Here is a 144,179-nt window from a genome sequence, read left to right on the forward strand (position 1 = left end):
TGACTAGGAGCATTATCACATGATGGTTTGTTGTATCCAGGCTAGTGGTGTTCCGATTAATTGAAATAATCGAAGATTGGTCGCAGTGACCAAACGACCAAGCAATCGATCACATTTTCTCATAATCGATATTTAATGATTTTGGAACTACTGTTTTAGTCTTTGCAACACTTGACAATGAAACATATCTTAGAAATTGTCAGGGCCTGAAAACGTGTTTAATTCTTAGAAAACTCACTTTACTAACTGAAAAGCCATGACTGAATGTTTCTCTAAGACTCAAGGAAGTTTATGTTCATGATATATTAGTCATCACTTTAAAGTAGCAAGTTGCATCATCTTATACATATCAGCAATAACTTGGATAGGAAAATCTGAAAAATGATGCTAACCAATTTTTTTCGATGATTGTTCGTTGGTAATTAAGCAATTATCAATTGTGAAATTTCAACCAATTCCCAACACTAATCCAGGCAGTATACAGATAAGTAACATTGATACAAACAAAGGGATAAATATTCTAATGAGGCCATCTCTCACAATTGATCTCCATATATCAATGCAAAGTGGGCTGGTTTAATGAGATATTGCCTAATGTTCTCTATAACTTTCAATAGCAATTTCTGTGTGGTTATCTCTGTGGATAAAGAGATGGCAACCAATCATTTGGCAGTATATCAAGAATGGGGCGGTTCACTCATACAAAGTTTTCACATGTTGTTTCTGAAGCAATTTCATTGGATAAATATAGGTGTAAAACATGGTACTGTTTTTCATTGGTCGATGCAGTATTCCAGCACATCCTGCTTGAGGTTTTTGACATGAAACCTTCTGAGGAATCAAACCTTGATCTTAGGATGATGTGCAAACATTTTAACAATATCCGAGCAATAACATGGTGGAGAACCAGAAATGGCTTCACACGTTGTACCCATGTGGGGAATTGAACCCTGGTCTTCAGCGTGAGAATCGAACACTTTAACCACTTGGCCCTTTAAAATATGAAAATGTGTAACAGTTTGTATAGCACTTTACCCACATAGCATCAAGCATTGCAACAAAGCCACAAAAAGAACACAGCACCATGGCTTACCTTGATGAAATCCCAAACATATCTACACTGCTACTTGGTATCTAGAGGCTCCCAGCCACTTTCTATATTCTCACATGGAGACCTGTTGGAACTGAATCACCTATTGCTATATCTGGCACATGTCTACACAAGAGATAAAGATGTGTAATTACTGATTAGAGTGAGTGAGTATGGTCTTATGCCGCTTTTAGCAATATTCCAGCAATATTGTGGTGGGGGTCACCAGAAATGGGCTTCACACATTGTACCCATGTGGGGAATCTAACCCGAGTCTTAGGCGTGACGAGCGAACGCTTTAGCCACTAGGCTACCCCACCACCCACAATTGGCACAAGATCCTTTCAAAGTGAACTCAACATTTCCCTTGCCAAATTGACTCCCTCCTACGTCTAGGCAAGTCAGTTTGGCAAATAACATTTCTCAGCAGCTAAGCATTTGTATTGCATTAGAGATAAGACTTCACAAGATTTGGATATCAGATATAACTTTCCCAGCATTGTTTCAAATAATCATACCAGACCAAGCACCATAGGACTCTGGCAGCATAAGGTTGACTAGACGCAAGCTGTGGTATCTATGGCAACAACATATGCATCTGGCAAAAATCATATCTTGTCATTCCAAACTAATTCCCTGAATTGTGTGTTATCACATTCATGAATTCTCTTTCTAACTTAAATCTGTTTTTATTTGGTTTTACATTCCTACATGGCAGAGAAAAAAACATGACCAAAAAAAATAATTTCATCTTGCCTTCCCTAATATGAGTGAGTGAGTATGCAGGGCTCAATTTAAGAGATGTTAACCTACTTGCACCAGGTGCAACCTAAGATAAAAACATAGTTGCACCAGCCAAATTCCAGTTGCACTGCTTTTATTGCAATATGTAAAGAATGAAATATGCTATTGAATTACTTAGATGTTTTATTCAGCAGTTTACCCACTCAAAAATTGACTTGCACCTGGTGCAAGTTAGAGTAATAACTAGGTTGCACTTTATAATATTGGGTTGCACCAGTGCAAGGAACAAAGCACTAAATCGAGCCCTGTTATGGTTTTAGGAATATTCCAGCAATATCAAGGGGACACAAGAAATGGGCTTCACACATGGCACCCATGTGGGGAATGGAACATGGGTCTTTGGCGTGACGAGTGGACACTTTTACCACTAGGCTACCCCACCGCCCCTCCCTAATGTGAGAACTGATTGTGTGAAAATGGGAACTTCATAATGTGCTGATTCCAAAAAACATATGTCATGCTATATTTACTCTCTAACTTTATCGACTTAAGACCAATGAGATACAACTACACATTACTGTGAACATAATATCTAAATCTCTTTCCTTTATATGGTGTTACTGTGCTCTGTTGAAAGCTGACTTGAACTGATAAACATATTTTGATTTTGAGTCAGGTTAATTCACAATTTTATTTTAAAAAATCAGAAATAACAGTGTAAAGATTCTTAATTCAATAATGTCATCTCTGTGTGACAACTTGCTGATGGCGACGAAATAACCTGTCCAGTACCTACAAGACAAGGTCAAGGACAGTAAGAATACAAGGTCAAGGTAACTATAAAGACAAGGTCAAGGACACTATGAAAACAAGGTCATGAGTGTAACAAAGACAACAAGGTGAAGGACAGTATGGAGTGTACAAAAGGCATGAGATGCATGATAGCTATTCATTGTAAAAATAACAAAGTTACAAAGATAGAAAAGTAATATAAGCCAAGTTAATGTTTGTGAGTTTACACAGACTTATGTGTTGGCTAACAGGGCATATCATAAAGTTGTTAATGAAATTCTGAAATGGTATCTTTTTAACACTAATCCACAGACCCACTCTAGGTTCACACTCACTTTCAGTTTAAGTTCTAAAACTGACCATGATACTCTTTGTACTGACTTTTGAGTCCACAGAATGTTATTTTTTAAGAATTAGCTTGAGCACATACAGGGCAATAAAACACAACTCACTTTGTCACCATATCCTAACACAAGCTGTTTCCTCCTCTTAGTCTTAGCTCGCTTCTGTAAAGTCCATCAAGAAACGGTCACCCACCCTTTACCATGACTGCCTTAGTACATGTTTTCAGTGAGAGAGAGGTTTTAGTTTATGCTGCTTTTAGCAATATTCCAGCAATATCACGGCAGGGGACACCAGAAATGGGCTTCACACATTGCACCCATGTGGGGAATCAAACCCGGGTCTTCGGCATGACAAGTGAGCCTTATTGGACTTATATTACATTTATTAGCACAGACTCTGCAGACAGTTAAAAGTCTTCGGTATTCCCTACCGAGATTCAATTGGATCTCGCTAGAGTCAAGGGAACTCTCGGTAGCACTGGATCCATTAATTTTCAAGAATGTTACATCTGTCACATCAGTGATATTTTCAAAGCCTTTAGTCCACCTGTGTGTATTCTAGTGTTACATTAGATGACAATCAACCACTGACACTCTGAATGTAGAGAGTGTTTCTTACCAGAATAGAAATGTTGGATACATTTCAAAGATCCAGATATGTGCATCTCCCAAGACTCACAACATAAATCGTGTGCATTCACTCATTTCAGGGTGCATAGGGCACAATAATGTAACACTTGAGAATAACATGTAAAATTGAATGCACAGTAAAACCCACTGTTTTCTTCTGGAAATGAAATGATTACATTTTAACTGCAGACACTGCACTAGAGTCATAAAACCACCAAATTATTGTTCATATTACAATGTATTTCCACCCCTTCTCTTTCCTAATTTTCAATGAAACGGACCACCCAAGGCTCATCCTTTTTGAAGGCAATAAGTTAAAGCCATTTATGACTGATTAATTAACCCAATACAAACGATTCTTTGTGTAAGAGGAGGAGATTACAGTCCCAACTGACCTTAGCAGCGTTGTTGTCGCCATACAGGAACTGATTGTTTCTGCTGGGTCTGTTCAGGTTGGGGTCATCCTCCCGCTGGACAACACGCCCGGCTGCTCCTGCTGGTAGCTCGTGGTGCTGGGCTGGAGGCTCTTGGGCAGGCCTGCAGGGTGAGTGAGGGAGTTGATTTATCACCGTGTCACAGGTATGGTGTAACATTAGAGTTGAAACTGAGTTGGTGGGAGGAGGAGTGAGAGTGAGTGAGTGAGTGAGCGGAGGAGTGAGTGAGTGAGTGAGTGAGTGAGTGAGTGAGTGAGTGAGTGAGTGAGTGAGTGAGTGAGTGAGTGAGTGAGTGAGTGAGTGAGTGAGTGAGTGAGGAGTGGAGTGAGTGAGTGAGTGAGTGAGTGAGTGAGTGAGTGAGACATTACAGCACTTATCATTATTTGAATGGTAAATTCCTTACCCGAAGTAGTCTGTCGAAAGTGTGACTGGGTGTGTGGTTGAGTGAGTGGTTAAGTAAGAGAGTGGTTAAGTGAGTGAATGAATGAGTGAGAGAGAGTGCAAATGAGAAATGAGGTGCTGAAGTTAACACTGCCTTGTACAGTATTCCAGTTATTACACACTGTGTCAGCTTAATAATGTGGTGATAAAGCCTCTACGTTCTTTCACAGAGTTGAAAGTTGAAACTGAGTTGGTGTGGTAAAAGGTATGATGCCAATGTCAAGGAAAGTTTCCTGCAGTTCAGCTGGTACTGCTTCTGCACATTTGGTCAGATGTTTTGGGCACAGCCTGATGAAATAGTGAGTGAGTGAGTGAGTTCAGTTTTACGCCGCTTTTAACAATATTCCAGCTATATCACGGCGGGGGACAAAGAAATGGGCTTCACACATTGTACCCATGTATGGAATCGAACCCGGGTCTTCGGCGTGACAAGCGAATGCTTTAACCACTAGGCTACCCCACCGCCCCTGATGAAATAGACCACAAGGACACAGGGCTATGGTATTTACCAACTCAATGAAACCTTGAGCAAAGGGTAGGATGCTGAGAAACCAGTAATTACAATCAGGGTTAAACTGGGACTAAATTCAAATATCACAGGATCTCAGCTTGCTTAAGGTTGGCAACTATGTAAATCATGGCACTGAAATCACATGGGTTTGAATCCTGGATAGGACTCAACCCCCAAAAGTACAAGAGTCTGTACTTTCAAGAGAAAGTGTAATCTCAAATATAACATATGTTACATTTGACCACTTTCTAAACGGCATTGTGTATTCATACCTGAGGTGAATTGATGACCTGTGCCAGTTACAGGTGAGCTCTTTTAATGAGTGAGTATGGTTTCGCCGCTTTAGCAACATTCCAGCAATATCAATGGAGGGGGACACCAGAAATGGGCTTCACACATTGTACCCATGTGGGGAATCGAACCTGGTCTTCCCCAGCTGACGAGCTTAACGCTTTAACCACTAGGCTACCCCACCGCCCCTCTTTCAATGAAGCATTCCACTATATGCATAACAACTTCTTGTTTATTGCACAGAGTGATGTTTAGATGTAGATTCTTGACTCACCAACTTCTAGAGTGCCGGTCAAACAATGAGCAAATCTTTGCACACAGACAGACATGAGATGGGGGCTTACCTGCTTGTTCCTGGATCTGAGTGAGGACAGTGGTGAGTTCATGGGCGGAGATCTGGTTGTTGATGAGTCGGTTGAGGATGTCGTCCACACGCTGGGCCTGGGAGGCAGGTGAGCTACGGAGGATGGGGTCCATCATCAGACTCCCCAGACGATACAAGTTGGAGGCCTTGTTCAGCCCCTGACATCGACCAGAATCACATTTTATACCTGCAACATGATCAGACATGTTACAGAGTAAACAGCACCAGCTATCAGTGGGGTTACATAGGAGTGTTAGTAGTAGAGATCTAAGCGATGCAGATCTCACAATGATGGACCACATTGGAGAAACAACATGGCTATCACACTGACAAAGCTGAAACAAAACAAGGGACATCACATTTAAACACTGCATGCACCTGCATATCGGTGCCACCCATATCCCTCCTATCAATCAGTATCCCCGTCATCCATATCCTCCTATCCAATCATTATCCCCCGTGCCACCCATATCCCTCCCTACCTACCAATCCCCCGTGCGCACCCATATCCCTCCTCGCACCAATCGTATCCCCCGTGCCACCCCATATCCCTCCTACCAATTATATCCCCCATGCCACCCATATCCCTCCTACCAATCGTAGGATCCCCTGCCACCCATATCCCTCCTACCAATTATATCCCCTGTGCCCTCATATCCCTCCTACCAATAGTATCCCCCGTGCCACACATATCCCTCCTACAAATCACATCCCCTCCACCACTGTATCCCCTGCAGTCCTGTCCTCTGTACACCATATCCCTTCCTACCAATCGTGTCCTGTCCTGCCACCCATATCCATCCTACCAATCGTCCCCCACACAGTCCATGCCACTCATATCCCTCCTACCAATCATTATCCCCTGTTACCTCCATATCCCTCCTAACAATCATGATCCCCGAAGCCACACATATCCCTCCTGGTCAATCAGATCCCAGTTATAAACCCATCATATCCCCAGCTACCTATATCCCTCCTACCAATCGTATCCCCATACACCATCCCTCCTACCAATATCCCCTCCTACCAATCCACTCCCCCATGCCAGTGCCACACATATCCCTCTACCAATTGTATCCCCGATGCCACACATATCCCTCCTATCAATCCCATCCCCGTGCCATGCATATCCCTCCCTCCATGTATCCCCATTGCCACCCCTATTATCCCACCCGTATCCTCCGGTGCCACATATCCCTCCCTGTCGTATCCCCATTATCCTTTCATTAGTAACGTACACCGCATATCCCTCCCTACAGTAATCATCCCTCCTCCCCGTGCCACACATATCCCTCCTACCAATCATCGATCCCCGTGTCAGCCACTCCTGGTCATCATATCCCTCCACCTGTATCCCCCGAGCCACCACATATCCTACCCCTCCCCGTATGACACATATATCCCTCCTACCATCAGGTATCCCCATAGATGCCACCCATATCCCTCCTACCAATCATATCCCCATGCCACCCATATCCCTCCTTTCAATATTGGTATCCCCGGTGCCACTCATATCCCTCCTACCAATCATATCCCCGTTGCCATATCCTCCAATAGTATCCCCGTGCCACACATATTCCTCCTCCAATCTGGTGCCACCATATCCCTCCTGTCTCCCCCGTGCCACCCATATATCCCCGTTACCACTCCTATATCCCTCCTACCAATCATATCCCCGTTGCCACATATCCCTCCCTACTATATCCCCTACCAATATCCCCGTGCCACCCATATCCCTCCTACCAATCGTATCCCCCATGCCACCCATATCCCTCCTACCAATCGTATCCCCCATGCCACCCATATCCCTCCTACCAATCGTATCCCCCATGCCACCCATATCCCTCCTTCCAATAGTATCCGCCGTGCCATCGATAACACCGCTGCCATCCGTATCCCTCCTGCCAGTCATATCCCCATGCCACCCTTTCCCCCTAGTGTCAACTGTATCCCTCCTCTGGTGCCACACAACACCCGACATCAACCCATGCCACTCATGTATTCCCATCTCTATAGCCACCATTATCCCCATGCCACCCGTTCCCCTAGTGCCAACTGTATCCCTCCTCTGGTGCCACACAACACCCGACATCAACCCATACCACTCATGCTTCACGGTATTCCCCATAGCCACCGTATCTCCCATGCCACCCGTTTCCCCTAGTGCCAACTGTATCCCTCATCTGGTGCCACACAACAAACCCAACATCAACCCATACCACTCATGCTTCACGTATTCCCCATAGCCACCGTATCTCCCATGCCACCCGTTCCCCCTAGTGCCAACTGTATCCCTCCTCTGGTGCCACACAACAAACCCCACATCAACCCATGCCACTCATGCTTCACGTATTCCCCATAGCCACCGTATCTCCCATGCCACCCTTTCCCCCTAGTGCCAACTGTATCTCTCCTCTGGTGCCACACAACAAACCCCACATCAACCCATGCTTCACGTATTCCCCATAGCCACCGTATCTCCCATGCCACCCGTTCCCCTAGTGCCAACTGTATCTCTCCTCTGGTGCCACACAACACCCCACATCAACCCATGTACTCATGCTGCATGGTATTCCCCATAGCCACCGTATCTCCCATGCCACCCGTTCCCCCTAGTGCCAACTGTATCTCTCCTCTGGTGCCACACAACAAACCCCACATCAACCCATACCACTCATGCTTCCCCATAGCCACCGTATCTCCCATGCACCGGGTTCCCCAGGTGCCAACTGTATCTCCCTCTGCCACCCAACTTCCCACATCAACCCATGCTCACGTATTCCCATCCATTATCTCCCATGCCACCCTTTCCCCTACAACTGTATCTCTCCTCTGGTGCCACACAACAAACCCCACATCAACCCATGCTTCACGTATTCCCCATAGCCACCGTATCTCCCATGCCACCCGTTCCCCCTAGTGCCAACTGTATCCCTCCTCTGGTGCCACACAACAAACCCCACATCAACCCATACAACTCATGCTTCACGTATTCCCCATAGCCACCACATCTCCCATGCCACCCTTTCCCCCTAGTGCCAACTGTATCTCTCCTCTGGTGCCACACAACAACCCACATCAACCCATACCACTCATGCTTCACGTATTCCCCATAGCCACCGTATCTCCCATGCCACCCGTTCCCCCTAGTGCCAACTGTATCTCTCCTCTGGTGCCACACAACACCCCACATCATCCCATACCACTCATGCTTCAAGTATTCCCCATAGCCACTGTATCCCTCTGGTGCCACCCGTTCCCCTAGTGCCAATTATCTGTATCCCTCCTCTGGTGCCACACAACAAACCCCACATCAACCCCATGCTTCGCATTATTCCCCATAGCCGCGTCATTGATCCTCCAATGGCACCTGTGGACCTCTGTTACCCCCTTCCACCCATATACCACAGGCACATCAGCCTGTCATGAGTGAATCAGGAGTGTTTTAATAAGCATATTTTATTTCCCATCAGAGTTGCAATTGATACCCAATCATCACAACTACACATGTTTTTAAATTGCAATTCACATCAATTTTGAAAATGTTTCCTGATGGTTTGATGAAGACTACCAAAATAGTGATTTGCCATCATCGGGGCAGTCACTGTCAGAGCTGCAGGAGACTACCTACCCAGTGATTTGCCATCATCGAGGAGGCAGTCACTGACTATCAGGCTGCAGGAGACTACCTACCCAGTGATTTGCCATCATCAAGGCAGTCACTGTCAGAGCTGCAGGAGACTACCTACCCAGTGATTTGCCATCATCGAGGCAGTCACTATCAGAGCTGCAGGGGACTACCTACCCAGTGATTTGCCATCATCGGAGGCAGTCACTGTCAGAGCTGCAGGGGACTACCTACCCAGTGATTTTGCCATTGTCAGGCAGTCACCATCAGAGCATCAGGAGACTACCTACCCAGTGATTTGCCATCATTGAGGCAGTCACTGTCAGAGCTGCAGGGGACTACCTACCCAGTGATTTGCCATCATCGGGAGGCAGTCACTGTCAGAGCTGCAGGGAGACTACCTACCCAGTGATTTGCCATCATTGAGGGCAGTCACTATCAGAGCTGCAGGGGACTACCTACCCAGTGATTTGCCATCATTGGGGCAGTCACTGTCAGAGCTGCAGGAGACTACCTACCCAGTGATTTGCCATCATCAGAGAGGCAGTCATTGATGTAAGTCACTATCAGAGCTGCAGGGGACTACCTACCCAGTGATTTGCCATCATTGGGGCAGTCACTGTCAGAGCTGCAGGGGACTACCTACCCAGTGATTTGCCATCATCGGGGCAGTCACTATCAGAGCTGCAGGAGACTACCTACCCAGTGATTTGCCATCATCGAGGGCAGTCACTGTCAGAGCTGCAGGACTTCTGTGGCGAGGCATCATGTGGTCGAGGTCCACAAGCCGAAGTGAGTAGCCATTGTTCACAACAATGAAGTCCTCCATGCTGATTTTCCCTAGCCACATTGCCGATGGGGCTGGATTCTAGATACTCCAGCAGTTTGGCAAGTTGGAGCGCATACTGCCACAGAAATAAACAGCAGGTTATACTACAAAGTATCACTTATATACTGTCGTCTAGTCCTAACAGCTGAAGTGGTGGCTGAGTAGAAAATAACAATGTTTCACGATTTTCAGAATATGTTTTAAGATCAATAAAAGCATGATCTAAATTTCCACCAGGTCAATTCAGTAGATGAAAATGTTTAACCTTGGAGTCAACTTTGTGTGCTGACTCTTTCAGTGTTGTCACAACCCTAGTGTGGAGTACACAAACCTGTGCACTTAACGAACCCACAAATCCGTTGGTAAATGACCAGATGGTGACCACATGAATAATGTGCAAACACCTAGTTACAGGTACAGCAGCGGGCGGTAAACTGGACAAAGTACTGTGACTATGTGTCCCAGTCCACCCAGCTGTGAATGGGTACCTTATAAGGATGGCAGGGGCGGAAATAACTTTAAAACTGCTAGTGTACTCCGGTACAGTGGCACATGTAAAATCACTTGCCCTGATAATTTTTCCACCATACCAGCTGTTTTCTTGTTGATTTTTTACTTAAAGAACATAATTAACATTGGAAAGTCAACTGGACACCGGTACAGTGTGATATACAACTTTGCTTGCCTGACAGAAAAAGACAATGGGCTCGGGCGTTGGGCAATGGGTTATTTCCACCCCTGGGATGGTTGCGCCAAGTGACTGCAAGAGTTGTATGATCCCCAGGGAGTTGAGATTGAAAGTATGATGTGCCGTACTTGAGATTGACGTCCAATGAACGAGGGAAAAAATACCATGCACTAGTTGCCTGGATATGTGTGCTATATAAATATCCTACAATGATAAAGGTAGCATGTTCTGAATCAGTAATGAATGTTTTTTCAGCAAGTTTCCAGCTATAACATGGCAATAGAGTCAAACCAGACAATCCAGTGACTGACAAGATGTACATCGTTATACATCTCTACTGATGAAAAATCTGAACTCTAAATAATGTCATAAAAGCCTCTCTTTTCTCTACTGTATCTGTAGACCTATGGAACTCACCATAACTTTGGTCTGCCATGGCATTGACACAAGGGAATGGTGACTCAATGGTGAGCCTAACTCTGTGACAACAATCAGCCCTTTCTTCCGAATCTCGGGGGAGATCTGGTCTCCACGAACACAGTAGCCTAGCATGTTGACGATGGTGGGGTGTCGCAGCAGAGCCAGGTAGAGGATCTCCCTCATCATCTTGTAATTCCCCATCAGACTACAGTATTCAAAATCATACACCTTCTTCATACACTTGATCTTCGTACTGACGTCAAACGACTGACTCTTCACTGTCACCTCATGCCGACTGTATTCATCAAAGCGACCACGCTCCACGTATCGTTTATCCGACCGGGCCATATTCCCGCCAATATGTAGACTATCGATCTCCTTACAAGACATATTGCTGTCCAAGCCAATATCCAAGAGCAACGACTTCAACTCCAATGCAACTTCATCAGTTTCTCGCTGTACCCCAGTTATCAGGGTACAGTTCAGAAATAAAGCTATGAATTTTTTTCTGTAAAATGGGATTAAATTTTAAAGACCCTGACATCAAAGACTGTCTCCTGATCTCTTGTTCCTTGTGCCAGTCATTGGTCGGTTCCTGGTCACCGGCAGGAGCAGGTGCTCTGGCGTTTCCGAGCCTCTGCTTCGCTGCTTGGAATCGTAACCCTTTCCTTTTGTCTAGAGACGGGAATGAGTTGCGTCGGTGAGAATGTGAGGTTTCATGTCCACTGAGAGATCTGTATGTTAAGTACACACCACACAGGCACAGTGTCAATATCACCAGTATGAGGCCAGTCCGACACCGTATTCCAAGACAACGACGACGCATTTTTAAACGAATCTGGCGGTTGGTCCAATGAAATACACTGCTGGACACTGCAAGAAAAATAAGTACACATTTTAGCATTGAAATATATACAGGTGCAACATAGGACCATGACTTCAGGCTGCTAAGGGAGAAACTGTACTAAATATTTGGTACATACAAGAAAAGATAAACAAGAGTCATCAGAAGATGACATATCCCCCCGGCCCCCACATCTTTGAAAGAACAAATCATCTGACAGTTACTTAAAGTCCAGCTTGATTTTAGACTAAGTGCAAATGGTTTCCATGGAAATCATGAAAAAAATAAATGACAAAAATCTGCAAATAGCAAAAGGCACCACTTTGGGATCTGCCTCACATATCTGCCAAGTTTTGCTGAAAGATATTAAGAAGTTTTCGCGTTGTGCTCCGGAAACAAAACCCATTCCTTCCTTTTGAGACTAAGTTGAATCATTTCCATGGAAACCGAGAAAATAATAAATCACAAATATCTGCAAATAGCAAAAGGCATCACTTCAATATCTGCCTCACATATCTGCCAAGTTTTGCTGAAAGATATAGAGGTTTTGAGTTATTAACTCGAAACGAAGCCCACCCCTCACTTTTGGGATTAAGTCGAATCGTTTCCATGGAAACCGGGAAAAATAAAAATGCCAAAAATCTGCAAATAGCAAAGGCACAACTTTAGGATCTGTTTGATATATCTATCAAGTTTTGTTGAAAAATATTATATGGTTTTGAGTTGTGCTCCGGAAGCGAAAGCAATCCTTACTTTTGAGACTAAGTCCAAAATGTTTCCATGGAAACCAAGAAAAATAAAAATGCCAAAATCGGCAAATAGCAAAAGGCACCACTGTTTAAGGTTCTGTTTCATACATCTACCAAGTTTTGTTGAAAAATATTGAGCGGTTCTTGAGTTATGCGTTCTGAGTTATGCTCTGAAGCCCACCCCTCACTTTTGGGACTAAGTCGAATCGTTTCCATGGAAACGGGAAAATAAAAATGCCAAAATCTGCAAATACCAAAGGCACCACTTAAGGTTCTGTTTGATATATCTACCAAGTCTTGTTGAAAATATTGAGCGTTCTTTGAGTTATGCTCTGGAAAGCGAAGCCCACCCCTCTCTTTGGGACTAAGTCCGAAACCCTTCTTTCGTTTCCATGGAAACCGGAAAAATAAAATGCCAAAAATCTGTAAATAGCAAAGGCACCACCTTAGGTTATTTTTGACATATCTACCAATTTTGGTGAAAAAATATCGAGCGGTCTTTGAGTTATGGTTCTGAAACAAAATGATTCTGGAACCGAGTTGGAGCGGACCACCTAGGGCCGGACGGACGTCTTTGAGACGGACAGGATTCTGAGCATGGACGATTTGAGTGACGACTATATCCCACGCATTATATGCCGGTGGGATAAAAATTGTATAGAATAGTGGTTGCTTATATCATTTAAGCTCTTGGAACAATTTCTGAAATATTTTTTGACAGACCTAAGGTAATGTTTTTGTATGTACTAATGGCCACTGTAATCCTGTCTATAGTTCCTGTCACAAACTCAAGTAAAGTGGAACTCAGAACTACTCCATTGATACTGATTGTAGTTAGACAAAATGGCTAGTGCTTGCTGAGTTGTTTTTTGTTTTAAATTACTGCCTCGTTCTTTCGTGAGTTTGGTTTTTACATTAACGTCGCTTTTAGCAATATTCCAGCAACATCACGGGAGGGGACGCCATAATACTGCCTCAGGAGTCATTCACAAAATCAACAGTAATCATATTCACCTTAATTGTGTTAAGGGGCTTATGATCAAAGTGGGATATACATGATAAAAACAACAAAGTACAAAACATCACAGAATGAGTGATCCACTACCTGATCTGGATCCTTAATCTGGATCCCCCTACCTAATCTGGAGCCCCTGCCTAATCTGGATTCTTAATCTGGATCCCCTGACTAATCTGGATCCTTAATCTGGATCCCCTTCCTAATCTGGAACCCCTGCCTAATCTGGATCATTAATCTGGATCCCCTGCCTAATCTGAATCCTTAATCTGGATCCCGTGCCTAATCTGGATCCTTAATCTGGATTCCCACCTAATCTGCATGCTTAATCTGAATCCCCTGCCTAATCTGGATCCTTAATCTGGATCTCCGCATAATCTGGATCTGTAATCTGGACCCCCCCTACCTAATATGGACCCCCTGCCTAATCTGGATCCTTAATCTGGATCCCCGCCTAATCTGGATCCTTAATCTGGACCCCCCCTACCTAATCTGGACCCCCTGCCTAATCTGGATCCTGAATCTGGATCCCCGCCTAAGCTGGATCCTTAATCTGGATTCCCGCCTAATCTGCATCCTTAATCTGGATCCCCTGCCTAATCTGAATCCTTAATCTGGATCCCTGCCTAATCTGGATCCTTAATCTGGATCCCCCCGCCTAATCTGGATCCTTAATCTGGATCCCCTGCCTAATTGGATCCTTAATCTGGAACCCCTGCCTAATCTGGATCCTTAATCTGGATCCCCTGCCTAATCTGGATCCTTATTCCAGAACCCCTGCCTAATCTGGATCCTTAATCTGGATCCCCCCTGCCGAAACTGACTTATCTTTGATCCCAAACACTAATCCGATTCCTTAATCTGGTTCTACATATCTATCTGGATCCAGCTGCCTAATCTGGATCTGAATCCCTAATCTGGCTTCTCACAGAGGTACAGATAGGCTGTGTATCTGCCTAAATTATGCAAACATTTATGTGAAAACTCAATTCCTTTCAAGTCTGTTGCGTACAAGTACACTTGAATTTTTGTAAATATTCAATAAATTTGATCTAACGTGTACTGTAACATTCAGCAAACCTACTAGAATTTGAAGTAAGCAGACCCATGTGCTGCAGATGGAGGGAGTTAGTGAGTATGGTTTTACGCCGCTTTTAGCAATATTCCAGCAATATCACGGCTGGGTACACCAGAAATGGGCTTCACACATTGTGCCCATGTGGGGAATCGAACCCGGGTCTTCGGCGTGACGAGCCAACGCTTTAACCACTAGGCTACCCCACCGCCCCGTGCTGCAGATGGAGTTTACTGAGGATAGATAGAATAACTGAGGTATATTGTGAGGTTCTATTTCAGCACATGAACTTGGTAACTTGCAGTCTTTCTTATCTCTTCTCATATTACAGATCAATATAAATAACACACACGTTAACCAACATTTAAACTTTATTCAATTTTCACAAATAATGGAAAATGGCAAAATACCCAATTGCGTTTGACTGAGGTGGGTATAATTTATTAGGTTACTCAAAGGAAAATTAGCATACCCAATTGAGATGAACACAAGTGAGTACATAACTCAATGGCCCAAAAAGTTATCTGTAGCTCTGTTCTCATATCATATATGGATCTCAGTCACTTATTTGGATCTCCCTGACTAATCTGGAACTAAATCTAATTTGGATCCCCAAAAAGTGGATCCATGTCTCTAATCAGGGTCCTTATCCCTAATCTGAATCCTGATTCTCAATCAGGATCCATGTCTCTAATCAGGATCCTTATCCCTAAACTGAATCCTGATTCTCAATCAGGATCCTTATCCCTAAACTGAATCCTGATTCTCAATCAGGATCCATGTCTCTAATCAGGATCCTTATCCCTAAACTGAATCCTGATTCTCAATCAGGATCCTTATCCCTAAACTGAATCCTGATTCTCAATCAGGATCCATGTCACTAATCTGGAATTACATCCCTAATCTGGGCCCGAGTCCCTTATCATGATCAACACTAACCCAATCAGGATCTCCATCTCTTATCAGAATCCAAATCCTATATCCACAGGATTGCACCTTAGCTTGCAACATCATGTTTCCACATTTGTGTAGAACATTTACACTTCACCACTTTCACTACAGACACACTAGACACTATCTTCCTATAGAAGCAGGCTTTTACTGATACTATTACTTAATGCAAGCAAGGAATAATTTAGGATAATTTTGCCTTTGTAGGCCAGCAATGAATCAGTTTTATGCTGATTATTTATAAATATTTACTAGGCTGGTACATGAAATTAAAAATTGTATTTTCTGTGTTTCATGGTCTGTCTTAACTATTGTAATTCTAAATTAATGCAATCATGTCTGAGACAGTGAATAATTAATTGAGTACATTAATTCATACAGCTGCATCGATTTAAAATCAGCATGAATAATTTACTGATACACTGATATATATACACCTTGCTGTGCAAGGGACCATTCATAACTTATGGCTGGGGGCGGGTGTGATGATGATTTCATGGGGGGGATCACCCATTTTGTTCTGGGGAGGTAGTAGGGGGGTCATCAATTTTGCACACTTATACTGGGGGAGGAGTGTCATTGATTTTGTACATGACATGCAGGGAGGTCTCTTACTTTGTACATACATTTTATGGGTGGGGTGGGGCCAGGGGTGTGGGTCATTTACATTGTACATGCTACTCCATAACAATCATCATCACCCCTCCTAGCCATAAATTATGAACCATCCCAAAGGGGGTTTGTTTTTGAAAGCATGTTTACAGGATGTCCAAGGTCTGCTGGTAATTAAAAATGGAGGTTTGTAGCTAATGTATTCCATTTGCTATCATTGTACAATAACAGGCTAAAACATTTCTGTTTCCCCGGACAAATCATGAAACACCTCTCTGGCTGTACCATCCATGGCTGGTTCCTACAAGACGATACAGAGACAACCGACCTAAACATCTATGAAGTGATAAGCTAGCAAGACTTACCTATATGTTTAGACATTGACTGGTGAGGAGTTGCCATGTATACAGACCATGCATGTAACCAAAGCAAAGCCCTTACACGCAGGTTTGTCATTTTACTATTACAATAGTAACAGGATATTTGAATGTCACCATGACAGTTTCATGTCATTTTATCTCCCTGTACAGCATCAGGAAATGCATAGTAGGTTAGGAACACAATGAATTGGGCAAGCACGGTTTGATGACTGGAACAATCAAGTTTTGTATCATTTTATCCATTCAGCATGTCAGTCTAAATATAATCCACAGTCATCATTTGTTTGTACATTTGGTGAAACATAATAATGCTACATATATAGCTTCTAAACAATCTTCTCACTAGGGATGTCACGATACATAAGTTTCATGAATCGATACATATCACAATACCCAGGTCACGATTTGATACGTATCACGATACCTATTTGCATGGCATTATTGAGTAAATCTAGTTACATTTTGAACATTAATATTTCATATTTTGTAATTGTCCATGAAAAGATCAACATTTTTTATTCTCAGAGATTAAAAAGTTCTAATTTCCCATCTTTGTGCACGAAGAATAATCATTTATAACTCTCATAACATCAAAAACATGATACAATTGCAAAATGTAAACGATACATAAACATATTTCAACCAATACTTTCAAAACTAAATATCGATACACTTTTGAATGTATCGATAATTGTATCGTCTTAGAAAAAGTATCGATGTATCGTGGCATCCCTACTTCTCACCGATGTGCTTGTGGACTCTGATTGGCACTTACATGAATACGTGAACCTATCTGAGTCAGTTGATATTATTTGGGTCAGTTTCCAGATAAACTTTTGTTGAGATAAAAACTAAGTATATTTTCTTAACTCTTTGTAACACAGTAACATACAATACAGAGATATTCTTTGCAATATGTGATAGGTAGAATAAACAAGTAGCCCAGTTACCATGGTAACTAAAAGAACCCACTCCAGAAGATATTAATGTCCTATATAGGGGTGGGTATTGCAGAGAATTTTCATATTGCGATATATTGCGATGCAAAAGCGTATATTGCGATATGTATTGCAATATATTGCAAGAAGGTTTTTTTTAACAAAAAAACTATGTATAATCGAGTTAATGCTTGATTTATAAAGCAAAAAGACAATAAAATCACTATGCTTGATTAAGATTTAATAAAAATGTTTAATCATGACAAAAAACAAATGTAAATAATATTTGGCACAATTAAAAAAAAGGAAAGGAACAACTTAAAAAACGGAAATATCCAAAGATTTCCGAGTGTTACGAAGTTTTCCGAATGCATGTCAAAATACCGGTTTTCGATCAGCATATCGCAATACGTGTTGTTTTCATGTCTGAACCGGTTATATTGAGCAGCACTAGTCCTATACTATCCTATACAATACAACTTTCAACTTGCATTCCTTTCTCCTTGGAATTAAAGCCATTTCAGATGTATTTCTTGCCACGAATAGCTGCAAAAATGCTAATTGGCAAGAAGCAATATTTACTCTCACTCACTCACTCACTCACTCAGATGTTTTTCAGATCTATCACTGCATGTTAGGCCTAAAAGAAAATGTTGTGGTTCCGATTACCCGACCGACCCTTGAATTCTGGTGCCGACCCTAGTTTTTTTGAGAGGTATGAATAAAATAAGCTTTCAGATACTATTGTTTTTGCCTGGCACCAATGGACATCGGTCATTCTGATAGAGAAAGTCAACATGATAGCTGCAAGCTTGATCGAATAAACAATTATACATTGATAAATGTGTTATTAGTTCATACTTTACTTCTAAAAAGAAAATGTGAAAAAAAATATTGATAATACGACATGATCTTTCACACTGATAACAACTAATTCTAAATATGTTCTGCTTATGAAACATTACAGAACATACAGTGTCTTACACTATATTACATAGCATACAACTCTTTACATAACTGAAGTAATAAACAGGTGCACATTAATTCATAAAGTTCATGCATTAATTCATGTATTTCATACATTATTTCACACATTTGCATCGATTCATCATCAACTTAAGGGAGAGAGAAGTCTTATAAAACCACAAAATCTGAATGATTTACTTCTTTCTGCTCAAAAAAGATGGTAGTACCCCATTTTATCAGGATTCAAGAAGATTGGAGTGAGTGAGTGAGTTTGATTTTACGCCACTTTTAGCAATATTCCAGCAATATCACGGCTGGGGACACCAGAAATGGGCTTCACACATTTTACCCATGTGGGGAATCGAACCCGGGCCTTCGGCGTGACGAGCCAACGCTTTACCCACTAGGCTACCCCACCAGCCCCAAGAAGATTGGAAGATCCCTTGAGGTCATATGATAATACACAGTCATTCACACTGACCCAAATTGACTCTAAACTTGTTCTCCTTATAAATAATTACAGTACATAAAACTTCTTACATTACATTACATAACATACAATGTATAATATAACACATTCCCATTAAGCTACCTGAATGAAAACAGTTTATTTCAATTAAAGTAATTATCTGATATTCATCATAAAAGAACTAATAACAATACCAGGTCCACATTAAAGGCACAGAGATAAATATACCAAACTGTTGCTTAAATAGCACATTAAGGAAGATGTAATTGATAAATTGTGTCCAAGCATACTGGCTAGCGAACAGTTATCACCAATACATCAGTATCACACATGCGCAGTTCCGGTCAATTGCAATTTCCGATATTTTTTCCCCACGGTGTTTGACAGCAATAAAGGACAGAAAAAGAAAATTCTTCACGGTAAGTAACATACGAGAAAAATTAAAGATAAAGTTATGAACCCTATAAATGTTTTTAATTAGTCGAGGGGATGTCACATGATCTATATCATAGCAAGTTCACAAGGCATTAACTGTTTCATTCCCTATCAATCTACTCTAAAAGAAACACTCATATACATATACACAATCAATTATTCGAGGTTACTGTATAATATAAATATATATTATTTCATGAATGGCATGTGAAATTTTAAAATGGCGATAACTGTTACAGTTAGTTGTGAGAAAAGACCTATTTGTACTGCCATGATTCCCTTCCCACGCGTTATATATAAACACAATCGGCGGCAGTGAACAGGCTGGACACTAATGAAGTATCATAATTAATTCTGTTTCACTAATTTAACGAATGGCGGAGAAAGTTTGTAAATACCGCTAAAATATGGCGATAACTGTTCGGCAGCCAGTATAGTTTAGTTTCCAAAATAAAAATTAAATTTACTTTCCCACTGTATTTAACACACAACTGTTACATGTCCACTAAACATTAATCTTTAAATACATTCGATCATTACTTCTATTGAGATTAATACATAACTAATAATGCATTATATGTAATTTGTCATGCTCTTTTTGGCTTGACAGCCCTCAAGATCAGACATAACTTTGATGAGTGTGTGGGACAAGGGTCTGCAGACATTCATCAACATCATAACATTAGAAAGTAGACCTTACCTGGCCTTGGCAATTGTGCATTCTAAACAATATTATCTACTTCCTGTCCATCACTTACTTTCACATCAATGAAGCATAGCGTGGGTATATGCCACTCAGTTCACCGGCAACCACATCAACACTAATAGTGTCACTATCCTGGTAATACTGCAGAACCATCGGCGAGAACGTTGACTACCTGTACTCGCCTTTACTGTGAGTCATATCCAACAGTATCAGACACCTAAGTATATCATTGTTCTCCCGTTCTGAGCTCGCATACTTAATGAGCTAATCGTTATTACCACGCGAGACATTAACCGTATTGGCTCAGACTTACCTACCAATCGAGGCAATTAGGACATGAAAGCAAGAACCTGTTCCGATACGCATCACAGGTCACGCAAATGTTTCAGACTATAGCGAAAGTATTTGTGCTTTTTATTCTACTGATTATTAAATGACACTATGCGCAATAGAGAAGTTTAACGGGTTGACATTACTCACCAAAGGCTGAAGTTATACACAACTTTTAGTCTGCATTCTTGCATTTATTTGTTGTCGGACAAGTGTCAGTGCAGGAGTTGTCTCCCTTTCGGTAACATCGCAATCGAGTATTAAAATAAAAATATATCATTGATTTCGCTCTCGATTGATCTGATATTTTTTACAATTAATTACATACTACATTTGGTAATAAGCCATTTGTTTTTATTTGTTTTCTGTATTTGCTGCTCTACTACAACGATTGCTGCATTGAAAACCGGAAGTTTTGGAAGCGTGAATGAACGTGAAGACGTAAAATATGAATGCGCCACCCACATTCGAATCATTCCTCTTATTTGAGGGAGAAAAGAAGTAGGTATCTTTCAATAACGGAGAACAGAATGCGGGATACATTACCATCTGTTGGGTCATGGAGATATCATCGCCATTGTATAGAGAACATTCCCTAATGTGAAATTGTTAAAATGTAACCTCATATGATCGTCACAGTCGCACACTAGTCTACACTTAAAATAAGCATTCTCAAATTATATTTTTAACCACTAGCTTCGCAGAGATCTTTTAATGTGTTTTTATTCCTTCAGAATACAAATCGAGAAAGATACGAAGGTTCCAAATGCTGCCCTGTTTACAGTGAACAAGGAGGATCACACCTTAGGCAACACCATTACAGTGTAAGTACACAGGTCGGGAAGGGTGGACTTGACTTGACAAGGCAGGAGTTTAGTAGGCACTACTATCTTGCACTATATGGCTTCTGCTGTCACTCACATGCCTCCCATAATGTTGTTAGGGTAAAATAAAACCCAACTCTGTCCTTAGCCATTGGGTCTTCTTCCGGTGAATCACCCCATGGCAAAGTTATGTTAGTTCACCAACTCCTGTTTTACTGATTGTGTACATTATGTATGATTTCATTCGGAATTATTTGCTAAAACAGTGAGATCTCATAACCATAAACCCCAACTGACAATTACCTTTAGGTTGTAAAAGGGACGCTAACTCAAAGAATATGACATTGTATAAAGACTGAATCGCTTTATTTTTTTCCCACCTATTGACCAGTATTTTCCTGGGCTAGAATGCACTTTACCGGGCGCAGCCCTCGCTGCTCCCTTTACGATCCTTAGGGTTAGGGTTCAGGGTTAGGCACCCTTTACAATCCTTAGGGTTAGGCACCCTTTACGATCCTTAGGGTTAGGGAACCCCAGCAGCGCTAATTAATCTGAAAAAGTGCGGCCGGTAAAGTGCAGTACTCCCTTTTCCTGTAAAGAAATCTGTAAAGCAAGTAAAAAATGTGATATTGTTTCTTGGCTCTGTGCACTAAGGGTGTATTACAACAGGTTTTGAGTGCCTGTGGGGTGTCCAGTGTTGAAATTATGCAAACCCCACAACTCACTCAGTCACTGACCCAAGCCAGCTTTGTAAAATGATTGACAATCTGTGCAAAGTGGCACTAAACCCACAGTAACTTATCAGTGTAATAGAAGTGTAGCTATGGTAACACAGACTTGGTTTTGTTGAAGTCAACTGCTGAAGGACCCCCAGGTGTTGTTTGCTGGATACAAGGTGCCCCACCCCCTAGAACACAAGTTTGTAGTGAGGATACAGACCACACCTGACTACAGCCCCCAGGAGGCCTTCACCAATGCCATCACAGATCTCATCAGCGAGATCTCACTGTTGGAGGAGAGATTCAAAGTACAGTGCACTTAGTTATACATTGAAACTGTATTATTCAACTTTTAACAGACACCCTTTCAATTTGCATGGTACAAAATATTCAAAGTACAGTGTGCACATGCAATTATACATTCAAATTCAACCTAGTATGTAACACGGGTTCTGATTGCCAGTGATTGGTCAATGCTATAAATTTCCAACCGTATAATCAGCATATACGGCTGCAATTTGAAAACCGATTCACCAAATCCTTTGAATGTATTCCTACACAATTGGGGTAACTCTGTTTTTCAGGGCATTGCCATTTGCAGAAGCCCTTGGCCAATTAACTCCCCTATCCAGCTAAAATGGGTGAAATGTGTGTAACAAAAGACAAAACAGTATCATAAATTTAATTTTAAGTTCAAACAACTTTCTAGCAACGGGCTGTTGACCCAACACTGTTAGACCATGAAACAACATTTATGACGTCATTATGGAGCGTGACGTCACCTGCTGTGACGTCATTTGACAACAGAACTGATAATGACGCGTAGTTGAGGAATCAGCGGGCCGCTTATTTCTGATAACTAGAGAGTGGTTTCATCATAATTCCGTCCATTTTATCTATAACACTATGATTTATTCACCATTGTCAGATTTAGACAGTGTGCACATAATAAAGGTGTTGAAGTTTGAAAAGGGAACTACTTTTTCTGGCGATGGTGTAAGTTTAAGGAGTGATATGATTAACCTTTGACCTAGAGGAATTTTGACCTGGTTTCAGTAATGAATTTCTTTCACGAAAAAACAGCGTAAAACGAGTTATGTTAGAATGGGGATAACTGTACTGTGTTTGACGAATTGGGGACGTATACCAGCTTACGCGTCGTCGATATAACTAAATTTGCAGCTATATAACCACTGGTATATGTCCCCAATTCGTCAAACATAGTACAGTTATCCCCTAACTGAAGCTGTACTAAACAAGTTTTGATAGAGATGCTTTTAAATAAATTCCGTGGTGGGCAAAAGTTATTCTAACATGTTTTCTAAACATCATGACAAATCTGAATATCAAAAGTTGAGAATGATATCTTGACTGTCATCTGGCAGTGTGGTTAACAAGTATAGCCAGAATTATGGAGCAACGCTGTCTTGAACAGTTTAAGATTTATGTAGTTAGAGTTATTACTTTGGGTTTTACTGTGTACATGATGTATCCTAAAACAGTTTAATCAGTGGGTCCCAAAGACTAAGTCATTTATCATGATTTCTGAAAACCATTTCTATCAGTGTGAAACTAGTTTCAGTCACATGTTGATTGTTGGTGATTAAGGACGTCATGTTGCAGGAATCGGTGAAAGAGCGACAGGAAGGAGACATATGAAGAGGAAGAACCAGAACAGAAATATGACTCTTTTAAAGTGAACATTTCTTTTGAACCTCAACTAACTTAGTTATTTGTGGTTTCCTAGTTTATTGTGGTATTGGTAACCATGGTAACAGTCATCAACATTTTACTCCAAAGATTCAGAGCAGCACTTACTGGATGGGCAAGTGAAATGTTAAAGCTTTGTGTAAATGTACATGCGAGAGTTCTGTTCAGAATGTCAGTTACTTCCCTTGTTACATTCATTATTTAGTTTTGGAAACAGAATTTGGAACCTCAACATGATTCTGAATCAGATGTGGTGGGGTAGCCTAGTGGTTCAGTGTATGGGCCAGGCTCCGATTCCCCACATGGATATAAAATCATGCATTCTTTAATATGTTGAGATCCAGTGATTAGAGATTTCATCTGAGGGTGAACCATGCAATATTCACTAACAAGTGGCTTGAGGTTATTGTGAGAACTGTCGTCATATTTCGTTTCATTGTATACATTTGTAAATAAATCATCTGCATCATGATAGTAACTGATAGCCTTTTTTGTTTTCTTGATGTTTGTCCTAAACCGAGAAACCTTTTCTATATGTACTTGTGTATGGTCATTATATAATTTTGATTTGTTATATTTTAAAAACAAAATAGCCAACATGCCTACCTCCCTAACTATAAATAGGTTGGTAGGTGATCTTTTGGCATTACAATATTTTACAAGTTCGTACTGGACTCGGTTGGTCGTTGAAGCTCCTTAAATTTGCTGAGCAGAGATGTGTACCCAGAAACCTGTGAAGATCAGTTTATATCCTGGTTTCCCTAATTATGTTTCTAGATGTGTCAGCATCATACCTGTGCGTCTGTGTTTAGTGAAGTGGTGAACATCTTGCATCCCTTGAGACTTTCCTCCAACAGTATGCTGATATGACTTGAATTCAGTTCAAAGTGCTCTGTCTTCTTTGTGGAAACATAAAATGCTGCCTTTTCCAATGCATCCAAGTCAAATGAAATGTACACCATGAATGCTCTCTGTATCAAGTGCCGCCATATAGCTGGAATACTGCGGCGTAAAACTAAACTCACTCACTCTGTATCAAGTTACTATTAATAGTTAATCTTGTTAAAAAAAGTATGATTCATCTTTCACTGGAGATCCATAGAGTTTACATCAGGTAAACCCAAGGGGTTTGACTGTTCACTCAAAATGAAGAACGACTTGTTATTGAGCCAGTTCAAAGGTAACTTTCTGAAATAGTTGGGCTTTACCACCTTAATTTTGGAAATTGAGAATGGAAATTATATATTTTAAGAGAATTTTCTCGGGATGAGCGAGTTTAGTTTTATGCAGCACACAGCAATATTCCTATATGGTCTCTGCTATAAGGCGGTGGTCTATAAATAATCGAGTCTGGACCAGACAACCCTGTGATTAACAGTATGGGTATCAATCTATGCAATTGGGATACGATGACGTGTCAACCAAGTCAGCGATTGAGATGTAGGTAAGGTGAGGTGAAATTGGGTTTAACGTCGTGATTCAGAACATTTCGCTCATATGACGACGTGCATGCGTGTGTACGTGTATGTGCGGCTGCTTGTACTAGCCCAGACTGAAGCTGTTTTTATAGTGCTAGCCCACTGAGATACCGTGCCACAGTGAAGCATGAATACCCCACTCAGACACATTATACTGACTCCGAGCCGACCAGTCCTTATTGTACCCATTAATGCCGAGAGCCAGGCAGGGACCAACAAGTACCATATTTTAATGTCTTTTTGTACGACGCAGTCCGGGATCAAACCCTCGACCTTCCGCTCTCTGGGCGGACGCTCTAACAACTACACCACGGAGGCGGTCTTGTAGGTGAAGTGAGGTGAAAATGGGGTTTAACGTTGTACTTAAGAATATTTTGCTCATATGACGAAGGCATGCATGTGTATGTGTGGCAGGTTGTACAAGCCCAGGCTTAAGCTGGTTTTACTGAGTTACCACTCCGACACATTATATTGTCTCTGTTGTACCCATTAATGCCATTCACCAGGCACGGACCAACAAGTACCATATTTTAATGTCTTTTGGTATGACGCAGACAGGGATCAAACGCGCGGCCTTCCACTCTCTGGGTGGACGCTCTTGCCACTTCTCCCCAGAGGCAGTCTGCGACGTAGGAGTGTTATTAGTCCATGTGATGCTACTTGGCTTCTTTCTCACTGGAACCAGGCCTTGTCTGATTTGTTGGTTAAAGCCAGCACCTCAAGTGTTCACAGGAACATATTGAAAAACCGTGTGAAGTATTAATAATGATATGCTTGTGGAACTTAACCCACCAGCATCCCCAAAACATCCTGCCTCAGATGTGCTCATGGTCTGGAGTAGACATTTTTACCTGTCGTGGGAAAGGGAGAATTTGTCAAGATGGAGCCCATGCTTGGCTGTGTGCTCTTGGTACGTGAAAGCATATTGTGAAACTGATACAATTCTAAATTAAAACTTCCCATGGGTTTTCAGCTCATTTCTTTTCATGAAATTGACTGTCCCAGTATGAACACCATCAGCAGCAATAATGTATAGTTGCCCCATATATTTCCATTGTAGTGTGTTCACATATGAAAAGTATAAACAGTTCTGACAACATTAATTGAGAAACAACTGAAAATTGGCTGTCAATTAGGGCTGCAACGATTCGGTTCGATTCATAAAAAATCGAATCTGACACCTTAGTTTCGATTTTCGATAACCATTATCACTATTTCGATTCGATATTTAAATACCTATCTAAAGTATTTCCACACAGCCAGAACAATTTTGACTCCAACTCGAGCAGTTTCGAGCACTGAAATAAGGCAAAACATGATTGGTTGACGCCAAGCTAATTATCTAATGATAATTGTTGTTAGTAGACAATGCCAAGTTGATGATGGATTTCACACTAAAAAAGAGGACTCTGAGAGGTAAATGAAATCTGATGTTTGTACTTGCATAAAGAATCAAATCGAAAATGATCGAATCGAGGGTCCAGCATCGAAAATCGAATCGATTCAAGGTCTGGGTGAATGGTTGCAGCCCTACTGTCGATCAGTCATCCATACAATGTCATCCAAATAGGAGGCATGAGTCTCATGGTGCCACAATCTGCATCCCATGAGCAAGTCCAAGACCTATCTTCACAGAGTGAAATCATAATATATACCCCTATTATATTCCTTGTTTGTCAGCACTGTGGTAAATGTACGAGAATGGGCTCATTTTCTGCCGACTCAATTTGAAAAAAGTGGAATAATTTCTAAAGGAACATTAAACCCAATTCACTACACTACCTATACAAAGAATATTGTGTTGTCATTCAGTAACCAAACACTGAAAATTGAGCCACATTTGAGACATTTTATTAAAAATTCAATTGTCACAACAGATTCACCCATACACACAAAATGTCAGCACAACAGTGTTTTGGCGATCCCGTCTGAATATCCCAGCCAGGCTTCATTGATGCTCGTACCAGTGGTCTGTTGTCTGTCAACCTTCCAGTATCCAACAGATGTACATCTTGTGTCGAACTCCTTCATCCAGACAGTCACACAGAGCAATGGCAGTCACCAATACGCCTGAAAGGAAGAAGTACACAGTCACTAGATTGTAACCAGGAGGTTGAAATGACACACTCGTTTCAGCATACAACATGGATCACAATATACTGAAGGAAACAAATAAGGGAACACATGAAAGTACAAGTGTTCCTTTAGTCTTTCCCAGGTTTCATCGCAAGCTTTGTATTGCACTGTGGGTGAAAATAAATAAAGGAATACTGCGATGAAGTGGTGTTCCCTTATTTGTTTCCATCAGTATATAATACATAAATAAGTCAGCTATTGGAATGACTCGCTAACCTTGCTGAAATACTGTCAGGGTATGTAGTTTTACTTGTCAAACAACACTGAACAACAAGTACCCTGCTTGGGTATATGAGCATAAGGGAGACAACTACTACAGTTCATACACAATGCATGTACCACTAAACAGCTGACTGGGTGGCTAGACTCCATCCTGATCTTCAATGAACAGCAGCCTTTTGAAAACATTGGAAATAATGTGGGAAAACACCCATTCTCATTCAATATATCTACTAGTATTTCACCATCGCAGTCACAGATCATATTCTGACAGCTCCGGTACCGAAATTGTCCTTTGTACAGCAATTAATAGAAGAAAATCACATAATATAGCAAAATAATTATCATTTGAAAACCATATTGCTGTAAACAAGTTTACTAGTAATACCATGCAGCCCTTAAAGGCACAATGTCACTCCACTTTTCTCTAAAAGAACATAATGCATTTCTCTCAATGATACTTACTATAAACCCTCGGGGAAGCTACCATATAAATTATTCCAAACAAAATTACGCATTTAGATAACAATATTAAATCAAAAAGTTAAATGGACCTTGCGCCCTCTACCGGCTGAACAATATTTCAAGCGAACCCCATATAGTAATGTCCCTTGGAACGCTATTTACGAATACCCTATAACGCAACTTGTGACTGAGGCCAATTCAGCAAACACCGACAACACAGCGTGCGACAGTTTTCGTTGTACGGGGCAATCATTCACATTCCATATATGGCAAGTGCTATCTGTTTGGAAGCTGTTCGCCTCGAAGTTTCAATTATCAATTTCAGGCAAGTCGTAAGGGATAATAAGTCTTTTATTGCATCAATAAGAGTGAGTGAGTGAGTTAATATTTAACTTCACATCAGCAATATTTCAGCCATATTGTGACGACGCATCAATAAGAAGCTAAAGTGAGTGCATATAACCCAATATGTAAAATATTGTCGAAAATGTATGACATTGTGCCTTTACAAGAGGGTAACTTTGGCTGCCTTCCAATGGTGGATGTCTGCACCTTAACTGTTACTTCACTTCAGGTTCTTTTGAATCTCCTTGGCTATGACATCACTGTCCGGGAACTTCAGTTTCCTTGGAGGGCCCTTCTTGAGGCCGGTCCACACGAGGACATCTGAAACATCACTGGACAGTCTCTAATACTGAAATCTGTAAGGGCGGGGCGATGGGGTGCATGACCAACACTAATACTTAGTTCAAAGAATGGAAGAATGTGCAGTGTCCTATCAGAAATAAGTCTGACTTTAAAGTGGCATGTTTACTACAAATCCTTCATGATGGCAACAAGGTGTCTGTAAACAAGGTGCTTATATTTAAAGGCAGATTAGAACTATACTGTTAAAGCCAGGTGGAAACAAACAAACAAAATCAATAAAAAATTTAAAAAGACTAAAATTTACCAAGTCATTGCTCCGGGTTTGATTAAACTTTGTATCGTAAAATAAGAACAGTATAATCCACTTGGTACACACGATTTCCCAAAATTGTTATTCAGAAATCTAAGATATTTTCAACTGTGAAATGTTTTACGAAATCCATCTTAACACCCACCCCCCACAAATGTTTGCTTCCCCTTCCCCTACAATTCTTCAGGCCATTCCTACACCTAAATACCTCCCTCTTCCCACGTCTGCTTAGAACTGTGGCATGTGAGCTTGGGGGATTGCTGTTACGTTCCCTACACACGATTACCTGATCCATCCTCGGTGTTCAGAGTGATCTCAAAGCTGCCACGGCGTGGCTTCTCAGGGTTCAAGGTCAGGCTCACTTCACTGAAGTGACTGCGTAGAGCATCAGCAAGTTCCGTAGCTCTACGCTCAAACACTCGTCAGGATTTGCTGGAATTCAAGAAAAGAACCTTTTTTTTTACTGGACTCTGGACCTTCAATATGTCACCTTGGCAGAATTTCTTCAACCTAATCAGTGGGACATTAGGAAGGGTGGATGCCCATGAGATGCCGTTATTTGAGACAATCCCTGGTAGTTCTTGTCCGATTGTAATAAAGTATCAAAGCAGTGTGGGCTTTTTCAGATTTTCAAATGTTTGGATGGTATAGTGACTGATCCAATTTGATCCTATTTCTCTGTTTTTTACCTCAATATTTAATCATGTAAAAATATGATGTCTATTACATATGCTATGATATCAAAAACACACATTTGATATATTTGAATCCATAAACTAAACAACTCCACTTTGCCATTGCAAAATAAATCTGAAATTTTACTTAGGTACATACAGTTTTTAACTAAGTACACAGCAAATGCTCATATATATCTTATGTAACAATGAAGTTCCGTTCGTATCCTCAAAACAGTGTCGGCCCATTTTTTTTTTTTTTCAGGCAGTCAAACTTGCATGCGATACTACTACATACAGCGATTACTACTCTCTTGCTGTAACCCTTGTTTGGTGGTAAACCTACACATGTTATTTGTCATCATTCACTTGATGGTCAGTTAATGAATTTATAACAGGTATAATTAGTGATAACACCACTCAGATTACCCGACAAAGGTTCCCATTTGGCATTTCTTGTGTCTGGAGTAAATACTCATCATTATAAATTGAGGTCTGATGTGGAAAATGTATTACATCTTATGTAATATGCGCATGGAAATGCAGTAAGAGGAATTATCAGCTGAGTTACAAAACAAACATCAATCAAAGGATTAACCGATAACACACTGATTGATTAATTGCTTTTATCCTGCACAGCGGATTTGTCAAAAGGTAGTGTTTATGCATGAACATTCACTCATCTACAGTCGAACCCCGTTTACTCGGACCCCGTATATCCGGAAACCCCGCCTTCCGGATGATTTTTAGATGAAACGAAACTTGCCTTCAGTAATTGTACTCGCTTAGCCAGACCCCGCACGGAGAAGTTTCAAACCATTCCCATAGATTTCCATTTAAAAATGATCCACTTATCCGGACGGAAAGATCTGGGCACATGTGCATGTGTACATGTATGTTTCACGTCAGTATTGTTTACCGGACGACTAGGTGTATTCATTGTTAATCTCTTGGCAGGTGTTTGCTGTGAATTGAGTACCGATCAAAACACTAGGGACGCGTGTTAATCTCTCGGCAGGCGTTTGCTGTGAATTGATTACTTACCCATCAAAACCCTAGGGACGTGTGTCACTTCAGTTGTGGCAGGTGTGAGAACATCACATCAGTAACAAAAACACATGTTAATTAGGATTAGGATTAAGCTGAGCCGCGGAATTGGATGCAGCAGTTACCACGAAGTGACGGCGACAAAGTCCCAACTGCTGAACAGTACGTTGATGAAGATACTGTCGTGGAAACTGGCCATGAGCTAACTGATGAAGAAATCATCAACAGAGTGCAGCCACCGACAGACGACCAGTCAGATGATGATGAACAACAAGCAGTTGTTATGCTAACAGTCTGTTGACCTTCTACGAATGTACTGGAGACGAAGGTTCAGTGAATTTATTGAGGGACTTGGTGAAGTGATTTGAAGAAATACAACCATTAGGAAGCAGACACCTATCACAGACTTTTTAAGGAAATAATGTGCTACATGTGATATGTGATATCGAGTCAAGTAAGATGTGCTATGTAAAATGTATAACGTGAATCAACGTGCTGAAAGAAAGTTTATTGGTGTGATATTGAATATGGTATTGTTATGATTATATGTTTTTGACTATTGACTTATTGATATACATACATGAATAAATTTTCAATATACGGGTCATTTTCAAAATTGGTAGGATTTTCTGTCCGTTCCAAATTAAAAAAAAACTCTGTTAACTTAAAAGGATTCTTTTGTGCTAGAAAACATATTTAGATGTTTACTAGTCAGTAAATGTGGTATATCATTAGTCTTGTCATTTTGAAATTTATATTTAGCCACACTTTGCAATTGGCAGATTTGCTCTGTCCGGAGGTGACGGTCCTAATATCAATGTTCACAAATAATGTAAATATAAATGCACATAAACAAACTAATTCATATTATGCCAATTAGGATTGATCAAGCATACTCAAACTGCATTTAATTTTGTTTTAACTTAAAAAAGTTTTTTTCTACAAATTGTAACATGCTTGTTCTGTGATTTTGTGTCCTGACCGTTACCAGTGTATGAAATTCCTGCAATAATTCCCCCCTTGAGCTGGATTGTAATTCAACTTCCTGTGTCTGCTTGAGCTAGCCCCTGTGCATGTGACAGCAGATGAAATAATGAAATTCAACACATTTTGCAGAAAATTGACACCATCAACTAAGTATAAATGTTGTGTATCAACCTTAATTGTCCAGACCGTTACCAATGTATTTTGTGTCAAATATATCTCCCTTAATTTTTAAATTTCAATGGATATCTTGCCCAGAACTGGAAGAGGTTCCTTTGAAATCTTTTAGGGATCATTCATTTTTTTATTTTAGACTTACTTACAAATTGTCTTGACCGTTACTGTCCAAACCGTTACCATTCTGCAAAGTAACGGTTTGGACAGTCCTTGTAACGGTCTGGACAAAATGATTTGTATTTCAAAAAGTTGTTCATTAATATTTGAAATATAACAAATTTATAATTACTTTAAGGGTTAAGATAAGTTTCATCATGGAATTTTACTGTTCAAAGGAGTTTTGATGTAGTAGCATAAAAAAACACAGTCTCTAGTAACGGTTTGGACAAATAATAGTAACGGTCTGGACATATCTTTAATAAATTTCAGTTTTAAAGAATATGTTCCATGGTGTGATAATAATTTTCTATTTACTTATCTATCTGCTTTAAATAATAAAAACCAAAACAAATTTATCACGTTAAGTTTCTATTTTCTATAAGATCTATAGTCTTTATAAATTAAAGGTAACAGTTAGGACATCTATGGTTCCAGTTTGGACAAAATGTAGTAACAGTGAACAACTTGATTGTGTCCGAAACCTTTAAAGATTTTTTGGGTGTAAACTGTTTTAACTTTAACTGTGAGATATGTAAGGCTACCATTTACTTTGAATATTTGCTAGGTGCTAATATGTCGGCCAAACCTTTGTGTTTGATAAATATGTGTTACCATCTCACCATTAACAAAAACTAAAGGTATCCATGTGAATGAAAGAAGTATATTTCGTGGAGACTAATATTGCACCGTAATATCAACAGCAAAATGATATCTATGCAGTGGCCTGTGTAGCATGACCATGTGTACAGTATCATAGTTGTTGCAGTACCTTTCAGAATTTAATCTTTTGCAACATTTTAGAGGGATAACATTTGTTTGTTACACTGATGTCCTGACCGTTACCAATAATGTCACAACCGTTACTATTCGTTCAATTTTCGTTCCCCAAATGCACTCTTCTTTAAATTATAAGTGATTTTCAACCTAGACAGGTGTGTTTTCCATTCTTTAGAAGCTGCAGTTTGTTTTATTCAAAAGCCTAAATTCATTCACAAGTTTCATATTGATATAACAAATGTCCAAACCGTTACCACAGCATGGAAGAAAACATGTCACATTTGCTACAAGTTACAATTTCTAATACACATTTCACTGTCTGTCCAAAATAGAGTTAGCAATTGAAGTAAATGATATCATTTTTTCCTTTCATGTTACCTGTTTCTAGGTTGAATTATATTGTTTAAGGTTTATGTCCAGCCCGTTACCATTCCTGTCCAAACCGTTACCACTATTGTCCTAACCGTTACTGGTGTTAATTGACTGCTCTAAGTAATTCATGATAATACATGAAACACTCCTCTTTATGCTGGTGTCATTAAAAGATGTCTGGGCTTAGTAGCTGATGTTTATTTTAGACAATTGTACCTGTTGAAAGCTATATGCATAATAATGTTTTAGAAAAATGCAATTATTTTGTGGTAAATAAATGACAGGTACAAAATAACACTTTCAAGATTCATGATAACAGTTTTTACCTTCAAGTTTGAATAAGTCGGTGCAAAAGCTGTGTATGCCATCTTTAACAGATTTTTATGAATTATGTTTCAAAATCCTTATTCTGATTAAGAAGTGGTAACGGTCAGGACTTTCCCTCACCCTATAATTTACTTATGTATCAATTAAAAGGCCAATTAGTAAATTTGAGCCTGCATGTTTGTATTATTGAATAATTAAGTATTTGAGATTTCATTTGAACAAAAACTAAATAAATTTTCAGGAGTTTGATTTTACTGTAATAAAGAATTGAAAATCATACCAATTTTGAAAATGACCCATACATTGTCAATGCGTTTTGCTTGTTTGATCCAGTTAACCGGACGCCTCGCTTTCCGGACGATTTCCGAGTGTAACCAAAATGTCCAGATAAACGGGGTTCGACTGTATACTAAATACACCCTGTTGTAAAATGTCTGTGTAAAAACAATGTCCTTCCTTCAAAGGATTAACCGCCAATACATTGATTATTTGCTCACTATTGGCTAATTACATTAGTTTTTAAAGAATGGCAGACATCATACAATTGGTTGCCAGGTGTGCTATCTTGGGTGACCAATGGGACTATACACAAATGTGAAAAACCTGAAACAATTGATCACTTTTTCGTATATTAGACTGTTAAAAGACATGACATGGAACAGGATACTTTATCAGCTGCAGATGAATGGCATCTCATTCCTTTATGTGGATATTGATGGATACACTCCCTGAACAAGGTAATAGCCTGATATTGTTGCTATAACTTTAGTCTGTTTTAATTTTGATATTTGCATTTTGTTGTTATTTATTTGTTATTGCATTCAACAGAATCATTTTTTGCCATGAAGTGTAATGAGACAGACAACATACACTAGGTCGCACTCAGAAATATGTTGACAATCTATAAAATGTCTAGATATTACAATCATGTTATAAATTCACAGAATTTTATTAAGTTTCAAAATGCATACAAATATGATAATAAACTAATTAGGATTATGAGACAGAATATAAAGACGTACATTGACTTCACGTTATTTCAGTCCTAACATTTTTTACCACTGGCAGATGGTTAAACTTAAAATGTTTTCATTTGTTATCAAAATAATGCCATTTAATACAACATTCAGATTCTAGTAGTGAACCCAAGCTTGCTCTCCCCAAGACTCCTCATGTACTTAGTTACTCTTACTTTCAAACAATGCTATTATATCAGTCAGTCTCACCAAATTCATGGTCAAATTTTTTTTTAAATCAGAGTTACATCCATTTACGTTAACATTTTTATAAAGTCAACATTACTATGGCCAGAAAATGTTACATCAAAATCGCATTTTTATCCAAGTGAATATGGTTTTATAAGAAACCAAATTATTCTAAGTCTACATAATTTTACAACAACATCAAGATTCTCGAGTAAAAAAGATTTCATCTTTGTTGATCAGTCTATACTTATACTATCAATTGCGGATGAGGGTGGTCCAGCAGAGGTAACAAACCAGTCATGAATTCTGGGATATTATCCGGGTACTCACTGGAGAAAAACAATAACGAAAGCAACAACCAGTCCATGGAAATTGCTCTGGATCAGTGGCCCTTTAAATGATTACAGATGGGTAGACAGATTCACTGGCTGATGTGGGGGCTTAAGACATATTTTCATATTTCTAATTCTGAATGATGATATGTTATTCACCTGATGAATGATTAAAAAGTTACTCCGAAATGTCACCTTTCTCATAATAAAGATGATGACATCGCAAAAAAATTCACCATTTAATTTTCGTTTAAGTGTTTACCAATTCCTTAACACTGATCGAGTTACTTATTTTATTCATATGCTGATGAAAGAACGAATTGTCACTTTTGAACAAAACCATTACCCCACTCATTAAATCCAAACCCACTTTTCTGAAAAGTCTCACCCTGTCATGGTCTGCTAGTCTGTCATACTGACCCTGAAACAAATTCACCCATGTACATATACCTGAGTCTAGAATGTGTGGAAAGTCTAGAATCTGGGATCCTTTTGATAATATTTTATCAAAATAATCAAGACACCGATTTTTTCCCTGTAAAATATGCCCATTTCAGCTGAGGCCATATAATAGATTATTGTATGGTCTCTGATTTCAGAGACTATACGATGTTAGTCTAGGACAGTAGAGCTAGACCTAGCTGTCATTCTACTTACCAGTGTTCAATGGTGAGGTTGATGACGTGATTCACATCGCTAATTTCTCTTGTAGACAGTTTCGGTTTCTTCACTTCTGTTTCTGTTGCATCGTCAGCCTCAGCTGCAACTTCGTCTTCCGATACTTTAACTTCGTTTTTCTGCGTTGTTTTACCTCGTTTTTTGTTCTTCCTCTCCATGCTGCCTTCTCTGATGTTGACCCGTAAATCGGACGAAGTCAGACTAGTTTACTCATACCAATGCGCCGCTGATAGACGGTACATAGACGGAGCCGAGTTTATACAGGGCATGATTTTTTCCCGCCATTTCGACTTCGGTCTTCTTCGGTAAAAGTAATATGTAGTCTTTGATTTTCTAATGTTATTCCGTTGACAATGCAGCGAATGATAACAAACTGTTTCAGTCTGGGTCTATGGGTGGCCAATTTAACCACCTCCCTTATTTCAAAAGTAACCACCACAAAATTTATATTTCAAAATTTAAAAAACATTTTTAATAGCATTGTTTAGGCTTCTGAATGGAAATGCTAAAATGGCATATTTTATGGCTAAGGCATGTTTTGATTGGTGGGTACTATAGCGCTTGTGTAAAATAAGGTTCAAAATTTTACATTTTATATCAACATTTTATTTCATACTTCAAAAATAGTTAGATAACCAGCAAGCGTCAGAGTTAAATTGGTACTAAAAATCTGAATCAGATTTTGTATTTTGCAGATGATTTTCGTGAAACAGCAGCAATGTAAAAAGAATAACAAGATATGTATTGAAGAAATTTAATATTAAAATATACAATATTTCCAACCCACGACAGCTACACATGGCTGTGGTCGGCGTGTGAGGACGGGGAATGTAGGAAAAAAAGAAAAATGAATAAAAGAAAGCGGAAAAAAGTAAGGGAAAAACAGAAAAATGAAAAAAAAGAAAGAAATGGGGGAAATTGGTGTATGTAACATATTTTTATGAAGTTTTGAGTATAAATGGCAAAATAAACTCACCAAAATAACGAGTATAAGAAGTGGTGTTACCATGAGTATCCAGCTTGGACTGTGGTATTTGATATTAGGTATTGTACAAGGGAACCTGTTTCTTGTATCAACATGAACCAGTTAATCAAGACATTCTAGACTTTTAAGTAATTGCTGAGTAGCTGAGTAGCTAATGAGTTAACTTGGCTTCAATTCTCATTGGCTTCTCATTTTAGAATTAAGTAAATGACTTGCCAGTGTGTGACTTAGCAGCAGATTGTGCTTCATTTAAATGTGCTAAATTGTCTATCATCTGTCACCAAATTTTGCTTATTATTATGTAGTATGAGATACACGCGTAATAAAGTATTAAAAAGTATTTCTTTTTTTCCTAGCAAAAATCTTTTTTTTTTCCTTTTCTTTTTTCTTTTCTTTTTTTCCGAATACCACGACGGGAACTAATTTCTGCTCGGGTTCTCGAGTTCGTCTCCTGGACCAAAGAGAAGGAGTCCAACTCAAAACTACACAGGTTTAGACTGCTTTAGCCGTAAATTTGCAGAAATCTTGTTCTTTATGTGCTGATCTAAATGTTTAAATAAGGTAACTATATCTGAGGGAATAAATTCAGCCTAGAGATTCTGCTGTCTCAATGGCTGGGCGGTGGGGTAGCGTAGTGGTTATTTAAACTTTGGCTTGTCACGCCGAAGACCCAGGTTCGATTCCCCACATCGGCACAATGTGTGAAGCCCAGTTCTGGTGTCCCAGTCGTGATATTGCTGGATTATTGCTAAAAGCGGCATAAAACCATACTCACTCACTCCTCCCTAGCTGGCTCTCTTTCGTCAAGAGCAACCAACTCGAGTAGGGCGATGTCGCAGACGCAGATGGCCTGCCGGCACTGGACCAGTGCACGCCTGCTACGTTGGTATTTAATTGAGGTGAGGTGAAATTGGGTTTAACGTCGTGCTTGAGAATATTTCGCTCATATGACGACGTGCGTGCGTGTGTATGTGTAAGTGCGGCTGCTTGTACTAGCCCAGAGTTAAGCTGGTTTTATAGTGCTAGCTGCAGTGAAGCATGAATACCCCACTCAGACACATTATACTGACTCCGAGCCGACCAGTCCTTGTTGTACCCATTAATGCCGAGCGCCAGGCAGGGACCAACAAGTAACATATTTTAACGTCTTTTGGTATGACGCGGTCGGGATCGAACCCGGGACTTTCCGCTCTCCGGGCGGACGCTCTAACCTACACCACGGAGGCGGTCTGGTATTTAATTGACTACATTAGATGTATTCCACGCTCCACCGCCTGGTGCCTATTTACGAATGGTTCCAGACATTGTCATTATGGTGCCATGCCTGCTTTGAACCTGGACATTGTCTCTGTGTATTAGGATAGCCAGAGACCATATACCGATATAATATTATGGTCTCTGTGATAGCCACTACATTCTAGACTGTTATCGATAGACTAGCACCTATAGTGCCATAAATAAAGTTATCTTATATGAAAATACATATCCACAAAATGTGAAATATATGAACATAGTATACTGTATTCGGGGCTTAGTCAATCTTGACTTGCCAAATCATTCTACAGTTGAGTTGGATCTAATTTTGAATATATTTTTAAAGGGCTGTAGGAGGCAGACGAGGTTGATTACACGCAACTCAATAAGGGAGTTGTTTGGGTTTTGGATGATCAAAACGTTCTAGAATTGACAAATGAACCAAACGGCCTTTAAAATCGCTTTTTGCAATTCAATGTACAGGCATTGTAATTTGTATTAGCCTATCTCCATGAGTCTAGAGTATATATTAAAAAAACACACAGCTCAAGTCTAGAGTGATGTGGCAAGTCTAAGAGTGATGTGGCAAGTCTAGATTGGCATCAAGGCTGAAGTCAGCCTGAGCAGGTCGTGATTTGGATTTTGTTATTTGTGTGTGTATATAATTTTTAATATGAAAACCTTACTCGATCAACGGATTAAATGTTTATCAGCACTAGCCAGGCGCGTAGCAAGCCAATTTTGTCGTGTAAGCCCGATAGGTTGCAAAGCTTTATATTTAGATTGTATGGAGGACTTACCCAACTTTCATTTTCAAAATCACGTGTAAGCCCGGGCTTTTTCAAATAATGGTAGCTACGCCCCTGCTAGCACCCTAAGCCATCTTCATACGTGTGTGAATGATAGACCGTGTCTTCCGTGTGATAAGCTTTTCCTTTTAGTTTTAACAGAGACCATATAATCTATTATATGGTCTCTGGTTTTAAATAATCAATATATTTAACTTCGTCATCATGGACTGAGTCTGAAACTAAAACAAGGAAGTACACATAATACACATATTGACCACGTAGACATTTCACGTAGTTACACTGAAGGGGGAATTGCTCTTTCAACGAAATACGACATTGATTGGCACATGTGATTTCACTGCGGAGAGTTGGGCTACCCTCAAACGAATAAGAAGAATCAACTCTGCAGGTAAATATCAAATATGGCGGCCTCCATGTGTCGAGTTGTGTAATTGTTTTGAAATCGCTATTGTTCGGGAGCTAAGTGAGTTGTTTGTGTCTCAAATTAAAACGAATATATTTCCGAGTAATTGAAGACATATAAGCAGAGGTTGTCACATGATTTCGCTAAGTTTCTCCTTACTTAAATCTCACAATGCCCAAATTCAAATCGTGGCAATTTGTGGTCACTGCGTGTTACGGTTGGTAACTGATTACATTGATTAAGTGTATTCAGCCATGAGCAGATGGCGATAGATCAATGTGTACCGTTTTGTGCTCTGATACAGTGGCGCTTATTTTCCAAAGCAAGTACCAAGTGTCTTTAGGGACCGTTCATAATTTATCGCTAGGGGTGTGATCATGATTTTTATTGAGAAGCATGTGTGCAATGTGAACGACTCCCCCTAAAATCTATGTACAAAATAGGTGACCCCCCTGCATGTCATGTCCAAAATCAAATAAAAATCAAATAAATTATGAACGGTCCCTTATATTTAAATTTGGTATTCTTAGTCATGTTAATTTTTAGCAGCCTTGACGAGAAATAATTTTTTTACTGCCAGATGCATCTTTGACTGTTTATACAGTTTTATAATAGAATCAAACTTGAAGTAATGATTGTAATCGACAAACCTAACTTCAACTTTTAGATTTGTTCCAGACCTTTGAATAGAATAATATTTAACTGTGTATTATAGCTTTTACTCTGTCTAAGGAACATAATTGTAGTTTCGTGACTAATCACACAAACTGCTGTAAAACATGTCTCTCATCTGTAACTATATCTTAGAAACAACCCATTTGAGGGATGTCCTTGTCATTGTATGAGGGATTGTGATTAACATACCAAAATGTATCATATCCAAAATATACCATTTGACAATACTGTGCTCTTAGAAAACAATGTTTCCTTGGTTGTTGCTGTAGACAGCCATGCTGGAGAAGTTCCTGACAAGCCAGGTGTCGGAGTACCTGTGTCTCCCCGTGTGGACGGTGCTGCTGGCCACTGCCTGTCTTGTGTGGCTGCTGTATAGTGGAAGCAGAGGGATCAATGTCAAGGTGAGATCAGTCAGTGCTCCCATTCAGCTTTTGTGCTGAAAGTTTTTTAAATGACCATTGACACTCGGGTGAAAATGGAGTGTGCATCCCTCCTTTTCTCAATAGTGTGCACCCTCCTTTCTCATAAAGCTGTATCTGCCCATGCCAAGTGGTTAAAGTGTTCCCTTATCACGCTGAAGACCTGGGTTTGATTCCCCACATGGGTACATTATGTGATGCCCATTTCTGGTGTCCCCGCCATGATATTGCTGGAATATTGCTGAAAGGGTCGTAAACCCCAACTCAGTCAGTCAATTTTTAAAGTGAGTACAACAAGATTAATCACTAAATGTAATGCATGTATATTATACGGACATGTGTTGAAGAAAAGTGCTATTTGGTATTATTTTTAGTCTTTCTATTATGGTAGCTAAGACTGTTTCTAATGTTTCCATGTACAGAAAGCAGTGCGTGACTATGCCACAGCTGATGTTGCTGAAGATGAAGCTGAAACACCTGCTGAGAAGACCAAATCGAGAAAAAAGCTGAGAGAAAAACGAAAATTGAAGATTTTCTATGGAACACAAACAGGCAACGCAAAGGTTATAATAGTTCAAGTGCCATAAAAACATTCAGCCTATGTCAGGAACCATGGGTCATTGTAGCAGCTGCCGCTGTTAATTAGACCACAATTATACCAGAGATTCCATTTTGAAATTTTGTTTGATCTTAGGTACTGGTCATTTACTTGGAACGGGGAGCGGCAGGCCTAGTCGAATGGAATATCAGCACACAGTCAGACCTCGTTAATACGAACACTTTGGTTTTTAAAAAAACCCGTTTGGATAGTGAAACGTTCGTACTGCTGAAACCACAGTATATGCACCGAGTTACTTCCCCTTGATATTTTTCCTTACTATCGATACGTGAAGAAATCAAAACAAAACATCAAAGACAATCACTGGATTTATTACACATTGTTTCACTCACACATTTTACTTACAAAAGTAGTCTTTAATGGTGAGCTGCTGCAAAGGTTGATTTTTCACTAATCTGGGATTCTTGACTTGGCAGAATTTCGACATGCTTGAAACAGTTCTTGATTGTCTGACAGGGAACATCTTCCCATGCAGATTTCACGAATCGCAAGGCTTCTCTTAAGTTTATACACTGGGGTTTGTCGTCTTCAGCACATGCGATGAAATGTCTCACTAATTATCTCTTGTAATAAGCTTTGAATGTCTGAATAATACCAGCATCAAGTGGCTGAATCCGGGATGTAGTGTTGGGAGGAAGGAAATGAACTTTGACATTTGTCACAAGAAGTATGACGCAATGGCCGGGACCTACACTGTCTATTAAAAGTTCTCAGCCAATCACAGAACATGTCAGAGGTCATGTTGAAATGGTACCGAGCATAGATTTCTGGATTGAGGTCTGTCCCAAAACAGCGTGGTCGTCGAAATTTCCCTATCACTTATGATAAAGTGATCAAAGGGATGAGTCGCTAAGTCGCTAAACAAACAACGTGTCGCTTTGGCTGGACCAGTCAGCAGCGCGGTCAACTTCAATCGTTCGGATTAACGCAGCTGTTACAACTTAATTAGTCCAATCCGTTCCGACTGACCAGCGTTCGGAGGCGAAAACTGATTCATCGGACTAACGAGGTGTCAGTTATATACAATATATAGGGAGATGATTTGGTGCCCACTGAGTAGCGTTCTGAAGTCGGTGGATTCGGATTAACAAGGACCGACTGACTGTATACAACTTCAATTATTAATTGACCTTCAAAACTTTTTTGATCATCATTGATAACAATGTTTATAGTTTTGATAATTACCAGTTTTATTTTGCTCGTCTGAACTGTACTAATGCATTTATTCTGATTGTTCTTTAGAAATTTGCTGAGCTCTTGGCTGCAGATATTGAAGACAAAAGTTATCAAGCATCAACTGTTGATCTCAAGACCTATGACCCGGAAGATGACCTCTCTGAAGAGGTAATGTGTGCCAAATCATGCCATCCCATTTCAATGTACCCTTTTAAGATACATTTTACAATTGGTCTTCACCAACCCATGCTTATCGTCAGGTTCGCTGACTTGGATAACATGTCATCATATCCCAAATGTGTAGATCGATACTCATGGTGTTGATCACTGGATTGTCTGGTCCAGACTCGATTATTTACAGACCGCCGCCATATAGCTGGAATATTGTTGAGTGCGGCGTTAAACAACCAACCAACCATTTCGAAGGTTTTTGCTCCCATCCACATTCATTTCATCAGTTGTGTATATTCATTTGACTCACTAACCCAGGAATACAAGTGACCAGTATATGGAAGAGTGACATGTTATGAAATGAGCCGGTATGTAACTCTGTCTGTGTTAGTCATGTAAACCTTACACTATGCTTGAACTTTATGCAGTCTGCTGTTTTTCAGACTGTTTTTCAGAAGTAATTTTCTGTACAACAAAGACAATTTCATTCAAGGTTGTGTCAGGTAAACTTCCTCTTCAGTGCTTTACATTCACCCAAATTCTCGAACAAGACCACAGGACCAGTAACTTTTAAAAGTCACTGGTCCTTACAGATTCTTACTGGTCCTGCTAAGGGATTCTTATTGACAGCCTTAAATATCTACTAGACCTTCTCATAGAACGTCTCATAGAACTTATCATAGTTGCACTGGTCCTGTCAACATTTTGCTAGACCCGGGCCAGTGGGATAAAGTGAAAGTGGAGCCCTGCCCTTCTCCCAGATAGCACATAAAAGCCCAGTATGACACACATGTTGATTTAATAATCTCTATTTATTCAATACCAGAGTGATTATGATTTTTTTGCTACAGTGTGACGTTTTATTTATAAATTGTGTTTCAGACCGACCATTTGTGTGTGTTTATTATCTCCACCTACACTGATGGGAAGCCACCAGGGGGCGCCGAGTGGTTCTACAAATGGCTGCAGGAAACCGCCTCTGACTTCCGTGTCCAGAAGACTCTGCTCAAAGGCCTGCACTATGCTGTGTTCGGCCTGGGAAACTCTGTGTACACAGAAAACTTTAATGCGGTAAAAACTGAATTGTTGCTCAACAGAATTTCTCATAATTTCCTTGTGTCTAATTGAAGGAATCTTCTTCTGATGCTTGACTGGCAGTAGGTCACAGGGGTGGAAATAACTTTAAAATTGCTAGTGTACTCCGGTACGGTGGCACATGTAAAATCACTTGCCCTGATAATTTTTCCACTATACCAGCTGTTTTCTTGTTGATTGTTTCAATAAACAACATTATTAACATTGGAAAGTCAACTGGACACTGGTACAATGTGATATACAAATTTGTTTGCCCGACAGAAGAAAACACTGGAGTCGGACGTTTGGCAATGGGTTATTTCCACCCCTGGGTCAGTGTTGAACATGAAGTACTTGTCAGTTGTGATTTTTTAAAATAAACTTTGGGTCTGTCTTTCAAGGATGCCATGCTTAAAGCTCAATAAATATTTTGGAAGTGATGTTTAAGCATATTGAAGACCCATTGCCTATTGAACCCACAGACTGTTAGAACAGTTGAATATCATACCCACGGAGACCATCAGATCATATGATGATTACACCCAAATAGACCATTACATCCAAATAGACCATTTCACCCTAACAGACCATAACACCCAAACAGACCATAACACCTATATTGACCATAACACCCATATAGACCATAACTCCCGTGTAGACCATAACTCCCGTATAGACCATGACACCCATACAGATCATACACCCATATAGACCATAACACCCGTATAGACCATAACACCTGTATAGACCATAACTCCCGTATAGACCATAACACCCGTATAGACCATAACTCCCATATAGACCTTAACTCTCGTATAGACCATAACACCTATATAGACCATATCATAAATAGACCATAACACCCAAACAGACCATAACACCCATAAAGACCATAACTCCCGTATAGACCATAACTCCCATATAGACCATAACTCCCATATAGACCATAACTCCCATACAGATCATACACCCATATAGACCATAACACCCGTATAGACAATAACACCTGTATAGACCGTGGTGTAGTGGTTAGAGCGTCCGCCCGGAGAGAGGAAGGTCGAGGGTTCGATCCCCGACCGCGTCATACCAAAAGATCTTAAAATATGGTACTTGTTGGTCCCTGCCTGGCGCTTGTCATTAATGGGTACAACAAGGACTGGTCGGCTCGGAGTCAGTATAATGTGTCTGAGTGGGGTATTCATGCATCACTGCGGCATGGTATCTCAGTGGGCTAGCACTATAAAACCAGCTTAAGTCTGGGCTAGTACAAGCAGCCGCACACTTACACATGCATGCACGTCGTCATATGAGTGAAATATTCTCCAGCACGACGTTAAACCCAATTTCACCTCACCTCACCTGTATAGACCATAACTCCCGTATAGACCATAACACCCATATAGACCATAACTCCCGTATAGACCATAACTCCCAAACAGACCATAACATCCATACAGATCATACACCCATATTGACCATAACATCCATATAGACCATATCATAAATAGATCATAACACCCAAACAGACCATATCATAAATAGACCATAACAGCCAAACAGACCATAACACCAAAATAGACCATAACACCCAAACAGTCCATTGCACCCAAACAGACCATTGCAACCAAATAGACCATTTCAATCAAATCCCATTGTCTGTTTTGGGTCGGTGGGGTAGTGTAATGGTTAAAGAATCCGTTCGTCATGCTGAAGACCCTGGTGCGATTCCCCACATGGGTACAATATGTGAAATGTATTTCTGGTGTCCCTTGATGTGATATTGCTGGAATATTGCTAAGAGCGGCATAAGACCATACTCACTCACTCACTCACTCTCATTGTGTTTTAGATCAATACAGACTCTTGAACTTCACAGGACTTCTCGTCATGACTTATTTCTGTTACAGGTGGCCAAGAATGTAGACTCGTGGTTGAGGGATCTTTCTGCACTCAGAATTGAATCTGTTGGACTAGGAGATGAAAATGTGGCAAACAGTGAAAATGCAGGTAATTAGAGACATGTAGACTCTTTGTCAGTGTGTTACAGTGTCGGTTGTAACCTAGGATTACTACAAATTGCAAGATGTCTGTTTTTCTCAATGGCCAGTGGCACAGTCACTATAGACAATACAATACTATTGCCATAGTTTTTATTCTCCTTGAATTGTCTCATTTGAAGTCATTTCCCAAATGAATGTATAGTTTATATGAAATAAAAACAAGTTGAAGTAGTTTCTGTCTCTTTTAATGAATGACAAGAAACTTGAAACCCAGATCAAGTAAACAGTTAAAACATAAACTCAATGAAGCTGCAAGTCTGCACCCAAACGTCCTGTATTTTGCTCTGAGCATTTATCAACGGAAGTCAATTACTAAACTATTGATAGTCACACATACTATCGATGCATCAATAGTTTTTCCTTTCTGCCATCGAATAATTGCTATCAGAGACTCAACAATTGCAATCCATCGATAGTTGGATGCATCATTACAGCCCTAGTACCATGATTATCCCCCGCTGCGCGTTTAGTGCGAAGCGGGGGATATAGTATTAGGCTCCGTCTGTCCGTCCGTACGTCCGTACGTACGAATTGGAATATCTTAAGAACCGTTCTCTAGATTCTTTTCATATTTGGTACCTATGTTCATCACAGTATAAGAAAGGTCCAAGTCAGGTTTGGTGACCTTGACCTTCATTTCAAGGTCACAAGGGGACTTTCACGTTTTACCTGCATGTTAAGCTATCTCAAGGACCGTTCCCTGGATTTTCTTCATATTCAATACAAAGCTTTATCTAGTTGTAGGTTTGATTCCCAGTTGACATGGGGACGGAAGGGGTACCCCAGTGGTTGAAGTGTTCAGTCGTCTCGCCAAAGACCCGGGTTTGATTCCCCACATGGGTACAATGTGTGAACCCGATTTCTGGTGTCCCCCGCCATGATATTGCTGGAATAATGCTAAGGGACCGTTCATAATGGCTAGGGGGTGATTTATATGGAGAAGCATGTACAATGTTAGTGATCACCCCTAAAATGTATGTACAAACTAAGTGACCCCACCCCTGTATGTCATGTACAAAATCAATGACAGACACCCCTCTTTCCATAAATTGTAAGCATAAATTTTTAATATAAAGAAGTACAAAAGAGCTGACACCACCAGTGACCAGCTGACCAGATTCCAGTAGTCTGTCTCACAGTCCCTGAACCACATTAGTTTCCTGTCTCCCCAGCCGTTTCTGCAATGCTAAAGCCGTGAATGAAGCAAGTCTAGATTTCCTCAGGTTCTGAATCTCCCAACTCACTGGGCCTCCTTTTCAATTTGAATTTAATTATTTCTTTCTGTCAAAATTATATATATTCAGAGACAAAGCATTAGTCTATTCCAGGACAGGAGGTCACTATAGTCTGTTTGCAGTGAAAAGTACCGATGAATTTCACTTTAAACCAAAATATAAATCGAATAAAGTGAAATTAAGATTGCAAATCCTCATAATTTTACCTTGACAATTGAAAATTTAAATCTCAGAAGTTTATTCAACTTAAGATAAAAGTTGTTTAACAAACAATCATGGTTTCATATCGCTATTATTGGTTTGTATTACAGGGGGTATGCACATTAAATGAAACACCGAGACCAGGTAGGGCTGGTCTAAGATAACGCTAATCACGTCTTGCCCTGCATTTGTTTCACTGTTCCAACTACTGCGCTTATCCCCTTGTAATACAACCCAATAATAGTGATTCGAATCTATGATCGTTTGTTAAACAACTTTATATCCTAAGTTGAATAAAATTCTGAGATTTAAATGTGTAATTGGCAAGGTAAAATTATGAGGATTCGCAATCTTAATTTCACGTTATTTAATTTACTTTTTGTTTAAAGTGAAATTCATCGGTACGTTTTCACTGCAAACAGACTATAGTATCCTGTGATTGGTCATATGCGGATCCAGAAGTAGGGGTTAGTGGGGAGCTCTCCCCCTTATAATATGTAACTCTGTCAATATTTGGGTTCTCTCTAGATATGTACTCTTTAGAAGTGTAATATTTAGAGAATGAGTTTGCTGTGCTTTATAGGATTAGAAGAAGACTTCCAGGCATGGAAGAGGCAGTTTGTGAAGGCCGCGAGGCCGGTGTTGAATGGCCGGACCGTGAAGCGGTGCGTGGGAGAGAAGTGTGGAGGCAAATGTGCATGTGTCAAGACAAAAGACACAGCAGAGGCTGATGGGAAGACATGCAGCAGCGAGGGAGAGTGCAGCAGCGACAATGAGGTTGGTGCTCCAAATGTGAAAGAACAAAGTTTGATAAGGGTCATATTTTATGAGTACAAAGCGACTAAAATTAATGAAACATTGGTGGTTTTGAAGGAAAACCAAGTTCTATGGATAGTCAACTTGTTTATTGCAATTAGTGCGACATTTCAAGCTGGTGCTTGATGACAGTGTTAAGTGGAAATAGAAAAAAACAGGGTTTTTTTGCATTGTTATCTACAATTTATGTAGTTAATAGTGTAAGTGTGAAATATCTTTTGAACTAAGTTCGGCCTAACTACAGTCTCAGTGGTAGGGAGATAGGAAACGTAGAAAATGGACTTGACTTAGGAGAGATTAGTGCAGGAATGAGAAATGCGACTTATTTGGAACAGGCCATGGCTTTATGCAAATTAGTATGCGATGATGATATATTACTAAGGACAATTTTTTAATGTCCATTTTGAAATTAAACTTAGCTTCATTATAAACGATAGCTGACATAAACAATAATAACTTTAATACTGAAACTATGAAGGATGTCGCTGCCATGCAGTCTCACTATCACTATAAAGTAACAGGTAGGAGGGATCGTCTCAAAAGCAAAACCAAGACGGGTGTTTCTGACTGTAGGGTCGGGCTCGGGGATAGAGATATTAGCTAAGATTAGATAATCAGTACAGACATATTCAATACACATGAAAAAGTATAAAAGATATTTGAGATGACCCCTTGTGTCTGTGGGCAGCAGGTGCATTCCATGCCAAGTGAGTTGACGGTTCGTTGTCATACCTGGCTGAGCGACCTAATTGCCATCTATAATCTGATCTATTGTCTTCAGCAGCTGTTCGCAGCTTTTGCCCGATTTTACGAGTAAACATGCTTTTCTGGATATCTTATTACGCATCCCACTGAATGCCCAGTTAGGCCGATGTGGGTTATTTCGACATATGCTATTTGCAATTGTGTAAATTTTAGGGATACAGAGGTACAACCTGAAAACATTTTTTTTCTATTTCCGACAGTACTTTAGTACCTACACCTAAATGTAGAGAGTCGCACTGATTTCAATAATGAAGTGGACTATCCATAGAACTTTGTTTTTCTTCCTCTTTACAACTTCTAAAATGCCTCTCAAAGAAATTAATGGTTTTCCTCAAACATCTTTTGAAAACTGGATGGAAGCTCATGTCCAAAGATGTCTGAAAGAGATCAGCTTGTGTTGAAAATAGTTGTGTTGTAATAATCATAATAATAATGAAATATAATCTTTTACAACGGTTTTCTTGCCATGGTGTTTTCATACAAGTAATAAATACAAAATTCAAAACATTGAAAACAAAAGTTACTGACTCAGAAGTAATCCCTAAATTTGAAAATTTGACAGTTTTAGTGGAAAAGTTTGGGGTTACAGCATTCATTCATTCCAACCATCTATGATTCCTTGCAGCTGGTTGCTTATTTCACAATAACTACTGTTGATAGAAGGGTAAACAGGGATGCCATGGGTGAAAAGTGGATAGTGGGAGAAGACTCGATTTTCACTTTCCACTGTTAATTTACATAGTTTTTCTTAACTTTATATGGCTCTTGAATCATGTCCTACACAAGCCCCTTGCTAGAGACTCTAATGTCTGTGTTCTATGTGTGTTCTATGTGTCCTACACAAGCCCCTTGCTAGAGACTCTAATGTGTGTGTTCTATGTGTCCTACACAAGCCCCTTCTTAGAGACTCTAATGTGTGTGTTCTATGTGTCCTACACAAGCCCCTTGCTAGAGACTCTAATGTGTGTGTTCTATATGTCCTACAGAAGCCCCTTGCTAGAGACTCTAATGTGTGTGTTCTATGTGTCCTACACAAGCCCCTTGCTAGAGACTCTAATGTGTGTGTTCTATGTGTCCTACACAAGCCCCTTGCTAGAGACTCTAATGTGTGTGTTCTATGTGTGTTCTATGTGTCCTACACAAGCCCCTTGCTAGAGACTCTAATGTGTGTGTTCTATGTGTCCTACACAAGCCCCTTGCTAGAGACTCTAATGTGTGTGTTCTATGTGTGTTCTATGTGTCCTACACAAGCCCCTTGCTAGAGACTCCAATGTGTGTGTTCTATGTGTCCTACACAAGCCCCTTGCTAGAGACTCTAATGTGTGTGTTCTATGTGTCCTACACAAGCCCCTTGCTAGAGACTGTAATGTGTGTGTTCTATGTGTGTCCTACACAAGCCCCTTGCTAGAGACTCTAATGTGTGTGTTCTATGTGTCCTACACAAGCCCCTTGCTAGAGACTCTAATGTGTGTGTTCTATGTGTCCTACACAAGCCCCTTGCTAGAGACTGTAATGTGTGTGTTCTATGTGTCCTACACAAGCCCCTTGCTAGAGACTGTAATGTGTGTGTTCTATGTGTCCTACACAAGCCCCTTGCTAGAGACTAATGTGTGTGTTCTATGTGTCCTACACAAGCCCCTTGCTAGAGACTGTAATGTGTGTGTTCTATGTGTCCTACACAAGCCCCTTGCTAGAGACTCTAATGTGTGTTCTATGTGTCCTACACAAGCCCCTTGCTAGAGACTCTAATGTGTGTGTTCTATGTGTCCTACACAAGCCCCTTGCTAGAGACTCTAATGTGTGTGTTCTATGTGTCCTACACAAGCCCCTTGCTAGAGACTCTAATGTGTGTGTTCTATGTGTACTTCAGGTTTTGTTTGAAACCAGTAGTGAGGACGAGAAGGTCACTAGTACGACCAAGTCCACAGCAGGGATCGTTGATCTGGAGGACCTCGGCATGATGATGAAGAACGTCAAGAAGGTAAGCATGACAAGCTGATACATCTTGACTAGGACTGTCTGTTATCACCGGGGACATGGTACCTGTGCCTGTGTTATCACCTGGGACATGGTGCCTGTGTTATCACCTGGGACATGGTACCTGTGTCTGTGTTATCACCTTGGACATGGTACCTGTGTCTGTGTTATCACCTGAGACATGGTGCCTGTGTCTGTGTTATCACCTTGGACATGGTACCTGTGTCTGTGTTATCACCTGAGACATGGTGCCTGTGTCTGTGTTATCACCTTGGACATGGTACCTGTGTCTGTGTTATCACCTGAGACATGGTGCCTGTGTCTGTGTTATCACCTTGGACATGGTACCTGTGTCTGTGTTATCACCTGAGACATGGTGCCTGTGTCTGTGTTATCACCTTGGACATGGTACCTGTGTCTGTGTTATCACCTGAGACATGGTGCCTGTGTCTGTGTTATCTGTGGACATGGTACCTGTGTCTGTGTTATCACCTGAGACATGGTGCCTGTGTCTGTGTTATCACCTTGGACATGGTACCTGTGTCTGTGTTATCACCTGAGACATGGTGCCTGTGTCTGTGTTATCACCTTGGACATGGTACCTGTGTCTGTGTTATCACCTGGGACATGGTACCTGTGTATGTGTTATCACCTGGGACATGGTACCTGTGTCTGTGTTATCACCTTGGACATGGTACCTGTGTCTGTGTTATCACCTGAGTCATGGTGCCTGTGTCTGTTTTATCACCTTGGACATGGTACCTGTGTCTGTGTTATCACCTGAGACATGGTACCTGTGTCTGTGTTATCTAATTGGACATGGTACCTGTGTCTGTGTTATCACCTTGGACATGGTACCTGAGTCTGTGTTATCACCTTGGACATGGTACCTGTGTCTGTGTAAACACCTGGGACATGGTGCCTGTGTCTGTGTTATCACCTTGGACATGGTACCTGTGTCTGTGTTATCACCTTGGACATGGTACCTGTGTCTGTGTTATCACCTTGGACATGGTACCTGTGTCTGTGTTATCACCTGAGACATGGTACCTGTGTCTGTGTTATCACCTTGGACATGTGTTACCAGCTTGGACATTTTTGCTATTTCTGTTATGACACATGATCCTATACACAGGGCTCAGGTCACAGTTCACGTCGTCATATGAGCGAAATATTCTCAAGCACGAAGTTAAACCCAATTTCACCTCACCTCACCTCAGGTCACAGTTCAGTTACAGTGGACATACAGGTGAATGGGGGATGGATTACTTCAACTTTGTTACTGTCTCACAGTGAAATACATGCAGCATACGTATTGCCCCCTTGAACTGATCTTGTTGAATAATAAGCTTCAGTTGCCCAGCAGTGAATGGGTACCCGGTAGGAGATGGTAATGTTAGCTGTGAACCTACCGGCAGCTTGGGTTGGATAATCCTTTGGAGAATGAAATGAGTTCTACCTGATCCATTGAACAGGGTTCTAATCATGCACTAGCTCCTAGCTATGCCTGGCTTAACTCACAGGGCTCCAGATAACTTTTGGGGGTGTGAGTGTACTTAAACATCATATTGCAAATGGAGGTGTACTGAGAATTTTGAAGGAGTACTGACATGTTTTTGTGTGAGCGAGTTGGTGATGTGGATTGTCTGGACGATTCATCGATCACTATTTCCAACCATGTATTTGTATTTGAAGACGCGTGAGAAATAACTGAGCGACCGTGTGATGCGCAAAATGTCAGGTCAGACTGGATATGAATAGGAACAGTGTAGTTTTTAGCCAATCGAAAAATAGTGACGCATATCGTTGCATGGCAACGCAAGTGTTTCCTACCGTCGGGGTTTCCTCATGTGTCAAATCGTGTTTCGTAAAGAAACTTGACAAGTATTTATCCGAAACAGGTTTCTATTTGCACGATATGCAAGGAAATTAAATGTTAGACGTACAAAGGTATTTATGTGCGTACATGATACACTTGAAATCTTATATTATGTCGTACTTAATTGATTTTGAGGCATACATTACGCCTGTACGCCCCTTATCTGTAGCCCTGACTCAGTCTATGTTGATGTTGATGATGTTGTTCAGAACAAGCAGGTGGAGGTGGATGAGGATGAGGAGGGGGGTGTGCCGTCCACGGAGCCAAGGGAGATGATCACGCCACTCCTGCGACAGTCACTGGAGAAGCAGGGCTACAAGCTGATTGGTTCACACTCAGGGGTCAAACTGTGCAGATGGACAAAGGTCAGACTCTCTTCAAGTGTTTTAATTGGCTACAAATGATTTGTGCATGAGATGGCTGTGTTGACTGTTGAACTGCTGTTTCCTACAACACATATTTCCTTTCAAAATTACATTTGTGGTGTCCCCCGACGTGATGTTGCAGGAATATTGCTAAAAGCGGCGTAAAACCAAACTCAGTCAGTCCTTTCAAAATTAGAATGATTGGGGTGTTGAATTGAAAATATGAATATTATAAATACGAATACGATGAAAGTATTGACTTCAATTGCTACACCCTTTATTGTTTGACTGATTTTGCATCCGAATGAATTTGTTTCTGGAGATAATTGACATTAGTTGTTCTATGTTGTTGATGTTGTGAATCCATTTCTGAAATTTATTAACTAACTCAGCTGGAAGAAGATAGGACTGTTCTCAACATTTCAGTTTTAGTCAATATTTGTTAAAGTGTCAGGCTGGATCTGGGTTTTATCTAAGATGCCACACTTAATGTCTCTGTCCAGCATTATATCAGTAAGAGGCTGACCTCATTTGTTTTATAGAAATGCTGTAAAGTTCATAGCAGGAAATCATTTTCTAAAATGGCCAATAATGAACCATATTTTGACAGTCATGGAAGCTGACGGCGACCATACTGACATGTGTGAAGTGATCTGTTTCCATCAGCATTAATTTCAAAGTTGAAGCAAAGCAACTAAAAATGAAGGATAGAATTCACTATAATGTAACCATAGTAATAGGATGTCTGTTTTCATGAAGTTACTGTTAACTAAGCCGACATTGTTGTTCCTCAGTCCATGCTGCGGGGCAGGGGAGGCTGCTACAAGCACACGTTCTACGGTATTGAATCTCACCGCTGCATGGAGACCACGCCCAGTCTGGCCTGTGCCAACAAGTGTGTCTTCTGCTGGAGGTAAGCAAGTGTATGTCTGATTGTGTGTGTCTTGTAAATATATATGTTTGTGTCTGTTGTGTGTGTCTGGTAAATATATGTGTGTGTCTGTTGTGTGTTTCTGCCGTTCATGTGTCTGTGTTCGTCTGTCTGCTGAGTGTATCTTCTGCCAGAGGGAAGCATGTGTGTGTGTTTCTGCTTTGTGCATATTTTGTTTGTGTCTTCTGCTGGAGACTGTATATATATGTGTGTCTGATGTGTGCATTCTGGGAATGTGTGTCAGCTTAGCTGATCGTCTATATCCCTACTTAGCATATCTGTTCTATGAGTCAGTTATGTATCTGTTGTTCACGGGTTCCCTGTTTTGTTACTTGTCGACTTAGTGTGTCTTTTACATTTGTTTCATAGTTCTGTATGTCTTATGTGTCTGCCAAGTGTTTGTCTCTCTGACTGTAGTGTGTGTCTGTTGTATATCTGTTGTTATGTCTGTGCTGTGTGTCTGTTGTGTGTCTGGTGTTGATATGTCTGTGCTGTGTGTCTGTTGTTTGTCTGTTGTTGATATGTCTGTGCTGTGTGTCTCTTGTTTGTCTGTTGTTGATATGTCTGTGTTGTATGTCTGTTGTTACGTCTGTGCTGTGTGTCTGTTGTTTGCCTGTTGTTGATATGTCTGTGCTGTGTGTCTGTTGTATGTCTGGTGTTACGTCTGTGCTGTGTGTCTGTTGTTTGTCTGTTGTTATGTCTGTGCTGTGTGTCTTACGTCTGTGTTGTTTGTCTGTTGTTGATATGTCTGTGCTGTGTGTCTGTTGTATGTCTGTTGATATGTCTGTGCTGTGTGTCTGTTGTATGTCTGTGCTGTGTGTCTGTTGTATGTCTGTTGTTATGTCTGTGCTGTGTGTCTGTTATGTCTGTGCTGTGTGTCTGTTGATATGTCTGTGCTGTGTGTCTGTTGTTGATATGTCTGTGCTGTGTCTGTTGTATGTCTGTTGTTGATATGTCTGTGCTGTGTGTCTGTTGTTGATATGTCTGTGCTGTGTCTGTTGTATGTCTGTTGTTGATATGTCTGTGCTGTGTGTCTGTTGTATGTCTGTGCTGTGTGTCTGTTGTATGTCTGTTGTTATGTATGTGTTGCATGTCTGTTGTTGATATGTCTGTGCTGTATGTCTGTTGCATGTCTGTTGTTGATATGTCTGTGCTGTGTGTCTGTTGTATGTCTGTTACTTGTCTGCATTATGTTTTACTGGTTTCTGTGTGTATTGTGAGAGGATGTTGCTTCTTGTGTCTCCAGACATCACACCAATCCAGTGGGCACAGAGTGGAAGTGGAAGATGGACGACGCTGATACTGTCTTCCAGGGGGCGCTCAAGAACCATGTCAATCTCATTAAGCAGTTTCGGGGTCAGTCAGCACATTCTCTCGTACCCGCATTGTCATAAACCTAGGGCTCTGGTGGTTCAGACACCCAAGGCACAACCCTTGGCATGCCAGAAACCTTGGGTACAAATCCCAGATCCATGATTATGGAGGACTACCATGCCCTGGACCGGGTCCATATGGTCCAGAACCTCCATTGTCCTTATGCTTCTGCTTTCCTTCAACATCACTTCTGCTTTCCTTCATCATCCCTCTGCATCACTTCTGCTTCCTTCAGTATCCTTCTGCTTTCCTTCATCATCACTTCTGCTTTCCTTCATCATCCTTCTGCTTTCCTTTCATCATCCTTCTGCTTTCCTTCAACATCACTTCTGCTTTCCTTCATCATCACTTCTGCTTTCCTTCATCATCCCTTCTGCTTTCCTTCATCATCACTTCTGCTTTCCTTTAACATCACTTCTGCTTTCCTTCATCATCCCTTCTGCTTTCCTTCATCATCACTTCTGCTTTCCTTCAGTATCACTTCTGCTTTCCTTCATCATCACTGCTTTCCTTCATCATCCCTTCTGCTTCTTTCATCATCCCTTCTGCTTTCCTTCATCATCCTTCTTCTTTCCTTCATCATCACTTCTGCTTTCCTTCATCATCCCTTCTGCTTTCCTTCATCATCCCTTCTGCTTTCCTTCATCATCACTTCTGCTTTCCTTTAACATCACTTCTGCTTTCCTTCATCATCACTTCTGCTTTCCTTCATCATCACTTCTGCTTTCCTTCATCATCACTTCTGCTTTCCTTCATCATCACTTCTGCTTTCCTTCATCATCACTTCTGCTTTCCTTTAACATCACTTCTGCTTTCCTTTAACATCACTTCTGCTTTCCTTCAACATCACTTCTGCTTTCCTTCAACATCACTTCTGCTTTCCTTCATCATCATTTCTGCTTTCCTTTAACATCACTTCTGCTTTCGTTCATCATCACTTCTGCTTTCCTTCAACATCACTTCTCCTTTCCTTCATCATCCCTTCTGCTTTCCTTTAACATCACTTCTGCTTTCCTTCAACATCCCTTCTGCTTTCCTTCATCATCCCTCTGCAGCCCTTCTGCTTTCCTTCATCATCCCTTCTGCTTTCCCTCTGCATCCCTTCTGCTTTCCTTCATCATCCCTTCTGCTTTCCTTTAACATCACTTCTGCTTTCTTTCATCATCACTTCTGCTTTCCTTCAACATCACTTCTTCTTTCCTTCATCATCCCTTCTGCTTTCCTTCATCATCCCTTCTGCTTTCCTTCGTCATCCCTTCTGCTTTCCTTCATCATCCCTTCTGCATCCCTTCTGCTTTCCTTCATCATCCCTCTGCATCCCTTCTGCTTTCCTTCATCATCCCTTCTGCTTTCCTTTAACATCACTTCTGCTTTCCTTCATCATCCCTTCTGCTTTCCTTTAACATCACTTCTGCTTTCCTTCAACATCCCTTCTGCTTTCCTTCATCATCCCTCTGCAGCCCTTCTGCTTTCCTTCATCATCCCTTCTGCTTTCCCTCTGCATCCCTTCTGCTTTCCTTCATCATCCCTTCTGCTTTCCTTTAACATCACTTCTGCTTTCCTTCATCATCCCTTCTGCTTTCCTTCAACATCACTTCTGCTTTCCTTCATCATCACTTCTACTTTCCTTTAACATCACTTCTGCTTTCCTTCAACATCACTTCTGCTTTCCTTCATCATCCCTTCTGCTTTCCTTCAACATCACTTCTGCTTTCCTTCATCATCACTTCTGCTTTCCTTCATCATCACTTCTGCTTTCCTTCATCATCACTTCTGCTTTCCTTTAACATCACTTCTGCTTTCCTTTAACATCACTTCTGCTTTCCTTCAACATCACTTCTGCTTTCCTTCATACTTCATACTTTTATACTGCTTACAGAGGAATTAACCCAGACTCACTCAGTGTCATGATGTAGAAATTTTCAAAGAAGGATTCTATTCAAGATTTAATTTCCTCACATATAAAGTTCACAGGGTGAAAGCGCTGTCCACACGAAATGTGGAGTTGCCCCCAAAGCAGCTCCATTTCCTCGCTGGACAGTGAAAGAAGGACACATGGCGCAAAAGTAAGGGTAGGTTTTCTCGCATTTTCATTAGTTTGCAAGTATATCAGGTGTTGCCATTTGGCAGAAGGATCTAGAAAGTTACAGATCTTTATATACTTATCCTATCTCACGCGATGGATACCCACCCGACCTGCCCCACATCACAGATTACTGGAAGCTCCAAGACGAGAATGACATGGCAGAGACCGTCATGTGATCATCTGAGCAATCTGCACACTTATTGAGATGATTGACAGGTACTGCCATCGGAGTGGGGTCAGAGGTCGGGGGGTCAGAGGCCGGATAACTTTTGATTCAACTTAGCCTACAGCACGTTTCCACACATGTTCGTAGAAGAAAAAGATAGTGCATACCGTGAGATAGGATAAGTATATAAAGATACAATTTACAGTAAAATTTTCAAAATTCAGATCGGCTGGAAAGTAGGTCATTGTCTGAAGTGGTTCCTGAGACCCATGTTTCAGTTTGACCGCTGCCACATATGCGGCAAGTTCTACAAGTCTTCATTTGGCCTCAGACTGCATGTTCAAGGGATCCTTCACAACAACTACCGTTTCCATTGCCAAGTCTGTGGAAAAGGGTATAAAAAACTGTGGGATTCCAACAGTTAATGCTCTAAGATCCATGCAACTACATGGACAGTTACTTCAATGTAAACATTCAAAGCAATGGACAGTTTCAAAACAACTCCATGTGAAATGTACAGCTTGATTTTTCGACGATAACTGAAAAATTACCGATGCATTAAAGCCTAAACTGTGAATGAAGACCTAAAATCACTATATCTAAGAACTGACTGCAAAAAAAGGTGTGTCTGCTCTGGAGGATGTCATATTTTGTGTTGGATCGATCATTTTCTTTTGACACTTAGGAGGGTGCCCTCGCCCAACCCACAATTGTAATAAATATAGAGGGTGTCAAGCTATTACAGAAAGATCTGTAACTTTCTAGATCCTTCTGTCAAATGGCAAAACCTGATATACTTGCAAAATAATGAAAATGCGTGTGAAAACTTACCATAACTCTTGCTCCACGTGTTCTTCTTTCACTGTCCAGCGAGGAAATGGAGTTGCTTTGGGGGCAACTCCACATATCTTGTGGACAACGCTTCCACCCTGTGAAGTTGTTTCTACAAATGTCCACCAGGTGTTCCTGGAGTGCAGCCAGAGAGGTTTGCTGAAGGCCTGGAGCCCAAACACTGCGCGCTGTCACTGGTGGGAGAACCAATCATGTACCCCGAGATCAACAAGTTCGTCAGCCTGCTCCATGGCAGGGGGATTTCCTCCTTCCTCGTCACCAACGCCCAGTTTCCTGATGCAATCAAGTAAGCATGGAAGATATGACAGTCTTACATATACCCATCTCACTGGTTTAGTCACCCGTGAAGGTCCGGGTTAGAATGAACCTTCAGTAACCCATGCTTGTCGTTAGAGGCGACTAACGGGATCGGGTGGTCAGGCTCGCTGGCTTGGTTGACACATGTCATCGGTTCCCAATTGCGCAGATCGATGCTCATGCTGTTGATCACTGGATTGACTCGTCCAGACTCGATTATTTACAGACCACTGCCATATAGCTGGAATATTGCTGAGTGCGGTGTAAAACTCAACTCACTCACTCACTCTCATTGATTTAGTCACTGTGTATCATGAAATGAGTGATGAAATTAATGTTCGTGTTGTACTTTGGCTTATTTAACCTTTGTTTCCTGAAGTTCTGAAATGAAGAAATGTGTAAATGATAGGTTCATGTTGCAATTGATGGATATAGTTCTGTTGTGATAGTGCAGCCCAAGATCCATGGAGACAAAATATTAATAACACAAGATAGTATAAATTTTTCCAAACCTGCAGAGGTTTTCAATTCTTTGAAGAGAGTCGTCCTTGGGGTACATATTATGCATTTTCCGGCTGTAAAATGTCCTGTGACAGTTGTATCAATGTTTTTTGAATAAAAAGATTGTACAATAAATAAACTCTTTTATTTATTATACGGACCCTACCTCACGGAGTTACCTCCCTTAGAGCATGCGCACCAACTGGGTAGGCTCCTAGACCCGTATCATCATTCCTTCTGCTGAATTCTCATCAGTGAACAGAATTGCGAGGAGGTGGGTGGGCCCTACCCCAAGGGCGACTCTCTTCAAAAGAATTGAAAACCTCTGCAGGTTTGGAAATTCTTTTCAGAGAGATCGTCCTTGGGGTACATATTATGCATAAACACAGACTCCCAAAGACCGGAGGCCAGGGAGGAGGGAATTCTGTCCAAGCACACACAAAATATAGCGATCGTATCATGGAAAAAAAAAATTGAACAGGCGCCATAACACTCACCTGTCACTCGACCCAGTTTCGCTTCTGAGAGGCATTATGGGAGGGAACTGACAGGAGGATTTGTGCTCAAAGGCGACCTCTAGCATAATGAGACATTGCACGGAGTGCGAATGTCAGTGAAATCCGACCCACTAAGTGGCTTCTTCGTGAGAGCACCGTGGGGAAAACAAAAATACCACTCACTAACGATATCGTAACTCCTTAGAGAATCGAAGGGGTACAGGTTCTCTGAGTGCTCGTAGCAGACATGTCAATAATGGAATCATTGTACAGTAGCGTCAACACAAACCAATAAACCAAGACTCACTTGGTCAGGGTGGCAGGACACTGTCCACTGGAGAAACGATGCGACCAAAGCTCGCATGCGATTGCGTGAATGTGTATGTCGAGCTGATAATGGCGTATAAAGTGCTTGGCGGCTCCAAATAGCGGCAGAGCAGATCTCTTCAATGGGAGTGCCGCTGCAAAAAGCTTTTGATCGCGGCTACTGCCCTGACCGAGTGAGCCTTCAACCCCTCAGGGGAGGCTTGCCCTTAGCCTGATAAGCGGCACAAATACGAAACAAGCCAGCGAGACAAAGTTTGCTTGCTCGCTGGCAGACCAGCCTTCTTCCGCCACCGTAACAACAGAACAGCTGGGTACCCGCACGGATCCCCTGCGTTCGGTTTGATATAGACTTTGAGCGTCTTCACGGACATCCAACGGGTGAGTGCTCGTAGGAGTGGTCCCCGATGTGGAAGGCTGGGTAAGAGGAGGAAGTTCGATAGGAGCTGTCACATGGAAAGCGTGATCGACCTTCGGTCGGTAAGTATCTCGGGAGGCGAATGCTGACACGATCGTGTGAAACACAGTCAGCGCGCCGGGTCGGACGACATAGCATGTATATCGCCGACTCTTCGACCAGATGTTACCGCCACCAGAAACACAGCTTTCCAGGTCAACAACTGAATGGAAATAGCCGATAGGTGTGAGAAAGTGGGACGGACAGCCAATCGAAAGCACGATCGACAAATCCCAAGGTGGACTGGTTCGCCTGAGAGCAGGTCGAATCCGTTCGCCAGCGAAAGCGCTGTGCGAGAGGGTGCTGCCCCAGAAGAGCACCATCGACAGGGGTGTGAAAAGTGGAAATAGCGGTGGAGTAGCGCTGAATGGTCAACCGCCAGGCCTTCTTCCAAACGAGCTTGCAAAAACTCCAAAACTCGGACTAAATCCGCGAAAAAGGGATCTGCAATCCCCTTATCTGAACACCATCAAGCAGCATAGCGGGACCACCTATCCTCGTACTGAGCGTTTGCCGAATCCGCCTCGAAGCCAGAATTGTGTCTGCAACTGCTGCAGGAATTCAGCGTGCCTCGAGGTTAGACCTGACAGAGGCCAAGCCACCCACTGAATCCGTGGATTTGGGTGGGAAGCTCCGTTCTGAGTGAGAATGTCCGGTCGCAAAGGTAATAGAACAGGAGGCTGAGCCAGAAACCTGAGAATTACCGAAACCAGCTCTGTGACGCCAAAGCGGTGCCAGTAGCACAAGTAGCCGAGCTGGCTGGGTGGACAGCTGTGAAAGGACACGGGAATAAGTGGTAACGTGCGGAACGCCCAGAGCACTTTGCCCGCCCAATCCAGCAGGAAAGGCGTGCGGCAGCCAACGCCCTCTGGTCCGGTATCCGAGAGCAGAACACGGGTGTCTGATGCGCCCGGCCGACGCTAAACAGATCCACCTCGAGCGACCCGGTACAACTGGGAGATTACTGTGAATATCTGCCTGTCGAAAGCATCCACTCGTCGCGGGGCCAGGATCCGCGCGAGAGCGCATCTGCTCGCCGTTCTCCAGCCCGGGGAGATAAACAGGGAGTACCTGACAATCGTACTGGTCGCTCCAGAGGAGAAAGTCCCACGCTTTCCGAGGGCGCTGGGGACACCGTGCCTCCCTGCTTCAGGATGTACTACATGGCCGTCTGGTTGTCTAACTGAAGAGGCGGACTACCTGGCCGCGGACATGCTCTCTGAAGCGCCGAATACCAACCGCACAGCTCTCAGCTCCAACACGTTGATGTGAAGGTGAGCCGCTTCGGACCAGAGTCGGGAAGCCGACAGACTGCTCCAGAAGCGTCCCCAGCCCGTGAGGGCGCATCTGTCTGAACTGTGAGAGCTGGCGTCCGGGATTTCAAGGGGAACCCCTGGTGAGATTCCGACATTTGTCCACCACTGAAGGTGAGGTGTCAACCACTCGGGGACTGTGAGACTGCGCTCCAGATCCTCCGTGTGAGTCCACAGCCCAGCCAAAGCTTGCTGTATGGGGACATCCTCAACGCGCCGCCACACTACAGAGATCGTCGCCGCCATATGGCCCAGTAGACGGAGCCAAGTCCGTGCTGGTGCCTGGGGCTGGGAGAGGAATGAAGATACCATCTCCCGAACTCTGGTGACCCGGTCGGGCGACAAGGAAACGAGATCCTTGTTGGTTTGGAATCGGCCCAAGAAAAACCAAGTCCTGGGTGGGTACCAGGTCGGATTTCTTGAGGTTGATGATCCACCCCAGTCGAAAGTTAGAATGTCTATCACTGTGTGAGTAGCATCTTGACTTCGCTGGCTGTGTTAGTGCTCCGAGCAACCAGTCGTCTAGGTAAGGGTAACAACTTCCTTTGCGGCGAGCTAGGGTAGCTGGGACTAACATGAGCTTGGTGAACACCCTTGGGGCAGTCGATATGCGAAGGGGAGCACCCTGAATTGGTAATACATCCGTCGTAAGAGAACCGGAGGTACTGCTTGAACGAGGGATGTATGGTACATGCAGAATCGCATCCTTTAGGTCGATTGGCGTGAGCCAATCGCCGGGCTGAACAGATGAGATCACCGGCGCAGTGTCTCCATCTTGAAGGATGGTACTTGAGCATCGCGATTCAACCCCTTGAGGTTGAGAATCGGACGGAACCGCCGTCTTTCTTCGGACGAGGAAGTGCGTGGAGTAAAATCCCGCCTGTTCCTCTCCCGGTGGAATGCGCTTCGATTGCGGACTTGTCCAGCAGAGCCTGAACCGTCGCGCAATATCCGTCCCTGGCTTGGCGGCATGGCGGCACCGAGTCGCGTCATTATGCCGGTGAAGTCGGGCGACCTGCTTCCACAGTGGGAGATGGCCTATGCTGACCGTGGCCAGCACCCAAGCGTTGTTGGTAGCCTTCTCCCATTCGGCAGGAATAGAGAGAGGCGACCTCCACTGGGATATGGGGTAGGGCGCGCGTGCGTGACCCTAGTAGCGGAGCTGACTGGGTGTGACACCGCGGCGGCGGCAGCCTGTTGGGTTAACGGGAGGTCGGGCAGACCTCCAGCGCCCCCATGAGGCTGGGAGCTGAGTCGAGGACTGCTCCTTGCCCCTACCCTTGGCGGACCTACTCCTCCGCCTACCTACCAAGCGGGCCCGGCCAGCCGGCAGACTCGGTGTAGGCTGCACCCGGCGGAGGAAGGTGGCACGGGGCGAGGGCGAGACACCAGCGGGTGCTCCAACAAGGCCTTAGAATCCTTGAAGAGGTAGCTGCAGCGGCAGCCTCCGTATGACCTGCTGTGCCCGGAAAGAGGGTCGCTCCCCAGGCGGAAAGGAGAGCCAGCAAGGTCTGCTGTGTTGCTGCCGGTACCTAGACGTCGACAGCCACAGCCTGCGCATCCCCATGACTGCGCACATCACCGTCGGACGCAGCAGACCGCAAAGAGTCGCCGAGGTGAGCCTGAACTTCCGACAGCTGACGGAGTAGCACGACATCGCGGCGACATCGTCGCCAGCATGCCCTCCGCCTCCAGGGCCGACCTCTGTATCGAGGAGAGGTAGGCCTCATGGACCACCACCGCACCTGCTGCATCGGCGTTCCGGTAGACCTCCTCGTAGGTCGATGCAGCGTGCCGCGTTTAGGGCGCCCGCCAAGGGCAAAGGTGGAGTGAGGCCCTTGCCGAGCAGCCCGAGCTGCTCGAGGAAGCCGAGCCTCCCCAGAAGGCGACGGAAGTGAAAACACACTCGTCCCACGATCGATGCGACGAACAGGAATCCTCCCAAGCTGGTAAGCGCCGCGACGAGTTCAGGTAAGTCAAACCTGACTCGGTACCAGACAAGAGGGGATCGACCCGCGTCGCGACCAACGAGGGCAGAATCGCGGAGCTCGCGTCTGTGAGGGTTGCCTAGGGGCAAGCGCCTCGCCAGGCAAGGAACTCAGTCGAGTCCACGCTACCAGCAGGGCAGCGGCCTGGGGTAGGCCCTCGGCAATTCTCTGCCGGACCTCCCGCCAAGGCGAAGCAAAACGGAAGCCGCCCGCCATGCTCCTCGACCTCCCAAGCTCCATTGCCTCGGCGTCCGAGCCCGAAGTCCAGAGGCTGGGTCTCCTCCGTGAAGAGGACCCTAACCCCGACCCGGTGGACTGCCTAACGCTGGGCACCACAGGAAGGAGGAACAGACCGACTGCTCCACGTCAGCGCCAGCGGCGTGCGTGGACCCGGTCTCGGCGCTGGAGGCAGGCCAGGCAGAACTGGTGCCTCCGGCTCTCATGGGGCGGGTGTGCGCAGGACGGAATACCAGGAATACTCAACGGCCCAAGCGCCAAGCTCCGAGAGGGGACTGGGAGCACCTCCCTCTCGAGCAGCCGAAGGCGTCCGATTGAAGCCAGAGGCAACGGATCGACAGACGCCTCAAGGCTGAGGGATCTAGCGAGGCCGGCGATCCCACCCCTCGACTTCTCCGCCCGTCCGGGTGGGCGAGGAACTCCTGGCGGAGACCTCCAACCGACTCCCGAACGAAGGACTTCATTGAGTCCATCTGCTTCTGAAACATCGACTCCATTAGAGACATGTCAAAACCACTTCGGCGGTAGTAGAGGGGAAGGGCCACGGGGATTTTTCCTTTTTGGACGCCCGTTTAGATTTTGACGGGGAACCTGCGTCAGGTCCCCTCCCGCCTCACGATCTCGCGGTAAACAGGGTGTCGGCCGCCCGCCTCTTCTGAGCCCGGGAAAAGGCCAGGACAAATTGAACATGTATCAGCCACATGGCCCGTCTTCTCCAGACAGGCCACGCATTGGGAGTGACTGTCAGCCCGGGGAATACTTCCCCCACAGACCGAACAACAGGTAAAAGCCTGAAACAAACACGTAAACATGTTAGTTAACTTGTGGCCAGAAGCAGAGAAACACGTAGAAAACATTGAAAAATACGTGAAGGTTACCACGGAAAGTAATAGTTGGTTTTAAAACGCAATATTACGACCACGCGGCACGCTAAACTTCCCGCCATGGCAGAGCAAACTTGCGTAAACCACGGGAAAGTTTGCGTATTTTGATAGTACTTATACAAAGTCACAATTATGAAACATCTTAAAATACAGCGCCGTACGGCTCATGAAAGGTAATCACAACGAACGTCTGTTCAGGGCCGTGACAGCAGAAGGAATGATGATACGGGTCTAGGAGCCTACCCAGTTGGTGCGCATGCGCGCCAAGGGAGGTAACTCCGTGAGGTAGGGTCCGTATAATAAATAAAAGAGTTTATTTATTGTACAATCTTTTTATTCAAAAAACATTGATACAACTGTCACAGGACATTTTACAGCCGGAAAATGCATAATATGTACCCCAAGGACGATCTCTCTGAAAAAGAACATGAAATCACTTGACATTTTGAAGTCTATTTATGATTGGCAGATAGTCATCATTATCTTCAACAATGTGTAGATCACAATCATCATCAAAACCATCATGAACATTGACTAAATCGTCTTCTGAAAATAAATGTTTTGTACAGACTGTGTGAGTTAAGCCTTGTGATTGGGGCTTTGTACTATCTATTTGTTTGTGTTCCATGTCAAGAGGTAATGATATTGTGACTTGCAATCACTTGCAATCAATCTTTATATAGACACGCTTTAAGAATGTGAAAACTGGAGAACTGTACATGATGCACACAAAATGTCCCTTGGGATAGTGACGAAATCATCTTATCTTGTGACTTGTTCATGTGGGCGTCTTGAAATTACCTGATGCACACCATTTATCGGCCAAGTAAATGTTTATACAACAGAACAACTTACTGCCTTATCCTAAATGAACACAAAATGATAGGAATTTTCCGTTACCAGCATCTTTCAATCTCAAATTTTCCGTTACCAGTGTTAAAAACTCTGTGACATTTCTAAAATATTATTTTAGTGAAATTGATGTTAAAATATTGATATATATGACACAATTTTATGTGGAAGACTTGACATAATTCGTTGTGAATATTTTGGTCTTCGAGGGTTGTTAAACTTGATGTTTTACTCATTTTTATTATCAAAATGACTTTCATTGCAAATTATGATAAAAATTATATCCATGGTATTGCTAGATTTATTCAAGTAAATTATACAGTTGCAAAATGATATTATGTGTTGATTAGCCAAATTATAGTCTTTAATACCACAAACTAAAGCTATAATTACCATTTTATCTTATTATAACACATATCATTGCAAAGAATCACAAATCACAAAGACCCTGTCATAAGTCATAAAGTTTCTGTAGCAAAAATCACAGACTCCACTCTCACTATAACCAAGTTCTCTACCAGTGCCTAGGGGCGTGGTGGGCAAGCTGTCTAAGACGCCAGGCTAGTGATCCAGTGAACTTTGGGGTGCCGGGATCGAGCCCACCTGTGACCGGGCGTAAAAACCTTGGAGTCAACTTTGTGTGCAGACTCTTTCAGTGTTGTCACAACCCCTAATGTACAGTACACAACACTGTGCACTTAAAAGAACCCACGAATCCGTTGGTAAATGACCAGATGGTGGCCACATGAATACGTGCAAACACCTAGTTGCGGGTACAGCAAAGTGCAGTAAACTTGGACAAAGAACTGTGACTATATGTCCCAGTCCACCAAGCTGTGAATGGGTACCTCGTTAGGATGAGAAAGTCACATTAACTCAGTGCGCCTAGTGGCAGCAAGGGCTGTATGATCCCCAGGGAGTTGAGATTGATATGATGTGCCACTGAGATTGGCATCCAATGATCAAGGGAAAAACAAAGAAGTGCTTTGAGCATGCATGTGGGATGGACTATAGCGCTATATAAATACCCATATAATAATAATAACCCTTGTACAGATGGAATATTGCCAAGTGTGGCGTTGAGAAAACAAAAACCAAACAAATACAGTCCTTTTTACTGTGTGCAGGGACCTGAGTCCAGTGACCCAGCTGTATGTGAGTGTCGACGCCAGCACCAAGGAGAGCTTGAAGAAGATCGACCGCCCGCTGTTCCGGGACTACTGGCAGCGTTTCCTGGACAGTCTGGAGGCCTTGGGCAGCAAGGGGCAGAGAACTGTGTACAGACTGACCCTGGTCAAGGCCTGGAACACAGATGAAGTGAAGAACTATGCCAGCCTCGTCTCCCGGGGAAAGCCAGACTTCATCGAGGTCAAGGTAGGAAATGGTTCAATGATCTTCATGAAGTGTAGCCAGGAGGGGGAGCCTGGTGGGTGAGTTGTTGGGTTGTCACACCAAGATCAAGCATACATTATTACGGATATCACTCAAATCAGGTGAACGGGAAGTACGACATGAACTGGTCACAGTTTTCAGTAAAGTGGTGAGGAATATAGGCTTTCCCCTCATTTAAGTACTGGGTAGGGATGTCAAGATACATAAGTTTTGTGAATCAATATATATCATGATACCCATGTCATGATTCGATACGTATCACGATACCTATTTTCGTGGCATTATTGTGTAAATTTAGTTACATTTTGAACATTAATATTTCATATTTTATAATTATCCATGAAACGATCAACATTATGCTCAGAGATTAACAAGTTCTAATTTCCCATCTGCATGAAAAATAATCATTTATAACTTACCTGGGGTACATATCTCTAATACCCATTCTGACAAAGACCCTGTCAGCATTAATATGGACTTAACACGGACCAAGGGTGTTCACACAGTGGTGATGTGGATTTCCACTGTATGCACGTGATGTCTCTTGTTTATGTCTCCATAAATCTTAAAAGTATTGAAACCAATTAAAAAATAAATAAATGCCATCAACAGTGGAAATCAGTGATGACTCCATAGCCAGCTAAAACAAGTAAATGCCATCAACAGTGGAAGTCAGTGTCATTCTGCACAATGATGCAACACAAACCCCACCTGTTCTGTTATTTACCATTCTATTATCTACCAATCAGGAAACGGTACTCTTTAGTGGGTGTGGTAGAATTTTGTGTCAGTTTATGGTAACGGGAAAAATAAAAGATGGTCTGGTGAGCCAATAAAACGTCACAGAATCAAATTCTTCAAATTTATTCTTTTTTCAGGGTGTCACCTACTGTGGCGAGTCCAAAGCTTCCACCCTGACGATGGCCAACGTGCCTTGGCACCAGGAAGTTGTTAGCTTCGTACAACAACTTGCAGATGCGCTGCCAGATTACGAAATAGCTTCGAACACGAACACTCCAACTGTATACTCATCGCGCACACACAAAGGTGAGTCACATGACTGATTGGACTGTCTTGCTTCTTTCTTTCGTGGTGTTCCGCCTCGAGAGCCGGAAGGTCGCTGGTTTTTTAACCTTTAGTCCCTGCCTGGATCTAATGGGCAACAAGGACTGGTCGGCTCGAGTGTATATCTGTGATCACTTCAGCATGGTATCTTGCTAGCACTATAAAAAAGTACAAGCAGCCTTTTTATACAAACATGCGGCTTCAAGATTATTTCAAAGATACCACCTCCTTGATACAGTTGTGGAGATTTGATTTTGTTTTCCAGAAATTTGAACTTTGATTATTTCAAGATACCACTACAGTGGAGATTTGTTTTGTATGAATGAATATGAATCAATACTTCTTACTGCAGACTTTAGAAAAAGTGAATATGACTTGGCTGATCTTGGTTTTTTGTGTTATTCAATGTAAGACTGTTGGCTTGGTAGGCAGAAATACTCACAAACATTTTATTTCTCTTACAGTTCAAGATCAAGGATGAATGGTGGACATGGATAGACTATCCTCGGTTCCACCAACTCATATCAGAATACAACCAATCAGGAGGCCAGAAAACATTTACTGCAGAGGACTATATGGCCCCAACTCCACACTGGGCAGTGTTTGGAGCTTCAGAGAGAGGGTTTGACCCAGTAGAGACTCGGTTCCATAGAAAGAAGCAGAAAGACATCAGTGGATGCTAACATTTGCTGTTTGACCTTGAGGATTGATCTTGCTGTTTTACCTTGAGGATTAATCGTGCTGTTTGACCTTGAGGATTGATCTTGCTGTTTTACCTTGAGGATTAATCGCGCTGCTGTTTTACCTTGAGGATTAATGCGATTAATCTTGCTGTTTGACCTTTGGGATTGATCTTGCTACTTGACCTTGAGGATTGATCTTGCTGTTTGACCTTGAGGTCTGATGTTGCTATTTCACATTCAGGACTGCCCAGGATGTGTTCAGGATAAGGGATGGGGGGCTTGGGATGGATGGATATATTGAGTAAACCGACTACTGGAAGGACTTAGGTGTGTATGTGTGTTGCAAATCTGGGCCAATTGTTTGAGGTGTTGCCATTTGCAGTATAGAGTTATTTCCTTTAGGCATTCCCAAAAATCTGTTATCCTTTGTATCCCAGTTTTCCCAGATTATGTTTCAGGCTTGTCCTGCACAATACTATTTCTGGTTCATTCAGTTCATGACTTAACATGCCTCCGTTTGGGTTTTTGTTCAAGTTCAGCTGAGATGCATTGACGTAACTGAAATACTGTTCAAAAGGGTGTTAAAACAAACTCTTGCACTATCTCACTCACTAACTCTTTGCATCTCATTTTTTCCTCACAATCTATCCAATTCATAGATAAATAATACAGAGTTTTCATTTTTCAGATCACGGTAGGAAATAATTTTTTGGACAATGAAACATGTTCTGTATGTCGAGTAAGTTTGTTTTTTGTCAAATGTCTGTTTTGGGCTGGGTGCATATTATGATAAATAATTACTAATTTCCATTCAGTCTAAATGAACTTTAAAGTACTCCTATTGGATTATCATGAAAATTATCTGGATCCTGAGGTATAGTCTAAAGACACCCCACAGCACTCTGTGTTCTCTTCTTTCTGTAAAAAGAACCATTCAGTCAAACCAGGCTTATCTGGACTTTTTTCAGTTCCGTGTATATATTGACTTGAATGGGTTGCTGAATTGGATATTATTTGTTTGTTTGTTGTTTAATTCCTCACTCGTAATATTCCAGTTGTAGGACAGTAATCTGTAAATATTCAAGCCTGGACCAGGCAATCCAGTGATTGACGTCATGACAATTGATCTACGCAATTGGGAGAATCACTTGTTAACTGACCTGAGTTACCCCCCTACTCAAATTCGTCGTAGCCATAAAATCCTTTTACTGTGCAGACAATTGGCAATGATTTCATTTCATCTTTGAAAAAGGGATCATCTCAAACCTCACCTCAGAATCTGGAAACTGAAGTGTACTGTCCTCATATGGGAACAGCATTTAGGCCAGACCAATTTTATTTCTTGTTTTACTGATTTTTGTCCTCAGAAAAACACTAAAGGCAGGAGGGAAGAAAAATAAAAATAAAATCACCAGTCAAAGTAATATTCCGTCTAAATATTAAAAGTATTTTGCTTCTAGCAATTTATGAAGTGTATAAGGGGCAAAAAACAATCAAAAATTTTTTTTCTTTTGAGTTTACATTTTGGCCAATAAAAACATAAAGATTATATTTTGAGCGGAGAAATTTTTTTTCTTATTCTTGAAAAAATACAACCAGCAGATCTGTAAAACAAGAAATAAAATTGGTCTGGCCTTATGGAAAAACATTCATGTAGTATTTATTTTGTTTCAGTTGCATATTGTTGTATAAATATCCCATCCAAACATTCACCCTTCATGAGAATATTGGCGGGGATAAACTCAAAATCTTCCTAATATTGAGATGAATATGTGTTATGGTCTCTTATGAACATTTCTCATTTTGAAGCGATACTTATGATAAATGGACTAACTTTAAAACAGGAGCTTTCTGAGAATACTCTCCGAGTACCACTACTGATTGTCGTAAGAGACAGTGTTGATTATCGGTCATCGTACCGAGCAGTCTTGCCGCTGCTCCATTGGGTCATACCAACAGACTTTAAAACATAGTACTTGCTGTATCCCTGCCTTGTGCTCATCGTATAGGGACAAAATGAGGCCAGGTTGACTGGCATCACTGGTAATTGATTGAAGCAGTTTTCACTAAAAGGACTTAATGGTGATGCTTTCGATATTTGTGATATGATGTAAACTTGTTTGTTTATGACTGAACTGTTTCTGTATTATTGTTGTATTCTGTTTTATCATGTTTTTTAGAATCATTTATTTTGGCAGTTTGGTGATTTGCACAAAACATAATTGAGACTTAAATGCAATTTATACAAAATGTAGCTCTATTTTACATTATAATTACGAGTTGTGAAAGGTACACTGTTGAAGCACTGGCTTCAATGATTCAAATACTCTTTGAATTCTGCATTTAGATTTGTGAGAAAGTACATATTAATTCAGGGCCCACTTGTTTAATGTCAAAATCTTTGATTTTTGTTAGAATTATTGAATTATTGTATTACACATTATTTTATGTGTACCATAGCTGCTGATTGTATTGAGATTTATACACCCTGTGTCAACAACACAAGATACTGGTGGAATTCTTCACAAGAGTGTATTGATTCAGTGAAGGTGGGACTTAGTTTTGTTTTTGTTTGTTGTTAAACTCAGCAATATTCCAGCTATTTGACAGCGGTCTGTAAATAATCAAGTCTGGACCAGACAATCTAGTGATCAACAGCATGAGCAACTATATGGAATTGAGTTCTTGCCGTTGTTTTTTATTATTATTTTATTATCATCATAGGATATTTATATAGTGCACATATCCACGCAACTGGTACATGATCAAGGCACTGGTATTTTTTCCCTCGATCGTTGGATGTCAATCTCAACGGCACATCGTATTATCAATCTCAACTCCCTAGGGAGCATACAACTCTTGCAGCCACTAGGCGCACCGAGTTATTGTGGCTTTCTCATCCTAACGAGGTACCCATTCACAGCTGGGTGGACTGGGACACAGAGTCACAATACTTTGTCCAAGTTTACTGCACGATGCTGTACCCGCAACTAGGTGTTTGCACGTATTCATGTGGCCACCATCTGGTCATATACCAACGGATTCGTGGGTTCTTTTAAGTGCTCAGGGTTGTGACAACACTGAAAGAGTCTGCACAAAGTTGACTCCAAGGCTTGTACACCCGGTCACAGGTGGGCTCGATCCCAACACCTGAAGCTCGCTGGATCACTAGCCTGGCACCTTAGCCAGCTCGCCCACCTCACTTCATGTTAGTGCCATGTTGGCTGGTAATGGGTTCCGCCAAGTGGTAATGGTTTGAAACACTGGCTCAGACATCAGGCTGATCTGTCAAGGCAGATGTACTACACAATTATGTTAAAACTCAACACAACAGTTAAACATGGAACCTTGGAGGACCCCTTCACTTGTTAGGGAGAAGAGAGACATTGTCATTGAATATATAATCTTTGATCATTCATGTATTATTTGGGGGATGTGTGTCAACAATGTTGCAAGTATTTCTTGATATACTGATAGAAATAAATAAGGGGACATTTGAACAGATGAGTGAGGTTGTGAGTTTTGACTCTGGAGTAATGTTTCGGGTATAATGGCGTTTTTTAATTTAAGGTCTGAGGTGAGTCTGCCAGTGTTGACAGTGTGAGCCTCCATACTGTCTCCACAGATCACACATTGTACACATGTTGTACACACATTGCTGCAGCCAACTGATAGTTGTAAGTTGGTTCTTTGGATGATAAGGACATACTTGAGAGCTGTTCCCCTGGGCAGTCCCCACTGCACTGTTGTAGAAGTAGTTTAGGCTGGACATTACCTTAGTATCTCAGTGATGATCATAGGTTGTTAAAGGTCACATGCAACGTGAAAACACAACTTTGCAGATTCTGATACCTTTCGGTATGGACATACCGAAACAAATCGTCAAAAATGCAAATTCAACTTATTAAAATGAAAAAATAACGCGATGAAAAAAAGCGAAATCGGAGTTCAAACGATTCACTAATTTTTTCCCCAGACTTTTCTGGGAAAACGGGTTTCAACACCTGGGCTGCAGCCATAGCACGCGTCGCGCAAGTAAATAGGTTCGCGCAGCTTGGAAGCAGGTTGTCGGGTGAATACTCGGTGAAGGCTTTGGTGTGAGCTATTTTTCTAATGTTTTGTTGGTATCTCACAGGCGAGCTTTTATATGTTATGACAGTAAATTAACTGTTTATATAATTTCATTTGTCTATTTCACCACACGCTCTTCTTACCGGAGACACTTTCTCAGTTCGATACTTAAAAGCAATGTCATTATTTAGCGTTGACAGAATTTCTAACTGTGATATAGACATGTCGCGTTGTCACAGACAAAACTCAATGCCTTGTTTTATTGACACCTGTGTGTCTGCCTGCCTGTCTGCTAATGACAATATTCAATACACAGCTGCTATCACTGACCACATGCAATTTGAACTTAACACCAATCAGGCTATACACCATAAACAAAATGCATTGATTTATGGCCCGAAGTTCGGTCTCTGTCACATTATGTAATTACACAGACAGGCAGGTGTGATACTTGAACACATGACATGTTATGATGTCTGTTGATTACAAAATGTTATACACAAAAATGAGCATGTGTTTACAAAACCAAACATCTCTCTCTCTATATATACACACAATTAGCCGCGGAAGACATCTGCAAAATGAATCAGCCGTTAAACTTGAGTGCACACCCACCCACTCTGACTGGGTTCTGTATCCCGGCTGCTTCGCTTGGGAAGTAAACCGGCAGTACACAATTTTGCACTTCGACGGCGCATTGTACTTTATAAATTTTGTGTATATATTTTTTCAGAACCAGCAATGTATATTATATGTCATGAATAAGTGATAATTGTGTTTTAATTATGTTTGATTTTTTGGTTGCATGTGACCTTTAAGGAATGTATTGAACACTGATAACGTTTCAGTCTGTAATGTATTAAGTTGATGAAGAAATATACTGAGGGAAACAAATAAGGGAACACCACTTCATGGTAGTGTTCCTTTATTTATTCTCAGATTTCCTCCCATAGAGGTATTCAAAGCTGGTGATGAAAACTGGAAAATATTAAAGGAATGCTTGAATTTTCCTGTGTTCCTTTATTTGTTACCCTCAGTATATATCTTCATCAACTTAATACATTACAGACTGAAATGTTATCAGTGTTCAATACATTCCTTAACAACCTATGATGATCACTGAGATACTAAGGTAATGTCCAGCCTCAACTACTTCTACAACAGTGCAGTGGGGGACTTCCCAGGGGAACAGCTCTCAAGTATTTTCTCATCATCCAAAGAACCAAATTACAACTATGAGTTGGCTGCAGCAATGTGTGTACAACGGGTGTGGAGACAGTATGGGGGATGCTCAGCAGTGAAGCATAATTCTGTATTACAGCTGCCTGTGTGGAAATCAAGGTTCCACAGTCATTTATCATGCACTGTGCAGGGTTATGCCCCTTACGCTTGCCAGGATCCTGTGATTGTAAACTGTATCACATTCATGACTCAAATTGAACTGATGTATATGCTCCTTGATGCCAGGCCTATATTATGTGCTAGTTATTTTTGCATCACTGTCTACAAATTGAAATACTTTGCAAAACTATGTTAATGCCTGCTCACTCCCTATTGCTATGTGTTCCCTTAGTTTACTCTATGAGTATATTAGTTTCTATGCTGACATATTGATTTATGTGTACATATCTGTATGTAGTTTATTTTACCCTGGTATGGACGAATGTGGTTGTAGAACTGTCTTAGAATTTCTGATACATGTGGAGTCAAATGTACAGGGTATTATTTCAAGTTACCACTGGTTGGAATGGATGGAATGTTTATGACATTGAAACCAGTGGCGCAGCTAGTCACCTCAACAGGAAAATATTCATTCAAGAGTTGGCAGATATTAGCCCTGTAGACTGAGTGTTTGTTTGCTGAGGAGAGGCTAGGTTTGAATCCAAGCAGCACAACATTTGAGCATCCTGCTCAAGACATTCCATAAGTGCCAACTATACTTGCTGCTTGCCTGTGTTTGATGTCATGCTTCTAAAGACTGAGGTCGGGTGTGTTCCATGTGTGTGTCAGGACATTGTTCTTGTAAATAAATAGTCCCCTCTACAGAACTGCTGTTGTGTCACAGGAAAGTTGGATCAATGTTTGTCTTCATGCGATATATAGGTACCATGTGGGAAGAAACATACTCTTATATGTTTGAGAGAGTGAGTGATCGAGTATGGTTTTACGCCGCTGTTAGCAATATTATTATTAATATTATTATAGGATATTTATATAGCGCACATATCCAGGCAACTAGTGCATGCTCAAGGCACTTGTATTTTTCCCTATCATTGGATCCAGAAATATCACAGCGAGGGACACCAGAAATGGGCTTCACACATTGTACCCATGTAGGAATCAAACGCGGGTCTTCAGCGTGACGAGCAGACGCATTAACCACAAGGCTACCCCACCTCCCCTGTATTTGAAGCTACATGCCGCTGGTTGGATATCCTCTCTATGACAGTGCCATACTTCTGTACGATGTTCCAGCAACCCCTGGGGTCGGCTTGCTTATTTATTAATTCAGCATTATTCCCTTACAATGATGGGACATGATCACGCCTGGACCAGACAAACACGTGATTGGTATAAGCACGTCCCACACACTCAGGGTAATCACCTGTGTCACAAAGCCTGAAATCCATGTCCATTTTGTTGCCTCTTTGGACAAGTATTGGTTGCTAGGGCCCTGTTCTCGCACAGAACCCTTTGTGACCTCTCGTTACCAATACCATGCCCATCACACTGAGATACATTCGGATACCAGGAAATAGCAACCCCTGTACGTCATGGACCTCGTGTTACCAATGTCATGACCATCACAATAATGAGAGACATCGGGGTACCAGGGAATAGCATAACCCCTGAGTAGTGTACCATGTCTCCCTCCAAGATGGCGTCACTTCCGGTCAGGGGGAAATCACTCGGGTTCTGGTTCCGGTGCTTCCGGTTCCGGTGTGTGCGTACGCATCGCGATGACGTCACGTCCGGTTCCGGTGGGTGCGCGCGCATGACGATGACGTCCCCTCCGGGCCAAGATGGCGGACGCGTTTCAAGATGGCGTCCCATCCGATGGGATCGCGTGAGATCTCGAGGACTCTCGTGGAAGCGGGATCTCCCGAGCGTAGGCGCCTGTCAAGATGGCGGAACGGACAAGCGGCGGACGGGACGGAGAGGAATGAAAGGAGAGGGAGGGAGAGTGGTGAGGGGGACGATGGCGTGGCTAGAGAAGTGTGTGTGGTTAAAGCTTTTGTTACTCAGGTTTTCTTTCAAGCGAGGTGGGTGGCCTGAAAAGGGCCGTTGGTATGGGTGGGTGAGAGATCACCGAGGTATCTATTGTGGTGATGGTGGTGCCCTGGATTCAGTTCTGCTGGAATCGTCCATGGGTTCAACAAACTCCAAGATGCTTGAAGTACAGAGTGCATGGTGTCTATGCGGTCTTGAACGAGGAGGACCTTGTTATTGAGTAGAGCCAGTAGATGTTTGCTTTCACGTTTACTCACTTTCTTTGGCGGTTCACTTGGCTGGTTGGTGGGAGCCGGACGTTTCTGGGTCTTGTTAGAGCAGTTCATACTGTTATGGTCCTCTTTACCACAGTGACGACAGGGATGTGGACAGGCGTAACTGAGATGACCTTCGTTTTTTCCACAGTTGTAGCAGGTGTTGTTATCGTGCTTGTTGTTGTCCTTGGTCTTCTTTGGACATACGTAATGGCGATGGCCTTGAGCACCACACTCGGTACAGGTCACCTTGGGACAGTGTAGATAACTGTGGTCATCTGTTTCACACAGGCGCCAACGGAAGGAGGCGGAGGCGGGAGGCGTCTGCATGCTTCTAGTTTCAGTGAGCAACTGAAGGGGAGAGCTGGAAAACCTCGAGTTTATATAGCTGGGGTTGATGACGTCACTTTGGCGCATCAGGTTCGCACCGGTTGCATCCGGTTCACACCACTCTCATCCTGACTCATCAGGTCGATAGGCTAGTGTAACGTCATGGGGGTATGTCATCATTCCTATAAATAACAAATGAGCTCATGGTGCGCACTGCCACGCTTAGGACGACCTATTGTGACGTCATAGGGTGACGTTGGCTATATAAACCAGGCTCAGCGTGGGTCTTACCAGTTCTCACCATGCCGTCACCCAGAATGAACGAAGATGAACTTGAAGAGGAGCCTGTGCCTTACCAGTTGGAGCGCATGACCCAAAGAACAACCAAGAAATTCCGGACTGGTACCCAGCGCTACAGCCTGAAGTTACAATCAATATTAGGGCCTTACAATCAACTTTACAATCACCATACAATTGCCCTAATCCACTTGCACAAAGCCGATCTTAGCGCGATTGTAAGACCGCATGGATTTAAGATCGCGATCTTAGCTAAGATCGCACTCTTCAACGGTGGAGGTGCCAATTTCTTAAACTCGACTCCTGTCTACAGTTGTCTGCAAGTGCGCATAGCATACTGCGCAAATATAGAGTGATACTGGTCCCTGCACACAATACATACCTCCCTCAATCGCACATTGCAGAATTTTACATGAAAAACATTCCAAGAAATCTTCGAAGGAAACGATTACGTGGACGATAGCATCTATTTTTCTACATTTTAACTGTCTTGATTTATGAACTGAGAATGTGATATTTCAACCACGGAAATACCTACCCATGTTTTATGAAAATATTGAACTGCGAAAAATACATTCATAAATTTGGGTCTAGATTTAGTGACTTAATAATTATGAAAATTATAATGATATATCAAATATCGACAATATTTACTTATGATATAACACACAAATGCATGATTTGCCACTGGTTGTCAATGAGACCTTGTTTAATGCACAGCTGTTTTTTTTCCTTTTTATGTGTGTAAAATCCTAAATATACCCTAGAAGTATTGGTTTTCTCACAATATAACAAGAAAATGTAATATGGCTACAGAAGTGTTGTAAAGAATTCATGACAGGGAAATACGAATATCAAATAATAAACTCTGTCAAAAAAGAAACGCAACCCCTGTATTTTAGAGATTGCAATCTTAAGTTTTAGGACGACACAGCATTGTTATTATTATTAAAGACAGAAGTCTGAAATTTGGCAGAATAATAACCAAGATAGTCATGTTTAAAATTGTCATTTCAAAAGTCATCTCACAGACACCAGTTTGTCACCAGGGGGCGTCTTTCTCAGTATCTCGTATGAGCACCACGAGCTGAATCACTGCACGGCATCTCCTTGGACAAGAACGGATAAGACGCCGGATTCTCTCCTGGGGAATGGCTCTCCACTCCTCCTGCAGTGCAACGGCGAGCTGTTGCAGCGTCTGTTGCGGCGGCTGACGTTGACTTACGCGTCGATCCAGAGTATCCCACAGGTGTTCAATAGGGTTGAAGTCTGGTGATTTAGAGGACCATGGCAAGACATTGACGTTGGAATTCTGCAGAAAGTTCATTGTTGCACGTGCAGTATGAGGCCGGGCGTTGTCCTGTTCAAAAATCTGTGTTTGTTGGTCAATAATCGGGAGAAGGTGAGGCTGTAACACGTGGTTGATGTAACGTTGGGCTGTCAGGTTCCCTGGAACGATCACCAAGTCTGATTTCTGGTTGTATGAGATGGCTCCCCAAACCATAACGCTGTCTCCGCCAAATCTGTCCACCTGACGGACGCAGATGGGCGCAAAACGTTCATGACGTCTCCTATACACACGCTGTCTTCCGTCGTGAAGTTGCAAAAGAAAATGTGATTCCTCAGAAAAACAGATGCGCCTCCAGTTTTGTAAAATCCATATCCTTACGTTGTTGCACCACCTGAGTCGTCGATGTAGGGGGCGTAGTACAGGTCCAACAACTGGTCTACAGGTACGTAAACCCGCTTCTTTCAGACGGTTCCTAATCGTTTGAGCTGACACTCTCCTCAAATCTGGTATTTGTGTGGTAGTCACGGTTGGTAGGGCATGCTGATTACGCAGGTGATGGACCCGGATGTACCGATCTTGAAGGGGGGTCGTGATTCTTGGCCTTCCACTTCTCGGGCGATCGTTGGTCGAATTGAAGTTGTTGTAGCGGCTCCAAAGTCGGGATATCGTTGTTTTGTGAACATTTAGGTGCCGTGCAACAGTTCCAAAACTTTCTCCGGCTTGAACACGACCAATGGCGATATTTCGGTCGGCAGCACTCAATCGTGGCATTTTTAACACTGCTTTTTGGCGACAAATGAATGTATAAAATACGAAAGCACATGGGCTTTTATACACCCCTACATTAACTGCCATTTTCATGATTTGCACGTGCATTTGTTTTTTTGTGCGAAGTCACCAGGGTCATTTCATGCGTTGTGACGGAATAAGCAATAAAATACACTTATGCGTGAAAATGCAGTTGTTTGGATGGTAATCTTCATTAAATACGTGTATAATTTCAATACATTTGAATAAAATTTAGTTTGGAAGCAATAACTTTATTCAAACGAATTTTTAATATCTGAGGACAGGGGTTGCGTTTCTTTTTTGACAGAGTTTATATCGAGAGAGCAGTTGTTAAATACTCATTCTCAGTATATTAATGATATGACCCTATTGCGTTGATAAATATTTTTCTAAAAGTGAAATTAAAATTGAATCTTGATTTTGCACGTTAACTTGTATCTAATTTTTGATTACTTTAATGATTAACTAAGACAAAATCACTCCATCACCGAAAAGAAAATATCTTGAGCTCTGCGATTGGGCATGACAGACTCTACGGCAACGGCATAGGCCAGGGGAAACCACTCCCATCTTGCCCATAAACTAAAATTATCTGCTTTTGAGTTAATGAAAAGGTCACGGCCATTGTTAATCGAACGCGGACACCATTTGCTACTATCCTTCCTTGATTATCAAAAAGGTATGTTGTTTCACACTTATTCCAACATTGAATCGGGTGGGAATAGTACTTTGTGATATCGACTCGATAGTTCTGTGGTTCACTACAGCAAATAACAATGTATCCGACGTTAAATCGGTTGTGCATTCTCCGTGTTGTTGAAGTGTCGAGGCGAATCATACAGTACAGTTTTATGCAATATAAAAGCAATCTCCAAACGTAAAGCTGATTATTTGCGTGAAACTTGAACACCATTTTGTCACAGACTACAATGATCTTAGCTCCTTACAATTGGTCCGGACCAATTGTAAGTTTCGATTATAACTTACAACGATCTTAGCCTACAATCGCTTTGTGCAAGTCGATGGCGATTGTAGCCGAAGCCTAAGATCGCGAACTTATGGATTTACAATAATTGTAGCGCTAAGATCGTTCTGTGCAAGTGGGCCCTGATGTTACAGTTATGATGTTCTGATGTTACAGTTCATACCGTTTGTAAACAAAAGATCAGGGACGCCCCTAATCCTGCCTCTTTTGTCAAAATGTTCTTGTTAGCTGGGGGAAATAAAACGTTTGAAAAATGTCAACCTAGTGTTGTTATTGTTGGCAGTGAAATGAGGCTTCTTTTGAGAGAGATGGGTGGCCCTGAAAAGGGCCGTTTTTTAGAGTGTACCTCACTCAAGAGACCAGAGCTGGCACCTGCACTGACACGCCTGGATGGCCATCATTGTTTTCACTGGGCACTTGCTCCCATGAGTGAGGCGACGGATGTAGGTGTCCTTCAAGACAGTACCGCATACACGCACTGACAGGTCCCGTTATATTCGATGCTACCGTTGACATAGACGGGCAGGCAGCCATGGCATTGGTGGCACTGCCATGCCGGTAAGGGTGGCGAGGACGAGGGTGCCTCCAATGACATTAATTCCAAGTCCCAGTTCTCCATCCTGTCCATTGTAACACTGCTTCGGCCACCCCCGCTCATGATATAAAGGAGGGCTAAGCCAATCAAAGACCATGGCGGCGCCACCACCACACGGTGACGTCATCGGTGCCACGTCACCACCTTCACGCGCGACCATGACGTCATCGATACCACGTCATCGCTGTCTCGTCGCCTGTATATAAACTCCAGCATGGGTCAGTGAGGGCTATCTTGATGCAACATGGACACAAGAAAAGTGCAAGTCATGCGACCCGCGCCTTACCGGAAAAACTGTGGTAGACGACAATGCTTGCGGTGCAGCCGTACCTTACAATTGAAGACTGATATCAAAATGGAAGAGGCAGCAACAACACCTGCAAAACCGGTACCAACAACGGCAACAGAAGCAGCGGCAGCCCCACCACCACCAACAACAACGGCAGCCACATCGAAAACATTACCAACATGGTCATCAAAATGGCGACTGATTATCTGTCCTACCTGTTTCAAAGCATATCCCTCGAATCGCTTTGATGTCGTCCCAGGAGCTGACTTTTACATATGCCTCTACTGTGGGGAAGGGATCATCAAGAGAGGGCAACAGCAGCACGATGATGTGTGCCCCGGAAAATTTATTTTTCGGGGTCTCCATCTCCTCTGTGAATGTTAACCTGTCCTTTTCACATACCAACGGCCCTTTTCAGGGCCACCCACCTTGCTCGAAAGAAAACCTGAGTGACAAAAGCTTTAACCACACACACACTTCTCAAGCCACGCCATCGTCCCCTCTTGAAAGGCGACCACCCTCCCTCCCTCCCTCTCCTTCCCCTCTCCTTTCCTCTCCTTTCCTTCCTCTCCTTCCCGTCCGCCGCTCGTCCGTTCCGCCATCTTGAAAGGCGTCTACGCTCGCGAGATCCCGCGAGAATCCACGAGATCCCGCGAGATTTCACGCGATCCCACCGGATGGGACGCCATCTTGAAACGCATCCGCCATCTTGGCCCGGAGGTGACGTCATCGTCATGCGCGCACCAACCGGAACCGGACGTGACGTCATCGCGATGCGTACGCACACACCGGAAGCACCGGAACCAGAACCCGAGTGATCTCCCCCTGATGGCGGCACATCCGGTCACCGCCATCTTGATCCAAGATGGTGGCGCCCACGGTGACCGGATGTGCCGCCATCTTGAAAAAGACCCCAGGGAGACATGGTACACTACTCCCCTGTACGTCATGGCCCCGTGGTTACCAAGGTCGTGATCATCACAATAATGAGAGACATTGGGGTACCAGGGAATAGCATAACCCCTGTACGTCATGGACCCCGTGTTACCAATGTCGTGACCATCACAATAATGAGAGACATTGGGGTACCAGGGAATAGCATAGCCTCTGTACGTCATGGACCCCGTGTTACCAATGTCGTGACCATCACACTGAGATACATTCGGGTACCAGGGAATAGCATAACCCTTGTACGTCATGGACCCCGTGTTACCAAGGTCGTGACCATCACAATAATGAGAGTCATTGGGGTACCAGGGAATAGCATAACCCCTGTACGTCATGGACCCCGTGTTACCAATGTCGTGACCATCACAATAATGAGAGACATCGGGGTACCAGGGAATAGCATAACCCCTGTACGTCATGGACCCCGTGTTACCAAGGTCGTGACCATGACAATAATGAGAGACATTGGGGTACCAGGGAATAGCATAACCCCTGTACGTCATGGACCCCGTGTTACCAAGGTCGTGACCATCACAATAATGAGAGACATTGGGGTACCAGGGAATAGCATAACCCCTGTACGTCATGGACCCCGTGTTACCAAGGTCGTGACCATCACAATAATGAGAGACATCGGGGTACCAGGGAATAGTATAACCCCAGACACACATTCCTCCTGGCCGACTCGTTGTTGTATCTGATACTGAGTCCAAACCAGGAATCCGTATATTCAAACAAATACATGCCATATTCCCACCGAAGATCAAGTTTATTCGCATTGTTACCAAGTATTCAAATGGTGTATACAAGAAGCTGTGTCATTAATTTACAAATTGTTCTTGAAGAACGGTCAGTGAAATACTTTTAATACAAGTTATATGCAGTATGTGTCGAATGTCATACATCTTATACTTGTAGCCAAATATTATATTCATTAACTCCAGGCGTTTACAAAACACGTTTCAGTGATCTTGAATATGATTTGAATAAAAGAATATGATCACAAAAATACATCAAAAACTTGTCTATAATTATGATTGAGTCCAGTGATAGTTTCAACATCTTTAATAAATATAAATTATAGTATTACCAAAATAAAAACCTGAAAATATTAAACGTTTGATGAAACGGATAATATTTAAGAACATGCCTGTGTTAGGTTTTTACGGGTAAAATCACCAAATCATTTACACGATAACGCATAGATTAACAGAAAGGTTGTGACATCTATATTTCTGAGGAAAACGTAATCGTATTTTGTAAAATCATAGTGTACAATTATAGCATTTAAAACGTCAAATGAAGGAAGAATTTCTGTTCTCTCCAGCTGACTGGGCTCCGTCTTCAAGTTATTATATCCCAAACTCTACTCGTGAGTCGACCAGGTTGAGCGAGCACGGATATTCCAACTGGCCTGGTTGCACGCACCTCAGGAGCATAAAGCTGAATAAGGTATTCCCCGGGACACTGACGACTCTGTAAGGAGCCCAACTCACAGCTGAAGAATGACTTGCACGTGGCATCCTGCCAGTCGGGGTAGTTGAATGTTGTCACGTTGTTTGGGCATTCGTAGCGCGGGCATGTCGTGTCTATAAATGAACAAAAGCAGCATTGCTCACATCATATCTTAGTGCGAAATGAGTACTGCTTGAAGCGCTCGACAGTAATTCATTAATAGTGCCCTATGCTGGTTGCTGTGCTTCAATACTGTACGACATGTTCGCTTATTAAGTGCTTGTTTTCACGAACTATTCTAGAAGTAATTGTTACGATTATTACACTTACATAGCGACGTGCATCGTGCGTGTGTGTGTGCGTGCGTGTGTGCATGTATGCGTATCGTAGTAGTCCGGGTAAGTCCGGTTTTAAAGTGCTCGCCCACTGAGCTACATGTTAAGCATGAATACTCGACCCAGACACGGCATACAAACTCCAACCAGGCACCACCTTTTAACGTCTTTCAGTAAGACGAGGCAGTGGATCCAACCACCGACCTTCCGCTCCCCGGGCAGACACTCTATCCATTAGACCACGGACGAGGTCACACAAGACTGACTGACTGACTGTATTTGGTTTTACGCCGCTTTTAGCAATATTCCAGCAACATCACAGCGGGGGGACACAAGAAATGGGCTTCACACATTGTACCCATGTGGGGATTCGAACCCGGGTCTTCGGCGTGACGAGCCAACGCTTTAACCACAAGGCTATCCCCACTGCCCGGTCACAGAAGAACCGACTACAACAACTCTTGTCTTCACACACGGTGTACTCATGTTCTGACGAATATCAGTCGAATGTAGAGGCTTAACGCCGCACTCAGAAATATTCCAGCTATATGGCGGCGGTCTGTAAATAATGGGGCCTGGACCAGACAATCCAGTGATCAGTATCATGAATATCGATCTATGCAATTGGGATACGATGGCGTGTCAATCAAATTAGCTAGCCTGACCACCCGATTCCGTTAGTCGCCTCTTGCGACAGGCATTGGTTACTGGAGACGAATCCTAACCCGGATCTTCACGGGTCTCGATTGTAGAGACAAAACCCACAGAATGAAACAACGGCCTATTTTGTACATGTTCATTTTTGAAAAAAAATGGCGGATAAAAATTAAAACTTGTGTCCACACGCATGTACTTGTAGTCATGCAAATGTAATTTAACCACCGAGACCCCACGAATATCTGGGTTAGAACTGACATCCAGCAAGTCTTCTTGTAAGATGCGACTAACGGGATCAACTGGTCAGATTCCAGAGTTTGGTGGAGTAGTATACTGACTGACTGAGTTTAGTTTTACGCCGCTTTTAGCAATATTCCAGCAACATCACGGCGGGGGACACCAGAAATGGGCTTCACACATTGTACCCATGTGGGGATTCGAACCCGGGTCTTCGGCGTGACGAGCCAACGCTTAAACCACTAGGCTACCCCACCGACCCCTGGAGTAGTATAGGTAATGAGAGTACACATGTATACTACTGGTACCGCATGTCATCGTAACCCAGTTGCTTAGATCAACGTTTATTTTGTTATTCCCTGGCTCAGATTATTGACATACAGCCATCATATATCTTATGTAGAGCACAAACACCAAACAAATACCACTAACACAAGTTATACTGTATAGACGCTTTCCCGTGACGAGCAATCACGGGGATGTTAGGTTACAGGAATATTTTACGTACAAGGGATGCAACCTCGCCTTATGTTACTCTGCCATCCGTGACTCCGCTCATATACGTACATGCATTTAGGTATTTACCCACAAGAATATATCTATAACAAGGCAATGAGTATTTAAAACATATACATGTATACACAGAGTGTATAGACTTAATTTATTTATAATAATCAACATTAAGTTTATAATAATCAACATTAAATGACATAAGACTGTTAGATGTCAGGTGAGACAGACGTGGGTAGACCTGCTTCTAAGATGAACTTGTTTGTACCTCCGATTCAGCAATATGACCATGACGTGTAGTTACTCATCCTCGATAATCTCCAGGGTATACGCTACGATAACTCTCCACTATACCCTGGATGCATCCACGGCTTGGGGCGATGATTTTATTACCTCCCTTGGCTGGCTTTTTATCCAATCAGGTGCCTACGCTAGGGTTGAGTGAACCAATCACAACTCACTTTCGCTACTCAAAGTATCTAACCGTTTAAACTTGGTAACACAATTGATGCAGGGGTACTCTGAAAGAAGTAGAAGGAGTTCTTTCATCAGTGAATTTGTCTTTATTTTCTCCCAAAAATCTGTGTGGCACTGCGAACAAACTTTCGCGACTGCGACCACTATCTTTGTTGACACTGGAAGCTCGGTTGTAACGGCGGCTTAGCTGATTTGCTACTGTGAGATTGCGGAGCCAGCCAAGGGAGGTAATAAAATCATCGCCCCAAGCCGGGGATGCATCCAGGGTATAGTGGAGAGTTATCGTAACGTATACCCTGGAGATTATCGAGGATGGTAGTTAGTGTACCCTAGTGCAATGGTGGTTCTTTACCCACGTAAACGTGTTTGTCAAATGCACAGTTGCTATATACATTTTAAAACCGGATGATTAATTAAGATATGTCTGTTGTCTAATAATAATATTTGAACTTACCTCTTCTAATCATGGACTGGACATAAACGTTAATACCCAAATTATAACAAAAACATTCTAAATTGACACGATGACAAATGTTTCTCAAATTTTGACAGGGATATTCTATGTGTCCAGATGAGGCCTGACTGACTGATCGCTTGATTATGTTGTCAGTATTCAATGTTGTCATGGAACCGATGCATAATAAATCTATTTCAGGATAAATAAACAAATGTAAATGTAAACAGTTCAATACGTTGTCATCATGCAGTTATACGGATCACCATCCCTACCAAAAGTTGGGCAGTATGTATACAAGTTGTTAGGGGAATAATATACTACCCAAAACAAGTTAAGGAACACAGAATGTTAAATTCAGACAGAATCGGATGTTCTTTAATTCTTTTGTGTAGTATATATGCGGATAGATAATATATTATGCTTGTCAACATTCGCTCAGAAATCCAAACAAACACGCCTGGAAATAGCAAAACAAACAATCGAACAGTCTTTGAATAGAGAAAACCTTTAGAAAACATATGTTCATTAAACAGCAGTGTGTTTTCCTGTACGGACACCTTGACATGTCAGTGAAGATGGACAACTAGGAGATGCGGATGCATCTGCAGTTAATGGACAAATTGTTTGCTCCTTGTTGGTTCGTCCGAAAGGTTCATGGCCAGTTTCGTCCATAAACATCAAAAACTGAAATGAGTTGAAAATTAATCGTTCCGCTTTGTACACTATCTCTTGTTTACTGTACAGGCATTGGAACACCGATTGATCCTTTTGCTGAATGTGTGAGGACATTCAGTTCTTCGAGAAGAAGCACGGCTTTGAGCTGATTTTCCAAGCAAATGTTGAGCAGCATACACATTACGATGTATTGGTTATATGATGACACTGTATTCGCAGATACTCCTGTGTTATTATTTCCCGGGATTTCGAATGACCCTATGTCACACCGTGTACACGATCTCAGGAAAACATCTGCCTTAGAACCACTCTATCTTCTAGTCGTATCTTCTTTGTCCTATCTTATCCAGATTCCACCTTCCACAGTATCAGGGGCGGTGGGGGTAGTCTAGTGGTTAAAACGTTCACTCATCACCACGAAGGCCCGGGTTCGATTCCCCATATAAGTACAATGTATGAAGCCCATTTTTGGTGTCCCCCGCCGTGATATTGCTGGAGTATTGCTAAAAGCGGCGTACTCGCTCACTCACTCCACAGTGTGTGCTGTGGTCTATTAAGTCTGGATCATTCAAGAATACCTTATCACAAACTGTTGAACTGTTTCTATATTCCCTGCAAGAAACCTTGACACGTCATTGGATGGTTACATGCTTGGTGCTCAGTCTAACGCAAGGGCAGTATACCCAAGAAACCAGGCTATATATCTATATTTAAATGATATTGATAAAACATACATATTAATTAAGGATATTATGTCTGGAAAGGAGACACGTTAAGATGTCTCTAACCAGACAAGGATAAGGAATAAGGATAAGGAAAAATAAAGAAAAGAAAAATATATGATTTTGAACTATTATTAAATATACTGAGGGAAAGAAATAAGAGATCACATGAAAGGACAAGTGTTCCTTTATTTTTCCAAGGCTTCTTCACAAGCTTTGTATTGCATAGCTTGAAGAAACCTGGAAAAAAAGGGAACACTTGTGCTTTCATGTGATCACTTATTTTTGCCCCCCAGTATATTTAAGAAAATAAAGATTCAAATATTTTCCTTCTCCTGCGGTGTGTTCTGAATGCACAAACGGCTCAAGAAACTGACACTTGTATTTATATGTTTTTTGTTAAAATGTTTCATTATTTTACAGACCGTAATTTGAAATATTATTTGCCTGTTATGAAATAGAGACTGCGCTGGTGCACTCTTAACAAACACAAAGAGCTGACGTTGCTTGGATGTTAGTCTTTTAAAAACCGTTGCCAGTTGCCATGTGGACTAATAATCTTTTACATTTTACAACTTGGCGTTTTACGTGACACGAATCGACCATGGATTTGGTCACTCGATGAATTATGGCGTGTTTTCATTGACACACACAGAACGATTACTGACGCGCCGGTGTGTGGAGAGCAATTTCCAGGTTAGGATGACAAACTAAACTAGATTAGTATCAGTGCGCACCTCAACTAGATCCCTTCTCAATATCTTTTGCATTTCTTGCGCACATATCGCAAACGCGAAACGATTCCGGAACCAGTTTAGTGTAATGGCGTGCGCATGACAGCAGAGACCATATAATAGATTATTATATTATATGGTCTCTGATGACGAAAATTCGGATACGTAGCAGTGGGAGAAGCGGGAGTTGTTAGCAGAACAGGGAAATTAAGTGTACTATACCTTCTAACATAGATTCTATCTACAACTACGGAGGGGGTGATTGTAAGGGTTACGCTATGCATGGAATCATATTAAAACCATGACCGGAAGCTCTAATTGTGCCCTTGACCTAGGGTCATCTCACGTGACCTTGGCAGAAGACCCCCGTGAAGCTGCTAGGGCAATCACAGAAGACATTGTTGGTAGGGGTCACTCGGCATCTCCCGCCGTTTTGACATGGACTGTCCTGACAGGCGTCTAGTTCTGTGTACACACGGGGGGCAGGTCATGGGCAACACGACATGTCATGTCATTACTCAAAAGATAAATATACTAGTAATTATAATGAAACACAACGGAAAGGAGAAGATACATGAAAACCAATATGAAAACAGTCGGACAAAATAAAGAGAAAAATATTGTAATAAAAATTCATATTCGAGATGCGGATGTAAAATACTTTACAATCAACTTTTCAAGAACCATGCAGAAAGTCATGCTTGTTTAACTGAAACAAAGTATGAAACATGCTATATAGAGAGAAACCCTGTCAATCCGGACGGGACAATTTCTGGTGAATTTTCCGGATTCTTGATTTGTGGATAAATGTTTCAAGGTTATGTCGTCCAACACTAACTGTTGGAGTTTCCGCATTCACGGGGTGTCCTGACAGGGTTTCAGAGTATTGCATTACAAAGAAACAATATTGATGAAAGAATTGGTCAAGGGGATATGAACTTGAAGTAGTGATGGTTGGTGATAAGCAGATGCAAAAGAGTGAATAAAGAAGAAAAGTAATACATATATGTCAAAATGATATAAATATACATTCCTGAAAATGTAAATATAAAGTTTCCATTACTGACAGTGTTGTGAATGTTCTAACGTGCAGTTACAAAAAGGTAGACTGACGGACAAAAGAAAGTATACAGTGGATTTGAGTGAAATATTACAACCGTTATAAAAATAATCGCCAAAAAACTGAAAGCGTACTGTAGAAAACGCACCCTTGATAACTGCGTTACATACATCGAATACACATTTCCTATTTGTTCCATATTGAGTCAACATCAAACATTGGTGTATTCTTCGCAAACAGTTAATGCTACCAATTCTCAATTCAGTTAACAATTTTTAAAGGAAACATTTAGAGAAATGGCACATATTAGCAAGTGTATTTGATAGAGGTTTGTTGATGAGGTTAAAACTGCCATTTCTCATAGATACACAAGAAAAATCACTTTATGTATGTGACTAAATAAATAACGAAAAGATGTTGTACGATTCATGCACATGTCCGTTAAAACGTCGTAATGGACATATTGCCATGCTCATTCTGGCAGTGCTTGCGTCTATTACATGCATTGTCTCATGCAAATGGTTGACGAACATGCATTGATCGATTGTTGAAAGAAACGAGAAGGAAATACACTTGATGAAGACTTACTGAGAGCGCAGTCATTTCCTCCGTAGTTGTCTCTGCACGTGCAGCTGTAGCCCAACCGGTTACTTACGCACGTGCCGCCATTTTGGCACGGATTCGGGTCACACACTGTACACACACAAACGTTCACTTTTCAAAATAGAGTTCAAATAGAGTCATTATCATTAAGAGAAATATTCTTGTCAAATTGAATTTTGTTTGTTTGTTGTTTAACGCCGCACTCAGCAATATACCAACTATATGGCGGCGGTCTGTAAATAATCGAGTCTGGACCAGACAATCCAGTGTCCAGACCGCATGACTGAAGATAATCTGAACCAGGAAGTAGATTGACAAGTCTCTATACATCAGTGCATGGTTTCCGGTATTTAATGTTCAGTTGTTTAGACAATTTCCGAGTGCAACATCAGTACTAGCTTGATGCTCTCGTATAATCTCCAAACGTACGTTCTATCTGAATTGTGTTACGTCGAGTGTCTTTCTCAACAGTGTATTTTACATGCTTATGCCAACAGTACGTTCGATGAAGCTTATAAGAAGCTATTTCAGAAGTTTTCATCTACGATAATGCGTATGATATATCCAATAAGAAACGTGTAATATTTAAATGCTGTGGTATAATATTGTGTACGAAAGTTAGTTATGCGTATCAAACCACCTCGTTTCCTACCCTGATTATGAAGTATTCACCACCCTAGAAAACATAACACGGCAGTGTTTACCTATAATCCAAGAACAACGAAAGCATAACAAGATCCAAATGAAACAAGTACGTGAATCGAGCTGCACTTACATCCTTGTGGCGGGGCACACATAGGGGTCTGGTCCGGCCAGTTGCACACGTTGTGCACCTCGTCAAAGTACAGCCCGCGCGGACATCTCTTCTGATACCAGCGTTCATGGGCACACTGGCAGAACAGGTTACAGTCGCCCGGGTCACGCCGGAACTTCCCGCTCCTGCACTTTTTACCAAGGTCACTGCACAACCCGGAAGTCATCTCGACCAGAACAGAAACTGGAAAGAAGGACATGGCAAGGAATGAAACTGTGTCTGTGTATTGAGAACGAACAAACTGTGCCCTGCGAAAAGTAACCAAACTGTGCTGCGTATTGAGACCAAACTGTGCTGCGTATTGAGACCAAACTGTGCTGCGTATTGAGAATATACTGTGTCCTGGGTATTGAGACCAAACTGTGCTGCGTATTGAGACCAAACTGTGCTGCGTATTGAGACCAAACTGTGCTGCGTATTGAGACCAAACTGTGCTGCGCATTGAGAATAACTGTCCTGCGTATTGGGTATCCAAACTGTGCTGCGTATTGAGAACAAACTGCTTGAATTTTCAAACTGTGCCCTGTGTATAAAAACTAAACTGTGCCGTGCGAATTTATACCAACTGCGCCCTGTATATAAAAATAAACTGTGTCCTGCGTATTGTGCCTGCATTGAGACCAAACTGTGCCTGCGTATTGATTGAAAACAAACTGTGCATAGAGTATTTTTTTCTAAATTACAATACAAACTATATTATATATTACTTATCATTGCTGGTATCCTGGCTCAGATACAGCCTTCTTATCAATGAGATGACATGCATCTTATCTTGACTTGTATATGTTACAGGGAATGTGTGAAACCAGGGATTTCACGTAATCCCTAAAAGAGTCAGTGATTTCATGAAATCCCTGTGACCCCCAAGGATTTCATGATTCCCTCAAGGGATTTCATGAAATTACTGATTTTCATGTATTCATTCCCTATCAAATTTTAATGTTTGTAGACTTTCTGTTGAGTCTCAATCCCAAAGTCTTATCTGAGGACAGTTTTGGCATCACACTCACGGCTTTACTGTTTGCATCTCATATTGTTAGGATGACTTTAATAATGTGTCGTTGGGTGTTGATATAACGATATCAAATGACATCTGTATGATTATCAATATTCCTGTTTGTAGTTTCAAAAGTGACATTAGAGGTTGTTTATCGCGGCACCGATTTCCTTTATAAATGGAAACAGGACAATATTTACAAAAGTGACAGAGGTTGTTTACCTGGAAACAGGACCTTTTACAAGTTTGTTTACCTGGGGAGGTAATAAGTTACACACGTACTGTACTTTAATGTTGGATTTTTGCAGTGATTTTTATGTTAATTGTAATGTCTCGCTCTATGAGAAAAGCACTAGCTGTGTTTAGATGTGCGGTAGCGCCGCTTAGAATCGAAACTCTAAAGATTTTATTGAAGATGAGTGTCATGTTTTATTGCATTGTCCTTAGTATGCTGATGAGCGATTGCAACTTTTATCTAAATGTACAAGTCTTTTAGATGTTTTTAAAAAAAATCTGGGTATGTTGAAAAAGTTAGTTTTTTTCTAGCTTGTCCAGGTGTATCGTTTTTATCTGTCAAAACCTGCCTTAATATTCTGAAAAAGCGTACTGCAAATTTGTATATACGTGTATCTTCTTAATGTAACTTGTAACCTTATTATTGCATCTTTAATATTCATATATTATACTCTGTATATTGTGGCACAAGTATCTCTCATAATTCCGTACGGAATGACTCAACATTTTACTGTGATATAGCATTAAAAAATTTAGCGAGGTTTTTCAAACATTTTCTTTTCTGTATTGAATATAGACGTTTAAGTTTAAACAGACCAGGCTATTCATAGAAATAACTTGGAACATACATCATCCCGCTTTGGGATATGGGTTTGGGAAGGAAAAGGTATTTTTCAAAGCACATATTTCATGTTTGTCCTCAGCGTCTTCTTTCTACGAATGATGTGACAATGGACAAAGAACTGTTTCTCCACACAGCTGTGTGGAATTGTGGTGGTCAGGGTTTCCAGAAATGTAACTGTGGTCCTAACCAATGTAAATCGATACGTTGTAAATGTTTTAAAGTGCTACTGAAGTGTAATAGCTTGTATGATAACAGTCTACCTTGTCCAAACAAATGGATTTTATCAGGAAATACTCTGTTCTCGCATTATTCATTTGGTGCTCTCTATTTCAATAAAGGCTTACAGGGATTTCATGAAATCCCTGAGCTAATATTTCAGTAATTTCATGAAATCCCTGGAAATTTTAGGGAATACATGAAATCCCTGGGGGTCACAGGGATTTCATGAAATCACTGACTCTTTCAGGGTCAGTGATCCCTGGTTTCACACATTCCCTGTAACATATATACATGTTGTCACTTTGTCATTAATGCACGTAGTAACATACTGAATCTATCGATATCCATAATTTAAATCTGTATGGTACCGTCAGCTAACACACTGCAATAAAATGTTACCACCATTAGGGTATGGCATTGGCGGATCCGGGGGTGGGGTGGGGTGTTCAGGGGGTTTCGCCCCCTGAAAATGACTTAAGACCACATTGAAGATTTGTTTTGCGTTGGCGGAGCCAATGGGGGGGGGGATCAGGGGGTTCGATCCCCCTGACCCCCCGCCCCTTTCAAAATTCCTGGATCCGCCCATGTATGGTACGTATTAGCCGATATAGACTAACAACTAGTCTCTGAAATGAACATATTTTTCTGAAAAAAGTTCATAGTAAAAAATAAAAAAATATAATGAAAAGGAGCCCTGAGACTTTCTTCATTTTCAGCTGAGGAAATCTAGACTTGCCACATTTCTAGACTTGTGTGGGCTTTCTGGGATATATTTGCTTCAGGGTCTGTACGTCAGACTATAGCCGATACTGACCTGCAACCAATGTCGTTGTATCTAGAACTGATTGTATTGGTTGCGACAGACACTCACTTTCCGTGATTCATCCATAAAATGTTCACAGTTGTGTTGCAATTTACTTCCGCACTCTCCCTCATTCAGTCACTCACTCACTCACTCACTCGTGGTCTTGTCTCGTTATGATGTTTTATGCATGCGGTTATCAATGACAGTTGGAAGTATATGAAATTTATTGTCAACATCAATAGTTGGGTCTGAAGGCAATAGGAATAATAATGGAAATAATACAAACGTAAATTTAAACATGCTTTCAAACTTAGGAAAGATCGTAAGACTGTATTGGTAAATATTATTGTTGTAGGCACCACACAACACCACACCACACCACACACACACCACACCACACACCACACACACCACACCACACCACACCACACCACACCACACCACACCCCTTCTCCATACTCCTTCGCCCCTGACAATGTGTCCATTACACTCGAAGCACATCTACTAGAACACGGCAAGAGCCGTTGTACCATCGCCCCTCTCAACTCCCTACAAACTGGCATGTATTGACCGTGCCCCTGCACATATTTACATGTCACTGTACAGTATGTGCGACCCTCGCGACGCTTGTGGCTTCAGGCCGTTGCGGATGGCGGTTTGCACGGTGTTGTTGTGAAGGCTTCACTGCACATTTAGAAAGGTCAAAGTAAGTGAGAAATTTCGCACATAGGAATTGTCAGTAGAGTAACTCCCAGAGTTGGATCAGGGGTCGGAATATTGACCCTCTTTACACACGCCATCCCCCTGCAGACTAGGAAGCATTGGACTGACTGACTGACTGACTGAGTTTAGTTTTACGCCGCTTTTAGCAATATTCCAGCAATATCACGGCGGGGGACATCAGAAATGGGCTTAACACATTGTGCCCATGTGGGGAATCGAACCCGGGTCTTCGGCGTGACGAGCCAACGCTTTAACCACTAGGCTACCCCACCGCCCAGGATGCATTGTATGTCACTAGGATGCATTGTAGTGAATGAAAAAAGCCAAATCAGATGCATATGGATGCATTGCGTATGTAGCTTCAACAGTGCATGGAACAATATCAAATCAAACTGTGCTATGATTAGGGGTGACTATTGAGGGGGACACAAATATTGCGATAGCGATAGTCTATGGCAACATACTATTGCGACCAATTATTGCAATACTATTGCAATAGTTTTTTCTTCTTGAATTGTCTCATTTGAAGTCATTTCCCAAATGTACGTATAGTTTATTTGAAATACAAACAGGTTAAAGTGTAGTTTCAGTCAATTTAATAGCTGACAAGAAACTTGAAACCCAGATCAGGTAAACAGTTAAAACATAAACTCAATGAAGCTGCAAGTCTGCACTCTAAATCAAAGTGAACGAATCTGCTACTTCCTGTAATTTGCGCTGGACATTTATCATCGGAAGTCAATTACTAAACTATCGATAGTCACACATACTATCGATAGTTTTTCGTTTCTACCATCGATTAATTGGAGACTCAACAATTGCAATGCATCGATAGTTCGATCATCGATAGTTCGATCATCGATAGTTCGATCATCGATAGTTCGATCATCGATAGTTCGATGCATCGTTACAGCCCTAGCTATGATATAAAATATTGTTTTCTTTTTCTTTTGAAATTGCATTCTCCATGACGGACTGGGGAGCGAGGATGGCTGTGTGTCCAAATGGCCCACCCTAACGCAATGCTTAACTTATGACCAGGTGCATACATGGTATCTGACGTTTTGGCAATATAACGCTGTGTTCAGAGGACAGCGCAGTGTGTATTTCTGTCGATTGTAAATAAAGCTGAAGATGCGTCAGATCAAAATAACAACATATCTGAGCTGGAAGTTACATTCATTCTCCTCCACGAATAACGTCTACTGCATATTATATGTGGGCAGTGTTCAGAACAAACAACGTTTCTCACCACAGTTCACCCGGAATAAGGGGCGGTGGGGTAGCCTAGTGGTTAAAGCGTTGGCTCGTCACGCCGAAGACCCGGGTTCGAATCCCCACATGGGTACAATGTGTGAAGCCCATTTCTGGTGTGTCCCGCCGTGATGTTGCTGGAATATTGCTAAAAGCGGCGTAAAACTAAACTCAGTCAGTCAGTCAGTCACCCGGAATAACGGGCACACCCCTATGAAGCTGGGCAATATATGATATACAGTCCTATTTAGTTTAGCAAAGGTGGAACAGTTGACCAGGCCTCTCAAATCGCTGTGTTGCGTTGCTTCAAATTTAGGCATGCCAGAATTCTGTGATACTGGGTTTGAATTCAAGCCGTGAGACACTGGCGACAAGACAGAGACAGCCATTAAACGTGGGCGCAAGGGTATCATGTTGTGAATTCCGTCACCATTAATTATTAACCTCCATACCCGAACCATCAACACCACCCGTCAGTCTGTAGGTAGATGGATACAATTAACTAGCACTGCGCCGCACACATACCATTGTATTCAGTACTTACACTTTCACTGAAGGTTTGAAACAGTAAATGAACAAGTAGGATTAGGATGTGCAGCTGTGTACACTTCTATTACTAGATTCCGAATTATAATCACGAACCTGCACATATATGCACGCTGATTTGTATGCATCGTGAGATACCTATACACAAGAGCGCAAAACAAAAGAGGATACTGTTAACGAAAGTCGTGTTAAGCCGGCGGGGGACCAGAGCTGTGTCCTTTAAGAACATGGCGTTTTTCTGCTCTTGCTTCAACATGTATGCAAACATGCATTAACCTGTATAACGCCACTATGCCTGGCATGTCCCCGTACTTCCATCACTGTAGGGCTCCTGTGACCGTGGCTCGCTATGCTTCGTGCATTGCTGTCATGTGAGCAAGTATGGATTTCGCCGTGTGTATCGTTATTACAAGATATATGTAGAGAGAAATATGGAGGGAAATATGAAGTGTAATGCACGTGATCATTTTTCTCAGTATCTAGACAGTGCTATCAAAAACATAAAACACTTACAAATCTTCACATGGAAACAAATAATTTTCCAAAATCGTTTTCCGTATTAATTCTAACTGAGCAATTTCTTTCTGATATTGAAATGCAGATGACGAAAGTGACATGACCTGATTCCGCTACTGTATCATACCGTTCTCTGCTTCCTTGTAAGACTTAGTACACTGCCGACCAGCGGAGGCACATACATCGACCTCTTGTACTTGCTTCAACCTTCCAACAGGTACCGGATGCCCATGGTCGTTTATCAGATTGATATGAAGGTGAACGTTTATCAGATTGATATGAAGGTGAACGTTTATCAGATTGATATGAAGGTGAACGTTTATCAGAATGACATGAATGTGCACGTTTATCAGAATGATATGAATGTGTACGTTTATCAGAATGATATGAATGTGTACGTTTATCAGAATGATATGAATGTGTACGTTTATCAGAATGATATGAATGTGTACGTTTATCAGAATGATATGAATGTGTACGTTTATCAGAATGATATGAATGTGTACGTTTATCAGAATGATATGAATGTGCACGTTTATCAGAATGATATGAATGTGCACGTTTATCAGAATGATATGAATGTGTACGTTTATCAGAATGATATGAATGTGCACGTTTATCAGAATGATATGAATGTGTACGTTTATCAGAATGACATGAATGTGTACGTTTATCAGAATGATATGAATGTGTACGTTTATCAGAATGATATGAATGTGCACGTTTATCAGAATGATATGAATGTGCACGTTTATCAGAATGATATGAATGTGCACGTTTATCAGAATGATATGAATGTGTACGTTTATCAGAATGATATGAATGTGCACGTTTATCAGAATGATATGAATGTGTACGTTTATCAGAATGATATGAATGTGTACGTTTATCAGAATGATATGAATGTGTACGTTTATCAGAATGATATGAATGTGTACGTTTATCAGAATGATATGAATGTGTACGTTTATCAGAATGACATGAATGTGCACGTTTATCAGAATGATATGAATGTGCACGTTTATCAGAATGATATGAATGTGCACGTTTATCAGAATGATATGAATGTGCACGTTTATCAGAATGATATGAATGTGCACGTTTATCAGAATGATATGAATGTGCACGTTTATCAGAATGATATGAATGTGCACGTTTATCAGAATGATATGAATGTGTACGTTTATCAGAATGATATGAATGTGTACCTTTATCAGAATGCCATGAATGTGTACGTTTATCAGAATGATATGAATGTGTACGTTTATCAGAATGATATGAATGTGCACGTTTATCAGAATGATATGAATGTGCATGTTTATCAGATCGATATGAATGTGCACGTTTATCAGAATGATATGAAATGTACGTTTATCAGAATGACATGAATGTGCACGTTTATCAGAATGATATGAATGTGTACGTTTATCAGATTGATATGAATGTGCACGTTTATCAGAATGATATGAATGTGTACGTTTATCAGAATGACATGAATGTGCATGTTTACCAGAATGACATGAATGTGCATGCGTTTACCAGAATGCCATGAATGTGTACGTTTATCAGATTGATATGAATGTGTACGTTTATCAGAATGATATGAATGTGTACCTTTATCAGAATGATATGAATGTGCACGTTTATCAGAATGATATGAATGTGTACGTTTATCAGAATGACATGAATGTGCATGTTTACCAGAATGCCATGAATGTGTACGTTTATCAGAATGACATGAATGTGCACGTTTATCAGAATGCCATGAATGTGTACGTTTATCAGAATGATATGAATGTGTACGTTTATCAGAATGATATGAATGTGTACGTTTATCAGAATGATATGAATGTGTACGTTTATCAGAATGATATGAATGTGCACGTTTATCAGAATGATATGAATGTACGTTTATCAGAATGATATGAATGTGTACGTTTATCAGAATGATATGAATGTGTACGTTTATCAGAATGATATGAATGTGCACGTTTATCAGAATGATATGAATGTGCATGTTTATCAGAATGATTTGAATGAGCACGTTTATCAGAATGATATGAATGTGTACGTTTATCAGAATGACACGAATGTGCACGTTTATCAGAATGATATGAATGTGTACGTTTATCAGAATGATATGAATGTGTACCTTTATCAGAATGATATGAATGTGTACGTTTATCAGAATGATATGAATGTGCACGTTTATCAGAATGATATGAATGTGCACGTTTATCAGAATGATATGAAATGTACGTTTATCAGAATGATATGAATGTGTACGTTTATCAGAATGATATGAATGTGTACGTTTATCAGAATGATATGAATGTGCACGTTTATCAGAATGATATGAATGTGTACGTTTATCAGAATGATATGAATGTGCACGTTTATCAGAATGATATGAATGTGTACGTTTATCAGAATGATATGAATGTGTACGTTTATCAGAATGACATGAATGTGTACGTTTATCAGAATGATATGAATGTGCACGTTTATCAGAATGATATGAATGTGCACGTTTATCAGAATGATATGAATGTGTACGTTTATCAGAATGATATGAATGTGCACGTTTATCAGAATGATATGAATGTGCACGTTTATCAGAATGATATGAATGTGAACGTTTATCAGGAAGAATGATATGAATGTGCACGTTTATCAGAATGATATGAATGTGTACGTTTATCAGAATGATATGAATGTGTACCTTTATCAGAATGCCATGAATGTGTACGTTTATCAGAATGATATGAATGTGTACGTTTATCAGAATGATATGAATGTGCACGTTTATCAGAATGATATGAATGTGCATGTTTACCAGATCGATATGAATGTGCACGTTTATCAGAATGATATGAATGTGTACGTTTATCAGAATGACATGAATGTGTACGTTTATCAGAATGATATGAATGTGTACGTTTATCAGATTGATATGAATGTGCACGTTTATCAGAATGATATGAATGTGTACGTTTATCAGAATGACATGAATGTGCACGTTTATCAGAATGCCATGAATGTGTACGTTTATAAGAATGATATGAATGTGCATGTTTACCAGATCGATATGAATGTGTACGTTTATCAGATTGATATGAATGTGTACGTTTATCAGAATGATATGAATGTGAACGTTTATCAGAATGATATGAATGTGTACGTTTATCAGAATGACATGAATGTGCACGTTTATCAGAATGATATGAATGTGTGTACGTTTATCAGAATGATATGATGTGTACGTTTATCAGAATGATATGAATGTGTACGTTTATCAGAATGATATGAAGGTGAACGTTTATCAGAATGACATGAATGTGCATGTTTACCAGATCGATATGAATGTGTACGTTTATCAGAATGATATGAATGTGTACGTTTATCAGAAGAATGATATGAATGTGTACGTTTATCAGAATGACATGAATGTGCACGTTTATCAGAATGATATCAATGTGAACGTTTATCAGAATGATATGAATGTGCACGTTTATCAGAATAACATGAATGTGTACGTTTATCAGAATGATATGAATGTGCACGTTTATCAGAATGATATGAATGTGCACGTTTATCAGAATGATATGAATGTGTACGTTTATCAGATTGATATGAATGTGTACGTTTATCAGAATGATATGAATGTGTACGTTTATCAGAATGACATGAATATGCACGTTTATCAGAATGACATGAATGTGTACGTTTATCAGAATGACATGAATGTGCACGTTTATCAGAATAACATGAATGTGTACGTTTATCAGAATGATATGAATGTGCACGTTTATCAGAATGATATGAATGTGCACGTTTATCAGAATGATATGAATGTGTACGTTTATCAGATTGATATGAATGTGTACGTTTATCAGAATGATATGAATGTGCACGTTTATCAGATTGATATGAATGTGTACGTTTATCAGAATGATATGAATGTGTACGTTTATCAGAATGATATGAATGTGCATGTTTACCAGATCGATATGAATGTGTACGTTTATCAGAATGATATGAATGTGTACGTTTATCAGAATGATATGAATGTGTACGTTTATCAGAATGATATGAATGTGTACGTTTATCAGAATGACATGAATGTGTACGTTTATCAGAATGATATGAATGTGCATGTTTACCAGATCGATATGAATGTGTACGTTTATCAGAATGATATGAATGTGTACGTTTATCAGAATGATATGAATGTGTACGTTTATCAGAATGACATGAATGTGTACGTTTATCAGAATGATATGAATGTGTACGTTTATCAGAATGACATGAATGTGTACGTTTATCAGAATGACATGAATGTGTACGTTTATCAGAATGACACGAATGTGCACGTTTATCAGAATGATATGAATGTGCATGTTTACCAGATCGATATGAATGTGTACGTTTATCAGAATGATATAAATGTGAACGTTTATCAGAATGATATAAATGTGCGTTTATCAGAATGATATAAATGTGCACGTTTATCAGAATAACATGAATGTGTACGTTTATCAGAATGATATGAATGTGCACGTTTATCAGAATGATATGAATGTGTACGTTTATCAGAATGATATGAATGTGTACGTTTATCAGATTGATATGAATGTGTACGTTTATCAGAATGACATGAATGTGCACGTTTATCAGAATGCCATGAATGTGTACGTTTATCAGAATGATATGAATGTGCACGTTTATCAGATTGACATGAATGTGTACGTTTATCAGAATGATATGAATGTGTACGTTTATCAGATTGATATGAAGGTAAACGTTTATCAGAATGATATGAATGTGCACGTTTATCAGAATGATATGAATGTGCACGTTTATCAGAATGATATGAATGTGTACGTTTATCAGAATGATATGAATGTGTACGTTTATCAGAATGATATGAATGTGTACGTTCGTCAGAATGATATGAATGTGTACGTTTGTCAGAATGATATGAATGTGTACGTTTATCAGATTGATATGAATGTACGTTCGTCAGAATGATATGAATGTGCACGTTTATCAGAATGATATGAATGTGTACGTTTATCAGAATGATATGAATGTGTACGTTTGTCAGAATGATATGAATGTGTACGTTTATCAGATTGATATGAATGTGTACGTTCGTCAGAATGATATGAATGTGTACGTTTGTCAGAATGATATGAATGTGTACGTTTATCAGAATGATATGAATGTGCACGTTTATCAGAATGATATGAATGTGTACGTTTATCAGAATGACATGAATGTGCACGTTTATCAGAATGCCATGAATGTGTACGTTTATCAGAATGATATGAATGTGCACGTTTATCAGATTGATATGAATGTGTACGTTTATCAGAATGATATGAATGTGTACGTTTATCAAGAGTGATATGAAGGTGAACGTTTATCAGAATGATATGAATGTGCACGTTTATCAGAATGATATGAATGTGTACGTTTATCAGAATGATATGAATGTGTACGTTTATCAGAATGATATGAATGTGTACGTTTATCAGAATGAAATGAATGTGTACGTTTATCAGAATGATATGAATGTGTACGTTTATCAGAATGATATGAATGTGTACGTTTATCAGAATGATATGAATGTGTACGTTCGTCAGAATGATATGAATGTGTACGTTTATCAGAATGATATGAATGTGTACGTTTATCAGAATGATATGAATGTGTACGTTTATCAGAATGATATGAATGTGCACGTTTATCAGAATGATATGAATGTGTACGTTCGTCAGAATGATATGAATGTGTACGTTTGTCAGAATGATATGAATGTGTACGTTTATCAGAATGATATGAATGTGCACGTTTATCAGAATGATATGAATGTGTACGTTTATCAGAATGATTTGAATGAGCACGTTTATCAGAATGATATGAATGTGTACGTTTATCAGAATGATATGAATGTGTACGTTTATCAGATTGATATGAATGTGTACGTTTATCAGAATGATATGAATGTACGTTTATCAGAATGATATGAATGTGCACGTTTATCAGAATGATATGAATGTGCACGTTTATCAGAATGATATGAATGTGTACGTTTATCAGAATGATATGAATGTGCACGTTTATCAGAATGACATGAATGTGCACGTTTATCAGAATGACATGAATGTGCACGTTTATCAGAATGATATAAATGTGCACGTTTATCAGAATGATATGAATGTGCACGTTTATCAGAATGATATGAATGTGTAGGTCTATCAGAATGATATGAATGTGTAGGTCTATCAGAATGATATGAATGTGTACGTTTATCAGAATGATATGAATGTGTACGTTTATCAGAATGATATGAATGTGTACGTTTATCGGAAAGATGTGAATGTGTACGTTTATCAGGAATGATATGAATGTGTACGTTCATCAGAATGATATGAATGTGTACGTTCGTCAGAATGATATGAATGTGTACGTTTGTCAGAATGATATGACTGTGTACGTTTATCAGATTGATATGAATGTGTACGTTCGTCAGAATGATATGAATGTGTACGTTTGTCAGAATGATATGAATGTGTACGTTTATCAGAATGATATGAATGTGCACGTTTATCAGAATGATATGAATGTGTACGTTTATCAGAATGATTTGAATGAGCACGTTTATCAGAATGATATGAATGTGTACGTTTATCAGAATGATATGAATGTGTACGTTTATCAGAATGATATGAATGTGTACGTTTATCAGAATGATATGAATGTGTACGTTCATCAGAATGATATGAATGTGCACGTTTATCAGATTGATATGAATGTGCACGTTTATCAGAATGATATGAATGTGCACGTTTATCAGAATGATATGAATGTGTACGTTTATCAGAATGACATGAATGTGCACGTTTATCAGAATGCCATGAATGTGTACGTTTATCAGAATGATATGAATGTGCACGTTTATCAGATTGATATGAATGTGTACGTTTATCAGAATGATATGAATGTGTACGTTTATCAGAGATGATATGAAGGTGAACGTTTATCAGAATGATATGAATGTGTACGTTTATCAGAATGATATGAATGTGCACGTTTATCAGAATGATATGAATGTGTACGTTTATCAGAATGATATGAATGTGTAGGTTTATCAGAATGAAATGAATGTGTACGTTTATCAGAATGATATGAATGTGTACGTTTATCAGAATGATATGAATGTGTACGTTTATCAGAATGATATGAATGTGTACGTTTATCAGAATGATATGAATGTGTACGTTTATCAGAATGATATGAATGTGTACGTTTATCAGAATGATATGAATGTGTACGTTTATCAGAATGATATGAATGTGCACGTTTATCAGAATGATATGAATGTGTACGTTCGTCAGAATGATATGAATGTGCACGTTTGTCAGAATGATATGAATGTGTACGTTTATCAGAATGATATGAATGTGCACGTTTATCAGAATGATATGAATGTGTACGTTTATCAGAATGATTTGAATGAGCACGTTTATCAGAATGATATGAATGTGTACGTTTATCAGAATGATATGAATGTGTACGTTTATCAGAATGATATGAATGTGTACGTTTATCAGAATGATATGAATGTGTACGTTTATCAGAATGATATGAATGTGCACGTTTATCAGAATGATATGAATGTGCACGTTTATCAGAATGATATGAATGTGTACGTTTATCAGAATGATATAAATGTGTACGTTTATCAGAATGATATGAATGTGCACGTTTATCAGAATGATATGAATGTGTAGGTCTATCAGAATGATATGAATGTGTACGTTTATCAGAATGATATGAATGTGTACGTTTATCAGAATGATATGAATGTGTACGTTCATCAGAATGATATGAATGTGCACGTTTATCAGAAAGATGTGAATGTGTACGTTTATCAGAATGATATGAATGTGTAGGTCTATCAGAATGATATGAATGTGTAGGTCTATCAGAATGATATGAATGTGTAGGTCTATCAGAATGATATGAATGTGTAGGTCTATCAGAATGACATGAATGTGTAGGTCTATCAGAATGATATGAATGCGAACATTTATCACCATGATTTTAATGTGAACGTTAATCACAATCATATCATTGCAATCATTATTTATCCCACTTTCAGGTATTTCCTCAAGATTTATGGTTCTGATTGTAGTCAAATTTGGCAATTGTGATAAACTGCAAGAGAACATAACTATATAACCCACGTTTGATGATGCTAAAATGAAATAAACACAAAGTGATGTATTTGATAGAGTAGTTAGACTTCTGATAGGGTAGATAGACTTCTGATAGGGTAGTTAGACTTCTGAGAGGGTACTTTGCAATGTACTTTATGCAGGTGTGTAGGCTTCATATAACCAATAACAATCAACATAATCATTACATATACAAATACATGCATTAGTCTCCTGCAAACACCCCCCAGTATACCATAGTTCAAAAGTCAGCGTATTATTTTAAGCGCCAAAGGTTTCTATCTAATTAGCGCGAAATTAAAGGATAACTGGTAGAATGCGTATCTGAGAGTGTCTGTTGACTTGGAGATTAAACCTCGACCGGACCACTTCACATACACTTGCTAACCCAAAGAAAACACGTCGAAAAGACACGAAGAAGTCCTGCTAATTGGATGTCCATAGAAGACGTACATTCGGACAATACCAAGCTTTCAGAATTGTTCTTTCGGGATACGTACCTGGCCATTTATACTGATAAGTTGAATATTGGAGTTGGAGTACGTTAGAGTTTAGAACTAAATGTCAGAATGTCTTCATTCTGACATAGATTATTTCCAAATGGTCAGAAATCAATATCAAATATTTGTTGAAATGACGTGAAATTATTATTATTATTATAGGATATTTATATAGCGCACATATCCACGCAACCAGTGCATGCTCAAGGCGCTGGTATTTTTCCCCTCGATGATTGGATGTCAATCTCAACGGCACATCGTATTATCAATTTCAACTCCCTGGGGAGTATACAACTATTGCAGCCACTAGGCGCACCGAGTTATTGTGGCTTTCTCATCCTTACGAGGTACCAATTCACAGCTGGGTGGACTGGGACATAGTCACAGTACTTTGTCCAAGTTCACTGCATGTTGCTGTACCCTCAACTAGGTGTTTGCACGTATTCATGTGGCCACCATCTGGTCATATACCAACGGATTCGTGGGTTCTTTAAGTGCACAGGGTTGTGTACTGTACACTAGGGGTTGTGACAACACTGAAAGAGTCTGCACACAAAGTTGACTCCAAGGTTTTTACACTTGGTCACAGGTGGGCTCGATCCCGAAGATCCGGAAGAAATATGCATGATCAATAATGATGTTATATGATATACACAATATTGTTAATATATACATCATTATGGTCAATATATTATACACCATTAAATGTATAAGGGTGTATAATTTATGCATGCAACACAAGAATGAGGTTTCTGTAGAAACTGCAGCTATAGTGTAAGTATATATGCCCTTCCCTTGCCAACGTTATTTGACGAGGTGGTTTTACAACTGTGTTGAGTTGTCAAAACTGACACACACATACATACACAGATACACAAGGTAGGTACTTGTGGAACAACCTTATGCCATTCTTGACAATTATGCGTTGAAACCGAGTATTTGTATCTGTGTGAGCTGAAGTTCAGTATTCACCACGTGTTGATCTAGTGTCCCCGCCCCCCTGTGCTGGTGGTGGGATTACGTCATCTCAGAGATGACAGGGGTCAGTAACAACAACGTGCCAGGGTGTCACAGCTACGGTGATTTAACCTGTTTCAGCCACAGATTTCTTAATTTGTTTTGAGATGCACAACCACCCATTTATAATTACCCGAGAAAGCCTGCAGAAATCCCTCTGGTACTTTTAGAGTGACTTATTTAATGGCAAATACATGTATAAACCAACTGGTACCCGCATCTGTCTGACAGAATGCTGTTTTACTTATGTTGATATATCTCCTACCAGTAAATTCGTTCGACTTTTACTTATTTTATAAATACTTAAAAAAAGAAATCAAATGATTAAAGAAACAAGCATCATTGCTGTACAGTAAAAATGCAAAATCATCAAGTTGTGCTTAAAAGTCAGTTACGAATGCTTTATCGAAACAGTAGAGACATTGATTATAAACATACAACGAAATGTCTGTGGATATATGATCCGAACAGAAACTAAACTGCCATTGCTTTGTGTTGGAGAAATTCTGTGTCACCAATACCTCGTGTCATCACTGACAGTGATTTTCAGTGATTCGTTCATTAGTTTCATCACTGTATTGCCTTTTATGTTCATAGGACTCTCTGTCGACTGGATGCCTTTTTCCAGCATTGCCCTTATGCGTTTATTCATGTAAGAAACTAGTATTTGCATTAGGAATATATTGAAATTGTTCACCATGGTGATATTCAAGATTCTACATCAGACCAGGATTTCAAATTATAATTCACAGTTTTCGCCTGGGAAGTACATATATGTACATAGTGTATATCTCGTTTGTGTAATGGGCCGAGACAGCGACCTTTGATACGAAGTGAGTAGCGAACATTGCTGAGATACCATTATACATTCTGTTTTCAGACACCTCTTTCAGAACCAATTACATGAAACGTTAATGGGGCTACACCTGTATTACATTGTCTTGGTGTATGTGCCAAACGAAGCTCTCAAGAAAAGTGTGTTCCTCACACTTGGTGAATTGTAGACATAAACTCATAAATTCCTGTTATATTTTGTCAGTGAAATAACCTTTTCCAACAATAGTTCTTGACTGATGACTACACCTGGAAACCTTCCCTCTCTTACCATAAAAGAATTCTGTATTAGATCACTCAAAAAGGTTATGAATGATGCCATGTCACAAATACTTACTTGTATTATGTTTTTATAAGTAATATAAGTGGCGCTGTATCATATTCTTACTATCCTCAGTCGTATGTATGTATGTATGTATGCATGCAAAACCGAGTTCTATCTTGCTTCCGAAACCTGAGTTTTTAATAGTATGTACGTAGAGAACACATTTGATACGGATAGATGCCTACTTGTATATGTTTTACCATCTCCCATGACGTAATATAAGTTGCGCTATAACATATCCTTACTGTGCTCAGTCGTATGTATGTATGTATGTATGTATGTATGTATGTATGTATGTATGTATGTATGTATGTATGTATGTATGTATGTATGTATGTATGTATGTATGTATGTGTGTATGTATGTATGTATGTATGTATGTATGTATGTATGTATGTATGTATGTATATCTAAGTGTGTATGTATGTATGTATGTGTGTATCTAAGTGTGCATGTATGTATGTATGTATGTATGTATGTGTGTATGTATGTATGTGTGTGTGTGTGTCTGTCTGTTTCTGTCTGTCTGTATGTATGTATGTATGTATGTATGTATGTATGTATGTATGTATGTATGTATGTATGTATGTATGTATGTATGTATGTATGTATGTATGTATGTATGTATGTATGTATGTATGTATGTATGTATGTATGTATGTATGTATGTATTTAACATTATTTAACATTTGTACTCTGTAGCTTCTACATCGCCTATGCTGTTAACTTCAGGATTCAGGGAACACAAGTTTCAAGTGGATGGGTGTTTCCAATATTCTGTCAGCTTCACACAGAGGAGGTCAGTAGCAAGTGTGTCCAAATGACCACACCGATGCCCAACGCTACTGACCTACAACCTGTACATCAGGAACACAAGCACGAACCAACCAAACCTCACGTACGTGATGTAATTCAGTTAAACAAACTTTGAAGGAGAGATGACTTAAAGGAGGCTGGACAACAAAGAAAGACCGACATGTCAGCTATGTGGAAGACAACACAGATGTGTACAGTTCATTATGAAAATGTAGGACTCCAACGTCAGACAATAGTCTCTATTATCACCCGAAACAGATTCCACTGGGCGAAAAAGGAAAAATAATAATGAAGATAAAATGAAAGAACCAGTAATGACACCAGGTGCTCGGGAAACAGGTAAGTAGTTCCAGTTAGTACTTCCAGTAAGTAGTTTGTTTTAGGTTATAAATGTATTCCTATGTATAATAAACAAGTTCTCATTCCATTCCCAGGTATATTTCACGAATGCATAATAAAGAAGCTCGTATGTTATCAATTTATTCATAAATGTTGTTTTAATATTATTTTGCAAAATATCAAATACGTTGATACTTCTACGGATAAATGCCATTTAGCACCAATAATTACCTCTTGCAATATTGTAAGAGTAATAACAATTCTGACAAATAAATTAATTCATATTGAGAGTCACGTGTTGGAACAGTCAAAATGTATTTGCATAATTACATACAGCATGTACCCGTGAATGCTGTTAAAGGCGACACACACATTCTCAGTTCATACAAGTCACTTGTCATGCCGGGCAGAGGGTTTCACAATCTGGCTTATTCTGTTATTTAAGTCCCACGCATAAAATACACAAGAATTTAGTTACCCCGTCTTCCTTGATGAAGTACGCTTCTGTTCAACCTTCCATATATAACCTCTTATAAACCCTAGGATCGGTTACTCCAAGCTTTGATGGTTCCCCTAAAGACTCGACAGCACGTTTTTCCTCGCCCATCCTAACGCGATTATCAGTCATATCATGTAGACTGGTTCCCTGAGGTTAAAGCTGAGTACACATGACAAAGACATAAGAATCTTTGCTTGTTCGTTACATCTGCCCACTTACAGTAAAACAGCAAACGCACGTGTGTTCTCCATCACAAGAACTACAACGCCCATATTTTCCTGGTCTTGTTTAACAATATTTTTTATGACCGCGTGAGTTACAACTTAACGCCTCATCAGCAATATTGAGTTTTATATAACACATAAATATTGCTTGTAGTTAATCACTACTGTTTTGATTTACATCTACACACTCAATGATGAAGTAAAGAAATTTGAACTTTTTGGATGTTTATTGTATTTATGAGACGAATTCGTGTAACCGGTATTCAAATGATGACAACTATAACAGGGAATGGTCGGGACTGACATGTACTTCGAGTTATGCATAATGTTCGAGACACCGGCATTCGACTTATCGGGATTTGACTGTATCAAATTGGAGGTTTGCATATTTTTTAGATTCCTTTTGTTACAAATCCAAATCCGTCCCAGATCATGCAACAATAAATAGAAACTATAATTGATGACGTCATAAAGGCCATATATTTGAAAATTTGAATTACAAAGAAAATGTATTTGTGTTAGTCTATGTACTGTGATTAATGTATAAAATGATTTACAAAGGATTTCAATGAGATGAAAGTTAATAATATGACACATGCGTACGTTACAGTAAATCACTGCCATACTCCTACAAACCATGCTTGTTATATAAGACGTGTAACTGTCAAAGATGGGTTAAACCAGGGAGACTATATAAGGGGGTGTTGTAGAGTATCCCTGGTTAAACAGTAAACACACAAAACTTAACGGAGTTCAGATATTGAATAGTGTCCGACTGTGTGCTATAGACAAAACTAAAGATGTCTCTAAATGAATATCATATAGCATATTTTTAAGATTACGTTCATGTTTGACAATTTATCTCCGCTGTACATGATTCTACCCATATAATGCTGGGATGTAGGATAGGTGGGTAGCCTAACGCTGAAGATCTGGCTTCGATTCCCCACATGGGTACAATGTGTGAAGCCCGTTTCTGGTGTCCCCGACCGTGATATAGCTGAAATATTGCTAAAGGCGGCGTAAAACCATACTCACTCATCCATATTTGTATCATTGTAATATCCATTCTTAAGGGTATAAATAGTAAAATTACAGTCAGAATATCGTGTATACATTGATTTACGCCAACAACTTTTAACGAACTGATTTGTCCTCGACAGGGAGCGCCCAAATGAACTGCTGGTACCACCATCGCCCAGATGAGGTCTTTGTCTAATTTCTCCATGTCAGATCTCAATTCTCATCTCGCACACACGCCATCTCGTTATCTAATCTACACGTGCCTGGAGCCCTTTGTAGGAAGGTAAACACAAACTTGCACTAACAAGGTGGACCCGGACACTTGGGTAACTAAAGGTTCCTGTTCGACGCTGGCAAATACAAACCATCTTAATAGATGCGGAACAATAGCAAGCCTAATGTCTGGATGACGCCCCGACTTGTTTAGTGTGCTGAGCAGATGCTTACGGTGTCATCATTAACTATGGAGGGGCCTCCTGTTTAAGGTCCTACGCTGGTAGAATGTCAGATAACTGAAGGTGTGGATTTTGATTTGTGTATAGACGTCTAGATGTAAGGGTTCATTTGTGTGTCCTCAGTCTTGAGGACATTGAACACACAACGGGTTGTGAAAAGAGGCGTCCCTGTCACGGCGCTGTCGCTGGATCTTCAGAGTGTATCTCGCTAACAAGATAACATTACATCATAATGAGTGAGTGAGTTTAGTTTTAAGCCATAGTTTCCTGCTATATGTCGGCGGTCTGTAAATAATCGAGTCTGGACCAGACAATCCAGTGTTCAACAGCATGAGCATCGAACTACGCAGTTGGGATACGATGACATGTGTCAACCAAGTCAGCGAGCCTGACCACCCGATCCCGTTAGTCGCCTCTTACGACAAGCATGGGTTTACTGAAGATCAATTGTAACGGATCTTCACGGGAGACAAGCATGGGTTATTGAAGATCAATTTTAACCCGGATCTTCAAGGGTTCATTACATCATAAACGACTGATCTCTATACAAACCACATGTTTGCGTCACTGAGACAATAACTGATGTAAATGTAACACATTTGAAATAATTTGCTCTTGCTAACAAGCTGACATTCCATCTTAAGATACTAATCTCTTACAAATAATGTTTGTGCCATTTATAAAATAAATGATTAAATGGAAGAACATTCGAGGACATATCAACATTTTGGCATTGTCATTAAGGCATATCCTAGTTAAATTATAAATTGTCGTCGAGATGAAGAACCTAAAACGTCAGACAGATATTCAGCTACAGTGGGTTTGAAATATAGTTCAAGGTCATCAACCTCCTGGTTAGAATTGTTCTTCAGCAAACCACACTTGTAGCAAGAGGTGACAAACGGGATCAGGTGGTCAGGCTGTCTGACTTGGTTGAAGTATAACAGTTATCCAAACTGCGAAGAAAGATGTTATGATGTCAATCACAGGATTGCAACAATGCCTTCATACCAAATGAGATTTAGGATGGGGCATTCGGCAAGAAGTAGGCATCCCCACGGGAGGGAACTGCGCGCCCTTTCTTGCTGATCTGTCTCTTTAATTTATGCATATGAACGAGAGTACTCATTTGCCAAGTCGAGCAGGTAATGTTGGCAATGGTGAACTTAGGCTGTTGTCCTATACAGATAATCTGATCATTCAGTCATGGCCCAACAACCAATCACCTGCTGCTGATTTATACATCCATCCATCCACCGATCCATTCATCCATCCATCCAAACATACAGACAAAAATACATGCATATATACATCCAAAGATACCTTCATCCATCATCCATCCCTCTATCCATCCATCCATCCATCCAAACATACATACACATACACACACATATATACATATATCGATACACATACATACATACATACATACATACATACATACATACATACATACATACATACATACATACATACATACATACATACATACATACATACACATACATACATACATACATACATACATACATACATACATACATACATACATACACACACACACACTCATACATACATACATACATACATACATACATACATACATACATACATACATACATACATACATACATACATACATACATACATACATACATACATACATACATACATACATACATACATACATACATACATACATTACGACTGAGCACAGTAAGAATATGTTACAGCGCCACTTATATTACGTTATGAGAGATGGTAAAAAAAATACAAGTAGGCATCTATCCATATCAAATGTGTTCTCTACGTTGTACTATTAAAAAGCAGGTTTCGGAAGTAAGATAGAACTCGGTTTTGAAAAGGACATAACATTTCGTAGTTTGACAATATTAAGATAGTTGGGCACTTCAGCCGTATCATTTGTGAAAAGAGCTATAACATCAAAACAATAAACATCTTTAAAAAATCTGTAGACACGGAGCTTACATCTACTAGTAATATCATTATAATTCCATAAACGTACTTGACAAGTTTTAACATAGTTTTTCATTAGGGAATCTTGCATATTTGCAAATTTGGTATTTAAACGAGTGGTGATACTTGAAATATGCTACATATTTAGGTCTGCCAATTGTGGTGAAAAACGGTAAATCCATTTTTTTACAATTAGCAGCAAGACTTTTCGACCAGAAGAAAAGGAACAATGCATATTTCTAAAACGACACACCTGTCTAACTATACATGACTATTGTCGGACAGAGTAACAGAAACCATCAACCAGATTGTATGGTGGAGGGGGGGATTTCAACCATCAAACAGTCAACGTTCTCTTTGTGTCGTGTAATATCAGCATCTCCCACTTTTGGTGTTTACATTTCACAACCTTAGAGGTTCCCCAGGTATGTCTCTCCGGAGATTTCGGAGAGCGTGATATGACTGCTGTTCAAAGTTGTTTATGGTTGTAGCGATCTGTGCTTTGATGGAGCTTCATACAGGTTTTCCGGTAGGTCCGTGGAGGGTATTTTCATATCTGACGCATGGTTTACAAAATGATGCCCAATTGTTTTTTTAACCATAGTTTTCGAGTTTGAAACATCTGGAACTGATTATATTCAAAATGGGAAGGTAGCTTATATTTTCAATTGCTATAATAGTCACTCTAAGAATATGTGGTTTGTCTTACTTTCAGGAACCGTTTGTAGGTACAAGCTCCATTTGTATGGAGAGCCGTTCACATACCGAGTTGCTTTGTCGAAATGTACATACACTGTCAACATATTTCAAAATATTCCAGTCGGTACTTTAATGATACTTCCGACGCTTTTACATTCATTTTGTATCTAATACAAACATATATTTCAGATATACCGCCGAACTAATCTAACTATTTTATGAGGTAGTTCAAACGCTGTTACACCTTTGGGGCATAACATAACAAAATATATCAAACGGGTTCACAGAACAACCATCACACTAACTATTGTAAATACATCTAAAAGCCAAATTGTTCACTCACCTGTTATCAGTAGAACAGCGTTAAGCATAAACACCTTCATGTCGGCAATCTTCAAAGAGAACACCTGCCAGGTAAGTATAGGTATAACCGGACGCTGCAGGTAAATATCACTTTGTAAGAAAGGTACGGTATATGCAGAGTAATATTGAGGTGTAAAACATCGACGGGTGGACTGAGAAGCGACAGCAGTGAGACAACTACCTGCACAAACCACACATGTAGGGTGCGCAGTGAACTCTCCTCCGGGTATCAAAGGCTGTTTCCGTCTACATTGAAACCCCCGGCTCGTGTCGGGCGATGGGCCCACTACATTGTATTTACATGGGCTTTTACCTTGTTTGAGAAGAGTTAGGGCGGAAAACTAGTCGTGGACGATTTCACGTCTCGTGGTATTTCACCTGCTCTCTTCCGAGCTTTGGGTGAAGATGGGAATTTGATGTGAGGAGAGGATTATTGGGGTTATTGTTTACATGGGTACCTCCTGATTGTGGACTGACTTACAGGGTGACCTTTGGGTGTCTTATACGGGTGTTTTTAAAAGGGGAAGAGACTCGGAGTGACAGTCCAAGACAGTTTGATTTAAGTCATTCAAACACTGGTATGTTTGACGGCAAACTCGTGTTTTATATCACTTTAACATTTATCTATTGGTTTAATTATCCACTGCATCAGGTACATCCAGGCTTGGGGTGTGTTTACAGATCTGACGCAACAGTCACAAAACTGATGTCTGGTACAATTCCCTATGTTGACTTGTGTCATATGTTTGTCATGCGACATTTGACTTGCCTTTCCGTGTGTTTGTGACGGCAGGAACTGATGGGACTGGATAAGCTACCTTTTCGTGAACACCTGGTATCATCCCTATTTGAAAGTGATTCATCCCCTTTTAATAGTGATTCATAAGCATCGTTCTGATGCATATGGATGGATCGTACTGTTGGCTATGCCTTTCAGTAGAGATTTCTATCCATAAGAAAGTCGATTGTACAATTCCGCCTATATCACAAGCATCCGTTTCTGAATCACTGTCAAAATAGTAATGACACCAGGTGTTGATGAAAAGGTCTGCAAATGATCACAATACATTGTCTAGTGAGTGAGTGAGTTCAGTTTTCACGCCGCACTCAGCAATATTTCAGCTATATGGCGGCGGTCTGTGAATAATCGAGCCTGGACCAGACAATCCAGTGATCAACAACATGACATCGATCTACGCAATTGGGATGCGATGACATGTGTCAACCATGTCAGAGAGCCTGACCACCAGATCCTGTTAGTCGCCTCTTACGACATGGTTTACTGAAGATCAATTGTATCCCGGATCTTCACGGGTCACGTATATACTGAACTTAAGCACATATTTATTAAGTGTAACCTTATCAAGTGTCTGTTGCTGGTTGCATTGAGCTGATTAAAACGTTTTTATAGTTTAAGAATAGGTATAGGTCACACACAAAAAAGAAGCGTGTTTTTGTACCGTACTGCATGCAAATATAGCTCTTTAGTCTTCATTTTGAATTTAAAACACCTTGTCTGTTTGTTGACCTAATGACTATAAAACCTCGTAATTGTTTTAATCATCACAGAAACAATCCCCGCTTTTCAAACGGGGGTCATATTCACGGCACATAGTCAAAGACAAACATTAGACTATTACGTACACAGTACGGTGCTTTCATCAGATCACGGTGGAATTTCAGTCCACTTTGTGAGGCCATTCCGGTCATTATGTGACGAGTGAAGAGTCGACAGCTTCACCCAGTGCCTCCATGTTGACTAGCGGCTGTGTTGGGGGCCGGTCTCATTCTGCCCTTTGTTCGAGAGAGGATGTATTCAAAGCCTCAGCTGGTGTAGGTCACCAGGTTCATAGTCAAATGAACCCACAAATACTCAGTCGTTTACTACTTACAGTTTACCAAGGACCACTACTTTAAAGGTAATACGACGATCTGTTGAAATAGCCAAATATTACAAGACATGGTTAATGGAGAGAAATCCTTAAGCATGGTTCACGCAATGCCAACAAATGAGTGAGTTTAGTTTTACACTGCTTTTAGCAATAGTCCAGAGATATCACGGCAGGGGACACCAGAAATGGGCTTCACAGATTGTACCCATGTAGGGAATCGAACCCGGGTCTGGCGTGACGAGCGAACGCCTTAACCACTAGGCTACCCCACCACCCTCCAACAAAATACCAGTAATCAGTCAAACCATAAGTGATCGTTGAATCGCCTGACACCTGTTTGCATTCAGGCCATGCTTCGCGTCTGATTCAACTAACGGGATCGGGTGTTCAGGATTGCATTCTAGGCAGAAGCAAGGTCATTGCATTCCAGTAGATCGATGATTATGGTGTCACTCCCTGAACTGTCTTATCCTGACTCGAATATATACAGAGCAGTATTTTCATATGTGTTCTCCATTTTGTTGTCATTGTTGCGCGCACACACTTGTACAAAGCATTCAGGAAGCATTATTATGTACTTTCCTTAAATTAAATTCTGCCAGTTATTTCTGCAGGAGAAATAATTCTGCCAGAAACTTCTGCTGTGATGGAGTTTGTGAACATGAGAACAGATTGGCACCTTTTCCATAATCATCTCATACAGGCGGCACTTACAGGGATCACTCACACAGGCGACACTTACAGGGATCACTCACACAGGCGGCACTTACAGGGATCACTCACACAGACAGGCAGGGACACTTACAGGCACTTACAGGGATAACTCACACAGGCGGCACTTACAGGGATAACTCACACAGGCGACACTTACAGGGATCACTCACACAGGCGGCACTTACAGGGATAACTCACACAGGCGACACTTACAGGGATCACTCACACAGGCGGCACTTACAGGGATAACTCACACAGGCGACACTTACAGGGATAACTCACACAGGCGACACTTACAGGGATAACTCACGACAGACGACATTCACTAACAGGGATCGGGGATCACACACAGGCGACACTTACAGGGATAACTCACACAGGCGACACTTACAGGGATCACTCACACAGGCGACACTTACAGGGATAACTCACACAGGCGACACTTACAGGGATAACTCACACAGGCGACACTTACAGGGATAACTCACACAGGCGACACTTACAGGGATAACTCACACAGGCGACACTTACAGGGATAACTCACACAGGCGACACTTACAGGGATAACTCACACAGGCGACACTTACAGGGATAACTCAAACAGACGACAATTACAGTGATGACTCACTCAGACGACACTTACAGTGATGACTCACACAGACGACACTTACAGGGATGACTCACACAGACGACACTAACAGGGATCACACACACAGACGACACTTACAGGGATAACTCACACAGGCGACACTTACAGGGATCACTCACACAGGCGACACTTACAGGGATCACTCACACAGGCGACACTTACAGGGATAACTCACACAGGCGACACTTACAGGGATAACTCACACAGACGACACCTACAGAGATCACTCACACAGGCGATACTTACAGGGATCACTCACACAGACGACACTTACAGGGATAACTCAAACAGACGGCAATTACAGTGATGACTCACTCAGACGACACTTACAGTGATGACTCACACAGACGACACTTACAGGGATGACTCACACAGACGACACTAACAGAGATCACACACACAGACGACACTTACAGGGATGACTCACACAGGCGACACTTACAGGGATCACTCACACAGACGACACTTACAGGGATCACTCCACACAGGCGACACGCACAGGGATAACTCACACAGGCGGCACTTACAGGGATCACTCACACAGACGACACTTACAGGATAACTCACACAGGTGACACTTACGGTGATGACTCACACAGGCGACACTTACAGGGATGACTCACACAGGCGACACTTACAGTGATAACTCACACAGGCGGCACCTTACGGTGATGACTCACACAGACGAAAATTACAGGGATAACTCACACAGGCGGCACTTACAGGGGATCACTCCACACAGACGACACCTACAGGGATAACTCACACAGACGACACTTACAGAGATCCACTCACACAGGCGATACTTACAGGGATCACTCACACAGACGACACACTTACAGGGATGACTCCACACAGGCGACACTTACAGCGATAACTCACACAGGCGACACTTACAGGGATAACTCACACAGACGACACTTACGGTGATAACTCACACAGGCGACACTTACAGTGATGATTCACACAGACGACACTGACGGTGATGACTCAAACAGACGAAAATTACAGGGATAACTCACACAGACGACACTTACAGGGATAACTCACACAGACGAGCACCTACAGAGATCCTCACTCACACAGGCGATACTTACAGGGATCACTCACACAGACACACTTACAGGGATCACACTCACACAGGCGACACTTAGGGATAACTCACACAGACGACAACTACAGAGATCACTCACACAGGCGACACTTACAGTGATGACTCACACAGGCGACACTTACAGGGATGACTTACACAGGCGACATTTACAGGGATCACTCACACAGACGACACTTTACAGGGATAACTCACACTGTGACAGGCGACACTTACAGGGATCACTCACACAGACGACACTTACAGGGATGACTTACACAGGTGACTCTTAGAGGTATAGCTCACACAGACGACACTTACAGCGATCACCACACAGACGACACTTACAGGGATAACTCACACAGGCGACACTTACAGGGATCACTCACACAGGCGACACTTACAGGGATCACTCACACAGAGGACACTTACAGGGATGACTTACACAGGCGACACTTACAGGGATCACTGGACACAGACGACGCTTACAGGGATAGCTCATACAGGCGACACTTACAGGCATCATTCACACAGGCGACACTTTCAGGGATAACTCACACAGAAGCGGCACTTAGACAGGGATCACCAACACAGGCGACACTTACAGGGATAACTCACACAGGCGACACTTACAGGGATAACTCACACAGGTGACACTTACAGGGATCACTCACACAGACAACACTTACTGGGAAAACTCACACAGGCGACACTTACAGGGATCACTCACACAGAAGACACTTACAGGGATAACTCCACACAGGCAGCACTTACAGGGATAACTCACACACGCGACACTTATAGGGATCACTAACACAGACAACACTTACAGGGATAACTCACACAGGTGACACTTACAGGGATAACTCACACAGACGACACTTACAGTGATGACTCACACATACGACACTTACAGGGATGACTCCACTCAGACGACACTTACAGGGATCACTCACACAGACGACACTTACAGGGATCACTCACACAGGTGACACTTACATGGATCACTCACACAGAGGACACTTACAGGGATAACCCACACAGGTGACACCTACAGGGATTACTCACACAGGCGACACTTACAGGGATAACTCATACAGGCGACACTTACAGTGATGACTCACACAGACGACATTTAGAGGGATAACTCACACAGACGACACTTACAGGGATGACTCACACAGGCGACACTTACAGGGATCACTCCACACAGACGACACTTACAGGGATGACTCACACAGACGACACACTTACAGGGATGACTTACACAGGCGACATTTACAGGGATCACTCACACAGACGACACTTACAGGGATAACTCACACAGGCGACACTTACAGGGATCACTCACACAGACGGCACTTACAGGGATGACTTACACAGGTGACTCTTAGAGGTATAGCTCACACAGACGACACCACAGCGATCACTCACACAGACGACACTTACAAGGATAACTCACACAGGCGACACTTACAGGCATCATTCACACTGGCGACACTTTCACGGATAACTCACACAGGCGGCACTTAGACGGGGATCACTCACACAAGAGGCTCTTACAGGGATAACTCACACAGGCGACACTTACAGGGATGACTCCACGCAGGCGACACTTACAGGGATCACCTCCACACAGAGGACACTTACAGGATGACTTACACAGGCGACACTTACAGGGATCACTCACACAGACGACGCTTACAGGGATAGCTCATACAGGCGACACTTACAGGCATCATTCACACAGGCGACACTTTCAGGGGATAACTCACACAGGCGGCACTTAGACAGGGATCACCAACACAGGCGACACTTACAGGGATAACTCACACAGGCGACACTTACAGGGATAACTCACACAGGTGACACTTACATGGATCACTCACACAGAGGACACTTACAGGGATAACCCACACAGGTGACACCTACAGGGATTACTCACACAGGCGACACTTACAGGGATAACTCACACAGGCGACACTTACAGTGATGACTCACACAGACGACACTTAGAGGGATAACTCACACGGGCGACACTTACAGGATAACTGACATTGACGACACTTACAGGGATAAGTCACACAGGCGACACTTACAAGCATCATTCACACAGACGACACTCTCAGGGATAACTCACACAGGCGGCACTTAGACAGGGATCACCAACACAGGCGACACTACCAGGGATAACTCACACAGACGACGCTTACAGGAATAGCTTATACAGGCGACACTTACAGGCATCATTCACACAGGCGACACTTTCAGGGATAACTCACACAGGCGGCACTTAGACAGGGATCACCAACACAGGCGACACTTACAGGGATAACTCACACAGGCGACACTTACATGGATAACTCACACAGGTGACACTTACAGGGGATCACACTCACACAGCCGCCACTTACAGGGAAAACTCACACAGGCGACACTTACAGGATCACTCACACAGAAGACACTTACAGGGATAACTCACACAGACGACACTTATAGGGATCACTAACACAGACGACACACACAGGGTTCACTCACACAGGCGGCACTTAGACTGGGATCACCCTAACAGGCGACACTTACAGGGATAACTCACACAGACGACACTTACAGGGATAACTCACACAGGCGGCACTTAGACAGGGATCACCCATAAAGGGGACACTTACAGGGATAACTCACAGGCGACACTTACAGGAATAACTCACACAGGCGACACTTACAGGGCATTATTCACACAGGCGACACTTTCAAGGATAACTCACACAGGCGGCACTTACAGGGATCACTCACGCAGGTTACACTTTACATGGATAACTCACACACAGACGACACTTACAGTGATGACTCCACACAGACGACATTTACAGGGATAACTCACACAGGCGACACTTACAGGCATCATTCACACAGGCGACACTTACAGTGATAACTCACACAGGCGGCACTTAGACAGGGACAACTCACAAAGGCGGCACTTACAGGCATCATTGATACAGGCGACACTTACAGGGATAACTCAAACAGGCGACACTAACATGCATCATTCACACTGGCGACACTTTCAGGGATAACTCTCACAGGCGGCACTTAGACAGGGATCACCCACACAGGCGACACTTACAGGGATAACTCACACAGGCGACACTTACAGTGATAACTAACACAGGTGACACTTACAGGGATAACTCACACAGGTGACACTTACATGGATAGCAAACAGGCGACACTTACAGGGATAACTCACACAGACGACACTTACAGGGATAACTCACACAGGCGACACTTACAGGGATCACTCACACAGACGACACTTACAGGAATCACTCTGACGCAGGTGACACTTACATGGATATCTCACACAGACGACACTTACAGGGATAACTCACACAGACGATATTTAAAGGGATCACCCACACAGGCGACACTTAGACAGGGATAACTCACACAGGCGACACTTACAGGGATAACTCACACAGGCGACACTTACAGGGATAACTCACACAGGCGACACTTACAGGGATCACTCACACAGGCGACACTTACAGGGATCACTCACACAGGCGGCACTTAGACAGGGATCACCCACACAGGCGACACTTACAGGGATAACTCACACAGACGACACTTACAGGGATAACTCACACAGACGGCACTTACAGGGATCACTAACACAGGCCGCACTACACAGGGATAACTCACACAGGCGGCACAGGCGAGAGAGAGAGAGAGAGAGAGAGAGTAGTGTGTGTGCATGCGTGTCGTACTATTCCGGGTATGTCCGATTTTAAAGTGCTAGCCCGCTGAGGTACATAAAACATCGCGATTTCCTTGAAGATAATCTATTTCCATCTTGTTTACCGACAGTTTTTCAGTCTCAGTTATATCTCGCATAGAATATAATTAATTTATGTCTCCAACAGTTAAGTTGCATAGGTAACATGTTCCCCGTTACAAAATATAATTGTAAGATAGTTGACAGTTTTGCCCATATAAGGTCACAAAAACAATGTGTCACGGCTGAAGGATAAGAAGCCTTGATTGATTGAAGCGCCCTACAAATAACCGACAATCGCAAACTCATCCGTAACCTCAAAGAAGAGGCTTGTCCCGGAATAACACGAGTTGGTCTCGAATGTATGAAATCCTTCCAGAGGGGCACGACTCGCTATTCGGCTTGTCCCGGAATAACACGAGTTACTCTCGAATGTCGCAAACTGTACGGGCAGCTTTTTATTATCCAACTTTGGGTCGGTCAGTCGGTCGGCCAAGAATAAAAAATCTTGATTTGTTATTTATCTACTTGGATACTGAAGACAAAAAAACAACAACAAAAAAAACAAAAACAACAACAAAAAACAAAACAAAAAATCATCTGCAGCTTTCATTCTGCTTTATTTTGTCAAAAGACATATCTTGCATATCTTGAAAAAACCCTGATTGATTCTGCTTTCTTTGGTATTCAGGAAATAAAATATATGTACAACAGAATCATTTATTATGAAATTTGCACATTTTGAATCTATAGCACTGATTGCACTGCAAAGAAAAGGAGCCAACATCAACATAGACTGAATGAGATGTTACTGCCGCAAAGTTAGACACATCGGTCATTGAAACGTTTCTTTACTCTTTGATACATGATACTGTATTAATGGATGAAATCAAAAGAAAGAAGAATGTTAATACCCAGCACTTAGTCTTTTTGTGAATTTACTCATGACCTCTACCTACAGCCTTCACTTAAGAACTGACACAGGAAGGAAGAATTGAATGAGCAGTCGGTAGGTCCTGAATTCGAGTCACCAGAATTTTTTCACCTTTAATGTATATACTTTTTACTCGCCAGCCAAATTACAACCGTCCACGCAATGAGAAATACAGAAATAGAACAGAAATAGAAATGATGCCCTATGAGACCAGCCACGTGATTCCGTATTGTTCAAATCACTTACCTCAACACTCTAACATGTCCACAGTGTTTGAGCGAGGGACGTAGTGGAGTACCACGCACTGTGTACTTGGGACCTATAGTGCGTTTGCAATAGGAATTAAGATTTCGGAACACCTCCTACAATGATTTTATGTTTGTATATATACTAGCCACATAAAGAATATGTGCATTGTCAAAATATTATCCCAGTTGATAAGTACGATAACAGTGTCAAAGGTACATATAAACTTTAATGGAGTGATCACGAGACCATAACAAGTCGGGAGAATTTCAATTGAAAAGTCAATCACAATGACGTCACGATTCCACAAGCGGGACAGGGGTCAAACGATCATGTCACAAGCTCAATAACGGGTATGTCCACCATCGGCATTGAGAACAGCAGTGCATCGACGACGCATAGAGCCTATCAAACGTGCAAGGAAGGCTTGTGGGATGTCACGCCAGATTCTCTCAAGTTCTGTTGCAAGGTCAAGGACGTTATCTGGCGGATGAGGAAGACGGCGTAGACGTCGATCCATCTCGTCCCAAACATGCTCTATCGGGCAGAGATCCGGTGAATTTGCAGACCAAGGCAGTAAGTGGTGTTGCGGTGTTGCAAGAAATCCATAGCAACCCTTGCCGTATGAGGGCGCGCATTGTCCTGTTGGAATGTTAACCCAGGGCCATGACGTTGCAGAAAAGGAATTGCCACAGGTCGAAGAATCTGATCCCTGTAGCCCACACCAGTTAAGTTGCCCTGAACAATCACCAAAGGAGTTCTTTGGCGTGCTGTTATTCCACCCCAAATCATCACGGAACCACCATCAAAGCGATTCCTCTCCAAGACACAGGCCTGTGCATAACGTTCTCCAACGCGTCTATAGGCACGTTGACGTCCATCACTATGGGAAATGTTAAACCTGGACTCATCTGTAAAAACAACATTTCTCCACCAAAACAAGGGTCTGCGGACATGATTTCGGCACCACATTCGGCGAGCTTGTCGATGACGTTGTGTCGGGATAGGCCGTATGGCGGGACGTCGTGGTCTGATCCCGTGATGACGTAAACGTTGTCGAACTGTGTTGGGGTGGATACGGCGAAGTCCTGGGATGGTTCGGGCAGTCATCACTGCAGTCTGAAACCTGTGGCGAAGATGGGTCACCCTTATTCATATGTCCTGTCTTGGCGTTGTTACACATGGACGTCCAGAACGTGGCCGATCGATGACGTCATTTGTGTTCTGGTATCGTCTCACCAGTGCAGAAATGGTGTTCCGGTGGCAGTGGAAATGTGCAGCCACTTGTCGTTGAGACATTCCCCCACGGACCATCCCAATGGCCTCATGACGTTGTGCAGACGTGAGCCTTGGCATGCTATGCGTTTCAATAGCCGTTTAATTTTTGAACGATCGCAAGGGCAGGGGTTGAGCTTTCCAAAGTGACAGTATTGTGTGGCATTCATTTGCTCTGTTTCTCTTTTCCCCGAATGCACGCGCAACAACGTATTGCACGTCTCAAGGACGAACGAAACGTGGCACGTGCATGCATGTTGGATACATGTCACTAATCTCTGAATTTAAATCCTTATGTGTCTACACAGGTTTGATAAATTTAGAATTTAAATTTTGTATGCACAGTTTCTTTATGTGCCTAGTATATATCAGCTGTATCAGCTCACATTCTGTTCTTTTGAATTGTGGTGTACCCCAGGGTTCAGTTCAAAGGGCCATTTTGTTCACACTCCAGACAAAACTCGGTAACATGTTTTGATGTTCAAGAGATATTTCTATTGTGACGATCTGCATGGAGGCTGCTTCTCAAATAGATAGATTTACAGACAGACAGACATTTTATTCAGTAATAGGCCACTGGCCCAAAATACATTCATAAATATGATAAGAAGTTACATGCGTTTTACATCAAAACATCAGAATCTCTTATTTTCCCAACATTATATAAAAATAGGCACAAATTATTTATAACATTTATGTTTGTTGAAGTCATTATGTTTATAAAACTGTGTTGTGAAATAGGATGTTTCAAATATTTACCCAGAAACTTATTCCTTATATCTAGGTAGGCTTTACAATAAAGTAAAACATGTATTTCATCTTCAATTAAATTAAGATTATTTTTGTAGCAAAAGGACAGAATTTTGAATAAAAGGGACATTGTTATATCTACCGGTCTCAGAACTAAGTTTAAATTTACCGCATCTAAATTGTGTTTATCAATTTCTGAAATATGGGGCAATAAAGTTTCAACAGTCAGGAGGGACTTGAAAAGTATATAATTAGAACACTTGGTTGTATTATGTAGGGATGAGTACCAATCTTGTGAAAGATTATCAGACAATCTTTGCTTAAAAACAGAAATGAAACCATCAATATCTCCAATATCCTGTGAAATCCAAACAAAGCCAAACCCAAATCTAAATAAAATATTCTTGATATGAGATGCCCATGTTGTCCGTCCAGATTCATCCAAAGACTTAAGCATTAAATAAAACTGATGAGGTAATTAGATAGATTTAGAAGCATAGAAACTTGCACAAATAGTCTCCGAGTTAGGATGACAGACAACATAGTGATACAAAACAGGAGACATAATCGCCACATGTATTCCCAATACAAAACATACGTAATATAACAACAAAATACCTCAGCAGTCATAGAAATGAAATGTCACTGTCCAGAAATACCCAGTCTCGGTTATCAGCAGATTCCATCGGGCGTAACAGGCAAAATAGCAGGTGAATTATATAAATGAAACACTGGAAATCACGGTAGATGCCCATCAAGAGGGTAATTACGTCCTGCCCTTCATGTAGAAATCTCTTTGAGTCTGGTGTACTGTTCCGACTACAGCATCAGCAAACAGCGGAGATATCATGATAAGCAGTACAGTCATGGATTGAATAAAGGAGTCGCGGTTGTAATGCGTCACTCAGCAGGGAGATCATGTCAATGATGTGATATGGTCAAGAACTATCATCATCTGAGCGGCATGAGAAGCATAAGGAACGTTCTGTGACAGCTCTGAAACAGCTCTGAAGCGATCCTTTGTTCCGTCAATTGAGGGAAAGTGTCCCAGCTGGGGTTTCAGCAGAGCAAATGAAGCGCCTTTAAAAGGTCTAAAATACCACTGGATGGCTATTTGAGATCGCATCGTTGCCTTTAAAGTTTTGTATTATCTATGTGTGTGTGTACATGGCACAGATTCAGTGTGATCTGGTGAAGGATTTAGTTACCCGGTATGTTGCCTGACATTATATTCAGAAAGCGCACAAATAATCCAATTTGAAAATTGAAAAGGTTCGGATATGAACCTCCTGATAGAACAGCTGATGTCAGGACTCCGTGCCTGTTGATCTCAAGTCCAACATGATACCTATGATACTTGGTACCTAATCTGCCCTTTCATTCCTTCAAAGATACGTCTTCAATAACTATCGATATTCGATCTATATGTAGTTAACGGTTATCGATCTCTAAGATCTATATCGATAGCCACCCCTTGACCCTATTCTGCTCTGGAATCCCGCCAAGGAGCCAAACAGGGGACATATGGAGCTGGAGCTGTAGAAACAGGAAGGTAAACATGGGATACTTATAATTAACTAACAATTACTAATTAATAATTTCGGTTTAACGTCGTGCTTGAGAATATTTCGCTCATATGACGACGTGCATGCGTCTGTATGTGTATGTGTGGCTGCTAGTACTAGCCCAGACTGAAGCTGGTTTTATAGTGCTAGGCCACTGAGATACCATGCCGCAGTGAAGCATGAATACCCCACTCAGACACATTATACTGACTCCGAGCCGACCAGTCCTTGTACCCATTAATGCCGAGCGCCAGACAGGGACCAATAAGTACCATATTTTAAACGTATATTGGTATGATGCGGTCGGGGATCGAACCTGCGACCTTCCGCTCTCCGGGCGGACGCTCTAACCACTACACCACAGAGGCGGTGCGCCGTCCATGGATATTCACAGTGATCCCACAGTCACAGTGATCCCACCCACCCAATAACAATTGCCACACTCTACGTTACTCTCCTTTGCGCCAAAATATAATGTTGATTTCTTTGAGAACACACAGTTTGCCCAACGACGATTGGTGCAGCGCTGCCGCTCATGACAATAACGTCTGTCAGTGACGTCACGGTCCGTCAGTCCCCGGATAACACGTGGGCGTCGGGCACTCAAGTTCCATCTGCAGGTTCCATGTGCAGGTTCCATCTGTATTACGTATCGTCTCTCCACACTCTAACTTCTGTAGTTCTGTGAAGCCATGTTTGTGGAATCGATCACGGGTCCTCGTCGTGACAAGCGAACACATTCACACTGTGCTACATCCAAATATATATTGGAAATACAAAGTAGACACGTTAATGACCATTTGGTGTAAAAATATATGATCCATTCGAGTATGAATAAGCATGTTCCCGGTATATGTTTGAGACTCACAACTCCCGACAGACAAATCTGCATTTGCCATTTTCGTACGTCGCTTTTCACAATCCTGCTTGTTGCCGTTGACGTTGACACTCTCTTAGTTTTACTACTACTGCTCTTCTACTACTACTACTACTACCTACTACTACCGCACCACTCCTTAATACTACTACTACTACTACCACCACTCCTTACTACTACTACTACCGCTGCTGCTACTGCTACAACTACTAGTACTACTTCCACTACTGCTATTCTCACTACTGCTCCTTGCAACCACTTGCGTAATACTAATGCTTCTACTACTACCACCACTGCTTGCTACTACTATTACTACTACCACTACTACTACTACTACCACTACTACTACTACTCACTGCTACTACTCACTACTACTACTACCACTACTACTACTACTACTACCACCACTACTACTACCACTACTACTACTACTACTACTACTACTGCTACTACTACTACTACTACTCACCACTCACTACTACTTACTGCTACCACTACTACTACCACTACTACACTACTACTACTCACCACCACTACTACTACTACCACCACCACTCACTACTACCACTACTACTACACCACCACCACTACTACTACTCACTCACTACCACCACCACCACTACTACCACTACTCTACTACTACTACTACTCACTCACCACTACCACTCACACCACCACTAACCACAACCACTACTACTACTACTACTACTACTACTCACTACCACCACTCACTCACACCACTACTACTACTCACTACTACTACTACTACTACTTCACCACTACTACACTACCACCACTCACTCACTACTACTACTACTCACTCACTCACCACCACCACCACCACCACTCTACCAACTACTACCACCACCACCACCACTACCACTACTCACCATCACTACTCACTACTACCACCACCACTCACCACCACTCACCACCACCTGACTCACCACCACCACCACTCACACCACCACTCACTCACTACCACCACCACTACCACTGCACCACCACTCACTACCACTACCACTACTCACCACCACTACCACCACCACTCACTACACCACCACCACCACCACCACCACCACCACCACCACCACCACCACCACCACCACCACCACCACCACTACCACCACCACCACTACCACCACTCACCACCACCACCACCACCACCACCACCACCACCACCACCACTCACCACCACCACCACCACCACCACCACCACCACCACCACCACCACCACCACCACCACCACCACCACCACCACCACTTCACCACCACCACCACCACCACCACTTCACCACCACCACCACTACTCACTACCACCACCACCACCACCACCACCACCACCACTACTACCACCACTACTCACCACCACCACCACTCACCACCACTACTCACTACTACCACTACTACTACCACCACCACCACCACTACCACTACTACTACTCACACTACTATACTACCACCACTACCACCACTAACCACTACCACTCACCACTACCACTACTCACTCACCACTACCACTACTACCACTCACTACCACTACCACTACCTACTACTACTACTACTACTACTACTACTACTACTACTACTACTACTACTACCACTACTACTACCACTACTACTACTACTACTACTACTACTACTACTACCTAGTTACTACTACTACCACTACTACTACTACCACTACTACTACTACTACTACTTACTACTACCACTACTACTACTATAACTACTACTACTACTACTACTACAACCAAAACAGATGCCTTTCTTCTGACTAAACGTTCCTGACTATTCACATCACTATACCTATTAAAGTGACCGCCTCCGTGGTGTAGTGGTTAGAGCGTCCGCCCGGAGTGCGGAAGGTCGCGGGTTCGATCCCCGACCGCGTCATACCAACATACGTTCAAATATGGTACTTGTTGGTCCCTGTCTTGCGATCGGCATTAATGGGTACAACAAGGACTGGTCGGCTCGGAGTCAGTATAATGTGTCTGAGTGGGGTATTCATGCTTCACTGCGGCATGGTATCTCAGCGGGCTAGCACTATAAAACCAGCTTAAGTCTGGGCTAGTACAAGCAGCCACACATACGCATGCATGTCGTCATATGAGCGAAATGTTCTTGAGTATCACCTTACCATTTCACCTCACCTCACCATTTCACCTCACCATTTCACCTCACCTCACCATTTCACCTCACCTACACACTCCAACCTGGATGCTGTTGAACTACCCACACACGACTCGCGCGTCAACTGTTAGCTGAAGACCAACAACTGTGATCGGCGTTTAAATAACTACATGTGTTGCCGTGTTAAAAAAAATAACGAAAAGGTGTTCCTAATTACCTCACAGGTAAAAAGTCACCGAGTCTGTCCCCATGACATTACAGGTGATGTACACAGGTACTGCGACTGAATCTGTCTGCTTGTAATGACCACAAGCCCTCGTGTCTTTGTGAGGAATAAAGATTTAAAAAGATGACATGACCCCCGACTCGAAATGCTTCACAGTACAATACATCATGATATGTTTAGGAGAAAAACATCATGTACTACTACTACGTACTACTACTATTTCTACTACTACGACTTCTACTACTACGACTTCTACTACTACTACTATTTCTACTACTACTCCTTGCTACTACTACGACTTCTACTACTACTCCTTGCTACTACTACGACTTCTACTACTACGACTTCTACTACTACTACTATTTCTACTACTACTCCTTGCTACTACTACGACTTCTACTACTACTACTACTACTACTACTACTTCTACTACTACGACTTCTACTACTACGACTTCTACTACTACGACTTCTACTACTACTACTACTTCTACTACTTCTACTACTACTACGACTTCTACTACTACTACTACTACTACTACTACTACTACTACGCTACTACTACTACGACTTCTACTACTACTACTACTACTTTCTACTACTACTACTTCTACTCCTTGCTACTACTACGACTTCTACTACTACGACTTCTACTACTACTACTATTTCTACTTCTACGACTTTCTACTACTACTACGACTTCTTCTACTACTACGATTTCTACTACTACGACTACGACTTCTACTACTACGATTTCTACTACTACGACTTCTACTACTACTACTATTTCTACTTTCTACTACTACGACTTCTACTACTACTACGACTTCTACTACTACTACGACTTCTACTACTACTACTATTTCTACGACTTCTTCTACTACTACTTGCTAATACTAATACATTTACTAGTACCACCATTGCTGTTGCGGTCTTGTGTCACTGAAGTATGGGAGGTGCAACATCTATGTCCTTAACATTCAATTTTCCAATTATTCATGAATTCTGAAAGGCCCACAAACATGTTTATGCGCATCCCATTTAATCATACATAATGCACAATATTTCTGTTTATTATGTCATTACATTTGTTTACTTATAAGAATGTAGTATGTAAAATGAAATGACATTGATATAGATATATTGAATAAACACGTGCATGGAGGGACGGTAAATGTGAAGTTTGCTGATGATGCAGCCATTGTTGGTCAGATGTATGATTATGAATCAGAACGACGATACAGAGATAATGTAAAGAATTTCACATCATGGTGTACAGGGAATCATTTGATTTTAAATGTGAAAAAGACAAAAGAACTCTGTATTGATTTCAGAACTAACTCCCCAACAGTACCACCTTTGTTCATTAATGATGAACCAATTGAGACAGTCACTGAATACAAGTATCTTGGAACTTTTATTGATAGCAGGTTAACGTGGAACACCAACACAGATGCCCTGTATAGTAACTGTCAACAACGCCTCCATCTAATGCGCAAACTGCGATATTTTAATGTTTCCCAATCTGTTATGATGTTGCTTTATACCACTTTTATTCAGAGTAAACTCACTTTTTCTTCTCAGTGCTGGTTCGAGTCTGTTTCAGTCAAAAACAAATCAAAACTTAACAAAATTGTCAATACAGCTAGTAAACTAGCGGGTCACTTTCGATAATCTTTCACTTCTCTATGAGCGGCAAGTACTTTCAGCGACTGAAAAAATCATTAATGACACAACACATTTTTTAAATCTAGAGTATAAGCTTCTACCTTCGGGCCGCCGCTATACAGTGCCAATCACCAAGACTATACGAGCTCGAACGTCTTTTGTACCTCAAAGCATTGCAAGTTTAAACAAATGTTGAATGTCCAGTTTTCATCTTATTCATTTATTTCTATTTAAGCACATATTTATCTCTTTTTGTGTTTTTAGTAATGTCATATTTTATGTTGTTATTCTTTTGTATTTTTGTCAAGCTCTGTGAACATAAACAAATTCCTTTTAAGGTAATAAAGTATTGTCTGTCTGTCTGTCTGTCTGTGGTGCAACATCAAATCCCAGCATTGTGAGGTTGCTGCAACGTTGGTTAAGACGTGAAAGCACCTCACTCACGTACCGAATACTATACGCTGTGTACGTTTGCTGTTTAACGGTGCACTCAGCAATATTCCAGCTTTATGACGGCGATCTGTGAAAAATCGAATCCGACCCAGACAATCCAGTGATTGAAATCATGAGCATCAACCTGACAATGCTGTGTCAACTAGGTCAGCCAGCGGCGTAAAACCCAACTCCCTCACTCACTATTCATGCAGGTCCGCAATATATGACCGCCAAGCAGCAGACGACGCAGACGAATCTAGTTACTTAGCTTTACCCAGTGCACTCAGATAAACATCGGTACATTTCGGATAGTATTTTACTCAAGATTTCCATGCGAGTTAAGGAAGTTACGTAAGGTGTGTACAGATTGATTTAGCAGTGTGACGCATGAAATCTGATAACCTGTAGGATGAAGAGATGATTCACTTTCTGTCTTGAGTATTTGTTTTGCACTAGCCTTGGCTCAATCTGGGCCAAACAAGCTCGTGATTGATACTAATTATAAGAGGTACATCCAACACCTTCAGGTTAGGATGACTCGCAAAGTGTCGTCAGTAACAACATATTGCAAGGGAGTGGGGAACCACTAGTGAGCTTCCCAAACATCTCACCCATGTTCAGAGTCGAACCAGGGTTTGTAAACAAAACCAACCGCTGAACCACTAGGCTACCAGTTCCAGTGATACATGCATTCAAAGCAATGAGCAATAGCTACATGCTGGTGTCGAGATGTCATGTGCGACTTATGCAACCAAAACAATCCAGATACATACATTTCATAACATTTTATTGGCCGCAGAAATCACAGAGATAAATATGGTCACAAACGCGGATGTCTTGAGGGGCCAGGACCTTTATGCGCATGCGTTGAGCTGCACGGACCAGGTTCCAGACGGACATGGGAAGCTTGACAGTTCCCCATTGTTGCAGACAACACCTTTTGTGTCATCTTCAAGATCGGGGAATATATACACAGCAGTCGGGGGGCATGGGTACTCGCACGCTGAAAACACAAATAGACATCAAGGCTCATAAGTAAGATTTTGTTTGTCTTTACTATTTGTTTGCTGTTTAAATCCGCGTTCAGTATTCCAGCTCTATGGCGGCGGTCTATAAATAATCGAGTCTGGACAAGACAATCTAGTGATCAAGAGTATTTTGTTATATTTTTTAACATTTTCCTTAGTTTTGTCGAAAACAATAACAATATAAGTTGTTCGCTGTTCACGAGGGGTGCATGGGTTCATACTTCGGGCTTCGGGAACATAAACAAACATCGAGGGTACATCAACCCATGGGCCCCGAGGGACCAGTGAACAACGTATATATCTTACCGAACACCTTAATGGTAATTTTGATTTGTTTGAAGCACGGGTACAAATCTTTTTGCATCCATCGCTAGATTTTGCTGACAAGAAAACAGATTTAAAGTTATCTCCGTTCCACCGATTTGCATTTGCAAAACATCGGTACTTTCCGTACATCATACGTGATTAAATGTTATTCGAGATAAAGAATTACTTCCACGAAGTACCAAATGAGTTGCCATTGACAGCAGGGTACATTGAAATATTACTCGCTTGTAAGCGGGGTACACTGAAAATAATAGAAGAGCGCTCAGCCAATCAGAAAGCGACATTTATGTATGAGGTCAGATAATATACTTGGCAATGCTTCATTTCCCACTGATTTTGTGAAAATAGAGGAACGTGGGAACAGATTCGGCATAAGTCTTTTCTTCATACTGAACACTACATATACTAGCAACACCGTTTCATTATACCGGATATTGCTTCCAGTGAATTATACCGTATATACTTACGTATTCAGTAGACCTCATTTTCTCACTGCGTTTGTTTAGTTGTTGTCTTACTTTCCACGAATGTATATTTTTTTAAATTCCAGAGACATATCGACATTAATTGTGTACAATCACAGCTCGAAGCAACGGGATCCAATACTTGTATACTGACAGCAAAATACATAACAGATAGAAATGCAATGACTTTATGTTTAATCACGCAGCGACAAAATAAACTGACACATCTGTTCGAGTCTTTAAAGTGGAAGTTTGTTTGTTTGTTTCTAGTTTAACGTCGTAGGCAGCAGTATTCCAACTTCGTGACGGTGGTCAGTAAATAATGGTGTCTGGTCAGAAATATCCAGTGATTGATACCCTGAGCACTGATTCACGCAGTAGGGATGGGATCAAATGCATAATGCAAATGCTAGCCTGACTATCGATCCCATTAGTCACCTATTAAAACAAGCGCGGATTACTGAATATCCATCTCGATCGTCCTGGGAGTGAGTGAGTGAGTGAGTGAGTGAGTTTAGTTTTACGCCGCACTCAGCAATATTCCAGCTATATCGCGGCGGGCTGTAAATTATCGACTCTGGACCAGACAATCCAGTGATCAACAGCATGAGCATCGATCTGCGCAATTGGGAACCGATGGTATGTGTCAACCAAGTCAGTGAGCCTGACCACCGGATCCCGTTAATCGCCTCTTACGACAAGCATGGGTGGCAGAAGACCAATCTAACCCGGATCTTCAGGGGCTGATCGTCCTGAGAAGTAAAAATATCAATAAGTAAAATATTAAACCTTTTTTCTTATCTATATTATTAAATACCCATATTTTTTCTGATAACAGCTAAGCGTGCAATACAGCTTGGTGAGGCGGATTCCGTATTGCACCTCGCTTTCCGTATTGCACAGCTGATGGATCTATCTTTCCAATGTTCGGCAGTACTCGGATCCTTCCGCCAATATCTACTTTAGATATCATTTAGGTCATGGGTATTATTATAGTTATTAAAATGGAAGTTCATATTATTCTGTTTTGTTTCTGTTGTGATTAAAACATGGCACTTGATTGATGACGTCAGGCGGAGGAACACGATCTCAAATTTACATGTCTGAAACGGAGTGCGGAGTGATACTCAGGTCACGGTAAAAGTGATGTTGTTTTACGGCTATCATGATTCAGTGCCAGCGTTATCGCAGAACTCTGAGAATGCGTCTAGACAAGACAAACCTATGTAAGCATGACCTAGTCTGTTAAACATTCACGTGGAGAATACTTACATCCACGTAGAACTACTAGAAGATACTATTCTCCTCTAGCATCGCCTTAGGAACCAGTGGCTTATGAACATGTACTTACATACGAGTGTCTATGTAGCATAAGACGAACGCCATATATATTTCAAATGTATGCACACTAAACTACGGTTATAACGAACTCAATGGGCCAAAATGTTGTTCGTTATGATCGTTGTTCATTTTACGCACTTTGATAAGAGTCAACTGCAACTGAAGGGGTCGTCGGCACGGGTACTACAGATATGTACCCCAGGTGCGTTTCTGTATACAGAAAGGTACCCTGGCAATAATGAGAATACAGAAACGTACCCTAGGACGATTCCATTCCAATTGTGTCGTATTCTTGATCGGAACTGTCATGCTGTTGTATTAGATACATTTGATTGCGTTATGTAAGTAATGAGAATACACAGTAACAGATATTTCGCGATGCACATGAATACCACTCGGAATCAGTTGAACGGGAACAACTACATATGGTTTCGGTTTTGGATTGCGGAATATGGACTCGTCCGCCTTTTAGGGTACCGGGTACGTTTCTGTACTTTGACTTTGTTTAGGGTACATATCTGTATACAGAAACGCACCTGGGGTACGTATCTGTAGTACCCGTGCCGACAACGACCCCTTCAGTTTCAAAGTGCGTAAAATGAACAACGATCATAACGAACAACATTACTTTTGCTCAACTGCAAGTGGCAAGTGGCCCGGGACAACATTACACTTGCTCAACTGCAAGTGGCCCGGGACAGAAAAGACAATTCGTTGTATCCGTCAGTTCGACATAAGCGTATTCATCATACAAGTAGTTTAGTGTATTTGTAGAAGTAAAATACATCCTCTCAGAGATTTCCACAAAGACGACCGAGAAACGAAACTTTTAATGACCAACAGTTACAGTTCGCTGACTGAGTGCTGTGTTAGACACAGTTATTATCAGCGTTGCTGTAGGACGTCCCTGCGGGGCAGTCCCTCGAAGCCCGTTGTCCCTGGAAGCAGCTGACGAATTTGGTTGGGCTGGTGAGGTCGGGGAAGATAATGCCGACACCGGGGGGACAGGGGTAGTCGCATTCTGAAAACACACGACCGGGGAACCATCATGGCGGCGAGTCACGTAGGGTCACGTGACCAGAACCAAGATGGCCGTGAAACTTGTCATTTGTGTTAGTAGAGGATGAATAGAATATGTGAGTTAGCTGATAGAGCATAACACCGTTATGAACAAGAGAGAGAGAGAGAGAGCAGAAGAGGTTATTGTTGTAAAGCAACGATGTCCAGTATTAGGGGAAATGGTAGGAGAATAATAATACTTGTCCATGATGTCATGCAAGCCAACCCTGGAACAGCCTCTCATCTCTATATAAAAGAATATGCGTTAAATGTTTGTCGGTTTGACAAAATGTATATTCAGTTTGTCAGTGAAAGGTCTCACAGTTTCAATCTGCTGCTGCAGCCATTGGGTCATTCTTGTGGATCTTCAGAACGTCTTCTAATCGTCGACGGATATTGGCTTTAGGATGCAGTATTGGACATGTTATCAACTCGGATATTGAGCAAACAGAGAGTGAGTGAGTGAGAACGGTTTTACGCCATTGTATGCAACGTTTGTTTGGACACCAGAAAGTGACTTAACACTCTGTCAGATTGGGATAATCGACCTCAGGTCTTGAGTGTAAAGCGGAAACGCTTTGACTACTGCGCTAGCCGGAACTGAGTAATGAATGATCAGCTAACAATGGCGTCATAGAACGACCTTGACCCACTCCATTGACAAGCAAGTATTGGAGACTAGTCTTTTAGTACTTGGGTTGAGGTTAGAGACAGTTAGGGGACGTTCATCGGGAAGCATGACAGTGTTCAGAGGAAGTAATATAGAACAACGATATACATATCAACGCGAACAGTCGCGTCTCGAGTTAATGCACAGAGGCTTCCAAGGACTAACCTAAGTTTAGATCAGAATGTGTTCACGTATATCAGACAGTGGGTTACGCACCTCGACTACAGCGACAAAGGGCACACACCCATGCAGTTAGGAGGACGGACTGTGTAATAGTGCTGGCTAAAATGATCGATAATCACAACTATCGTCGATAGGAAAAAATATTAATGATTATTGATATGAAAACTGTGTTATCGATAATATCGTACATTAACTTTTGTAAAAAAGAAAGTTTTAATTTTCTCACACAATATACAATTTTACGACTTTATTCACAGTCTGCCTCTAATCATGTTGGGGACGCTGTTTTGGTAATAATCCATGCGAAAACATGTCACCGCTCTGCAGTAATGTGAAATATATTCATTACTTTCAGGTACTTTGCTCAAAGTTACGTCTCCGATTACATTTATCGATAACCGATCCATATTTAGTTAACGATTATCGATATCTATGTCGATACCCAGCCCTAGACTGTTTAATGTATACAAGTTCCTGAATGTCGCGGCACTACGCTGTGCATCTAGAATACGATTTTCTCACAAGAATTATCAATGACTCCATCTATTGTTATCATGTCTTGATCTTTTTTGATACGATAACATAAACAAAACACGGCCCTTTCGACAACCAATACAAACATCACCGATCCCACCCAACGTTACCCGCAGAGGAGGATTCACGTGCAAGCGATATTACCCCAAATTTGCTGACTGTCATCCTGGTATTCAAATTGTCAGGGTTTGAATCAATATGAAATTCTTACTCTGGTTTTAGCTAAATTCTCCTTTTCATGTTTGGAATCGTTCATATTGTTCTTAAAGCAGAGTGTACATTGGATGATGATAATGCAGTTCCGATAATACTGGAACAATGTATACTTGGGATATTTGATGACTTTACTGTCATCAAATGAGTGAGTGAGTTTAGTTTTACGCCGCGCTCAGCAATATTCTAGCTATATGGTGGCGGTCTGTAAATAATGGACCAGACAATCCAGTGATCAACAGCATGAGCATCGATCTGCGCAATTGGGAACCGATGACATGTGTCAGCCAAGCCAGCGAGCCTGACCACCCGATCCCGGTCATAACATGATATAACGAGTGAGTGAGTATTGGTTTACGCCGCTTTTTGCAATATTTCATCAATATCACGGCGGGGGACACAAGAAATGGGCTTTAAACATTGCCATTAAGAGTGGACGTCATTCTGCCCCACAGCGATTCAAACAACATAACACGTGTATACATTCTCATTCTGTTGGTATTGATCTATCGATTAAAGCATACATGCATATAAAAAGATAAGCCAGTTTTCCAAAGACCAAGCCAGTACGTCACTTCCTGTGGCATTATAATTTCATTTCATATAAAAGTGTAAATAGTTACATGATCTTGTTAATGAGGGCACAGATAGGTGTTAGTGACATACACACATAATCAAATACAGATAGCTGGAGTATTAGTTGTGTTACAACAGGCAAATACAAGACTGACAATGATTATGATGAGGTTTACATATTACCATGACAACAGCCAGAAACAAGAAGTAGTCATGTTTATACGTCATGTAAACATAAGTGTAACTTAAACTAAATTTAAAATGAAATATTTGAGACATATTAGTTTTTCTCTGTTAAACATATTGAGATACAGAAATATTACACGACAAGGATGCATCAGTAAGGTGAGCATGTTGACTAGCACAGGTAAAAATGAAGATATGCTGATGAGCAAAAGAAACCACACGTTTGGATTTTAATAAAATATCTTAAGTTAGCAAGCCAGCTATATTACGTCAAAACATGACCTGCACTGGCGTATTGTCAGAACTCAAGAATTACTTGATCTTATGATTTAAAATCCTTACAAATTATGAAGTAAAAGAAAAACTACACCCCATCCACACACGCACGCACGCACTCACGCGCACGCACGCACACACACCACACACACACACACACACACACACACACACACACACACACACACACACACACACACACACCACACCACCCATACAGAATACAAATCCCCCAACACATTTTGTATAATTAGCAAGTATTGATGAATACCTTAGATTTATTATTTCTGTAAACAAACAGATTTCTGTTTTTCGGTCCATAATTTACATTTAAAAATTGTAATGATCATATGGTTGTACATACATATCTTACACTGGCAACCTTTACATCAAAATACCCAGCTACAGATTACAGGAATGAATGATGAATAAATAGGTCTATTCAAATTCTTTCAATTCAGTTATCACCTACTAGTATATGTATACTTTCTTTTGTCCTTCACTATACATTTGCTGTTGTTACCTAACGTTTCATGGATCACTATTGCAGGTGAGACAAAGAAACACACTTCCGTTAATGGAATCAAATACTATACTTATAATACTGAAATACTGTATTACCTACTGCAAACATACTCAACCTATTACACAAGACACACATATACCGCTTACCATTACCACACGTCATACATGTCTCACACAGACCAGATATATATCCGTCTTTTTGACACCTATGCTAATTGGGTTGCATGTGTGTCATATCTACTTCAAACAGGAAACACCTGTATCACACATGGCTTACCTACATGAGACAGGTCACACATATACCTTACCTATATCACAGAAGGTACCGACTCTGTTCACAGGACATTCACATGTGAATACCGTTGCCGAGACATCGACACACGTTCCGGTATTACATGGCTGGCTGGCACAAGCTGAAACACATGTGGGTGTTTTGTACACCACTGACGAAATTGTCTGTGGACTAGATATAAGTAGCCATTGCGCAGAAACCATTTCGTCAATGGCAATCTAGATGGATGTTGTGAAGAGATCAAGATAGCCATTGGGCAGTTCATTGCGACGACAGTGGTCAGTCCATAACGGACGTCTATGTCATTAGTACATCTAGTAATTTTAGATTTAGAGCTTAGGACCATCGCTGTCTCATTTTCGCCTAAGCTTGCTCAGTTGTCTACATTTTAGAGAAAATGTTTCGGCAAGTATTCCTTGGGGAACCGAGCATGAGGATGGAATTACGACAGAGATATATGTATAGATAAATAGTTGTGATTATGGGGTGAAGATATATGTCTCCTGGACCATGGAAAATACTTTTAAAAAGGAGCCCAACTCAAATCGAGAATGATTAAGCAAGTCTAGATTGTCTCTGCTCTGGGAATTGTTCCGGGCTCCATTTCACTTTATTATCATTATAATTTTATGGCCGTTATTAAAGAAGGAAATGTTACTTTTTGGACGAAATGCCAACCTTGATGGATCTAGCACATATCCAGAAGGATATCTATAAAGGAGGCAGTGGTACACACAGGCATTAACATAGGTGTTAACAGAAAGATGAATGCCACATATTGGATCCTAGACACTGGCAAGTATGTATGCTCTCTTTGCATATCGATCGATACACATTGACAGGATTATAGGATACTACAAAAGAGGGTACTCGTGTGCAAAGAAGGTTACAGTATATACTGTAGGCAGCGTTACTACACACGAGGATATTGGTATAGAAAGGAGGTTACTGCACACAATGAAGGCAATGTTACTACACACGAGGATATTGGTGTAGAAAGGAGGTTACTACACACAATGAAGGCAATGTTACTACACACGAGGATATTGGTATAGAAAGGAGGTTACTGCACACAATGAAGGGAATGTTACTACACACGAGGATATTGGTGTAGAAAGGAGGTTACTGCACACAATGAAGGCAATGTTACTACACACGAGGATATTGGTGTAGAAAGGAGGTTACTACACACAATGAAGGCAATGTTACTACAATGAAGGGAATGTTACTACACACGAGGATATTGGTGTAGAAAGGAGGTTACTGCACACAATGAAGGAATGTTACTACACACGAGGATATTGGTGTAGAAACCAGGATATTGGTGTAGAAAGGAGGTTACTACACACAATGAAGGCAATGTTACTACACACGAGGATATTGGTGTAGAAAGGAGGTTACTGGGAATGTTACACAATGAGGATATTGGTGCAAGAAAGGAGGAGGTTACTGAGTGGAATGTTACTACACGAGGATATTGGTGTAGAAAGGAGGTTTACTGCACACAATGAAGGGTGTAATGTTACTACACACACGAGGATAAACGAGGATATTGGTGAGGTTAGGAAAGGAGGTTACTACACACATTGATGAGGTAATGTTACCACAATGAACGAGGAATGTTACTGAAGGAACAAGGAGGATATTGGTGTAGAAAGGAGGTTAGGTTACTGAAGGGAATGTTACTACATACAGAGGATATTGGTGTAGAAAGGAAGGAATGTTACTAACACGAGGATATTGGTGTAGAAAATGTTACTACATAGAAAAGAGGTTACTACAGGGGATATTGGTGTAGAAAGGAGGTTACTGCACACAATGAAATGAAGGTGATGTTACTACACGAGGATATTGGTGTAGAAAGGAGGTTACCACACACAATGAAGGAAATGTTACTACACACACGAGGGATATTGGTGTAGAAAGGAGGTTACTGCACAATGAAGGGAATGTTACTACATACGAGGATATTGGTGTAGAAAGGAGGTTACTGCACACAATGAAGGGAATGTTACTACACACGAGGATATTGGTGTAGAAAGGAGGTTACTACACACAATGAAGGGAATGTTACTACATACCAGGATATTGGTGTAGAAAGGAGGTTACTGCACACAATGAAGGGAATGTTACTACACACGAGGATATTGGTGTAGAAAGGAGGTTACTGCACACAATGAAGGAATGTTACTACACACGAGGATATTGGTGTAGAAAGGAGGTTACTACACACAATGAAGGGAATGTTACTACACACGAGGATATTGGTGTAGAAAGGAGGTTACTGCACACAATGAAGGGAATGTTACTACACACCAGGATATTGGTGTAGAAAGGAGGTTACTACACACAATGAAGGCAATGTTACTACACACGAGGATATTGGTGTAGAAAGGAGGTTACTACACACAATGAAGGCAATGTTACCACACACCAGCATATTGGTGTAGAAAGAAGGTTAGTACAATGTTACAGAACGATTGAAACACGATTTAGGTTACTACACAAGGGTTACAGGTGTAGAAAGAAGGTTACTGCACATAACAAAGGAAATGTTACTACCCACGAGGATATTGGTATGCAAAGGTTAGTGTACACAGTGAAGAGAATGTTACTACACAAGATACAAGTGCAGACAATGTTGCAGAAAGTTGTTATACTGAGTGAAAGTATAGACAGGATTCTATAGAAAACAGGAAGATGTGCCCAGGAGGTTGTGGGAAAGTCCCAGATAGAAATACGTCACACTAACGACAGGGACTTGTGTTGCAAGATTGCACGATGGTATCTGTGTTGTCGCCCTGACAGGTCAAGCCTCCATTTGAAGGAGGGGGATTGGTGCAGGTTCTACTCCGGGAAACCTGCTGCTGTCCAGTCCCGCAAATCTTGGTGCACGTTGAGGGCGTGCCCACCACTGACCACGCGCTCCAGCCACCGTTCACTGCCAGAGAGGGAATAAATAATATCAACACAATAGAATGATCATTTTCGATTATTTACCGAAGTAGGTTCCATTGGGCGCGAATGTTAAAACAATGGGGAACATATAGATGGACCACTGACAATCAGTGATGGCATGTGTTTGTCGCGATACTGGAACCTGTCCTGCTTGTCACCGTCCACTCGCATCTTCCAAAATGTACGCGTTTGTTTGGTGCCTAACGTCGAACCCAGCAGTACTCCTGCCATATACGACGACCCATGGCGAAATAATCGCACGCCCTTTTGTTTCTTAAGTTGCCTAAGGCCACGCACCAGTACTCCTGATCCCGTAAGTGACAGTTAACCGGATATTCCTGTGACAACAAGACTATTTACTGATCTTGTTAAATCATACAATATTAATTTTGTATTACATGTTTCGAGTAAAACACCTAACGTCTGTCTTTTAGTAGCAAAATACAACGCATGTCTGTGTCCTTGAGAGATCTATACCAAGGGCTAAGCTGGTACTGGTACGTACATCAGATGTTTGAAGCATGTGAGGTTGTTTGTGTCCTTATATTAAGGTTGCATCCAGAACTTTGTAAGTATAGAATATGCTTGATGCATTCAATGCTGCTTGTGTCATTCAGTTTGTATCCTTGACGGAACTGTGTAGGGTCTAAATATATTGCATGTTTGAGGCAAGCAGTAATTTGTCGTTGAGAGATCTATATCAGGGGTTTATGAATACAATACAATGTTGTTTGTGTCGTTTGATCTGTATCAGGGGTTTATGAATATAATACAATGTCGTTTGTGTCGTTGAGAGATCTATATCAGGGGTTTATGAATACAATACAATGTTGTTTGTGTCGTTAGATCTGTATCAGGGGTTTATGAATATAATACAATGTCATTTGTGTCGTTGAGAGATCTATATCAGGGGTTTATGAATACAATACAATGTTGTTTGTGTCGTTAGATCTGTATCATGGGTTTATGAATATAATACAATGTCGTTTGTGTCGTTGAGAGATCTATATCAGGGGTTTATGAATACAATACAATGTTGTTTGTGTCGTTAGATCTGTATCAGGGGTTTATGGATATAATACAATGTCGTTTGTGTCGTTGAGAGATCTATATCAGGGGTTTATGAATACAATACAATGTTGTTTGTGTCGTTAGATCTGTATCATGGGTTTATGAATATAATACAATGTCGTTTGTGTCGTTGAGAGATCTATATCAGGGGTTTATGAATACAATACAATGTTGTTTGTGTCGTTAGATCTGTATCAGGGGTTTATGGATATAATACAATGTCGTTTGTGTCGTTGAGAGATCTATATCAGGGGTTTATGAATACAATACAATGTTGTTTGTGTCGTTAGATCTGTATCAGGGGTTTATGAATATAATACAATGTCGTTGGTGTCGTTGAGAGATCTATATCAGGGGTGTATGAATACAATACAATGTTGTTTGTGTCGTTAGATCTATATCAGGGGTTTATGAATATAATACAATGTCGTTTGTGTCGTTGAGAGATCTATATCAGGGGTTTATGAATATAATACAATGTTGTTTGTGTC

General features: G+C 41.3%; 4 protein-coding genes and 4 long non-coding RNA genes across 9 annotated transcripts in view; 3 read left to right on the forward strand and 5 right to left on the reverse strand.

Annotated features, from left to right (window-relative positions):
• Nucleotides 1-4,083, forward strand: part of LOC124273217 — a 6,898-nt gene extending 2,815 nt beyond the window's left edge. Inside the window, exons 2-3 of the long non-coding RNA XR_006897579.1 lie at nt 324-329; nt 4,004-4,083. This is a non-coding gene — a long non-coding RNA (uncharacterized LOC124273217). The remainder of the gene's footprint in view (nt 1-323; nt 330-4,003) is intronic.
• Nucleotides 4,084-10,004: 5,921 nt separating this feature from the next.
• LOC124273170 (extracellular tyrosine-protein kinase PKDCC-like) lies at nt 10,005-20,912 on the reverse strand. The gene is made up of 4 exons (XM_046708390.1): nt 20,827-20,912; nt 11,204-12,079; nt 10,081-10,174; nt 10,005-10,018 (listed from the first exon to the last, which is right to left on the reverse strand). Exons 2-4 carry the CDS (start codon nt 11,594-11,596, stop codon nt 10,005-10,007), a joined length of 501 nt encoding a protein of 166 aa, XP_046564346.1. The 5' UTR covers nt 11,597-12,079; nt 20,827-20,912.
• A 171-nt stretch (nt 20,913-21,083) lies between these two features.
• Nucleotides 21,084-24,401, forward strand: LOC124273056 (DNA-directed RNA polymerase II subunit RPB11-a). Its single transcript, XM_046708271.1, has 4 exons — nt 21,084-21,177; nt 21,411-21,500; nt 22,353-22,527; nt 23,843-24,401. The coding sequence occupies exons 1-4, from the start codon at nt 21,125-21,127 to the stop codon at nt 23,876-23,878; spliced, it is 354 nt and encodes a 117-aa protein (XP_046564227.1). The 5' UTR covers nt 21,084-21,124; the 3' UTR covers nt 23,879-24,401.
• A 2,841-nt stretch (nt 24,402-27,242) lies between these two features.
• On the reverse strand, nt 27,243-36,206 carry LOC124273067. Its single transcript, XR_006897536.1, has 4 exons — nt 35,897-36,206; nt 29,472-29,617; nt 28,780-28,893; nt 27,243-27,477 (listed from the first exon to the last, which is right to left on the reverse strand). It is a non-coding gene; the product is annotated as an uncharacterized LOC124273067 (long non-coding RNA).
• Nucleotides 36,207-39,224: 3,018 nt separating this feature from the next.
• On the forward strand, nt 39,225-68,769 carry LOC124273085 (S-adenosyl-L-methionine-dependent tRNA 4-demethylwyosine synthase TYW1-like). The gene is given in 16 exon segments (XM_046708307.1): nt 39,225-39,356; nt 40,316-40,447; nt 40,888-41,028; nt 42,327-42,428; nt 43,314-43,502; nt 45,413-45,512; nt 47,585-47,778; nt 50,453-50,563; nt 52,648-52,803; nt 53,598-53,716; nt 54,981-55,090; nt 58,321-58,498; nt 66,690-66,936; nt 67,833-67,953; nt 67,956-68,005; nt 68,484-68,769. Coding segments are annotated over 15 exon segments (2,163 nt in total). The 5' UTR covers nt 39,225-39,356; nt 40,316-40,321; the 3' UTR covers nt 68,703-68,769.
• On the reverse strand, nt 68,548-68,953 carry LOC124273093. Its single transcript, XR_006897547.1, has 2 exons — nt 68,860-68,953; nt 68,548-68,769 (listed from the first exon to the last, which is right to left on the reverse strand). It is a non-coding gene; the product is annotated as an uncharacterized LOC124273093 (long non-coding RNA).
• Nucleotides 68,954-82,532: 13,579 nt separating this feature from the next.
• Nucleotides 82,533-114,026, reverse strand: LOC124273074 (delta-like protein B). 2 transcript variants are annotated; one of them, XM_046708289.1, is made up of 5 exons: nt 113,735-114,026; nt 90,480-90,701; nt 89,690-89,794; nt 88,393-88,506; nt 82,533-83,371 (listed from the first exon to the last, which is right to left on the reverse strand). In XM_046708289.1, the coding sequence occupies exons 1-5, from the start codon at nt 113,772-113,774 to the stop codon at nt 83,127-83,129; spliced, it is 726 nt and encodes a 241-aa protein (XP_046564245.1). In that variant the 5' UTR covers nt 113,775-114,026; the 3' UTR covers nt 82,533-83,126. The 2 variants fall into 2 exon arrangements, with proteins under 2 accessions (XP_046564245.1, XP_046564253.1); XM_046708297.1 differs by lacking the exon at nt 88,393-88,506.
• A 21,934-nt stretch (nt 114,027-135,960) lies between these two features.
• On the reverse strand, nt 135,961-142,606 carry LOC124273097. Its single transcript, XR_006897550.1, has 3 exons — nt 142,412-142,606; nt 139,676-139,780; nt 135,961-136,166 (listed from the first exon to the last, which is right to left on the reverse strand). It is a non-coding gene; the product is annotated as an uncharacterized LOC124273097 (long non-coding RNA).
• Between the last annotated feature and the right edge of the window lie 1,573 nt (nt 142,607-144,179).

Source organism: Haliotis rubra, unplaced genomic scaffold (genome assembly GCF_003918875.1).
Source record: "Haliotis rubra isolate DU_JTF1 unplaced genomic scaffold, ASM391887v1 Scf1032, whole genome shotgun sequence".
NCBI lineage: Eukaryota > Metazoa > Mollusca > Gastropoda > Lepetellida > Haliotidae > Haliotis > Haliotis rubra.

Bases quoted from the DNA above. Each gene is read 5' to 3' on its own strand.
- LOC124273170 (XM_046708390.1), bottom strand. From the start codon at position 11,596: ATGTCTTGTAAGGAGATCGATAGTCTACATATTGGCGGGAATATGGCC. The intron at 10,175-11,203 runs GTGAGTTCCATA...TTTCTGTGGCAG, and splicing joins CATGGCAGACCAAAGTTATG to TATGCGCTCCAACTTGCCAA.
- LOC124273056 (XM_046708271.1), top strand. From the start codon at position 21,125: ATGAATGCGCCACCCACATTCGAATCATTCCTCTTATTTGAGGGAGAA. The intron at 21,501-22,352 runs GTAAGTACACAG...GTTTTGTTGAAG, and splicing joins TTAGGCAACACCATTACAGT to TCAACTGCTGAAGGACCCCC. The intron at 22,528-23,842 runs GTACAGTGCACT...GTCATGTTGCAG, and splicing joins TGTTGGAGGAGAGATTCAAA to GAATCGGTGAAAGAGCGACA.
- LOC124273074 (XM_046708289.1), bottom strand. From the start codon at position 113,774: ATGAAGGTGTTTATGCTTAACGCTGTTCTACTGATAACAG. The intron at 90,702-113,734 runs GTGAGTGAACAA...CCTTCTTTCCAG, and splicing joins CGCTGTTCTACTGATAACAG to TTTCTGTTCTGGTCGAGATG. The intron at 83,372-88,392 runs GTCACGTGAGAT...GTTCATTTATAG, and splicing joins CACGGGGGTCTTCTGCCAAG to ACACGACATGCCCGCGCTAC.